Below are 120,792 nucleotides of genomic sequence, written 5' to 3'. Positions count from 1 at the left end.
TTCCACAGAAAGTTTTCTAAGTATTTTCTGCGGCTGCTAGACTCGACCCGGAGCTCGAGTTATTCGAGGTTTTTATCGGTGAGTTTGAGCTCGGCTTACGTTCGACGTTCCGAGCGGGGTACTTGAGGAAATTCTTACGAGAAATCTTCTCAATACTTACCACGCTCGCTCTACTCGGCCCGGAGCTCGAGCTCCTCAGGCATTCTATCGGTGAGCTCGAGCTCGGTTTATGTTCGACGTTCCGAGCGGGGTACTTGAGGAAATTCCTACAAGAAATTTTCTCAGTACTTACCGCGCTCGCTCTACTCGGCCCGGAGCTCGAGCTCCTCGGGCATTCTATCGGTGAGCTCGAGCTCGGTTTATGTTCGACGTTCCGAGCAGGGTACTTGAGGAAATTCTTACAAGAAATTTTCTCAGTACTTACCGCGCTCGCTCTACTCGGCCCGGAGCTCGAGCTCCTCGGGCATTCTATCGGTGAGCTCGAGCTCGGTTTATGTTCGACGTTCCGAGCGGGGTACTTGCGGAAATTCCTACAAGAAATTTTCTCAGTACTTACCGCGCTCGCTCTACTCGGCCCGGAGCTCAAGCTCCTCGGGCATTCTATCGGTGAGCTCGAGCTCGGTTTATGTTCGACGTTCCGAGCGGGGTACTTGAGGAAATTCTTACAAGAAATTTTCTCAGTACTTACCGCGCTCGCTCTACTCGGCCTGGAGCTCGAGCTCCTCGGGCATTCTATCGGTGAGCTCGAGCTCGGTTAATTGTCTTAATAGGTACTCAAAAAGGTGATTTTCATTCATTTTCAGAAAAGACTTCATATAGGTTACTCGGGGCATTGGCCTCGCCCCTGTCAAAAAATCATTTCAAAAGTGGAAAGAAACATGCGTATTTATGCGAAATATTTTTTTAGGTGTCCTACGTTCCACGGCCGGGGGAGTTTACTTCCATTGGCTGTAGCCAACTTGTATTCTCCTCCCCTCAATATTTTCTTCACGATGTAGGGTCCCTCCTAGTTAGGTTCCATCTTTCCGGTGGCTTTTAGGGCGTCCGCCTGTTTGAGCACCATGTCTCCCACCTGGAAGTGCCTTTTTTTTACTTTCCTGTCGTAGGCATTTTTCATTCTCGCCTTGCTTGCTTCCATTCTGATCGCGGCTTGCTCTCTTAGCTCTTCTGCTAAATCCAGGTCGATTCTCAGCTCTTCTTCATTTCCCGCCTCGTTGAAGTTTCTTATTCGCCTCGAAGGTATTCCGATCTCCAGCGGTATCACTGCCTCCGAACCGTGCACTAGTGAGAATGGGGTTTCTCCCTTGGCCTCCTTGGGGGACGTCCGGTGCGCCCATAAGACCGAGTGCAACTCGTCAACCCAATTGCCCTTCGCTTTGTCCAGCCGTTTCTTGATGCCCTTGATTATAACCTTGTTTGTTACCTCGACCTGTCCATTTGCTTGCGGATGTGCCACCGCCGCGTACCTCTGTCTTATGCCCAGGCCCTTGCACCACTTGGTTATCCGTGCTGAATTGAATTGCGTGCCGTTGTCCGAGACGAGGTCCCTCGGTAACCCGTATCTACAACATATGTTTTGCCATATGAACTTCATTACTTCTGAGTCCGTGATCCTTGCCAGTGCTTCAGCCTCGACCCACTTGGAGAAGTAGTCTATAGCGACTATCAGAAATTTCCTTTGCCCCGCTGCGAGGGGTAGAGGGCCCACGATGTCGATTCCCCACTGGGCGAACGGGCAAGGAGCGTCCACTATTGTCATCTCCTCCCCGGGCGTGTATATACGTGGACCGTATCTCTGACATTTGTCGCAACCTTTTACAAATTGTACCGCATCTCTCCTCATAGTTGGCCAGAAATACCCTGTTCTCAGTAACCGCATCGCGAGCGCTCGGCCTCCGGCGTGATCCGCGCAACAGTCCTCGTGGACCTCCCTGATCGCGTTGGCTCCTTCGGCCTCGCTGAGGCATCTTAGGTGGGGCCTGGTGAATCCACGCTTATATAGCACCCCCCTATCTAAGCAGAAATTTCTCGACCTTATTTCTAGTTTCCTGGCCGTTTCGCTATCCATCCTTGTCCCTATTTTGGTAACCCGGGTAGGGTCGTTCTCGCTGAGATGAACTACTTGTAATTCCTCCATTGGCTGAATGTGACCCTCCCTCTCTTCGTTGGGGTCCTCACGGGGCCTCTTTTCTTTCGCTCTGTCCGCACCGTCACCCTCGGACTTCTCCGAGCGTCCTCCCGATCCGATGGGATTAATGCACCGCTGCCCTCTCAGTGCTTGGTTGTAGCACCGTCTCGATGTTTCCTGATCACCCCGGACTTCGCCTACCCGATCCAAGACTGAGAATTTCATCTTCATGTGGAAAGTGGAGACGACGGCCTCGAACGAATTCATTGAGGGTCGTCCCATTATCATATTATATGTTGACGGCGCGTCTATGATCAGGAACCTGACGGCTCGGGTGGCCCGTAAGGGCTCGGTTCCCAGGGACACGGGTAGGGTTACCTCACCCATGGGTTGCACTACCTCCCCTGCGAAGCCGATAAGCGCTGTGTCCACCCTTCGGACTTCGAAGTTTAGCCTCATCTGTTTGAAACATTCGTAGTAGATGATGTCCGTCGAGCTGCCCGTGTCCACCAGTATTCTGGCCACATCATAATTTGCTACCATGGCGGTGACGACTAATGCGTCGTTGTGCGGTTGCTGTATTCCAGTTTCGTCTTGTACCCCAAACGTGATCGGTGGGGCTACGGACACGCAGTACATCATGGCGAGCTCTCCCCTTAGTTCCTGCAGTTCCCTCAGGTGCGCTCGGCGGGACCTGTTCGAATCTCCCCCGATTGGGCCACCAAAGATCGTATGGATGTAGTTATTTGGAGGATGAGCTTATGTGGTTCCGCTTGCACTACCCGTGGCTCGGCTTGGACCTTCCCCTTTCTTGGTATACCTCGTCCCGCTGGGGCCGCCGCCGACGAACTCCGAAAGATTTTTAGCTCTGATCAACCTCTCGATCTCGTCCCTCAGGTGCTGGCACTCGTCGGTGGAATGACCGTGCTCGTTGTGGAACTTGCAATATGGCCCTGCATTGGTGGATTTTTTCGGTACCTCTGCATAGGTTCTGGGCCACTTGAGCTTAGGGTGATTGGCGATGGCGACCAATATTTCCGAGGGAGCCGAGGAGAGGGGTGCATAGTTCTCGAACCGAGGACCCACCCGCCGGTCCGTGCCCAACTCCCGTCTATGGGTAGGCTCCTGCTTCCTCATCTCTTCGCGGGCTCTATCTTTTCGCCTCTCTGCTGGCTGCGTGCTTTCCACGGTCCTGCTCCTTCGAGCTTCTTCTGCGTTTATGTACTTCTCTGCCCTTCAGGGCAGCTCGTTGAAGGAGACGGGGGCCTTTTTGGAGAGGGAGTCGAAGAATTCCCCCATGCGCAATCCTTGGGCTAACGTGTTGATGAGTACTTCTTCGCTGGTGGCAGGGACCTCTAAAGTCGCAGTATTGAACCTTTGTACGTAGCTCCTTAGGGGCTCGTTCTCCTTCTGTCGCACCGCGAACAAGGTGAGGGTGCTTCTTTTTTGTTTTTTCGAGCTAGCGAAGTGGTTCAGGAATACTTCACTGAACTGCGCGAAACTGTGTACCGAACAGCGCGGAAGCTGACTGAACCATCTCTGGGCTGGGCCTGCTAACGTGGTTGCGAATACCCGACACTTTACGCCGTCGGTTAGCCGTTGGAGGGAGGCAGAGGTGATGAATCTCGACAGGTGCTCCCAGGGGTCCGTGGTCCCGGTGTATTTGTATGTGACATGCTTGAAAGTTGCGGGTAGTTCGCCGTGCTGCAGCCTCACGGTGAACAGTGTTCCAGCCATTCCTTCCTCCTCCTCGGGAGAAAAAGCCTCGAGGTCGTCAGTCCGCTGTCTGACCTCATCGCTACCCGTTGTTTTCCTTTTAGCGGTTGGGTCCTCCGCTCTTCCTTGAGGCGACTGCCCCCGCGCTGCTGCTGCAATCAAAGCCTGCAGATTTTCCAAGGTGAGCGTTATGGTGGAACTCCCGCCTCCGGGGAAGGAACTACCGGCCCTAGGGGTCGGCTCTTCCACCAGCGGGTCCGAGGGAGGTTCCTTCGTGCCGACCTGTAATGGAGGAGGAGTTGACTCTTCATCTAGCTGCTCCGATAGGTTTCGGATCACAGCTGCAGGCGTAGTCATTGGCAGAACCTCGCGACGTTGGATGGTAAAGAGCTAACTTGGCTTCACTTGTAACTTTTCCCACAGACGGCGCTAATTGATCCGATGGAAAACAGCTAGGCTGGATATTCCCGCCTTTCCCGTTACCTGTAAAAGAAAAGGCCGGACTGATGCCGGAGTTAGCACTCCGACGATCAAGTCAGTAACGGTTTAATCACTGTTTTTCATGAGGATTATGTATGTATATGTAAAGAAGAAGGGAAAAAATAGCATATCTCCCTGGGGTGGGCGTACCCTCCTTTTATATATGCCCCTCGGCCCATTGCTCGATGGCCCGGGAATTCAGCAATGACTACCAACGGCAGCCGTCCTCCTGTCTTGGCCGTTCAGACGGCCGGGGTCATGATGACTTCTCCTGTAGGTCTGATTAGGACGTTTGGATACCAGCCATTCGGCCGCACCTGGTCATTCCAACATTAAGTGTTGTTGTCAGAACATTAAATGCGTCGCCCAACATTTATGACATCTCTCCGACCTGTAAGGCCCCCTCGGGGGGTCGGGCCATTCATCCGTCATCCTTTATGTGGGTGGGCCAGACAAGCCTTCCAGGCCACTTGTATCTATGGGCCTGGTCCTCTGGTGGGCTGTGCAAGTTGGGTCCATCTACCAATAACAGTCTTTTGTTCTGGGCTTTATCGAGTAATTCCGGTCCGGATCATTATTAAAAAAAATATTGTGCCATTAAAATAAGCATTATATTAAAATTTGCAAAATAATATAATTAAATCAATAAAAAGAATAATTAAATGAATTTGCATATTAAATTGAAATTAACAATATGTGTATATATGTAAAATCTACTATTTTAATTATAATATTTTCCATTAATTTATATTTTTAATAACAATTGGTATTTTAAAAATATTTTTTTGGGGTTGGCAAAAATTTCAAAAAATATGAAATTCCTAATCTCGATAAATTGTTTAATAATTTAAAATAAAATTTAAAGACATTCTATATATTAAAACAATGTTTTATATCAATATTAAAGATGTAAAAACCTTGATTGTGTACTCTTCCTTGATATATTATTATATAGAAATTGTGTATTCTCTCTTTATGTATTATATATAATATTGATCTGGGAAAGTACTCGTACCAAAATTATTAGAGACTAAATACTACATATTAGATCAATGTCATACTTATAAACAACTATTCATAGATTATATTTTTATGGATAAATTTTGTAAAAATATTTTATATTGGGTCAAATAATATAATAAGGTATTAGAATATAAAATATATGGTCTCGGTACAAAACATATCGACTATAAAATTACTAAAATCTACTATTTTATTGAAATCAACTATTTTTTTTGTTCGTTCCCAATCAATTATAAAAAAACTGTAAACAACTATATAAAATAGTTGTTTTCAGTACTAAGTTTACCAAAAATGAAATAAGTACAAATCAACGAAAATCAACTATAAAATATCGAAATCAACTATAAAAGTCTTGAAATGAACTATAAAATTGTTGAAATCAACTAATAAAATTATCCAAAACAACTATATTGTATCATAAATTAACTACAAAACAAAAAACCCCAATTTCAAGAAAATTACTATAAAATCGAGCGAATACAAGAACAAAAACATCATCTTCCACAATCCACAAATGGAGCACAGCAATTTATGGCGGCAGATGAAGAATGATGCCACGTATGAGATCACCATATACTCCAATCCACGACGGATGTGACAATTATGATTGCGGATGAAAAACGAGGCCACGTAGGACACTGATCGGGAACCACCCTCTCTAATTACACCAATTCTAATATCCTTTCAAAGATTCAAAATCAACAGTTAGTTTCAAGAAAAAAAAACACACAAAAAAAAAAAAAAAAAAAAAACCAATTACTTTTTCATTCTTGTTTGGAGGATGGTAGTTAAAAATGGATTTTCAAACCTTATGGTTTATGCCATCATTATGTAAACCCCAGCGAAAAAGTTGTGATTTTCGGCGCTCAAGCGACATCGTGCGACAGCGTTTCAGAGGAGTGGGGCACTGAACGTGGATCTAACTCTTCTTCCACTTCTCCACTTCGACGTAACATAGATGTACTTCCACTATGTTTCCTTCAACCTCGGCAAGATACGAAGTCGGGACGGAGATTTTGAGGAGCAAGAGAGCGGCAGGGGTTTCATGGAGCGCGGAGGAGAGAGAGGGGGAATGGATTTTTGGTGGCTGATGGGGAGGACAACGTGTTCATAGAATAAGTTGGCTTTAATGTGATGAAAAAGAGCAGGTAATATAGGCACACCATTTAAAATTCGGATTTATGCTAAATTGAAATATGAAATGGGAGGTGAGGTGGGGTTCACTGATATCAAAATGAGGTTATTTTCATCTTGATATACTCAAATGTGTTGGGAAATTTTTACTACTAATTTTGTAATCTTTTGTCTGATCTCAATGGAACGATAAATTTTACTAACAAATTTTATTATAATAAATGTAATATATTTCTTATCAATATTGTTATTATCAATTATAAAATTACTTATTTTTCCACTTTTCAAATCATTTCCCGTGCATCGAACGGGAGAAAATGCTAGTAGTTATAAATTATAATAGTATATTACACTTGAACACTTTGGGGGATCGCCCCATTTTTTTTAAAGAGTACATATAAAATAAATAAATAAATAAATAAGTACATACTTGTAGATTTTATTAGAAACAGACATGTTTTACCCTTTTTATTTTATATTGTAATATGAAGTATAAAGAAAATTTATATAATCCATATAAGATTATGGAGAAGAACAAAAACATGGAGGGATTAAAATATTTATTTACAGAAACTTGGGGGGCCAAAATCATATTACAAAAAATACTATTAATTACCGTACAAGTTACAACCCACTTAGAATTATAGTTTGTACCATAGATAATTCCTTAGTATTATTAGTCACACGTACGTTCGGGATACTTTATGAATTATTTGCTTTGTTTATTTAGGCTATGTAGCACGGACACGGATACGCGGACACTGCGATACGGCGTTTTAAAAAAAACTAGAATACGAATACCGGGATGGATACGCGTAAATATTAAAAATATAGGGGCGTATGTGTAAATATAAAAAATATTGGGGTGGATAGGCATAAATACTAAAAATATAGGGGTGTATGTATAAATATTAAAAATATAATTTTTTTTAATATTTCTGTCTTCTGTTTTTGAAGAGTCCGTGTATCCTAGTAATTAGGTTATTAGTTGCTTTTTATAATAAGGCTATTAGTTTCCTTGTGAAAGTTGGTTTAATTAATTCCTAGTTACACTTGGTTAGGTTATTGGGTATGTTATTTAAACAGGTGGACGACCGGCCTTATATAAGAAAGGAGCAGATGAATAAGTTTAATTAATATCAGTTCTCTAACTTTTTATTGATTTTCTTGATCGAAGACCCGAAGAAAAAAAAAAGAAAAGAAAAACAATATGAAGCACGAGGATTATCGTTATATATGTTTTGGTGTGTCTTTAGGCACGTTTATAATCGGAATAGCAGTATTTGCGTGCAAGATATGGAGAGTACAAGTTGAGAAGGGGGTTTTCGCCTCGAAGTTGCCAAAAGTCACCGGGAAGGATTTGGTGTTTGCGAAAGATTGTGCGATATGTTTGGACGAAATCGAGGACGAGCAACCGGCCAGGATGGTTACGTTCCAGGTTGCAACCATGGCTTTCATCTAGAATGCGCTGACGACTGGCTATTTATACACCGTACTTGCCCTGTTTGTAGGGCCCCCATTATGCATGAGCTCTTCAATCCACCTGATGAAACCAATCCTTGCTAATTATTCGATTAGTTACCCCGGATTAAATAGCTCTCTCCTCTATATTCTATTTAAGAGTATTACCAAGTTACATACATGATTAAAAGACACGCAAGTATAATTACTAACTAGCCCTTTGTTGCATTGAGAAGCTGCATCGAGAGGCTCCGATCGAGAAATATATTGAGAAAATTTATATGTTATGAAGCACTGTCTTGAACTCGATATGACAGAATTTATAGACGGCCTAGTATACTGGCCGGAAGAAAAGAATTTAGTGGTTTTTTAGAACGGGAAATAAATTATCGCTGTTTTTATTTTATTAAATTTAATTATTAATAGTGTGTTTTTTAGAATATATGAATATAGATTTAACCCTATTATAATATTTATCGTCAAATATAATAAATATTTCAAAAGTTATTAATATTCTAGCTTAGTTATTTTACCTTTATTTCAATTGATTTAGTGATTCCTAAATCAATATTTATAACTACTAGAAAGGTGCACGTGTCTTATTAAATTTTCAAACCATTTGTTAACTTTGTGTTGTACTTGCTATATTATCATCGAAAAAATGTTATATAGGTAAAACATTTTCAAACTATTTGTTAACTCTGTGCTGTACTTGCTATATTATAATCGAAAAAATGTTATATAGGTAAAACGTGTAACCATGTTACTCCATTGAAATTAAAATCTAACTTGATTTACTATTGAATTAAAATGCATAAAGACTGATTTTATATCTTCGTAGTAAAGTTTACTCATTAAAAACAAAAAAAATAGTTGTATTCAGTTTTTTCTAAGACAACACTGCTTTGCACCTTTCTTTGTCATAATGTCCACTATTTTTCAACGGGAAAATTAAAGTACCTTTTTTTTTACTCGTGTTTACAACCAAAATACTTTTGGTTCTATGTTCAAAATAATAATTTTGGTCCCTTGATTCACTATATTATGACACATTTGGTCCTTTCCATTTATAGGTTATTAGTAGTTAACGGAATCCGGTCATAAAGGACTGAAAAAATAATTTTTGATCCCTCATATTTACGACTAAAATATTTTTGGTCCCTTTTGTACTTAAAAATAACACTTTTAGTCCAACGGTGGTTTCGCCTTAATTTGATGAAATGGGCGGCACGTGCCCAAATGGTGTGAGAATACGTTAGCCGCTAACGTGTAATTGGAGGAGGGGACCAAGAACGTAATAATGTGGTAACTTAATGGACTTAAACGTGTCTTTTATGAATATGGAGACCAAATATAATTACTGACAAAATAAGGGGCATAAACTGTATTTTTCCCATTTCTTAACATTATTATCAAAACATTAGATGATAATTACTCATATTTTAGTGGTCGTACTTTTTTTTATCCTTATCTTTTTTTTTTTGAGGAAAAAAATGAATTTCATTAGGCATAAATAGCCAAGGATTGGGGAAGGTTAGATCCTTCAATACAAGATGAATCTGCCATAGAAGCAAGGACATGTGCCAAGAGATTACCCGTCCGTCTAACAAAAGAAAAAATACATGAAGTAAAGGAACGAGAAATAATTAAGCCTTCTTCCACAAAAGCTCCGAAAGAAGAAGATGGAGAACCACCAGCATGAAGGGCATCGATAACGCATTTGCAATCTCCCTCTAGAATAATGGACCTCCAGCCTTTTCCCTGGGCTTTAAGTAGTGCACGAAGAGCCGCATGAGCTTCACCATCAACCGCACATGGTCTCCCTGAGAACTTTTCCACACTCCACCAAATCAACACCCCTTTCCAATCCCGTGCATCCATTGAAACCGAATAATAATCTTGATTCATAGGAAGGGCCGCGTCGAAATTAACCTTAATCATTCCTTCCGGCGGAGGGCTCCATCGGGTTGGATAAGCAGGCTTCCCTGAGACATTATAAACCAGCTGGGCTTGCCGAAAGCTTTCAAGGAAGTTACTGCTCCAACACACAAGTTCATCCTCCTTCATACCCTCCTCCCCATGCAAGATTTTGTTGCGACAGTCCCATAGTTTCCAAGCCACCACAAGAGCTAAGAGAAATGTTTCATCCTTGCAGCTCCTTTGCATGTAGTCGAACCAGCCCCACATCGAAAGAAATTGTTTGGACGGGTTAATTGTAAAAGGGAATGTAGCCCAGATTTTTCCACTTCCCCCACAATCAAGAATCACATGCAGGATGGTTTCTCGATCCCTCCCACATCGATCGCAAACCGGTGAAGTTTTAATGTTCCGTCGAAATAGCTCCGCCCCCGTAGGCAAGATTTCCGAACACGCTCTCCAAAAAAACATACGAACCTTTGGAGGGAGAGAGAGTGCCCAAATATTCTTCCACTTCCTACCAGATTCGCCACTACTCGAAGCCTCCTTCCCACTTCGTCCTCCCACCGAATGATGCTGATCCGAAAGAATGTTGTGGTAACAGGATCGCACCGTGAATTTGCCGTTGCTAGAATAATGCCAAATCTATAAATCTTGCACCAAACGACTACCAATAGGCACCGATAAGATGCGTCCTCTGTCCACTGGCCAAAAAATATCCTCAATGATTGAGGTATTCCAAGAGTGTGTAGATTGATCTATAATATCAGAAACTCTGTCGGGAAAAGAGGTTGAGATCGGTCGTCTTGTAATGATTTTGAAATTACCATCATCGCCGAGCCAAGGATCGGCCCATATAGATGTATTCCTGCCGTTACCAATTCTTCTTCGAATTCCTCTAAGAAGGAAAGAACGAACCTTGACCATTCCTTGCCACGTAGCTGAAGGCCTAGAACCCATTGCAGCTGAAAAGATGTCACCATATGGGAAGTACCTGGCCTTGAGAATTTGAGAGAGAAGCATATCGGGCTGAGTCAAAACTCTCCAAACTTGCTTCGTAACAAGCGCATAATTGAAACTTCGCAAGTCGCGGAAACCCATCCCCCCTGCGGATTTTGGTGTGCACAACTTTCGCCAAGACATCCATGCCATTTTCTTATCAAGCCCATTTCCCCACCAAAACCTACGAATCGCCGATTCCACATCATTCAGAATTCCAACTGGAAGAAGGAAACAACTCATCAAATAAGATGGGATCGCCTGCAACACCGCCTTAACCAACACTTCCTTGCCTGCCCGAGATAACTGTTTTTCTCCCCACCCTTTAATTTTTGCCCAAATACGATCCCTAAGAAAACTAAATATTTCTTTTCTAGATTTTCCCATTGATGCTGGCATGCCCAAATATTTATCATGCCGGTCCACCACCTGAAAGCCTAAAATATCATGGATAGAATTTCTCACCGCTGCATTAGTCGATGGACTAAAGCAAATCGTAGTCTTCTCATGGTTGATCTCTTGGCCAGAAACCCTAGCATATTGATCAAGAATCTGCTTAAATTTGCGAGCATTTTCATCTGTTGCCCGAGAAAGGAGTAGTGTGTCGTCCGCGAAGCAAAGATTTGAAATGATAGGCGCAGTAGGCGCAATCCGAATTCCTTGCAGTTCTCCTCTGCGAACTGCCCCTTGAACCATCGAGATAAGTGCCTCTGCACAAAAAATAAAGAGATATGGGGAAAGGGGATCGCCTTGGCGAAGCCCTCGCGAGGGTGTAACCGAGCCAAACTGAGCACCATTAAATAGGAAAGCATAGGAAACAGTAGAAATGCATAGCATAATAAGGTCCACAAAGTCAGGCAAGAAACCAAGACGAGAGAGAACTTTTCTCATAAAAATCCATTCGATCCGATCGTAAGCTTTACTAATGTCTAGTTGGATAGCCATGTAATTCGTTTTACTGCTAGTTTTTGTTTTAATAAAGTGATTAACCTCATAGGCAACTAAGACATTATCAGTGATTAGACGGTTTGGGACAAAAGCCGATTGCGTAGGGGAAATGATATCATTCAAGACTCTTTTGAGACGATTAGCAATGACTTTGGAACCTAACTTGTAAACAACATTACACAAACTTATGGGTCGATAGTCCGTGATTTTCTCAGGGAGCTTAACCTTAGGAATGAGGACAATAAAGGTAAAATTAAGCTGGGCGGGAAGCTTTTTGCTATTAAGAAAATCAAGTACACAAGATATAACATTAGCACCTAAAATGTGCCAATACTTTGTGAAAAATAAGACAGGAAAACCATCGGGACCAGGAGATTTGAGTGGAGCCATATGGGATAGTGCAAAAGTTACCTCGTCGGCTGAAAACGGAGCGGAGAGCATCTGGTTAGCTTCGCTCGTCACCCTTGGCTCCAACTGCTCCAAAACCTCATCTATCTCGTTTACATTGGGATGAGTACTACGGAAGATATGGTCAAAATATTCAGCAATAATCGACTCAATTTCCTCGTCCTTATCTTTCCAATCTCCAAACCGATCTTTCAATTTGTCTACTCGATTAATTCAATTTCGAGCCGTGGCCTTGGCGTGAAAAAAACTGGTATTTCTGTCCCCCTCTTTCATCCATTGCATCTTGCTACGTTGTCGCCAGTAAATGTCATTGTCCACGTACAACTTCTCGAGATTAGCCTGTATTTCTTGAGATTTGTCTCTAACAGATGTTGTTTGCTCGCCTGCATTCAGCAAATGTAGTTTTTTCTGGAAATCGAGAATTTGGTTTCGTGGAGACCGATTAGACCGGTTCCATTGCATCAGGCCTACACTACAATTTTTACTTTTGTTCAGCACGTCCGTAATTGGATCAACCCCACGTTGATTTTCCCTCGCATTACGAATGATCTCCTCGCATTCCTCTTTCCGGACCCACATGGCTTCAAAACGGAACGGTCGTTTTCTGATGCTCAGGCTAGAATTTCGAAAACTACTCGTAGTCAGTAAAATGGGCGAATGGTCGGATCCTGGGTATTCCAAATGTTGAACTCGGGCTTGAGGAAATAAAGAAATCCACTCACTGTTAGCGCAAAAACGGTCGAGGCGACAACGAATTTTCTTTGGGCTTTCTCTTTTATTCGACCACGTAAAAGGGAAGCCTTCAAAACCTAGATCTGAAAGATTACAATCATCGAGAGCTTCCCGAAATTCTTCAATATAATGTGGAGGTTTTGAGTTTCCTCCTTGTTTTTCCGTGTTATCCAAAAACTCATTGAAGTCTCCTCCGATAAGCCATGGTCTACTCCGTTGATTGCTCAAAGTACGAAGTAAGTCCCAAGAAAGAGCTCGTCGATCGAGTTCAGGGAAGCCGTAAAAACCTGTACATCTCCATCTCATGTTCGAACTTTTGCAAAAAACGTCGACGTCAATGTGGTTAGGTGAAAGGCTCACGAGATCAACCTCAACATGTTTTTTCCAAAGTTGGGCCAGACCCCCCGATTTTCCTATCTTCTCCACAGCAACACCAAAATAATTCCACTTATTCTTTAAACGATCAATAAACTGTTGTGTTGCTTTCGTCTCCGAAAGAAACACCAAACTGGGGTTAAACCGTCGGAGCATATCTCCGATAGTATAAACTGTCAAGGGACCCCCCAACCCTTGACAATTCCAAAAGAGGCAATTCATTGGTCTCTCACTGAGATGGTAACCCCTTCTTCTTCGTCAGCCGTTACGGTGAGTTTTTGTACTCTATTTTCCATAGTTCCGTCCATGGATGAGAAGAACGGGATAGATGAGGCGAGGAGTAGAGGAGACGGGTTGGTAGCGATGCCGTCACAGATGCAGATCTGAAACAAAAATCAAGAATAGAAAAGAGAAATCAACAACCCTACTGGCTGCCAACACAAGACCCTAGCCGACGAGATAGAATGAGCAGGAATAATCACTGGGTTCAAACAAACAGCCCTTAAGATAAGCACCACAAAACCCTAGTCAATTAAACTTAACAGGTAAATAAACCAAACAAAGCTAAAACGCACGATCGGATCTGTAGAAGAATTATGGAAAAGAAGAAATATAGAATCAAAATGAATTAATTAGATGAATAAACAGCCTCTCATGATGAGAGAATAAAATCGCCTCTCATGATGAGAGAATTCCTAGTTTTAACCACTCATTTTTTACAAACCAAATTATATATATATTTTTTTTTTCCTTATCATTGATATGAATATTGTTTGTTCCAATTAATTTAATTGAATGCCTTTGTTTATATATTATCATCCTTCATCTTTTCTAATTATCAAAATATTTACATATATTTTATATGATTTGGAATTTCAAAAATTGGAGTGATTATAAAACTTTTCATCTTTATGTATAATTTTATAAATGATTATGTATAAATTATGTAATATTTTAATTTGTGTACACGTTTAATTATAAAATTTTTATATTTAGTTTATGATTTTGTTATTATAAATTCCTTTTGGAATTATTTTTCCTTCTGAAAAACTACAAATAATTTGGGTAACTTTCACATATTTGTTTTCTATTGTATATTTAAAATGGTTTATTAGGGAAAACCCCCTTGTTCATATTTTCTAATGAGGTAGATCCAATTTTTTTTCCCCTTTTTGAGATACACCCAATTTTGCCAACTTGGCAAAATATATTATATAATTTCCCTTTAATACCCCTGTTTTATTATTAAACGGCATTTATTTCCTTTAATACGTGATTTGAGATTTGCTGATACGTTGCCTAAAATCACGGAATAAATTTAGGTGAGATCATTGGCCGTTATATCAAATCGTGTACAATATTTTTTGAAGATTCTCTTCATCGTTCCAGCGGGTTTTATCGTCTTTGAAGATTTCTGCACCGTCGTGGAAATATGATCGATTTTTGAGCGTTTGTTGTTGGACGTTGTTAAGCGGGTATGAATGCGTTATTCGTTTTTATTTTTTGCTCAATGTTCATGATTGTCGTGTACGGTGGTTAGAAATTTTTAAGAGTTGTGTTGATACTTGATTTTATTAAGTAGAACGTTTTTTAACAAAATTATTCCGTCATATATATATCGTTTTTTTTGGCCGATGATGTTTGTTTGGAAGAGGATTGACAGAGTTAGAAGAGGATGGTTCACGCAGATCGGACCAGAGTTGTTTTATATGAGCTTCGTAGTTGGTTTATGCAATAATCGGAATAATTGTCCGCTGTGGTCGAGTTCATGTTTTTATCCCGATCGATAGTTGGTTTATTTGTTTATAACAGCCGATTTAAGTGTGCTGGGTAGTACATTAAAATATAGTTCGTAGTCTTTTTTAATTTAGCGTATGGATTTTGCATTTTAAGTTTATTTTTGATGATATTAATGTATTATCATTCAAATGTATTTGCAGTCTATTTAATCATTTTTTAGTATTCTGCATTTTTAATTTTGTTTCATGATTTTAGGTTTTTTCGATGGCGAATTTCGTACGGATTTTGTTGAGGTTTGGTGGGTTGGTTGCTATAAAGAGGTGTTTACGATGTAATGGCTCGGTAACTTCGGTTAAGTGTTAAACCGTTGTAATACAGTAGTATACTATTATGAATACCGTATGATACTACCATTATCATTTTATTATACTATTATGAGATTATTAATGTACTAGAGTTTTTTAACTCGACATATTGGTTTGATTGTGTTATGATGTGTTTTATGTATTTTATCAAAACCCTAGATTGAAATTATGAGATTATTAATGTACTATTTTATTGGTTATGTGGAATACTTTACGTTGGTGTTGTTCTCAATGTTCTTGCCATTTCAGTGGTATATTGTTTGTAACACAATTTCATATCACTACTATAACCTAAATATACTATCATAGATGATTAATGTACTATATTGAAATTATTAATATACTATGTGGTTGAATAATACGGGATCCATATTCGATTAACGAGATCCATAGTCGAATTAGATCAATAAGATAGTCTATTACATGATATAAGGAAAATTACCCTAATTGATTAGTATTTCAAACAAACATATTATTTAGTTTCCATATATATTATTATTTTTTCATATATATTATTATTTACCCTAATCGTTTTCATATAATAAGGAAAATTACCCTAATTGATTAGTATTTCAAACAAACATATTATTCAGTTTCCATATATATTATTATTTTTCCAATAGTCAATTAACTAAACCCATAGTCGAATTAGATACATGGGATAGTCTATTACAAGATATGAGATAGTCTATTAATTTTAAAACACAAATCCGCCGCTGTCACTTCTCAAATCTAGGGTTTTGATGATTCTTCGGCCCATAGTCGATTAACGAGATCCATAGTAAAATTATACGAGTGTGATAGTCTATTAAATGATATGGGATAGTATATTAATAGAGATGTAATTCGACTATGCATCTCGTTAATCAACTATGGGACGAAGAATTATCAAAACCCTAGATTTGAGTAATCTTAGATTTGAGTAACCCTAGATTGGAGCAGTGACGGCGACGGCGACGGCGGCCAACGACGATATCACTTCTGGTGGATGTCCTGCCCATCAATTGTTGCAATATCAATGATTTAGTGCTCGAATTCGGTATGCGATTATAACAGATTTGCAATTATACAAACGTGATAGTCGATTTAGCCAAAACATATGAACAAATCGATGGACGATAGCGATGCAGCGACCGGCGAAGACGTACCTACGGCGGCTTGCTCGGAGTCCACGAAAATCTTCGTTTCATGGCAGTGCAGATTTCTTCCCCTTTCGATCGGCCGTACCGGGAAGTGGTTCTGGGAGGTTTTTGCAGTTTATTTGATAGTGGGTTTTGGGGTGATAGTGTGTTAACGGGAAAATAGGAAGGGATTTGATATTATTTCAAAAGGTAAAGTAACGGGATTTGTGGGATTTGATTGAGGGTAATTATGTAATTAGGAAAAGCTTGGGCTTTTATCAAAATGGCAAATTTAAATTTGGGTCTACCCCTATTATTTGAATGTTTAAGAGGGTTATATCTAATAGACCCTATTTAAAAATTTGTCGGCGCAATTTGCTAAAACCCATGGCGCTAATACTTTTTTAAATTAGGACAATCGAGTTTTTGCAATTTGCTAAAGTCATTTGTTCTTGAGAGTCGCCTTCATCCCGTCTAATTTAACTGCACTCTATTAGATTTCCTCCAACCACGCTGCACTCCGTCAAAATCGCTGCTGCACCTTCGCTCTCCGCCACTGCCTTGTCATAGCTCTGCCACACAACCATACACAGGCAGATACACATAATCACATACCTACATACACACATACGCAACCATACACACGCGCACACTGCTACAATTTAGGTTACATTCATTTCCATCTATTGTAATCTAATAATTATGGAAACCAAAAAGGAAAAATATGAAAAATTGTTTGGTGATGGTGATAATGATGGAAATATTGATGGTGATGTAATCATGGAAACCTCATATCATAAGTTTTACTTTTCTTCAGTTTTTTAACTAAGTTGCTCATCAATGTAATTAAACCGTGTAATTAAGCTCCGCAAATTAATAAACTTTCTGAACTGTCTAATTAACCCAAACATCATAGTAAAATTGCATGAAATACATATTTTTTCGCTAAACTTTTGTTCATCAATGTAACTAAGCTCTACAGGCAAGTTTTCTAAATTGTCCGTGCAAATTGTGTAAGTGCTCATGGATGCATCTATTCTTATTTAGTTTTTTCTTCAGTTTATTTTAACTAAGTTGTTGCTTATTAATATAATTAAATTGTACAAATCACTTTCGCCATTACTATTTCCCTATAATAATGTTTGAAAGACTTCAGATCTAGCATCAAATCCAACGCAAGAAAGGGCAGAAGAACTTTTAGCAAAAATGTAAAATCCACGTGTCCTTAAAAAGCTATGGAGAATATTTTGAAGGGACTGTCAGCTAATTGTCCCATATTTGTTATGTTTTTATAATTTAAGGATTAATTGTGTCCCTGTTTTTTATTAATATTCTAAAATTTAATTTATTTTCTAAACCAATATGCTGTTTTCTTTTTCCATCCATATGCTCTTATGTTATTATATGATTTTTTATTAAATTCTAATGAATTCTTATGTATTCTATATCTTTATTAGTTTTTATTTATTTTATTGCAATTTGTTTATCTAATTTAAAATCAGATTAATTGTTGTAAATTGTTTAGATTTTTATAAATTTGTTAAGCTTACAAAGTTTCTTCAGCAAGTAGGAAAAGCTAATTAAGGTGTCACTGGAATTCACTCAAAATTGTTATCACATGGAATATCTGTTACTTTTCCCCCTAAACATGGCGAAAATAGTAGCAGACCTTGCGTGTGAATCATATAATATAAGTATGGGACACAAATAATATATTTTATTGAGTTTTAATTTGAGATATCGTATATAAGTTTATCCTAATATTAATTATAATATCGAATAGATTTTTTAATAATTAGACTAAACATAGGAATATCAAATTTTAATAACTTGATATTAGAGCAACTCCAATGGAGGCACTAAATGAGGTATCAAACTAAAAAACTACCACTTTGATACTCTAAAATTAAAAAATCCTCTTCCAATGGAGGCATTAAAGTGAGAATCATTTTGATACTCAACCAACCCAAGGTGCAAAAATACTCCCTGGAAAATGAAGTATCAAAAATATAACCACCAAATTAACCTATCACTATTTTACAGGTGACATTTAAAAATATAATTATTCATATACTTAAAATTTAATAATATATTTGATACTTGTGGTTGGAGCGAATTTTTTTCCAAGAGTATTAAAGTATTATATAAAGCATCAAATGAATATTTAATGCTCCATTTTGATATCTTTCCATTGGAGTTGCTCTTATGATATTGATAAATAATAAAATACGATGATAGAATGTATACATCTATTATGCATTAATATATGTACATGTTTAAAATTATTTATTAAGTGTCAAAATCCTTTAATAATTCATACCATGTTAAATAAATCATATAAGTACTTTATGATTAGAAATTAAAATTTAATTGTTTTACATATTCATCTCAAAAAAAAAAATTGTTTTACATATTAATAACAATAATAACTATTATAAATCTATTAATATAATAATAAAATATTGGGGCTCTTTGAGGAAACCGCTCATTACTTTTTTTAATGGAGAAAGATCCAAAATATTTCAGTCCATTTGAGAAAAGCCCACACCCATTTTGAGCCATTATATTTTCCAGCTTTGCCCCTGCCCGCCACATCATCACTGGGTCACGCACTCAGCGAATTTTTTTTTTGCCCTTCTTTTCTGTATCAGTTTCCTTAATCGACTATGAGGCATAGTCGATTAGCCTTAATCGACTATGCTTCATAGTCGATTAAGGAAAATCTTTAATTTTTTAATTTTTTTTTTATTTCTAATTTTGTTTTTAAATTTTTTTTGGTTTTTTTAATTTTTTTTCTCTATCAGGTTTATTAATGCATAGTCGATTAAAAATAAAAAAATGCAAAATCAACTATATTTAAAAAAAAATATAGAATCATTGTAATTGATTTATACATTGGAATCAATAAACAAAAAATAAAAAATAAAAAATATAACAACTGGAGTCGGTTAACCTTAATCGACTACTGAACATAGTCGATTAAACCACACATAGTCGATTAAGGGCCCTGCCTGCGCGAATTTCTTTTTATGCACCGTCTTCCGCCACAATCCACCAAAAAACCCTAGATCTGCTCTTCATCGTCACCACATCGTCGCCACACCACACCATCACCACCCCACTTCCATATTCTAACGGTTTTTTATACAACCAATCAAAACAGAACCATGTACTACGGTCAAAATCACCAAAGCAAAGCCACCAACCAAAGCAGAACCACCACCCATCAAAGTCCGATTCCAATCGACAATTTTACCTCTTTTCGCCGCCGATGTAGCAATCGTGGCATTCGAACTCAGAATTGCTATCAATATCATCATCATCTTTGACTTTATGGCTTTTGTTAAGATCTGCAACGACGGCGACGGAGACGGCAACGGCAACGAGCCAACGACGACGACGGCTTCAATGGAATTGGCATCATTGTTCTGGCGGTGATGTCGGTGGTTGGTTCTTCATCTTCCAATAAGAGAGAATGAGAGAAAAGTATAAAATAAAGAAAAAAAAAATGAGAAGAGACAACGAGAGAAGAGACGGAAAAGAGAAAATAAAATTAGGGTTTTGAAAGAGTAAGTTAGACAATTAAGGGTAATTTTGGAATTATGAAAATATCACTTGGGTGGATATTAGCTAAGGGGTTTTCTCAAATTATTAATTTTCTAAGATTAAATTTGGACCCTAGGAAAATAACATGACTTATGTTAAAAAAAATGAAGTAGTTTACCAAATTATCCTTCGATTATTTTTTTTATTAAATTAATATAAAAGAGATTAACATTGAATTGTCTATTTTACCCCCTACTATATTTTAATTAAATAATTAATTTGAATTCATAGTGACCGAGTTTTATTTGATAAATAATCGAAAAAAATGCATTCATTAGGGATAGAACTTGTGGCATCTTGGTACATTTATCACTCCTAACCATCCAAGCACATTAACTTATTATGATATTTAACAATAATTTTATACATCGGTAAAACACAATATAAAATGATAATAAATATAAGTATTTAAATATTATAAAATAAAATATTAATTGCGACATTCATTATTATTAAATGATATTAAATAAATTATTAACAAATTTAATATAATAAAGTTTGAAAATATAAAGAATTGCAGTTCAATACGCCACACATCTATCATTAATTATATAATATTAGAAATATTAATAAACTCCACCATTTAAAAATGTATCTGAATGCTCAATTAAATATAAAAAAATTGCATAACTTAATCCAAACTCACTTATATTATTAAATCTATAGTGTGACAAATCCAAATAAAAAAAATATGTTTATTTAGAAGAAGAAAAAATTATAACTCATTCCAATTAGTAGTTTTCTTACTTTAAAATAAAATTATATACTACAAATACTATATTGTGAATTTTCTTTTCATATTTAATTTAATCAAATAGTAAGATTTGAATCGATTAAGCTCAATTCCTTTCAATTAGTAAACATTATTCAAATATTTGAATCGATTGCTTAACTATTGACATAACGTGTTACATAATTAATTTAACTATTTATAAGTAATGTCTAATATCTTTTTAATTCAATTTTGTCATAAAAAATAATAAATTTAATTCCTAACACATGTAAGAACCTAATCGTAAATCGTAATATTTTATCAAAGCGTAATATTTGAACCGATTAAGCTCAAGTCCTTTCAATTTGTAAACATTATTCAAATATTTGAATCGATTAAGCGCGCTCAACTAATCACAAGAACGTCTTAATCAAATTAACTATTATTAATTAAAGTGTACATTTTTAATTCAATTTTTATCATAAAAAAATAATTCCTAAATTAATAAGAATCAAATCATAAGATTAATTAAAGCGTATGATTTGAATCAAAAATATGAATCGATTAAGTTCAACCATGACAAGAACGTATTAATCGAGTTAACTATTTATAATTAAAGTCTACTATCCGTTTAATTCAATTTTAACAAAAAAATAATAATTTAATTCGTAAAATCGTAATAATCAAATCGTAGATCGTAACATTTAATCTAACCATGAACCGATTAAATCTTACAATTTTGTCGAATTAAATTTTATTATTTTTTATGATAAAATTCAATAAAAAAAAAGATACTAAACTTTAACTGTACATAGTTTGATTAATACGCTATTGTAAATTATTGAGTTTAACCGATTCAAATATTTGAATATTGTCTACGAATTGAAATGAGTTGAGCTTAATCGATCAAATCTTTGAATATTGTTTTTGAATTGAAAACACATGAGTCTAATTGATTCAAACATTACGATTTAATTAAATCTTACAATTTACGATTCAATTCAAACTTCAAATTCTTTCGAAATTTATTTTTAAATTACACGAGTTGATCAGCATTTCCTTAATTTTTAAATTATATTATATAAAGATTTGTTAGTATGGGATATTTTTAATATATAATAATAATTATATGGGAATTAATAATTTATTTAACATTATTTATATAAGTTTTATAATCATTATACATTGTAGCTTTGTGATATATATTCATATTGTTAGTTTATTGTCAATTATGTGTTGTGTCTTAATGGTTCTATGTTTTCAGATGGTCACAAGTTCGAATTCAAGTTCATGCAATTTTGGATGGGTGGTTTAATGATTTTTATGAATAATGATATAATTGATTTTATAAATTTTAATTCAACAATAAATATAGATTTAAAATTGCATTAAAATAGAGTGGGTAAAATTGACATTTCATTAATAATCTATAATTGTCGATTTTTTTTTAAAATAATAATTGTACAAAGGGTATTTGCGACAACACATAAATGAGGAAAAAATAAGTTGTGTTGGTAGGACACGTGTCGCAATCTGAAAGAGTTATCTCATATAAGTCGTGTTCTTGGGATCTCACAGTAGAAATACCCTAAATATAAATTACAACTCCTCTTTGTATCGTTTAGAATACCAATTAACATTATTTTCAAACCATTAAATTGCTCTAAGAGATTGTATATCAAGACTTAAATATAATTAAATGACATCATTAATTTATAAAGAAAGCAAGTTTAAAAAACTACAATAATAAATTAGTTTTGGCGAGACCGAACTTATTTTCTTCCAAAATTATTGATCCAATTATATTCTTTGTTTCAATAATAACTTATTGCATCCTATATGTGAGAGACCCCAAATCTTTAAAGCCTTGGATTTTTTTTTTTCATAATATAATAAAATGTGTGACTAATATATATGAGAAACATGTAGCATGTACATAAAAGAAAAAAAAACATTACTAAATATATTTTCCAAATTTTATAAATCTAATTGATAATACATCCGACATAAATTTGATTGGTAATAAATAACCTGCTTTGTTGTTCCAATACAAGTCAATGTCATGAACGATGACGAAAGATGTGAGTTGGTAAGAAAGCATCAAAATGTTCTTTCTAATGAATTTTGTTAGTTTTCTTTTTTCCAGATCATCCTAAAGTGCACCTTTTACATCCTAATTATCATAAATTCATAATATTGAATAATTAATAGGAGACTTAAATGATAAGAAATAATCAGACTTTCAAGTACGTTTTACAAAAGTACTATAATTCAATTGCCCTTAAAAGATTACTTGTCTAGAGGGCATTTTTATAAGCATAAAAAATGTAAGAAATTTTCCCTAACATTCATACTTTTACAAGTATAGATATAGATATAGATATACTAATTAAACTATTATTTCCGATACCCATAAGACTGTATAAATTATGATTATTAAGAATCATATGATAGGCAGATCTCACCTGAAGTTACCTTTCGTCGAATGGTGCCACACCCAAGAATCGTTTGTGTGAGGTCCGCCTAATGGAATCCCAAGATCCTGTCCACGTCCACAACCCAAAATATGTTATGCACAAGATATAAATTCCACGAATTCGAGTCTGATTCCAATTAGTCCGAGACTCGGTCAACCCTTATGCATAAAGATGTGTTTGCCCCATTTCCTATCCGACGTCGTAGTCCAACTTTGAGATAGGGAATGGTTTTCCAAATAAACCTCCACGTTGTTGATGGTCGGTAGTCATTTCTAGCCAAGATAAGATTTCCGTGAGGGAGGGCAGCCATTATCCGTGACGTGACATAAGATGGTCCAGGAAGATCAAAATACGCCATGTTTCATGATAATTGCAGTGTTAAAAGCTCGTAAATCCCTAAACCCGAGACCACCTTGTTCATTCCATTTGCATAATTCCTTCCACGAAACCCATGCCATGCCTTTAGTGTCTCCCTTACCCCACCAAAAGCGTAGAATGACTCGCTCGATTTCCGAAATAAGTTCGTTGGGGGAAAAAAAACAACTCATGAAATAAGTTGGGATAACTTGTAGAAATGATTTAATTAGCACTTCCTTGCCTACTTGTGATTGCTGCTTTTCACCCCAACCCTTTACACGAGTTCAGACCCGATCACGCAGATATTAGAGGATCTCTTTTTTAGTCCGACCAATTAATGCAAGCATCCCCAGATACCTATCGTGACCGTCGATTACCCAAAATTGAAGGATTTTTTTAATAGCTTCTAGTCGACTGAAGGGTGTCGCCGGACAAAAACACATTGCATAAAATCTTCTATTCCAATAATAATTATCACTCTCATACAATTATTTTTGTAACACATGGGATTTGGCGCATATTTCTACGTACAAAAGGTATATATGCAAAACTAATTATTTATTTAAAACTTGAATCATTTTCTTAAATCACATCGACCACATTTATTAAATTATAATATGGAAAATTTTCTCAAAAGAATAAATTGTAATATGGAAAATAAAATAACTAGTATTAGTGAAAGTATGTGTGAAAAATATACCAATTTTAATTTAAGTTGTATAGTTAATTAATTTAAAATTCTTTTTATTAAATATGGGTGGTTAGAGCAGTTCCAATGGGATTATCAAATAGGGTATTCAAATTTAACCACTATTTACATACTTACAAATATAATTTTTTTAACTCCAATGGAGTTGTCAAATGATGGTTCTATTTTGATAATTTATCTCTTGTGATGTAAATATACTTGTTGGAAATAGAATTATAAAAAATGCAACCACCTAAATATTCAATCACACGGTGACATGTGCAATTACAAATAAAACAACCTATAAACTTCCAATTAATAATTAATTTGACAATCGTGGTTGGAGCAGATGAATTTTAAATCAATATTAATATATTTTTTCAAATATCAAATTTGTATTTGATAACTCAATTTTTATGTCTAACATTTGAGTTGCTTTTAGGGGTGAGTACGGGACAAAATTTCGAGAATCGGGGATCGGGATCGGGATTGGGGTTCAAATTTTAAATCTCAATCCCGTTCCAAATTTTAAATCCCGGTGGGTCAGGAATTACTAAATTGTTCGGGATTTCGAGATTGAGGTTGGGAAATACCAAATTTTGCCTAAGCAATATAATAGAGCTAATTTATTTTTCCATTTCTTTTCCTTTATATTTCACTTTGAAATTAAAATAGTTTTTTTTTTTTCTCCATTTCTTCGGAAGGCAAAAAAAAGAAATAAAAGGTACTAATAGGGCACACGGTTTTTATTTTCATGTTAGGAAAAGAAATTATATACTATGTTAGCAGATGACGAAAAATTGCATTTTAGGAGAAATACTTTTAGGCAAGGTTGTAAAAAGCGGTAATCGGGTCCGAAACGGTCAGACACCGATTCACGATTAATCGGTGCGGCGGTGATTAATCGGTGATAAATCGGAAATAAATCGGTTTTTAAAATTTAATATAATATATTTCTAAATATTATTTATAAATACTCCAAACATATATAAAAAGATATTTAAACATAGTTATATCTCCATCATGTATATAGCCTAATAACATACTAAAAATTTAATAATTATAAGATCATAATACATTAATATCCTTATAAAATATAAATAAAAAAACATTTTTTTTGAATTTACATTTATTCTTGAACATTCGTGGCATACATCATTAGTTCTTTAACAATAACAATTAACCTAAACAAAATAAGGCATAAACTCATATTTTCTTTTATTAAAATCCAACTTTTATTTTGAATTATAAAAAGCAAAAAAAAAAAAAAAAACCGATTTTTAACCGATTTTTTACCGATTTTTGCCACCGAGTTTGACCCGCCTTAAAGGTTTGACCGCCTTTGACCGCCTCAAACCGCCTCAAACCGCCTCACAGGAAAAAAAACCGATTTTTCAAACCTTTACATTAAAATCGTAAAGGTTTTGGACCGCCTCCGCTTCGGAGACCGATTAATCGGCCGCCTCGGCCGATTTTTAGAACACTGCTTTTAGAGGTGACTATATAGGCTCCAATATTTTGCTCATCCCACTCCACCAATTTTTTCCAAACTTTAAATTTAAGTTTTTTTGAAAATAATATACTTTTTATTTCAATTATACTCCTTACCCACTTCATCCAAATTTTAATTCACACTCCACACAAAAACATATCTATACTCAAACAACCTTATCGTGAGTCACAGGGAGGAAGAAGGGAAGAAAAAAAAATCCTTCCTCAACTCCACTCTGCCTCAACATCGCCGCCCAATAGCTGCTTGGTTGTTGCCTTTCCGTTCATCGCCCATTCGCCATCATCCCAACCGTTCGTCGGCTTCCCATTCGTTGATAATGAAATATTGCTAAACTTTCGGTACATAAAATTTAGGAAATTTTCAGTATTGAATTTTGTTATGTTTTCGGTACCGAAAATGTTAACATTTATCTGGCTGAAAGTGTAGAAAATTACACTTCGCGAAAACGATGTTGTCATTGCAAATCTCGAACTTCATACTCTTAAAACCGAACATAAAACGATATTAACTCACAAAATACTCACCTCTCTTGCATTGTCTTGATACGAATCCTCAAAATCATTGTCTCTTGATTCCATATTGTACTAAGTATTAGCCGTATCTTTATTAATATATATTTTATAGATAAATATTGTATTATTAGTATGTATATCTCCTAGTTCCCTTGTGTAAAGAGTTAGGTTTTTCACACATGTAATTTATATATCACAATAAACGTGAGAGATTATGATTCTCTCTTCTCTCCAAATATTTCTCTTCTATCATGGTATTAAGCCAGAAACCCTAAGCCGCCGTTTCCCTTCTTCCTTAATTTTTTTTTCTCTTCTTTCTCGTTCTTTCTTCTTCTCTTCATCCACCATGACCAACGAAACACCAACACCGACCATGATTTCCAACCCGTTTCATCTTGCTCATGCCATATCTAACATCAAAGCCCTTATTCCTGTGACATTGGATATTAAAAATCCGAATTATCAAAAGTGGAGCCACTTCTTCACCATCACCGCAGGTCACTTCTGTCTCACCGATCTCCTTCTCGGCAAAGAAAAGCCCGCCGACATCTCTGCCAATGAGTGGCAACGCGCGGATTACCTCCTCCAATCTTGGATCTATGGCACCATAACCGAGGACCCCTCGAGCATGGTTCTCTCCAAAACCGCAATGACTCATGATCTGTGGAAGGCCCTCGCCTCTCTCTTTACAGACAACGAAGACAATCGGGCCATGCAACTCGAAGAACAGTTCAAGTCCCTAAAGAAATGATCTCTCTCGATCCATGATTATTGTCAACTTCTCAAAACCACTGCCGACAACTTGGCATATGTCGGCAACCCCGTGTCGGACAAGCAACTCGTCCTCCAAACCCTCCACGGCCTACCAAAACATTACGGGACCATTGTGAATCTAATCTCATTCCAAACTCCGCTGCCATCTTTTCTCCAAACTCGTTCACTACTTCAGATGGAAGAACACCGCATCGCTGAACCGGAGCAGGCCCCTACTGTTCTCTACGCATCTCGCCCCAACAGTTCCAACAGTTGGCCGAACAGTTCCAACAGTTGGCCAAATACTACCAGCAATTATCGAGGTGGTGGATCTTGGCGCAATCAACGAGGTGGCAGTCGCACAAACCGTCGTGGTGGTCCTTATCATGCTCCTACAGCTCATGCTTATTTCGTTGGACAGCAAGATCCGACATCTGGCCACTCCTCCACTACCTACAATTATCCTTCCCAACAGCACGCGAACTGTTCCAACAGTTCATCGAACACTGGTGGCTTACAGCCATCAGATCTTGCCACTTATCTCAACACATTGACTCTGCAGTCATCGAGCGAACCTCAATGGTTTATGGACGCGGGCGCATCATCTCACATGGCACCTCACTCAGGTAATTTCCATTTTATTTTTAATCCTAGTAATAATTTCTCCAAGCATGTCATCGTTGGTAATGGCTCCACCGTTCCTAACCTTAAAATTGGCCACACCATCCTACATTCTACCCCGTTTCGTCTAACCAATGTCTATGTCACCCCTCACATCATTAAGAACCTTGTGTCTGTCCGAAAATTCACTAGAGATAATTCATGTTCGGTTGAATTTGACGCTTATGGTTTTTCTGTGAAGGACCTCTGGACGAGAGCAGTCATCCTCAGGTGCAATAGCTTCGGAGATTTATACCCTATTGGCGCCCCTTCTCCCAGCCCATCCGCAACTGCCCTAATTGCTCGCACTACATCTGTCTCTTCTACTACATGGCATCGTCGTCTCGGCCACCCGGGAAAACTTGTCATGTATCGTTTTTTTTCTTCCAATTTCATTTATAGTACCAAAGACCCACGGGAGTCTCTTTGTAATGCTTGTCAATTAGGCAAACATTTTCGCTTACCTGTCGTAACTAGTCATTCTATTACCGTTGCACCTTTTGAAATTATTCATGCTGATTTATGGACCTCACCTATTTTTAGTATTTATGGTTTCAAATATTACCTTGTGTTAATAGATGATTTCACTCACTATACATGGACTTTCCCCATCCACAATAAATCTGATGTTTTTTCACTATTCCAACAGTTCCACAAACTCATACAAACCCAATTTCAGCACCCCATTAAAGCTTTACAATATGATAATGGACGTGAATTAAAAAATACCGACTTTCAAACATACTTTTCCAAACACGGTATCTTACACCGTTTCTCATGTCCCCACTCTTCACCTCAAAACGGGCATGCCGAAAGCATGATCCGCACCATCACAAACATGATCCGATCACTTCTCTTTCAAGCTTCCCTGCCCCCCACCTATTGGGTTGAAGCCCTTCATATGGCTACACATCTCATCAACATCCTCCCTACCAAATCCACACAAAATCGCACACCACATGAATCCCTATACAAATCAAAACCCACCTACTCTCACCTTCGTGTCTTCGGTTGGCTTTGTTATCCTAATTTAACCGCCACCACCCCTCACAAACTCGCCCCTCGCTCTACTCCTAGTGTCTACCTTGGTCACCCCTCCTCGCACAAAGGCTATCGTTGCCTTGATCGGTCCACCGGTCGAATCATTATCTCTCGTCATGTGATCTTTGATGAAACTCGTTTTCCATTTGCTGAATCCACCGAATTATCACACACCTCGGGATGGTCCTCTCTCAATGTAAATATGCCGAGGAGATCCTTGAACGTGCTAAGATGACTTCATGCAACCCGTGCCTCACCCCAGCGGATACCAAAACAAAGCTTTCTGCCAACTCTGGCCCCTCTGTCGCCGACCCTTCTCTCTACCGAAGTCTTGCCGGCGCTCTTCAATATCTCACTTTCACACGGCCAGACATCTCTTATGTTGTGCAACAAATTTGTCTTTTCATGCATGATCCAAAGGAAACTCACATCGCAGCCCTCAAAAGAATCTTACGATATCTTCGCGGGACTCTTGATTACACGCTTCACTTCTACCGCTCTAGAGACATGTCTCTTATTGCGTACTCTAATGCCGATTGGGGTGGATGCCCTGACACTCGCCGATCCACTTCGGGATATTGTGTCTTTCTAGGCGACAACCTTATCTCCTGGTCCTCTCAACGGCAAGTGACGATTTCTCGCTCAAGTGCGGAGGCCGAATACCGGGTTGTAGCTAATGCCGTTGCTGAAACAACATGGGTGCGTAACCTGCTGACCGAACTACTATGTCCACCGACGAAAGCAACCATTGTCTATTGCGACAATATCAGTGCTGTCTACCTGTCCATCAACCCGGTTCAACATGCGCGCACAAAACACGTGGAACTTGACATACACTTTGTCCGGGACAAAGTCGCCTTGGGGCACGTTCGTGTCCTCCATGTCCCGTCCACACATCAATTCGCTGACGTCTTCACCAAAGGACTTCCGGCCCCTCTCTTTCGAGAATTCTTCTCCAGTCTGCACGTTCGCCTATCTCCCGTTTCGACGGCGGGGGAATATTAGCCGTATCTTTATGTATCTTTATTAATATATATATTATAGATAAATATTGTATTATTGGTATGTATATCTCCTAGTTCCCTTGTGTAAAGAGTTAGGGTTTTCACACATGTAATTTATATATCACAATAAACGTGAGAGATTATGATTCTCTCTTCTCTCCAAATATTTCTCTTCTGTCACTAAGTGTAGGCTTTGTAGATGAGGAGAAACGTTAAAGAAGAAAAAAAGATTTCTCCTTCATGAACAAACATTTGTAGTGTTGTGTAATTTAGGTAGTGGATTTAGGAATATTTGAAATATGACTTTTTTTTTTCAACAAAATAGTAATAGGGCAAATGTGGTCTTTTAATTAAGGGTAATTTTGAGATTTACCATTTGGTGGAGTGAGATGAACAAAATGGTGGAGCCTATATAGTCAACCCCATACATCTAATGCCAAATAATAAATAAATTAAATCTATATAATATATAAAAGTTGAATTCCACCCTCAATTGCTAGACATTTGACAATTTCAATTGATGACATGATATGTATTCAATTAATTGGTGAAAACAAATCATCAAAAAACATTTCATCATTTCCAAAATTAAAGGTAATTAAATATATTTTATTATTTTATTAATATATTTATATCCTACCATTTATATAATCTCTAAATATATCAACTTCCTTGAAAACTATAAATAGATTTATTTTTAAATTTAATTTAATAGTAATTAATTTAATTTAAATTTAGTTAAATTCAATTTAAAGGCTTCTCTTATTATAGTTGCATGATTGGTGATGTTACATAAATTTTGTATTTTAATTAATAAATTTGGATTTATATATTAAAAAAAATGGAGAATAAATCATTTGATATTAATATATTATACATGTTACATGAACATAACCAAACAATAAGTTTTCTTTTTGTAATAATTTAATATTATATATCAACATTATCTGTATAAAAGAAAGATACATGTTCGAATTTACTATATTGCGGAAATTGACACTATTTTTTTCTGCCACGTGTGCAGTAATATTATCCAATTATTTACCATATTGAAAATTATACTACATGAATTTCATGTTATTGTTTTAACTTTTCTTTTTTCTTCAGCGAATCTAATGACAATAAATTTTATGATTAATTTAATTATTTTAATTATATACTAATTAAAATACAAACTTTCTCATGATTATACTAATAAATTGAAGAACATAGGTTATGTTTAATCAATTGATAAAAAAAAATATTTATTTTATATATTTATAAAATATAACAATACTATTCTAAATCTTTGATATTAAATTCGTTTGTTCACTTTATTTAATACAAAAAATTAGGAATATCAATTTTTTTGTTTAAAATGTATAATGATCGTATATACTATATACCGTATTCTACTAATAAGTATTTCTCTATAACTTTGATAAATATAATTAAGTATATATCTAGAGCAACTCTAACTCAAAAGTGTCAAAATGATTTCGCAAATATTTATGTGATATTTAATATGCTCCAACCATAGGTATTAAATGGTTGATAATTAAAAATAATTAAATTGATTTATATATCTATTTACCACATGTCATAATCTAAATAGACACTGAGGTGGTTAAATTCACAACTTAGGTTTGATATTTTATTCCACATGAACTATTTTTACTTTGAAAGATGAAATATCAAAGTACAACCCTTATTTCATAATTCTATTGGAATTAAAATTACTAGTTTTTTTAGTATGAAAATTGTGGTTAAATGTTTTGATAGCTCAATTAATAACCCCACTCGATGTGTTGTTACTTTAAATAGTTTACAGTAACAAATACAATATCAATCGGCCAATTAGTAGTTTTTACGATCTATTTTTAGTTTTACGATCCATTTTCAGTTACAAACTCGATAAGATATTTATATATTATATAAAAGACTACAATTATATAAGAAGTAATTGCATAATTATGTGTGTGTCTTTCCAAATTGAGAAAGTTTGATGCAATATTGTTGCTATCGATGGAAAAAGCTATCAACTTTCAAATATCATAGTATACCAATAAAAATTATCTAACAAATATCAAATTATTGGTTATCATTTCATTTGGTACGATATTGGTACCATATTGAACTTATACTAGATTTACTACAAATCCATTATAACTTGGGTAAAAATATAGACATACTATCACGGAAAAACAATGTTTAGCTACAAATATTCTAACTAATTTTTAAAATTAAAATTTTAAATCATAGGAAAATAAAATATTAATGTAGGGTATTCTAGTGTAAATAATTGATTATTAAATATTTTAACACCGTATATATCTCACTATATTTTGATATTCGAATACATTAGTTCTTTTGTCTAACTTACAAGTTATGTATCTAAATTAGTGAAATATTCTTAAGCTTTCTATTTCCTCATCATATATAATAAGATATAGTATTTAGTTAATTTACATTTTAAAAATATTTGTAAAATAAAAATATTTATTTTATAATGTTTATAAGAATCTAATATCGACTCTATATCTCTATTTTTTTCTTGAAATCACAACATATTCGACTGATTTACACAAAAATAAATTAATTTTTATTTTTCCATTTATTATTTATATAAGCATTTTATAGTGACTTTTCTTTACTTGAAATTTGATCTATTTTCATTAACATCTGCCTTTATGTTAGTTTTTAACGTATGATCATACGTGTAAATCAATTTAAGTTGTATATTAACATGTGTAAATTACGAAAACCACCTGAACTTAGGCTAATTTAAGAAAAACACTTCCACATATTCGTAATTACCAAAATTTTCCTGATGTTTATTTTCGTCTTAGATCGACCCCCTTACAGTATGACTTTTCACGGAATTTTTTTTATTACTTTGAATATTCCCCGAAAAATGCTGATTCTACCGGGCACACGCGACAAAAATTACCATAAGGAAGACTTTACACAGAATCTTAATTTATTCTTCTTAAATAACACTTTCACAACTTTTTAATATTACATTTACCTCCCCTAAGGGTAATTTTTGTATTTAAAAAGTAGGATAAAGAAATGTCACGTGTACAAGGATATAATCCACATATTTTTGGGATATTACATGGAATAAAAAAGATTCCGTAAAAATTACACCTTAAGGGGGTCGTGTAAGATAGAAACAAACATGAGGGAATTTTGGTAATTACCGATAAATGGGGGTGTTTTCCGTAATTTAGCCAAAGTTCAAGAGGATTTTCATAATTTATCCTATTAACAACAATTATTGTTCTTTTTACGTCTTAACGTTTGCTTATACCCTTATAATATTTTATATAATTTTAATGTCAGTTTGATAATATAATTAAATATTAATTTCCAATATATTTAATATGTGTTTTTGGATGCTTCAGCTACCACACATAAAGAAGTTGATATAAAGGTTGCGAGATTGAACATAATTGTTTTTGATACAAAATAATAGATCATTCCAAAAAACATTAAATCAAAATTAGGATTGTGATTAGTATTAGCATTAGAATTATGATTATAATTAATATTCTTCGAATAAGTATTAGTATTAAAACCAAGATTAGGATTCGGAATAATAGAGTATTAGAATTCATATTAGGATTATGATTAATATTAGTATTAAAATTACAATTAAGATTATGATTATGATTAGTGCTACAATTAGTGACATGTGTTAGTATAAGGATTATGATTAGTATTAGGATTAGGAATATGAGTATTAAGATTAGAATTATAATTAGAATTATAACATTAGCATTAGCATTAGCATTAGCATTAGCATTATTAGTATTAAAATTATTAGGGTTAGGATTAGACTTATGATTAATGTTAGGAATAGGATTAGGATTAGGATTATAATTAGAATTAGAAACATGATTAGTGTTATGAATAGAATTAGAAATATGATAAGAATTTGGATAATACTAGGATTACAATTATAATTAGCATTAGCATATCCAGATTAGCATGAACATAAGAAATAGTTTTAACATTAGTAAATGTAAATTAGCATTAACATTAACAATATTAACATATTAGTATTAGTAATAGAATTAATATGTGTATTAGTATTAGCATTAGTATTAGCATTAGTATTAGTACTAGTATTAGTATTAGTATTAGCATTAGTATTAGTATTAGTATTAGTATTAGTATTAGTATTAGTATTAGTATTAGTATTAGTATTAGTATTAGTATTAGTATTAGTATTAGTATTAGTATTAGTATTAGTATTAGTATTAGTATTAGTATTAGTATTAGTATTAGTATTAGTATTAGTATTTGTATTAGTATTAGAATTAGGAGTATTATAAGTATTAGTATAATCAGTATCAATATTAGTACGAGTATAGTATTACTATTGGTATTAGTGTCAGTATTAGTGTTGTTATTAGTATTAGTATTGGTATTGGTATTGGTATTGGTATTAGTATTAGTATTAGTATTAGTATTAGTATTAGTATTAGTATTAGTATTAGTATTAGTATTAGTATTAGTATTAGTATTAGTATTAGTATTAGTATTAGTATTAGTATTAGTATTAGTATTAGTATTAGTATTAGTATTAGTATTAGTATTAGTACTAGTATTAGTATTAGTATTAGTATTAGTATTAGTATTAGTATTAGTATTAGTATTAGTATTAGTATTAGTATTAGTATTAGTATTAGTATTAGTATTAGTATCATCAGTATCAATATTAGTACGAGTATCAGTATTAGTATTAGTATCAATATTAGTATTAGTATTAGTATTAATATTAGCATTAGTATTAGTATTAGTATTAGTATTAGTATTAGTATTAGTATTAGTATTAGTATTAGTATTAGTATTAGTATTAGTATTAGTATTAGTATTAGTATTCGTATTAGTATTAGTATTAGTATTAGTATTAGTATTAGTATTAGTATTAGTATTAGTATTTGTATTAGTATTAGAATTAGGATTATTATAAGTATTAGTATAATCAGTATCAATATTAGTACGAGTATAGTATTACTATTGGTATTAGTGTCAGTATTAGTGTTGTTATTAGTATTAGTATTGGTATTGGTATTGGTATTGGTATTAGTATTAGTATTAGTATTAGTATTAGTATTAGTATTAGTATTAGTATTAGTATTAGTATTAGTATTAGTATTAGTACTAGTATTAGTATTAGTACTAGTATTAGTATTAGTATTAGTATTAGTATTAGTATTAGTATTAGTATTAGTATTAGTATTAGTATTAGTATTAGTATTAGTATTAGTATCATCAGTATCAATATTAGTACGAGTATCAGTATTAGTATTAGTATCAATATTAGTATTAGTATTAGTATTAATATTAGCATTAGTATTAGTATTAGTATTAGTATTAGTATTAGTATTAGTATTAGTATTAGTATTAGTATTAGTATTAGTATTAGTATTAGTATTAGTATTAGTATTAGTATTAGTATTAGTATTAGTATTAGTATTAGTATTAGTATTAGTATTAGATTTAGCATTAGTATTAATATTAGTATTAGTATTAGTATTAACATTAGTATTGGTATTAGTATTCGTATTAGTATTAGTATTTGTATTAGTATTAGTATTAGTAGTAGTATTATTATTAGTATTTGTAGGATTACCATTAGTAATTGTATTAGCATTTGTAGGATTACGTTTAGTATTAGTATTAGTATTAGGATTAGTATCAGTATTAGTATCAGTATTAGTATTAGTATTAGTATTAGTATTAGTATTGATATTATTGTCAGTATTATAATCAATATTAGTATCCATATTGGTATCAGTATTGGTATCCGTATTGGTATCGGTATTCGTATCTGCATTGGTATCAATAATGACGTATACATCTTATCTCTTTTGCTATATTTATAAGTTAATTATACTGCTGTTTGAGTAATGTGCATCACTAATTAAACGCCGTCGGTGATAAACTTGCAGGTTATTTGAATATCTATTGTGTTACTTCTCTGCTACCGTGTTTGTTGTTAAGTTAGTTACTTTGCAGAAGATTGACATGGTGTAGTATATTTCATTCCACGAAATAGAGTTATACCATATGTTTTAAATAATTTCACTTAATCTTCATATCGTGTTTTGCGCGCTTCGTGGTTTCTTACTTGTAATATTTAATTGAATTTCATATGTTACAACTCTTAATTAAGAGACAAAGTTTATGTTTTTTTTTTTTAATTCTTTCCATTTTTCTTTACTTGAATTCGTGATGTTATAAAGAGATAGTCGTTTCCATATTATTATTTTTTTCTCATTTCAAAACTGACCATGTGCAACGCACATGTGAAGTACTAGTATTTTAAGAAATAAAGTCCATCTATTCTAAAGCATCACAGAGACAAAACATACACTAACAAAAATAAAACTAGAAAAAGAAAATAAAAATAGAATAAAAGTGATCATGTTGATGATGATGTCGATGGTGAAAGGCCAACGACAAGAATCGACTGTTAATGGTTAAAAAATGGCCCCTTCTACAATATACATAAAACTCTATGTTGACTTGTTTTTGTAAGGTATATAACAAGTTGGAGGCTGGAAATTTGCGATGTAGTGCGATTAAAGTTTCAGAGGTTTAGGGGCAGCGTTCCAGATTTTTTTCAAGGATAATTTGCATTAAATAATACATTATAAATTTAATAATTACGAGCTCCATGGTTTGAGGGAATTACATAAACAAGTAATATCGGTGATTTAATATATATATATATATATATATATATATATATATATATATATATATATATTGTTAGAGTAGGAGACCAACAAGCCAACTTGTGGCTGTGGTCTTTCTTTTTTTTCTTGTAATAAAACAATCGTTTTTCGTTCGTAATAATAAAATATTTCATTTGGCATTCTATATCTCTTATCCCATGCAAGCAACATAGATATAGTCCTAACGAGTTACTCTATTACTGTGAGTTGATCTAGTAGAATCATGAGATAACTCAGCAATGTAATGTAACTGTTAAACCTTTTTCCTAGTCGATGGGTTACGCCAATAATGAGGATACCGGCCTTTCCCTTTTGAGACTAGCACTTAGTGTATGTGTACTGCGTCTCATCAGTCCTCGGTGTTGTGACATCGGCATACTTGAGTGGGTGCTCATACTAGATGAGTTCACTGAACTCCCTCGCCCTAGAAATCTATAAGTGGTTCTCATTCATCGAGTAATAGGTTTCTAAGATATAGTTGTACACCATTAGTCCTTAAGACCCAGACATCACCATGACTTCACTAGAGGACCGATTGTATCGTGACCTGTCCGTTAGTCCCACAGCGGACCACTCCAAGGGCCAACGTTCGTGCAATCCGAAATCTAGTGTGAAGTCTGTGCATTGTAGTAGGGGATTCGAGCGCTTGAGTAGTCATGGATGTCCTGTGTGTTCTAACGGTTTATAATCCAATGAATCTCTGGCCAGAGTTGATAGTGGGGTGATTAGGGAAATGTGTTTCCCTAAGTCACACACGAACGGATTTATAATACCTAGAACGTTCGCACGGTTATTGGACTTTATAAGAGGTCTCGGTGAACCAATGCCTCTAGTTCAATCGGGACATGTGCTGCGAAGGGATCGTACTGTACACTAACTATATCATAAGGTTCTTGCAGGCACTTCACTTGTATCTAGGGAATCATGATGCGTAGTTGCTAGACGCCAATCTTGATTCGTTGGGCACCGATTTGATCGGCGATTAAGTAAAATGAGTTTTACTCTAATCGGGACTCTTGGGAGGAGTTCGTATAAGAACAATGTGTTGTTCGAATCACAAAGAGTTGTGAGCCCACGGCTAGCATACACCTGAACCATTGAGGGTCACACTTCTCGTGTAATACAGATCCTTGATAACAATGAGCATTGGTTAATATGTTAATCTTTGCAAAGTTGGAGGTCAATATGATTGAGTCCAAGATTCGTGATTGTGGATTACGAGTCGGAATTAACGTAGAGAAAGAGACATGCAGAATTAAGTGAACTTTCTAAATTGGGAAGTTTCCCGATTTAACAGGTCCACTGAAGTGGAAGTTTCCACTTTTGGAAATTGGAAATTTTGAAGAGGCACTCGTATCCACGAGGACTTTAAGCTCGTCACAAATATAATTTTGTTATAATTTTGTGAACGATCGTTTGCTAGAAACGAGGCCGACGAGGAATGGGCTTAATGCATCAGTGGGTCAAGCCCAATGACTTAAGCCCACAAGGGTTGAGAACCCTAGTATAAATAGACCTCAAACAAGAGTTTGAGTTCAGATTTTTTTACTCCCACAACCCTAGCCGTCCATCCCTAGCCGCCCAAGCCTCTCGGCCGCCGCTGCCCCGCCGCACCGGCGCCGTTCGCCGCCGAAAACCGCCGGTTTTCTCTTTTTTTTTTTCTCTCGTATTTCCCTTGTTATCTAACCCCTTTGTATCTAGTGCTACAGTAGGAGGGGATCGGTTTATTCGAGGTGAAACCTGACTGGAGAGGAGCTGCAGCCCTGAAGACATCGCTGCACCGCCCCTCACGCTACAAGAGGTAATTAAATCGGAACTTTCGTAAATTTGATTCGAACATGTTTGTGTGAATTTTAATTTACGAGCATGAGTAATATGTGACTACGTGTTTCGATTTTTGCAATGTGATGAACAAGCATGTTTTATATTTTTCGGTTTAACATGTTTTAATAAAATCGAAAATTACCATGTGTATGGCGGAAGCGTTAAGGTACGTTGACTATGTGATTAGTTCATGCATGTCATCGAAACTAGTTCGATCTGAAAATTTTTAAATTCCGCATGCACGATCCCCAACATATATATATATATATATATATATATATATATATATATATATATATATATATATATATATATATATATATATATATATATATATATATGAATTATGATTCTCAATAATTATATATATAGTATAATTTTGTTTCAATAAATGCTAATATATAAAGGGAAAAAAAAAAATCAAGGGCCCTAATTTTTTTAAAAACTAATCGGGCCTTGGGCGATCGCATACTTTGCCTCCCCTCTTAGCCAGCCCTGCGATTGGCGGTGATCAATTTTTAGCAATTAAAACGACATTCTGTCGGCGTCGGTTTTTTCAGAAACTGAAATATTCGACTCTATAATATCGTTTTTATTGCTAAATATCGACCTAGAAACGTCGAATTTTTGTGTTCTTCAACCTTAGAATCACCCATACTGATTTCTTGTGTGTCCATAATGTCCACCTTTGCAAGTTTTAGTAAGATTTGAGGATTTTGTTTGATGAAGGTTTTTAGAGAATATGAAAGAGTTTTTTTTTTTTGAGAAAATATGTAGAATAAGTGTGAGGAAGAAGAGGATGGGATTTGTTGGTGAAATGAATTCCCTCTCGTTTTTCATATATTTGTTTTGGGTCTTGTAGTAGCAAATTAGGCCTAACTTGAATTAATAATATCAAAATTAATATTGGGGTTATATTTGTAATTTTCAGTCTTGCTTAAAGCAAGTTTATTTATATTTTGGTCTTGCATCAAGTAATTTCTCGCTCTTAAAAACTTTGAGATTGCAAATAGGGCGAATGGCAAAAAGGCCCATCACAAGGGACTTAAATGCACATTGATCCACAAAAAAAAAAAAACAGTCTTTCAAATAAACTCATCCCCATGTCTTTAGTCTAAAATACCCTCCATAATATAATTCTTAACAATTCCATCCATTATGCTATAACTTCCTTACATTACACATTGACCTCGGATTTAAACAAATATATCACATTAACCCCCAAAATAATAATTTTTTGAAAAAATATTTTCTTTTTCAGAAAATAATTTTTTGTCTGAATTTTTTTTCCAGCCAAATTCCGGCGTTGATTTTTTTTTTTTTTTAAATCTTTTTTTTTTCTAAATTTTTTTTCCGACCGGTCAACCGCCGTTGATCGCTGGTCTCCGGCGTTGACTTTTAATTAATATTACTGTCTTGGCTGCTAAATTACAGTCTCAGACAATAATATTACTGTTTGGGACAGTAATATTATGAATATTATATTTCCGAACATTAATATTACTAATAATACTGTCCCAAACATTAATATTACTGTCTGAGACAGTAATTTAGCAGCCAAGACAGTAATATTAATTAAAACCATTTTTTTAAGAAACAACAAAATTTCAAAAAAAAAAAAGTCAATTAACAGTTAAATTACTGTCTCCGACAGTTAAATAACTGCTGGAGACAGTAGTTTAGTAACGAAGACCGTAATATTAATTAAAATATTTTTTTAAGAAAAAAAAGGTCAATTAATAGTTAAATAACTGCTGGAGACAGTAATTTAACAGCCAAGACAGTAATATTAATTAAACTATTTTTTGTAAGAAAAAAATGTCAATTTACAGTTAAATTACTGTCTCCGACAGTTAAATCACTGCTGGAGACAGTTATTTAGCAGCCACGACAATAATATTAATTAAACAAAACTAAGAAAACAAAATTCAATTAACAGTTAAATTACTGTTTGCGACAATTAAATAATTGCTGGAGACAGTAACTTAGCAGACAAGACAGTAATATTAATTAAAATATTTTTTTAAGAAAAAGAAAATATATATATAAAAAAAAATCAATGCTGGAGCCATGGCGGTCAACGGCGGTTGACCTACCGAAAAAAAAATTCAGAAAAAAAAAGTCAACGCCGGAGACCGGCGGTCAAGTGCGGCTGACTGGCGGTTTCTGGTGGTGGCGGGTCCAAATTGGTGTCCAAATTGAAATTATGGTTAAAATTTGTTAATTGATGAAATTGGGCTAAATTGGGGTGTAAATCATGAAATTGGAGTTGAATTAGGTTTCAATGAATTGGGGGTAATTTTGGCATATATAAAAGAATTTTCCTTATTTGCAAATAAGTTTGAATGAGATGGATTTATTTGAAAGACAAAAAAGTTGAATATCCCTCTTTTAATTAAGTGTCCTTGTCATGGACATTTTTGAGATTAACCCTTGCAAAAATATTGGTTGCATAGTAAAGTGCTGATTGGGACAGGACGGGAGCCAGAATCTCAGTCCTGATTGCCGCCCTCAGAGTAGTTATCTTTTTGGGAGTATTAGCAATAACCCCCTCATCTAGTAAATGTAGTTAAGGAAAACCCTCATCTAAAAAATAATTAGAGAAAACCCCTTTTATTATTAGCTTGGATAATTCATAAAGGTAATCTCTCAATTATACCCTTACTCTTAACCCTAAATTTAACATGTCATGTTACGCCACTTCTCGTCTCTCTGCTCTATTCTCTCTTCTCTCTTCTCTCGTCTCGTTCTTTTTTCTTTCTCTTTTTTTTTTTGTTTTCTTTTTTTTTCTTCTGCTCTATTCTCTCTTCTCTCGTCTCTTGTCCTTTCTTCTCTCTCTCTCTCTCTCTCTCTCTCTCTCTCTCTCTCTCTCTCTCTCTCTCTCTCTCTCTCTCTCTCTCTCTCTCTCTCTCTCTCTCTCTCTCTCTCTCTCTCTCTCTCTCTCTCTCTTTTGTTTTTCTTTTTTTCTTCTCGATCTCTTATTCTCTGCTCGATCAGAATTCAGCCGGTGTCGTTAAATAATGCTCCGATGAATTGGCCGACATATTGGGTGAAGAACCGGTGCATCCATCAGAATTGGACACAACCCTTTTCTCATTCTGTATTGAACGAGAAGGAGCCTTCCCATTTGAAATATTTGTGGCAGGTTTCCCAAGGGCGAACAACCATCCATCACTCTGACCAATTCCAGCCTCAGTTGCTTTTGTCTGGTTCGAAACCAGCTAGTGTTACCTGCTGCCTTGACCTTACCTTCCATTACATTAAAGCAATTATAGATCAATTATGATTTTTTTTTCTATTTTATTGGTAAATAATAATCTTTTGCGACGGTGTGGGATACAGATGTGTGGTGTGGCGACGTTGTGGTGACGATGGGGAGGCAGATCTAGGGTTTTTTGGTGGATCGGGCAGGAGGACGGCGCGTGTAGAGAAATTCGCGCAAGCAGGAAACTTAATCAACTATGTACATATTCAGTAGTCGATTAAACCAATCGACTATGCTCTGGTAGTCGATTAAGGTTGACCGGCTCCAATTTTTTTTTTTTTGGATTTTTCGTTTATTGATTCCAATTGTATAAATCAATTATCATGTTTGTATACTTTTTGTATTTTGTAAAATATAGTTGATTTTGCTTTTTTTTTTTTTTTTTTGCAATTGCGATTTATTATGTTTAGTAGCAGATTCTTAATCGACTATGCTTCATCGTAGTCGATTAATATACCTGATATAGAAAAAAAAAAAGTTAAAGAATTTCCTTAATCGACTATGAAGCATAGTCGATTAAGGCTAATCGACTATGCTTCATAGTCGATTAAGGAAACTGATACAGAAAAAAAAAACGGAGAAAAAAAAAACGCTGAGCGCGTGACACAGTGATGATGTGGCGGGTGGGGGCAAAGCTGGAATGTATAATGGCTAAAAATAGGTGTGGGCTTTTCTCAAATGGAGAAAAATATTATGGACCTCTCTCTATTAAAAGAAATAATGAGGGGTTTTCTCAAAGAGTGCCCATCTTTTTTATTTTGTTTTAGGAAAATCATCGTATTTTTACTTAATCAAGGTAAATAACTAAAATCTTATTTCTTGTTGGAGAATGAATGATACTAGTTTATTCATCAAATCAAATAGGAGACCATATCAAAACAAACAATAATATTATTTTACTATCCAATCCCCGCAACTCTGCCCTAGAACCCGACCTCCACGGATTAAATTGAGTTGGATAATTTCACATATTGGAATGAAATTAGGGTTTTGGGTTCGGAATTGATGCATGCATGTGTTCTTATTTGAAGTCGCAATCTGATCGTGTTATCCCAATATGATAGAATAATTCCACCTGTTTATCGGAATAAATCGGTGAAGAGCCTGTTAAGAACATAGAACTCAATTGGAGAAATCGAAACTGAATTCTGTATTGCGTAAGGGAGAAACCCTCTCTGATCTTCGATCCCTTACAATTCCCTAACTAACTCCTATTTATAGAATATTTAAGCTAACTAACATCTAGATTTAGCAGCTAACAACTAATCCAAGTGTCGTCGCATAACTGGTGCTCGTGATTCAGCCTCCTTTCTTTTTTACTCGTGATAATGAAACGCGTCTTTATAAGTGAAAACGCGTCTCTTCCTTTACATCCAAACGACACCGTTTTGGTGGCTAACGGCCGTAACCGTTACAAACCTTCCCCCTTCAAAGACATGACCTCATGGCTGAAATGTGGGAAACTTGCGTAAGATCTCTTCACTGTCTTCCTAGGTAGCTTCTTCCTCCGGCAGATGGGCCCACTGAATCAACATTTGACCAACTGCCGCATTATTCCTCTGGACCATTCTTCGAGCTAACAACCTTACCGGAGTTAACAGCAATTCTCCAGACTCCGTCATAGGTGGCAGTTCACTCACCACCCTATCTTGATGCCCTACTTGCTTCTTTAACAAGGATACATGGAAGACTGGGTGTACCTTGGCTGTTGCCGGCAATTTTAGCTCGTATGCCACTTCCCCAATTCTTTTGAGTACCTCAAAGGGGCCACAGAACTTCGGCATCAACTTCCAGATAGGGCTCTTCTTAAGACTCAGCTGTTTATACAGTTTGAGTTTCAAGAATACCCAATCTCCCACTGCAAACTCTCTTTCACTTCTGTGTTTATCTGCCTGCATTTTCATCCTATCCCCGGCTTCTTGTAATAAGCTCTTCAAGTGTTGAATCATCTTGGTGTGGTCTATCAACCACTGTTCTACCCCTGCGGTTTTAATCTCCATCCATGGTCCATATCCCACTTGAGGGGGTTGATAACCATATAAGGCTTGAAAAGGAGACATTTTAATGGCAGAATGATAACTCGTATTATACCACCATTCAGCTAGAGCTAACCATGTTTGCCATTGCCTTGGGAACTTCCCACACATACATCTTAAGTAGCTTTCAAGGCATTGATTTACCCTCTCACTTTGGCCATCTGTTTGAGGGTGATAAGCAGTGCTTAGTTGCTGTTGTACCCCCAAGGAACTAAATAACTCCTTCCAAAACACACTGGTAAATATTTTATCTCTATCAGATACTACATAAGTTGGTAAGCCATGCAACTTATAGATCGAATCCATGAAGATTTGAGCCAGTGAGGATGCAGTCTCTAGTGAATCTATCCACTATAACCCAAATGGTATCTTTCCCTTTAGACAGAGGTAGTTTCTCAATGAAGTCCATTGTGATATAGGCCCAAGCCTGTTCAGGTATGGGTAGAGGTTACAACAACCCAGGCAATCTATTAGTCTCATGTTTGTTGATCTGACACACCCCACAATTCCTCACCAACTGCTTCACTTGTGTCTTCAGTTGTGGCCATAGAAATACCCCTTGCACCCTCTTGAAAGTATTCTGCACCCCAGAATGACCACCCAAGGAAGATTCATGCATAAATTGAATGATTTGCTGTCTCAAATCATTGGAAATGCCCACATAAATCTTACCTCTGAACTTCAGCAGACCATCAAGAAGATGGTACTCAGAAACATCCCAAGGTCTCATAGTTAAAGTAGATATAATATCTTGAACAATGGGATCATTAGTATAGCTGAGTTGAACCTCTTCTAACCACATAGGTTGTAACACAGTAGTTGCATGAAGGGTCCCTTGAAAGCTGGTTCCACATCCCTTCTAGACAAGGCATCAGCAGCCTTGTTTTCACTGCCTTTCTTGTATTCAATCCTGTAGCTATACCCCAATAATTTGGCTAAGTACTTCTGCTGAATGGGAGTAGTGATCTTCTGTTCCAACAAATACTTGAGGCTTCTCTGATCAGTACTAATAGTGAAGGTTTGATGCAGCAAATAATCCCTCCATTTTTGGACAGCCAACAATATAGCTAAGAACTCCTTTTCATAAACTGACAACCCCATACTCCTAGGTCCAAGAGCCTTGCTCAAATAAGCCAAAGGATGACCCTCTTGCATCAGTACTGCTCCAATACCCACATCACAAGCATCAGTCTCTAGTATGAAAGGTTTGGTAAAATCAGGAAGTTGTAGCACAGGAGTGCTAGCCATAGCCATCTTCAAGTGATCAAAAGCTATGGTGGCAGTATCACTCCACTGAAAGTTACCCTTCTTGAGCATCTCAGTGAGAGGCTTGGCAATAATGCCATATTGCTTCACAAATTTTCTGTAATAGCCAGTCAAACCAAGAAAACCTCTCAAGGCTTTAACATTTGAAGGAATGGGCCAACTCAAAACTCCTTGAATCTTAGCTAGATCAACCCCTACCCCCTTAGCTGAGATTATATGACCTAAATAGTCAATCTGGGGCTGACCAAAACTGCACTTAGAGGACTTAGCATACATTTGATGTTGCCTCAAAATAGACAGTGTGGTATGAAGATGACTGATATGAGCCTCAAGATTCTTACTGTAGACCAAAATATCATCAAAAAATACCAATATAAACTCCCTAAGATGAGGTCTAAAAATTTCATTCATCAAGGCTTGAAATGTAGTTGGGGCATTGGTTAAACCAAAGGGCATCACTTTGAATTCATAGTGACCAGAGGCAGTGACAAAAGCTGTTTTGTGTATATCTTCTTGTTTGACCCTAATTTGGTGATATCCTGCCCTCAAGTCAATCTAAGAGAAGATCTGAGCTCCTTGTAGCTCATCCAACAAATCATCAATTATAGGGATATGATAGCCATCCTTAACTGTAATGGAGTTGAGCTTCCTATAATCAATACAAAACCTCCAAGTGCCATCTTTCTTTTTGACCAGCAAGACTGGGGATGAGAAAGGGCTTACACTGGCTTGTGTGATCCCACTTTGAAGCATCTCATCTACTAATCTCTCAATCTCTTTCCTCTGAAGGTAAGGATACCTATAAGGTTGGAGTTTGAAAGGTGCCATACCTGCTTTGATCACTATTGAGTGTTCAGCACCTCTTTCAGGTGGAAGTGCTGTAGGCTCCTGAAACACATCTAAGAAGGCAGCCAAAATAGAATCCAAGGTAGAGGGACTTGAAGTGATTGGTGTGCTGACATCAATGGAAGACATCATACAGAGGCAACCAATCATAACCTTGCCTTGTCTAATGAGGGCTTCTATTTTCTCTCCACTGATGGCATGAATAGCTATAGATGGATTCGGCCCTTGCATAACAATTTTCTTCCCATTTTGATACCCTGTAACTCTTTGCTTGGTGAAATGGAGAGTGACTGGTTCCAGCTTCTTAAGCAAGTCCACCCCTACCACTAAGTCACAACCTCCCAATTCCAGTAATCTCACCCCAGTTTGGAACACATAGCTGCCCACCTGCCATTGAAAAGTAGAGCATTTAGAAGTGCTCTTAACTCTTCTCCCATCTGCCACTGCCACATTCAAGGGATTTGCAGCCTCTACTAAACATTGTAACCTCTTAGCTGTGTGGGGATCTAAGAAGGTGTGAGTGCTGCCAGTATCCACTAAAATAGTGATTGGCTGTTTGTTCACCATGCCTTGCAGTTTGACGGTGCTTTCACTAACTTGGCCAGCCATGGCATACACCGAAATTTTACAAGTCTCACTGTCAGTAGCATCTTCCACCTCCTCACAATCTTCCTCTTCACTGACCTCTTCTCCTAATATCATAAACACCTTCTTGCACTTATGACCATAGGTGAATTTTTCATCACAGTTAAAACATAGGCCCCTCTTCTTTCTATCTTCCCAATCTGCAGTGGACAACCTCTTAATTGGTGTGGGCTTCTCTTCTACTAAAGGACTGTGTTTAGCAGTGTACTCCCCATAACTACTCTTGGTGTTTTTATACCCCGTAAATGGCCCTTTTTGGTATGATTTCATGCTCTTATGCAGTTGGTCCAGTGCTCTCTCCTGCAGCTTTGCCATGCTAATGGCTGCTTTCAATGTCTGAGGTTTGAGCAATTTAACCATACTTCGGATCTCTTCCTTCAATCCACTGGTGAAACTATTAATGAAATATGTCTCAGATAGGGTCCCATTCATGTGTAACATGAATGCTTTGAGTTCCTCAAACTTGTCTCGGTAAGCCTCCACTGAGTTTTCTTGTTGCAGCTTGTTAAAGGTTTCTACCAGACTGTCACCTTCCTCTTCTCCGAATCTCTCCATCACCAAATCAACAAATGTATGCCAATCCACTGTCTCTCTCCCCTCCAGATAATTGGCATACCAGTGGTCAGCCTTTCCTTCCATGTACATTCAGGCAAACATTACTTTCTCATGCTCCGCCATTCGTGTAATGTAAAAGTATTTCTGGCTTTTACGAATCCAACTCCTCGGATTCTCTCCATTGAAACGGGGAAAATCTACCTTTGGTCCTTTATGGCCGCCATTAGTGCTTCCTTCTCTCGAGGATCCACCATTACCCCCATAATTATTCTCCGTTTGCCTATGCATGGGTATCGTGTATGTGTTACTTACCTCCGGCCGCCCTCGCGGCAGTTGCGCCGCTAGATGAATACTTCATCAAATCGAGTATCCGTCTTCTTTTGTGCTGCACCAATTTTCTCTTCAAAGTCCGATTGTAACTCCAATCGCAGATTCTGTTGTCCTCTGAATAAGCTCGCGACGTGTTGTTCCATGGATTTCACCTGATCCTCCATTGTTACCTGCTGCTGCTCCATTGCTTCCATCCGTGCGTTGTTCGTCTTCGCCATTGGTAGGGTTTCAGCGTGCGTTCGGTACCAGGAATATGCTCTGATGGCCACTTGTTAAGAACAGAGAACTCAATTGGAGAAATCGAAACTGAATTCTGTATTGCGTAAGGGAGAAACCCTCTCTGATCTTCGATCCCTTACGATTCCCTAACTAACTCCTATTTATAGAATACTTAAGCTAACTAACATCTAGATTTAGCAGCTAACAACTAATCCACGTGTCGTCGTATAATTGGTGCTCGTGATTCAGCCTCCTTTCTTCTTTACTCGTCATAATGAAACGCGTCTTTATAAGTGAAAACGCGTCTCTTCCTTTACATCCAAACGGCACCGTTTTGGTGGCTAACGGCCATAACCGTTACAGAGCCGCACGACGCCCATCGCCACCGCTAACCCTAACCCTCCTCAATGGCCGCGGTGCCTTCAACCACCGAGGATTCTGCCACCTGTCATTCCGGTCAATACACATACTCTACCGACGCTACCTCTTATTTTCACCTTCCGCCCACCGTTCCGCCACCCGTTTATCTGGCGGTCCCGCCACCAGTTTATCCCGTTGCTCCTACCATCTACTCTTTTCCCCAATATCAACAGGTAATTGTTTAATAATTTATTCACATTATTTTTTTTCTTTTAAGCTTTGATTGCCCTAGAATACATAATCCTTCCTGTAAACCTATTTGATTATTCAAAATGATGTTTTTATTTAGCTATTTGATGTTTAGCTCGCAAATTCGATTATAAAGAAAAATTAATGTTGAAAGAAGCCATAGATATTTTACTTTTATCTGTTATTGAATTTGTATTGCTTCCAAAATTTCCGGAATGTAGTTTTGTGCGTAGCCGTGCTACATTATCACTTGGCTTTAATTTATTTATGTATTTGATGATGTGGTTGTCAAAAATTTGTGATCATTGCATTGTCGAATTACTAAAGGACTGTTTATCGGTAGTCGACCGATAAACGTTTTGTCCCTATTTATTCGGTTTGTGTTCTAATAGCGGGTTTCGATATGGACATGCACAAGAATTATTTCAGAGAGACGCCCAATCAATAAATCCAAAAGCTCTTGAAAGTGTGAAAGCTGCAATTGCTAGTAGCAAAATTGAGCACAAAACAGAGACATTCAATAAGAGGAAGCCCATTACTCGAAAAGCTGCCGGCCATACTTGGGTGGACCCCACTCTTGCAGAATGGCCTGAGAGTACGTGCATACTCACCCCTCTATTTTAAATATTATACTCGAATTTAATTAGTTTCCGACGAAGCTCTAGCCTACGAGATCTTGTTTGATTCATTTTTTTTATATCCCCCCTAGTAAATTTGTCTTAGATTTGTGTCAAAAAGTTATTGTCTTAGCCAAAGTTTTTATTTTATTTTGTTAAAACTAGTCCCGGGTATTCTAGTATTTTAACATTCGAACCTTTACATTAGTATTTAGATCACGATCGATTATTATACACGGACCATCTCTATCAGTTTTATCTAGCACTCCCCTCTCTGCATTATGTATTCACCACTGTAAATAGATATAAAAAAGCTAGGATAATTTAACTGAGGCGTGCGTGCATTGTATAATTGGAATAGTAGATGACTATTTTCAGTTTAATACTTTGGTTAATTCTCAGCATAATTTGTCTGTCGTTTTTCATTCGTGTCCAGTACTTTAACCTTCCATCAGTTAAACTTGCAGAAAGCAATTGTTATTTATTGATATATTGTTGGCATTTTGCAGATGACTATCGTCTATTTTGTGGTAATCTTGGAAATGAAGTGAACGATGATATTCTGTCAAAAGCTTTTTCGAAATATCCTTTCGTTAATAGGGCCAAGGTATGTATTTGCCGTTGTACGATCTTTCTTCCCTGCATATATATATATATATATATATATATATATATATATATATTACAAGACATTATAAGTAACGGTGTGTTAATTTTAAAATTGGATTAGGTTGTTAGAGAGAAGAGTCTTGGCAAAACTAAGGGGTATGGATTTGTTAGTTTCTCCAACCAGGCAGACCTTGTGGCTGCGCTAAAAGAAATGAATGGTGAGTTCTGTATTTGCATCTGTGCTTTTTAATTACTCAATTAATAATTTATGTTTTATGTTTTTGGAGCTAAAATAATTTTGGTTTAGGGAAATATGTCGGGAACCGTCCAACTCAACTTAAGAAGAGCGACTGGAAGGCGAGGACTGATACCGAAGCTGTGGAAACACAAAAGGTACTGAGTATGTTTCACTCTCAGAGGGTGTATTGTGTATGATTCTTCACCATTGCCTTTTCGATTGTTTTTATTTATTCATAAATTGTTTTGGTTTTTCTTTCTCTTGCAGCAGCATTCTCAGAAGAAGACCAAACGACCCAGGAAAAACGTGTTGCACAAATGAGCAGAGCTGGCTAGTGGGCGACAAGCTAAAAGGAGAATGCTATATGTATTATAGCTGATGAATAAATAGTGTTATAACAACTCAGTTTTTGCTATCTAACTATTTCTTAGTTATTTTTCAATTATTTAATTAGTAGATATTTGTAATTAGTATGTATAATGGAATAAAATTAAAATAATTAATTCAAACAAATAGTTCTGAATTTATTAATATTAATAATATTTTTTAGATAATATTAAGGGTTAAATACGCTTTATACCCCTAGGGTATCTTTGGTTGGGTGGTTTGGATATATAGATAGCTATGAATGGGATATGGTATACTAGGAGTAAATTGCTGATTCACGGTGAGTAATCCACTATTTGATTGGAGTTACGGGGAAGAAATTCATAATACCCGTACTAACAATATAACCTTTTGTTTGGGTAATAACAATGTTTTATATGAGTTTTTGAGGTAAATTACTGGTTTGCCAATATCATATTTTGTTTGGGTGATAACACTGTTTTATATGGATTTTTGAGGTAAATTACTCGTTTGCCCTTATAATACCTTTTAATTAATCGATTCTCTCTCTTTATTGACCAAGACTTCTCCCTTTTCTTCATTATCTGGGTACAATTATCTGCCGAAGAAACCCTAAATTCTCATATATATATATATATATATATATATATATATATATATATATATATATATATATATTTGAAACTAGATACTTGTGAGCGAGTTTGTGTTTATATCTCCTAATGAGTTACAACAGTATTAATTCTCGAAAGAATTTGAGTAACAAAGGCTGGGAAATTTGGTTCATATGGGATGCAGCGCGATGTCTGTGACTGCGGCAATCAGCTACGCTTACAAACTTTTTGGACTTCTGCCAACCCAGGTTGCCGTTTCCTTTGTTGCGCAGAGCGGGTATGCATCCAGACCCCAATTAATTTCATTCTTGTACTTGTTTCGATTGGGTATATATCTTGAATTAACCAAGAAACTATCCATTCATTTGCTGAGTTGTTGTCTTAATGTTTCGACATTAAACTCCTTTCATTATTCCCTTTATTGCGGAAATTTATTGGCTTACATAAAACAACATATTTGGGCCAGTTGTTACCAGTTACAAATTGGAGATCAAAAATTCTTTTTTGATGTTCAATTTCCCTAGTATGGTCTCGTTTACATTTGTTGAGATGCTACACCAACGGTTCCTCAAAGTATTCATAAAATTATTTAGTCTTTGTTTTTAATTGCTCGTAGTATTTTGGCATTCGCAATTTTACAATTTTTGACAGGTTGTTGTACACTTTTTGTGGGCTTTTAAAATACATCTTTAATGATTTAGGTCAATGGTTGTCAAGTCTTCAACTGGTATGACCCGGTAATGTGCGAACGATCCAAACGTATCATTCCTGGGCTGATCAAAAAAATAAATGCACTAGAATCCCAGATACCATTGCAGGTTCCTGTCATGCAAGAGAGAATAGCATATTTGGAGAATCAACTGTAGCTCAATAATGGTAGGCAAAGCGATTCCATTTTTCGATCGCACGTTTTGGATTAAGTGTAGTCTTGCTTACTACTGTTGCCATTGTATTATTTACATTATTGTAGGCAGTGAGAAAATACGAAGTATTTATGTAATTTGTAATGTAGATCGGTTATTAAAACTACTTGACTTCTAACGATGTTGGCCGTAGTTCAATTTTTGAAAATGATAATTTGTTGTCGCAACTGTTAAATCTTATATATGAGTACCTGCTTGCTAGTGATGCATAAATGATTGTATTCGATAATTGAGAGTTTAAGTTGAATGGAGCATTATAATGTGGCAAAACAAGAAAGGGTAAATATAATTTTATTATAACTAGGCGGGATAATTACAGTTTTGGTCCCCCAAGTTTGCACGTTTTTCACTTTTGGTCCCCCATTTTTTCGCCGTCAACAAAATACACACTAATGTTGTCACATTTTAACACATTTGGTCCCTCCGTTTGTTTGACCGTCAAGAAGTAACGGTCAACTGTTGAATTATGGCTGAATTTGAGATTTTTCATAGATAAAAATTGTACTCAGACCCCTGCATTTTTTTTAAATATTCTAAAAACCCCTAAAATTTTATTCAACCTTAATTTAACCCCAATTTCATCATTTAATCAATTTTGACAAACGACCCCGATTTTTACAAGCATTTTAGCTGACCGTTGACCAACGTTGATTTTTTTTTTTTTTCGGCATTGACTATTTTTTTTAATATGATTTTGACGCCGTTTACCGACATTGTATTCCAGGTGAACAATGTTGACTTATTTTATTTTTCTTGATTTTTTATGAACTTTTTTCTTGTGACTTTTTTTTTCCTGATCAACACAATTACCGCAGAACACAATAATAATACCATATTAATATCTAGTATCATAACATTAAAATTACGGTCTAAAAAAAATCATAATATTAAAATTACAAACTTCTAATAAAGTTTTTATCTAAAATTCTAGCGCCTAACCTCAATTTAAAAAAATTCTAAAATCCATAATTTGTTCCCCTCAATTTTTTCTTCGTGGAACCGCCAGTGCATCCCAAATTTCTTCCCAAAAAAATATGAAGACGATGAATTAGGCATGTGCGGAGTAATTTGGAATGAGATAACCACTCTAGTACAACGGTTTTTGGGGCTAACACCGACCGTTAATTTTTATCTTTTTTTAGGTCTTAAAATTTTTCCGTCATTGAGATGCGTTGAGTTTTTCCTTTTTTCTTTATTTTGAATTTTTCTATGATATTTTTTTCTTGCCGATTATCAGCTTTGAATTTTTTTTTTAAATTATATTTTTCCATAACTCAACAATTTAAATAAAAATAAAATAAAAATCAAGAAAAAAATGTCAACGCTATTAACCCGACATTCAACATCGGTCAACAACGGCAAAAAAAGATCAATCGAAAAAAGAGTCAACCGAGTTAAAAAGAAAGTCAAGGTCGGATTACCCAATTTTGAAAAATCGGGGTCATTGATTAAAAGTGGTTAATTGATGAAATTGGGGTTAAATTATGGTTGGATAAAAGTTTAGAGGTTTTTAGAATATTTTGAAAGAATACAGGGTTCTTATTGCAATTTTCTCAAAGAAAAACCCCAAATTCAGTCGTTGACCGTTACTACTTAATGGTCAAACAGACGGAGGGACCAAATGTGTTAAAATGTGACAACATTAATGTGTATTTTGTTGACGGCGTTAAATGGAGGACCAAAAATGAAAAACGTGCAAACTTGGGGGACCAAAACCGTAATTATCCCTAACTAGGCATTGACTGTAATTCTCTATTCTTGAATTTCTTAGTAATATATGAGACAGATTATTCCTTTTTTACTTCTGTATACATAATGGTTATCATACTTGATATTTGACTCTACCAGCACACACATCAACATATATAGAATAATATGTGAAAAAGAAATTTAGAAATTTAGTTCCTTACAAACGAATAACCATCTGGAAGCTTTTGAAAAATTAGGAACCTAAGACCCTTACAACTGACCAACAACTGCAATTACAAACAAATTAGCACGAAGTCTTAAAACACATAGTTCATAATTCGAATTCGTAAAAAACATAGCAAATAATATACAGTTCTAATACATGATAAAACATCCCACACTGAAACCCAACAACACACAAAATACACCCCCAAAGTTGCATTGTACAAAATGACATTAATATCACAAGTTTTTAAAGACCATCGGAGTCGTCAGATGCTTCTATATTGTCACTGAAACTAACAGCTGGTTCATCCCCTTCATTCCCACCATGCTCGTTTCCATTGTTGTTGTTTGCAGCGTTCTTACCACCTTCATTTCGGATGCGATTATAAAGGTCGTCCAGGTACATCGCGTAGTATGAATCCTCAACTATTGGCGCATTTGGAGGTGGATTAGCTTCAACAGCAGCAGCAGTCTGTTCGTCATCCTTATCATTGTGAATGACAACTGGGTAGTCCGGACCATATCCCTCAACTCCTTGAAAGTCGACCGCGGGAGCGTGTTTCACATCAAACACGAAATGACAGTCTTCAAACAACGGAAACCCATTTATCCTAAATGTCGTTTCCTCCACCGTCTCTTACACATCCCAACAAATATAAAATTACATAATAATTTACATAAATTACATGTAATTAATAGATATATAATTACTTTCATTCAAAATCTATACTACTTATAAAATCTATACTACTTATAAAAGTATGAATCTTAGGTGGTTTCTTCCATTTTTTGTATTGAAAAAAATATCCTTTGAATAAGTATGATTTGAAGGACAATTAAGTAATATAAGTTGAGAATAATTAATTCATACATAATTAATCGAAAATATATCAAGTTTAAATATGATAATTTAATGTGCATCGCAAAATATATGTTTTTACCTACATGACCTTTCATATGTTTGGTCTACTTTTTTCATATGGAATAAGTCACGTAATTTATACCAAAAGTTTCATAATAGACGATGGAGTTTCACGTATTTCAATTTGTTTTTTTTTTTGACTTATTAACGTTGATAAGATTTTCAAGAACGAGGATGGGTAATCCATCGGTTACAAATGGGATAATTACAGTTTTCGTCCCCTAAGTTTGCACGTTTTTCACTTTTGGTCCCTTATTTACTGTCGTCAACAAAATACTCTCTAATTGTATCAAATGTTAACACATTGGTTCCCTCTGCACGTTTGATCGTCAAGAAGCAACAGTCAACGGTTGAACAAGAGCTGAATTTGTGATTTTTCTGTCAGAAAATTGCAGAAGACCCTGTATTATTTTAAAAAATTTTAAACCCCTAAAATTTCATCAAACCTCAGTTTCACCAATAAACCGATTTTAAACAGGTCCGTCCGTCTGTTTGACTGTCAAGAAGCAACGGTCAACAGTTGAATTAGGGTTGGATTTGGGAATTTCGTGTGGGGAAATCGCAATAAGACCCCTCTATTATTTTAAACTTTTTAAAAACCCCTAAAATTTCATTCTGTCTATTTAACTCCAATTTCACCAATTGACCAATTTTTACCACCGTTGATTTTTTTTGAATTTTTTTTCCGATGTTGACTTTATTTTTAAATAGGTTGACTTTTTTCAATTGATTTCTTTTTTTGCTGCCATCGGTCGATGTAAATTCCATGTTAATTGCGTTGACTTTTTTTTGTTTTTTATTTAAATTGTTGAGTAGCAGGAAAAATATAATATAAAAAAAAATCAAACCAATAACGTCAGGAAAAATAATATCATTAATAAAGGCAAAATAATATCATTAAAAAAGTCAAAATAAAATAAAAAGGGAAATATTAACGCCACTAAACGATGGGAACAAATTTCAGAAGGAAAAAAATATCAACGGCCGGTGTTTGTAAGAATTCATGCGTAGGCGGTTCCAAGAAGAAAAAAATGAGAGGAAAAACTAGGGATTTGTAATAATTATTTTAAATTGTAGTTTGGTCCAAAAATTTTAGATTAAAACTTTGTTAGAAGTTTGAAATTTTAATAATACGATATTAATATAGTAGAATTATTGTGTTATACAGTAATAATACTGTGTTGATCGGAAAAAAAAAAATAAACGAAAAAAGTAAAAAAAAATCAAGAAAAAGAAAATGTGAATGTTGTTAATCGGCAATCCAATGTCGATGAACGACAACAAAAAAAAAATTATTAAAAAAAAAAACAAGTTAACGCCAAAAATAAAAATAAAAATCAAAGGCGGTCAACAGTGGCAGTTGTAAAAATCGGTGTCATTACCGGTGTCGGTCCACACATTCACTAAATCCCGGTTTATGAAGAAGCTTCTGGACTTCCATTTTCACCGTTCATATAGGGTAGCCAATCTTGTCCGTCCCTCACGTCCCTTAAAAAAATCACACTACACGATACAGTACTAACTCCTAGACATGGAATTGTATTTGGACATCAACGGCACAATCCACAATTATCGAATTCACGTCTAGAAATGCAATTGACGGTGACTCCAATTGGTGTCAAGCATTCAGCTTGAAACTTAATTCACCAAAATTAAACCATAAAGTTATAAAACCCTCGAACCAACCCAGAAACTCAAAATCTAACTCACCAGTCCAAAACTTAAAAACATTCTCTCGAGCACACTCAGAACTCTCGTTTTACCCATCACTAAGACAATATCTCTCACCCACAGAAGAATGAAGACTAAAAATGAAGGAAAAGCATGAATTTATATGTTACCCTCTCTCCGTCTCTACAAAAGGCATTTATACCCTGGGATACAACGGTCATCGGCGAATAAACCGTCGTATAGTCAAAGTCTGCCAAAGTTGGTGGCGTTTGACTCTAAAATTTCCTAAAGAAGACAAGAAGAGAGAAAGTAGAAGAACGGATGGTACATGGAGAAGAACTACAGAGCAACTGAAGTCAAATTATGTATAGGGTAAATTATTTAAGGGACGTGAGGGACGGACAAGATTGGCTACCTAATATGGACGGTGAAAATGGAAGTCCAGAAGCTTCTTCATAAACCGGGATTTAGTGAATGTGTGGACCGACACCGGTAATGACACCGATTTTTACAACTGCCACTGTTGACCGCCTTTGATTTTTTTATTTTCGGCGTTAACTTGTTTTTTTGGAATCATTGTTCTGTTGTTGTCGTTCATCGACATTGGATTGCCGATTAACAACATTCACATTTTCTTTTTCTTGATTTTTTTTTTACTTCTTTCGTTGATTTTTTTTTCCGATCAACACAGTATTATAACTAATTGTATAACACAATAATACTACTATATTAATATCGTATTATTAAAATTTCAAAATTCTAACAAAGTTTTAATCTAAAATTTTTGGACCAAAATACAATTTAAAATAATTCTTACAAATCCCTAGTTTTTCCTCTCATTTTTTTCTTCTTGGAACCGCCTACGCATGAATTCTTACAAACACCGGCCGTTGATATTTTTTTCCTTCTTAAATTTGTTCACATTGTTTAGTGGGTTGATATTTCCCTTTTTATTTTATTTTGACTTTTTTAATGATATTATTTTGCCTTTATTAATGATATTATTTTTCCTGACGTTATTGGTTTGATTTTTTTTTATATTATATTTTTCCCGCTACTCAACAATTTAAATAAAAAAAAAGTCAACGCAATTAACATTGAATTTACATCGGCCGATGGCAGCAAAAAAAGAAACCAATCGAAAAAAGTCAACCTAGTTAAAAATAAAGTCAACATCGGAAAAAAAATTAAAAAAAAATCAACGGTGGTAAAAATTGGTCAATTGGTGAAATTGGAGTTATATTAGACAGAATGAAATTTTAGGGGTTTTTAGAAAGTTTAAAATAATAGAGGGGTCTTATTGCAATTTCCTTACAAGAAATTCCCAAATCCAACCCTAATTCAATTGTTGACCGTTGCTTCTTGACGGTCAAACAGACGGACGGACCTGTTTAAAATCGGTTTATTGGTGAAACTGAGGTTTGAAAAAATTTAGGGGTTTTAAAATTTTTTAAAATAATACAGGGTCTTCTGCAATTTCCTGATAGAAAAATCACAAATTCAGCTCTAATTCAACCGTTGACTGTTGCTTCTTGACCATCAAACGTGCAGAGGGAACCAATGTGTTAACATTTGATATAATTAGAGTGTATTTTGTTGACGCCAGTAAATAAGGGACCAAAAGTGAAAAATGTGCAAACTTGGGGGACGAAAACTGTAATCATCCCATTTGTAACCGATGGATTACCCATCCTCGTTCTTGAAAATCTTATCAAATCCGTTAATAAGTCAAAAAAAAAAAAAAAAAAACAAATTGAAATATGTGAAACTCCATCTTCTATTATGAAACTTTTGGTATAAATTACGTGACTTATTCCATATGAAAAAAAGAAGTAGACCAAACATATGAAAGGTCATGTAGGTAAAAAAATATGTTTTGCGATGCACATTAAATTATCATATTTAAACTTGATATATTTTCGATTAATTATGTATGAATTAATTATTCTCAACTTATATTACTTAATTGTCCTTCAAATCATACTTATTCAAAGGATATTTTTGTCAATACAAAAAATGGAAGAAACCACATAAGATTCATACTTTTATAAGTAGTATAGATAGATATAGATATACACTAGTATCTCAACCGTGCTCCTCCATCAAATACTTGTTCACCATTGGATGGGAGCTCTGGGGGCTATGGATTTCGTCTTTGGTACTAGTATCTCACCCGTGCGATATACAAAAGTTAAATTCATAACTACAAACCCATCAACCTTCTCCTTCTCCTTCCTCACAACAAACCCTACTAAACAACTCAAAACTAAAGAAATCATAACCTCACGCAACTTGTAAACGGAGTCAAATGATAACAAAATGGTAATTTACATGGAAAGAGAAACCATGAAGATATGTATACATGTAGTTTTTGGGCGTCAAGGTCGATTTTGATGTTGTTTTTTATGAAACCCGCCTACAATTTTTGACACATACATGTCGATGTTTTGCTCAATTTTCGACACCAACTTGTCCAAAAATTTATTTTAAAAAAAATGAATTTGGACACACATATGTGTTGAAAAATCACTGCTGCAAAAAAAAAAAATATTTATTCAAAAGTAGTACACATACATGTCGAAAATTTGAGACATTTCAACATGTATGTGTTGAAATTCATTTGTTTTAATAAACTTTTCGACGAATTGATGTCGAAAATTGACCAAAAATTAGACATGTATGTGTCGAAAACTGTAGCCGGGTTTAAAACAAAAAACCTTCAAAATCGACTTTGAAGCTCAAAAATGACATGGATACATACTTTAATGGATTCTCCTTCCATGTAAACTACCATTTTGTTGTCTTGTGACTCCATTTTATAAGTTTCGTGAGGTTTTGATTTTTTTGAATTTTGACATTGTTTGGAGAGTTTGTAAGAAGATGAAGAAGAAGATGATATGGTTTAGGTTTGGGGAAAAAGAAGAGAGGGTTAGGATTTGGGTTTGCGGGAGAAGAAGAGGATATTTTTTTTTTGTGTGTAATCTTTGCTATTAAAATGAGGAAAAAAATATTTGTTTGTATAACTTGTATTTTGTTTGATGAGGGATATTTTAGTATTTTGCTAATAAAAAAATTATTTGTGCTATGAAACTAAGAAACAACTGTAAATATTTCTATAAAATATGATATTAAACTTGGTGGTATTTTTTTTAGTAAATTCAAGTTCATTACAAAGAGAAGTAGGGGAGGGAGGGACTTAAACCCTAGACTGTTACCCTATTGGTAAAGGCAAGGTAACTTGATGGTATTAAAGTGAGAAAAAAATTGATATTAGTTTTAGACGTGCCATGTTCAATTGATGTGGCAATAATTAAAGCAAAATATGACATGTTTATAATTGATTAGATTTTTTCCATAAAGTAACCATATAAATTAAATAAGATAATCTTAAATAGGGAATAAATCAAATTCTATACCAAAGAAATCAAATTGAATGAGAATTATTAGTAATGAAAATAATGGAATTCAAATTTGAAAATTGCAATCCGAAAGTTAATATTGTTTTGTATAAGATTAATATTAAGATGACAAAGAATTTTTTTAGGGGTCTTTAAAAATAAGCCAATCAATGGGTACTTATTCATAAAGAATTTTTTTGTTTAGATTTTTGTAAAAGACTAAAATAGCCCCTCATACATTAATATGATCTAGTTTCATCCTTTAATTTAATTTAACCTCAATTTGACCCAAAATTTCACAAATTATTCAATTTTGACCAAAACATATTTTTATGGACAATTTCGTCCGTCACCGCCGTTGACTGCCGTCTCCGGCGTTGATATAATTTTTTTTCTTCCTCATTTTTCCGCCACCGGTTTCCGACGTTGACTTTTTCGATTTTTTTTTTGTTTTCTTTCTTTCTGTAACATCTTTTTTTGTCGTTTAAACAACAATATTGCTGTGATTGACAGTAATATTAACTACATTGCTGTTTTTTTTTGAGGAACTATATTACTGTTAATCAGAGTAAAATTAACTATACTACAATTTAACACAGTAATATTGTTATATTAATCTCTAGCATAGTAATATTAACACAACAAAACTCATTATTATTTTGTAATAGAGTAATATTACCATGTTAACCATTCAACAAATGTAAACATAATAAAAAATCAAAAGAATTAATATTACTGTGAGTGACAGTAATATTACTATAACAACAGTAATATTACCGTCAGCCACAGTAATATTACAATAATAGACAGTAATATTATTACGTTTACGTGAATAACACAAACAAACAAAAAAATCCAAACAAAATAATAATATTGATGTGGTTGACAACAATATTACTATAACAACAGTAATACTACCGTCAACCACAGTAATATTATTGTGTTTACAGTAATATAATAATAGACAATAATATTATGAGTAAAAAGCAGTTTGCCCCCTAAACTATGGACCGTTTTGCACTTTACCCCTAAACAAAAAAAATTTACACGTTTTTACCTGAACTCATTAATTCGTTGTACGGTGCCCCCTAAACTTAAGTTTCCGACAATTTTGATCGGAATGTCAAAACACATGCGTTGCACGTGATACTTGTGGGGGTAAACTCGTCACCTCATTATATTCTATATATTGACTATGAATTAATAATTAAAAAAAAGTAAAAAATAAAAATAAATTGAAAAAAAAAGAATCATCTTCTTCTTTCCGTCGCCTACCACCGTCCCAAACCCATCTCGGCCAGAAAATCTCGCTGCCCCCAACCGCCGATTCACTCCGCCTTCATTCCTATCATTCTCCCAATTCGCCACCACCTGTTATCTTGACGTTTTCCTTTACAGATTTGATCCATGGCTTCTCCGATGAAAATTTTGGGGGATTTCGGTAAATATTAGGGGCTTGTTTTGATCGTAGTGAAACCTTGGGTGTGTCTTTAATGGCTAGATTTTGTAGTTGTTGAAGAGTTTGTCGGCGGGCAACGAGCTTGGCGACTGAAATTGAAGGTGAAATCGGCGTCGTCGAATTGTTGCTACAGTGTTCTCTGTAATTGGACGAGGCGGCAAAGATTATTGCTGCTTTGGATGTTCCTGGTTATTCTTCCCTACGGCGTGGAAGTCGTGGGGCTGGAGGAGGCTCTGGTGGGTTTCTTCGATGAATTTTTTCATCCCCTTTTTGCCGTCCGGAAATCCATCCACTCGTTAGGCTTAATAGCTCCTTGGAGAATGGAGATGGTAATTTGTCTTTTTAGATTTGTTTTTTAAATTATTTTGAAGATTTCGTAGGTGTTGCATTTGCTGTGTAATACCTTTAGTGTGCGTTTGAGGAATGTCGAGATGATTTATGATTAATGGGAATTGAAATTTGTTTGGCCTAGAAATTGGTGCACAAAAGGGCTTTGGCCATGATTCACCAAGGGAGTTGGAGAAGAAGACCAAAAATGGAAGAGAAGAGAAAAAATTGAAGTCGGACAAGAATAAAAGTAAAAAGACAAATTTGCCCCTCCAAATCTCGCGTGAATGGCACGTGCGTGAGATTCCGGTGACATTTGCCGGAAAATACCACCTTTAGGGTATCGTGCAACAAAAAAACGAGTTTAGGTAAAAACGTGCAAAAAAAAATTGTTTGGGGGGCAAAGCGCAAAACGGGTCATAGTTTAGGGGGTAAACTGCTTTTTACTCTAATATTATTACGTTACTCCGTGAATAACTCAAACAAAACAAAAAAACCCAAAAACATTATAATATTGATGCGATTGACAGTAATATGATTGTGTTTATAGTTATTTTACTGTCAACGACTGTAATATAATTACGTTGACTTGCCAACAAATCAAACAAAATTAAAATAAAATAACAAAAAATAAAAAGTAATAATATTACGTTAATTTACTGTCAACGATAGAACAATTACATAAATGTATTGTCAACAGCAGTACAATTACATTAATGTACTGTCATTGACAGTATAATTATGTTAACTTACTGCTAGTGACAGCACGATTACGGTCAACGTTTAGCGGCAGAAGTAAAAGAAAAAATATAATAAAACATAAAAAAAACACTAAAAAAAAGTCAACGCCGGAGACCGGCGACGGAAAAAAACATACCAAAAAAAGAAAAGAAAAAGTCCACGTTGGATACCGGCTGCGGAAAATACCGACCAGAAAAAAGAAAAGAAAAAAACAAGAAGTAAGTTAACGCCCGAATCCGGCGGCAAATTTTTTTTTTTTTGAAAAAAACTCAAAATTGGATTTGTCTGGTCAAAATTGATGAAATTGGAGTTACAATTAAGAATTGGGTATAAATGGTTGAGGGTACTTTTGTCATATACGTAAATGTTTCCTTTATTTATAAAAATATTAAAGGGGTGGGCTTATTAGTGAAAGAGATATAGTCCATAAACCTAGAATAATAAAGATGCTCGGTTAGGGACTTACGGATAAAAAATCCTTCTTTTTTTTTTTACATAATCAATATAATTATTAAAAAAAATATTGTGCCATTAAAACGACCATTATATTAAAATTTGCAAAATAATATATTTATATAGATAAAAAGAATAATTAAGTAAGTTCATATTAAATTGAAATTGATAATAATTAATATGTGTATATATGTAAAATCTACTATTTTAATTACGAAAAAGAAAGAGGTATACCAATCCCATTCAAGGATTTGTATGAATTCAGCTCTTCCCAATACGACTCAGAGTTGAAAGATTTGGGTTATACTGGAAACCCGTTTACGTGGTCGAATTATAGGAAACACCCCTTACAATACGGGAACGGCTTGACAGAGCATGTGCTACGAATGATTGGATGAATATTTTCCCAAATTATTGTGTTGTTCACCTTGAGACGATTAGTTTAGACCATTCGCCTATTCATTGACTTAAAAGGTAGAGGCAGAACGCAACAAAATCGGAGACAACGGGGTTTTAAGTTCGAAGCTATGTGGCTGAAAACAGAGGATTATGCCAAAATTATTGAGGAGATTTGGAAGCCAATGCACGTGTCAAGTGAGGAACAAGGGCAGTGGAATATATGGAAAGCTGTAAATGGGGTCTGCTAAAATGGAGCAAACTTTCTTTCTGAGGTGTCTCAAATCGGACTTCTTATTAAAAAAGAACAAATCCTCACAATGAAAAAGGGTATACTCACGTATGAATCTTGCCAACGAATAAAGGAGGTCTCTGACGAACTAAATGAACTACTCGACAAGGAAGATGATGTGGCGACAACGAGCTAAGGTACACTGAATGAGGGAGGGGGACAAGAATACAAAGTTTTTGTTGGTTTTTGGCCCAAATGTGTTTTGGGCCATAGAGCCCAATTGCCACCCTTTATTGTATACACCACCATTGAGCCAAGCCCAAAAGGAGTAAGTGAGCCCAAGTCCATATCTGAGCCAAATCCATCCGTTGGATTTCTGGCTGAATCTGGACCGTCTATTTCCTCACTTAAATACTCTTTTCTCTCTCCTAATTTCTCTAACCCTAGCCTTACCTCTTCTTCTCCGCCGCTCCTGCTTCTGTCTTCTTCCTCCCTTGTACTGCCTTGACTGATTAATGGCTGGAGGTCAAAAAGCATGGTACATGGCTGACTTTGACCCTCCAGCACAGCCTTCACCGGCTCTATTTGACTTCAGTCTCTATAAATACTGGCATGGAGGTTGGAAGAGGGTAAGACACAGATAAAACCCTAAATCCGACCTAAATCCCTCAGTTTTCTATTTGTGAGTTCTGAAATTGGGGTTTTGGTGTGGGTAAGCTTGAGTGCTTGATATGTTCTTCCTTCGTGGTTTTCTAAGTAATCTAGGGTTTGAGTGTTGGGAGAGATAGAAGATTCGTTCTTCTTTGAGGTACTCTAGTGGTGTATATTGAAAGTGTGAATCTCTGGTGTGATAATTGGAACACTGAGCTGAAAATCTCAATATATTTATCTTTCAACTTATTCACCTTTCATTCTTTTCTTTCTATTATATATATATATATATATATATATATATATATATATATATATATATATATATTTTGTAATCAATACTGCTCAAGGGGAACTTATATACATTACAGTGGCTTTATGGAGTTGGGCAGTTTGATACCCTACAGTGGTATCAGAGCTATGGCTATAGCTTAGCTCTACTCAAAGCGGAGTATCAAAACCTAACTTGGTTTTCTCAAGGTAACACCTCAAAACCCTAGTTTTCTTTCCTGTACGTTGACCTGTGGAGTTTGTGAGCCATGTGTGGCTATTGAGTTGGCCCTGTGTGGCATGGTGGCCCTGTGTGGCATTATTTGGCCTTACTTGATTTTTCCCTCTCTTCTGTTTTTGTTATTTTTCCGCACTTAGTGTAGTTTTGGATTGCTCTCATCAACCCTTTCTTGTTCGGACCGCCTTAGTGTCGCAGGAATCTGGAAAAGGGGGGGAGGGCAATCTAATTATCTTTTATGTTACTCTGTAACTCTGTGTGATTTTGTGCCTTTATCTGTGTGAAATTATGAATGCTTATCCCTTAGTTCCTTTTGATGGAAAAGGGGACTTTCCTATTTGGCAACAGAAAATAAATGGTGTTTTAGTGCAACAAAAATGTTTTAAAGCTGTTACTTTAGCCTATGATGATACCACTATTGCTGCTAAAAAGGCAGAATTTGACGAACTTGCATATTCTTTGATTATCTTGAACCTAAGTGACTCTGTGATTAGAAAACTAGGAAAACAAGACAATGCTAAAGCCTTATGGGATAAATTGGAAGAACTTTATACTGAAACCTCCTCGCCCTCCAAAATTTTTTTGTTAGAAAAATTCTTTAGATTCAAACTGGATTTAAACAAAGACATTGATGAAAACCTTGACATTCTTACAAAACTGGTTCAGGATATTAAGCTAACTGGAGACAAAAATATTGATGATTACTCTCCCATTGTTTTGTTAAATGCTATCCCTGATACTTACAGTGATGTAAAGTCTGCCATTAAGTATGGCAGAGATAAGGTTTCTTTGGACACTGTGATAAATGGTTTAAAAAGAAAAGAACTGGATTTAAAAACTACCAAGAGTAGTAAATCTTTTGGTGAAATCAATTTTGTGAAAGGGAAGCCTAAAAATCAGTTTCAAAACAATTTTCAAAATAAATTTCAAAACAAGGCTTCTTCTAGTAACCAAAACCAGTCTTTACAAAAACCTAAAAAGGGAAAGGGGTGGAATAAGTTTAAAGGCAAAGGCAGAAAGTGTTATAACTGTGGTAAAAATGGTCATTATGCTAATGAATGTTCTGAGCCTAAAAAGGAAAGAACCAATGAACATGCTAATGTTGTGACTGATAATCTTGGTGATGTGTTTATGGTTGGTGATATGATGCATGATTATGTGAACTCTGTGATCTCCTCTCTGTGTAATAATGCTTGGATTTTTTACTCTGCATGCACCCATCATATGACACCTCATAGACATTTGTTTTCTTCTTATGTGAAATTTGAAAATGGCAATGTGTCTATGGCTGATAGCAGTGAATGAACTGTAGTTGGAATTGGAACAATCTGCCTAAAATTTGAATCTGGTTTTTAATTAATTCTTAAAAATGTTAGGCATGTTCTTAAACTGAGCAGTAATCTGTTATCTGTTGCTATTCTTGAAGATAGTGGTTTGCATGGTAACTGGGGAGATGGTTGTCAGAGAATCATGATGCATGATAAATTTGTTTTTAAGGCTATTAGAATGCAAAATCTCTATGTGTGTTCTGCTGAACCTGTTTTGCATGCCAACACTGTTAATCATGACATGTCTATTCTGTGGCAAAAGAGGCTAGGTCATATAAGTGGTAAAGGTCTTGAAATTCTGCATAAGAATAATTATCTGAGTGATGATTGTGTGACTAATTTGCCTATATGCGATTCATGTATCCTTGGGAAACAAACTAAAGTTAAATTTCCTGTTTCCCCATTCCCCAATTCCTCTAAATGTCCAGACATACTTGAATATATGCATGCTGATGTGTGAGGCCCTGCCCCAGTTCCTTCTAATGGTGGTAATAGATACTTTCTGTCTATAGTTGATGATTTTTCTAGGAAAGTTTTTGTGTTTTTTACTCAAGAATAAATCTGATGTGTGTTAAAGATTTAAAAATTGGAAAATCTTGATTAAAAACCAAACTGGAAAGAAAATCAAAACTCTGAGAACTGATAATGGAACTGAATTCTGTAATGCTGAATTGGATACTTTGTGTTCTGAATCTGGCATTAAGAGACATAAAACTGTTGTGTACACTCCCCAACAAAATGTTATTGCAGAAAGAATGAATAGAACTTTGCTTGATAGATTTAGATCTATGCTAAATTCTTCTGGCTTGAAAAAACTTTTTTGGGGTGAAGTTGTTCTTACAGCTGCTTATTTGATAAATAGGTCTCCTTCTGTGCCCTTGAATGGGGAATTGCCTGAATCTAAATGGTGTGGTAAACCTGTTGATTTGTCAAATTTAAAAGTTTTTGGCTGTACTGTGTTTGTTCATCAAAAGCTTGATAAACTTGACCCCAAATCTGTGAAATGTGTTTTCTTAGGATACCCAGGGTTATAGGTGTTGGTTGTATGGTGATCAGGGTTTTAAAACTGTGATTAGCAGAAATGTTGTGTTTAATGAAAATGAATTTCCATGCTTATCTGTTTCTAATCTTGTTTCACCTGATACCACTTCCACTGAGGTGGAGATTCCACCTGTTAATGCTGCTCAAACTTAAAATGAAAACTCTGATGATGAAGTTGTTAATAATGAGATGCCTGAAAACACTGTTTTTTATCAAAATGTTAATCTCTGTGAATGATCTTGGTGATTACCAACTTGCTAGGGACAGATAGAAGAAACATTGTTAGGCCTCATCATTTGAATGATTACCAACTTGCATCTCATGTGTTTGATTCTCTAGATGGTAATGAACCTAAGTCTTATAGGGAAGCTGTGAATTCTAATGAGTCTGTTGATTGGTTAAATACTATGAATGATGAAATGAAGTATTTACATGTTAACCATATTTGGATTCTTGTACCTAAACCTCCTACATGCTCTTTGCTTGACTGTAAGTGGTTGTTTAAGGTTAAACATGAGTCTGACTCTGTTAGATACAAAGCTAGGCTAGTGGCTAAGGGGTTTACCGAAAAGGAAGGTATTGATTACCTCAAATATATACGTGCCAGCCTGAGGGTTTTATTGATAAAAAATATCCTGATTATGTATGTCTGTTAAATAAATCTTTGTATGGACTGAAACAGTCACCTAGGAAATGGAACAAGAAATTTGATGCATTCTTGATGTCTTTAAAATTCAAAAGAAGTTCATTTGATCCATGCTTATATTTTAAAGAATCTGCAAAAATATCTGTGTTCTTGCTTATCTATGTGGTTGGCATGCTTCTTGCTAGTCCTTGCATTCAAACTGTTAATCATGTGATTAAATGCCTTAGTGATGAGTTTGATATGAAACTTCTTGGTGATGCAAAAAGAATTCTTGGCATGGACATAATCAGAGATACACCTGGCTGTACTTTATTCTTGAATCAATCCTCCTATATTGAGAAAATCCTTGATAAATTTTCTATGATGTCTGCCAAACCTGTATCTGTTCCTCTTGCTTCGCATTTTTTGTTAAGCAAGCATCAGTCTCCCAAGATTGAACCTGAAATCTCTGAAATGAAAAAGGTGCCATATGCCAATGCCATAGGATTTGTTATGTATTTGATGGTAAGTACTAGGTCTGACATTGCATATTCTGTGAGTTGCTTGAGTAGATATATGTCTAATCCAGGTTTGTCCCATTGGGAGGCATTAAAATGGCTGCTTAGATATTTGAAAGGTACTGTTAATATTGGTTTGATGTTTTCTAAAGGCAAAACTGAAATTGAACTATGTGGTTATGTGGACTCAAACTTTGCCAATGATAGGGACAATAGAAAATCCTCTACCTCTTATGTGTTCACCTTAAATGGTGTTTGTGTTAGTTGGAAATCTCAACTCCAAAACATTGTTGCTCTCTCTACTACTTAATCTGAATATATAGCTGCTACTGAAGCTATAAAAGAAGCCATCTTGCTTAAAGGGCTGTTGTTGGAAGTTGATATTCTTAATTATAAAGTGGTAGTATTTTCTGATAGTCAATCTGGCACTCAACTGTGCAAAAACCCTGTTTTTCATGACATAACTAAACACATTGATGTGAAGTTCCATTTCATTCGTGATGTTGTTGAAAAAGGGATTATTGACCTTGAGAAAATCCCATTTGAGTTCAATCCAGCTGACATGGGAACAAAATGTCTGCCTTCTGAAAAATTATGTTCTTGTTTGAAAAACTTGAACATTCTTTCAAAACCTTGACTTGCTGTGTGCTAGTTTGTAGTCTGTGTGACTTGATATTTATGCTTTCTTTGTGATTGCTTGTTTAATCCTTTTCTGTGTTAATTAGATTGTGTTGTCTATGTGATTGCATTACTGCATTTTATTCTAAATGCATATAAGTTGTATTCTGAGTGAACACAACATGATATACTTGTATGAACTGTGTGTTCTTACTGGTGTGTCAAAAATCAGCAATGATGACTTCCAAAATTTTTTTAAGAAATTTTCACTAATGATTCATATTTGGTCCAAGGTGGAGAATAGTTGGTTTTTGGCCCAAATGTGTTTTGGGCCATAGAGCCCAATTGCCACCCTTTATTATATACACCACCATTGAGCCAAGCCCAAAAGGAGTAAGTGAGCCCAAGTCCATATCTGAGCCAAATCCATCCGTTGGATTTCTGGCTGAATCTGGACCATCTATTTCCTCACTTAAATACTCTTTTCTCTCTCCTAATTTCTCTCATTCTGAAACCCTAGCCTTACCTCTTCTTCTCCGCTGCTCCTGCTTCTGTCTTCTTCCTCCCTTGTACTGCCTTGACTGATTAATGGCTGGAGGTCAAAGAGCATGGTACATGGCTGACTTTGACCCTCCAGCACAGCCTTCACCGTCTCTATTTGACTTCAGTCTCTATAAATACTGGCATGGAGGTTGGAAGAGGGTAAGACACAGATAAAACCCTAAATTCGACCTAAATCCCTCAGTTTTCTATTTGTGAGTTCTTAAATTGGGGTTTTGGTGAGTGGGTAAGCTTGAGTGCTTGATCTGTTCTTCCTTCCTGGTTTTCTGGGTAATCTATGGTTTAAGTGTTGGGAGAGATAGAAGATTCGTTCTTCTTTGAGGTACTCTGGTGGTGTATATTGAAAGTGTGAATCTCTGGTGTGATAATTGGAAGACTGAGCTGAAAATCTCAATCTATTTATCTTTCAACTTATTCACCTTTCATTCTTTTCTTTCTATTATACACACACACACACACACACACACACACACACACACACACATATATATATATATATATATATATATATATATATATATATTCTCCTTGGCAGTAATCAATACTGCTCAAGGGGAACTTATATACATTACAGTGGCTTTATGGAGTTGGGCAGTTTGATACCCTACAGTTTTTCCACGCTAAGGCCTCGTCAAGAAAGAATAAAAATACGATCATGGGATTACGAAACTCGAATGGGGAATGGTGTGATGATGGGGCTGACCTGGAAAATATAGTGATGGATTATTTTCGCAAAATATTTACATCTAGTCGACCGACGGAAGCAAAGTTAGATGAAGTGCTTGAAGCCGTTGAACCAAAAGTTAGCCCAAATATTAACATGGAATTACTTCGAGAGTACTCAACTGAAGAAGTTAAAAGTGCCCTCGACAACATGCACCCATTAAAATCCCCAGGTCCCGATGGTTTTCCGGCTATTTTTTTTCAAAGCTATTGGCACATTGTTGGTAAGGACATCACTAGAAGGGTTTTGCAGTTACTTAATCGGGAAAATATGACTCATTTTATCCCAATCAGTCTTAGCAATGTGGTATATAAGATCGCGTCAAAGACCATTGTTAATCGATTGAAGCCTTTTATGCACTTAATTATTTTGGAATCTCAGACTGCCTTTGTACCATCGCGGATCATATCAGATAATGTCCTCATAGCTTACGAAATTTCACATTACATGAAACGAAGCTCTGGGGAACACATGGCAATAAAACTCGACATGAGCAAGGCTTATGACCGTATAGACTGGTCATTCTTACACAAAGTTATGCTGCGGTTGGACTTTGATCCTCGTTTCATAAATTTAATTATGTTATGCGTGACTACGGTGACTTATGCTTTTGTTCTGAATGGGGGCGTTTTTGAGTTCTTTACTCCGGAGCGGGGTATTAGACAGGGAGACCCATTATCGCCGTATCTTTTCCTTTTTGTTGCTGAAGCATTAAGCGTTATGATCAGTCGTGAAGAAAGTAAGAGCTTTCTATCCTCGCATTGTGTAGGGGCTCGCCGAAGGTCTCACACCTTCTTTTTGCTGACGAAACCATGATACTTTGTAAGGCTAATGAGCGTTCAACAATTAGTATTAAAAGTATCTTGCAAAACTACGAAGAGGCATCAGGTCAACAAGTGACTTTTGAGAAATCCTGTATCGTTTTTAGCAAGAATACAAGTGAACCAGTGAAGGGCATGTGATTCATTGAGTTCTTACAATGGAAGTGGTGGACAAACACGGGAAATATCTTGGGCTTCCTACAGTTGTCGGCAAATCCAAAATCCAAATTTTCGCCAATATCCTGGATAAAGTGTGCTCATGTCTTCATGGATGGAAAGAAAAATGGCTATCAAGAGGTGGTAAAGAAATCTTAGTTAAAGCGGTAATTCAAGCAATCCCATTGTATGCAATGAGCTGTTTTAGATTGCCGGATTTTTTCATCAAAGATCTCGAAAACAAAATAGCAAAATTGGTGGGAGGACGCGGATGGTAAAGGTATTCACTGGAAAAAATGGAAAAAAACTTTGCATGAGTAAACATTTTGGTGGGCTTGGTTTTAGGGATTCAGAAGCGTTTAACACGGCATTACTAGCAAAACAACTATGGCGTCTATTGGGAAATTCCGAGAGTCTTTTGAGCAAAATTTTCAAAGCAAGATATTTTCCAAATTCGAACGTTCATGGAACAACCTTGGGACCGAACCCATCATATACATGGAGAAGTATTTGGGGCACGAAAAATCTTTTGGAGGGTGGACTGCGGTGGCGAATTGGAGATGGTCGCTCTATTAAAATCTGGGGTGACAAATGACTGCCTAGAGAAATTAAAGTACTTTTCAAATTTTTACTCCGAGAGGTGATTGGCCGTCCACAACGACCGTGAGTGAACTAATTGATGCGGTTAGTAGCCAATGGAAGTTTGATTTAATTAAAGATAATTTCTACGAAGAAGATAGCAAGAGTGTACTGTCTATACCTCTTGGAAGTAGATTTAATGAGGATCGGTGTATTTGGCACTATAACTGAAGTGGGTTATATTCAGTTCGTAGTGCTTACCACCTTGCGATTAAAATTAACTATGAAGTGGATGGATGGACAGGTAATAGTCCGTCGGCTCATGAAAGGGGGGTGTGGAAATGGTTATGGGATCTTAATATCCCGAACAAGGTCAAGATTTTTCTCTGGAGGGCATGGAAAAATTTGCTACCTACTCGAAATAATCTATTGAAAAGGAGACTGTTGGAAGAAGATAACTGCGCTTTTTGTGAAAGTCGAAGGGAAGACGTTATGCATTGTTTGTTCGTTATCTTGACAAATATGGGCTATGAGTGATGTTCCTCGGTCAAGTTATTTAACGACGAAAATAGACATGAACGAATGGATGGGAGAAATTAGAACCAACTCCGCGACCATTATTGTCGAAGAATGTGTTCTGCTTTGTTGGCAAATATGGAATGCTAGAAACAAGAAGATTTTCGAAGGGGGTGTTCCAAATGCCATGGATATAGCAAATTTATCGAAGAAGTTGTGCAGCGAAATACATGCACCCACAATAGAGGTTTTGAGTCCAAGAATTCAGAGGACTAACGAAGATGGGTGATGGCTACCCCCTAACCACGATGAAGTGAAACTAAATTATAACGCGACAATGAATAATGTTGACGGTGTATGCGGCCTAGGTGTGATTGCAAGATCGAGTACAGGGGCATGTCTGGCATGGCTATCTAGATGGATAAAACAACATTTGGATCCGACATCGGCGGAGGCTGAAGCAGGATTAATGGCAATGGAGATGGCTAAAATCCACAATTGGGAAAATATAATATGAGAAGGCGATTCCTTGGTCGTAATATCAGCCATTAAAGATGCCTCGAGTTCTCGAGCAGAATATGGTAACATAATAGCAGATATACAGAGGTTGGGAACAAGTTTACCGAAGTTTAGAGCTCAACACGTTGGGCGAAATGGTAATAAAGCAGCCCACAAAATAGCGGCTTTGTCAAAGAAAAAACCAAACTTTGTTCATGAATTACCTGATGTAGTTTTGGATATTGTATCATCTGATATGTCTTGAATGAAAAGCTCTAATTTTTTATCAAAAAAAAAAAATATTACGATATTTTCCATCAAATTTATATTTTTTTAATAACAACTGGTATTTAAAAAAAAATTGTGGTTCGCAAAAATTTCGAAAAATATGAAATTCCATACATTAAAACAATGTTTTATAGTGATAAATTGGAATGTAACAATTAATGAAAGAAGTGAAAAATTAAAGAAATGAAAAAATGTTGGATCAATATTGGAGATGTAAAAACCTTGATTGTGTATTCACAACCTTTATATATTATATAGAATATTGATTGTTAGAAAGTATCCGTACCAAAATTGTAAGACTAGAAACTACATATTAGATCAATGTCATACTGATAAACAACTATTTCATAGATTATATTTTTATGGATAAATTTTGTAAAAATATTTTATATTGGGTCAAATAATATAATAAGGTATTAGAATATAAAATATATGGTCTCCGTACAAAATCAACGATATGCTACAATAACATATGTTATGTCGATAAATTAGTAACAAAATAAATGTGGTTCAGTCACTATATTAGAAATGTGGTAATGTTTAAATAAGCTGAAATGATTTGTGCAGGCCAAAATTAAACATTAATTCAGGCACATTTTTTTACCATTCTTCAAAAAACAAAAAGTAAAAAAACTCAAAAACTCTCTCAACCTTTCGATTTTCTTTTGCAAAGCCCGTGCAAATCGTCGACAGATCGGAGGTAATTTTTACGTTTTTACGATCCTCTTGTTATGTAGATTACGAATTCGGAAAAAAAAAACGAAAAAAATCACACGTTGGCCTGCTCGTGTGAATTTACACGAGCGCATCCACTGTTCTCGTGTAAATCCACACGAGCAGACCTTTTTTTTTTTTAATTGCTCGTGTAAAAACACACGAGCGGTTGCAAAGTGCTCGTGTGATTTCACACGAACGCTTTTCAACCGCTCGTGTGTTTTTACACGAGCAGATTAATTTTTTTGTTTTTTTTATATAAATTTACTTTTTGAATTATAAGATGCTCGAGCAAAAACATGCGAGCATTTCAACAGTGCTCGTGTGAAATCAGATGAGCACTGTTGAAATGCTCGCATGTTTTTGCACGAGCACAACAATTTAATTTTTTTTTAATTGGGTAGGAATAGTAGAAAAGGTTAATAATTATGGTAAAAAGGGTAAAAAATCATGGTAAAAAAGTGTCTGAATATTTAATTTGGCCTGCGTATATCATTACCCTTAAATAAGATACCAATAAAAAATCTCATACTTCACCAATGATCACTCCAAATATAAAACAATAGACATTTTATCAAGCAAAAAATCTTCTCTTAAATTTTTTTTTAAGAAACATTTTAGGTGTTCGTGTAATTGTAGTTCGTAGTTGACAATTAGAGCTATGACCATAAATATTTCTAAAACGACCCATTTATGTAATCATATCATGAAAACCAATGAAAGATGTCCTAGAGCAATACCTAAAGCTGTTATTCTCTTACTTTTTTTTTTGTATATTCAAATCGGTGAATTAGTGACGCATGTCCAATGAAAAATGAAAGTCGTCACAAATGTACACAAGGATTTCTACGGAAATGAAAGTCGTTGCTAAATTAGTAAAGAATTTCCGACAAAATTAAAATACGTCGCAACCTAGCGACGTATGTCCATAAAAAATAAATTTGTCGCAGAAGTAGTGACGACTCTCCGACGACAATGATATTCGCTGCAAAAGTAGTCACAGGTTTCCGACGAGAATGAAATTTGTTGCAAAATGTAGTGACAAATTTCTGACCTCGCACGATAGGGATTGAGTTCCGACAAAAAATGTTATTCGTCGCAAATTAAGCGACAAATTTCCAACAAATGAAATTCGCTGTCAAATAGTGACGTTTTTCTGACGAAATGATATTCGTCATAAAAAACTGATGATGTTCCAACGAAAATAATATTCAGCACGGAAATAGTGACTATTTCCGACAAATTGTGATTTCGTCACAAATTAGCATGTGACTAGTAATATTTCTTTTGTGTTGCAAACATCAACGACGGTCTATGCACGCAAATTAGTAACTCGTTGCCAACCAAATCAGAATTCCAAAATTCCTCGGAAATAAATTGTAATCATTCAGTAATTGGTCAGTCATACGTTAATAAAGCGCCACAAATTACTAGTGGGTAGCCAACTGTTACCCCCGTAGTCGGTGATATCGGTAATGACTCGAGTGTGGCCGAGTCATGGCCGAGAATGGGTGCCAAGCGAAGGTTGGCACAAGACAGCCACACAATCGGCCAATGAGTGGTCGAGTGTCGGGCAAGCATTCGGGGTGTTTGTTCGAGAAAGCAAGGATCGGCTTGGTTCAAGTGGGAACGGTGATCGAAAGTACTTGTGGCTGGCACGGGCGTTGCTCGGCAGTAAATGCGGACAAGCGTGGGCAGTAATCGGCATGTGGCCGATAACTTGGGCAAACGAGCGTTCGAGGGAAATCGACCACGACTTGACAAGCGTGAACAAGTCGATGAAGGCAGCCCGATGTGCGGGCGTGCCAAAGACCGTGTAGGCAAAGAAATGGTGCCAAGAAATGTTGGCACAAGGCAAGCTGCACATGGACCGAACGGTGGCCGAGAGTTGGGCAAGTATTGAGGTGCTTGGCCGAAAGTTACAAGGCAAGGGTTTCGAGTGATTGGCAAGCATTGAGGTGCTTGGCCGAGAAAGACATGGCAAGTGTGGACAAGGCAAGCGGGCTGAATTAAACGCGTGCGGGCGGATTCGATCCTTGGGCGCACGTGAGCGCCGATTGGGCAAGCCGGGCAGCTAATTGACTCGGGAAGTTAAGGAAGGCAGTTGCGGAGCGGTTGGCATCAGAAAAGGCTTAGAAAACCGTCCCTTTATGTTGTATTAGTGAGCCAAGTGGCTGGCCTGCGTGCCGCCATGTGTCCCTTGGCAGTTTAGTGAGTAAACTGCATTGTAACTTGTATTTATTGGCCCTTGAGTGCACAAATCCGAACCAGCCATAGAGAGGGACTCAGATTGCAATCAATAGCATCTGTTGTGAGGATTTTGTGTGTGCACCGAGGGCTTTCCTTGTATTGTTCGTGAGTGAATTAATAAAGGTTGAGCGTTGCTCGTAAATTGCTTGTGTTGTTCGATTTCCGCTGCATACTTGTGATTGTTGCTGATCATTTGATACAACGATGGTGCCATACGTTTGTGTGAAGAATTGTTGAGTAGGCTGACTGATTTAGTGCGTAAATCAGGCCGTACGGTGGGAAAATTTTGGTGATAAATTAACCCCTGTAACACCAACCAACATGGCTACCCACAACCCTTCTAGGTTTTGGATTTATTTCTATGAGATAACATGGTCTCCACAACCTAACTCATAACAGTGGCCTTCGTTTTAGCATTGTTATTGATATGACTAGCGCATTTTTGTCTCTCAATATGAAAAGTAAAAGAATTGTGTACCCCATGCAAAATGTGCTGGACTAAAATAGGTGAGTTGATATATATGCACTTAGATTTTCATACTTACAAATTAAGATAAACTATAAAACATGAGAGATTCGATATCTAACTTCAGTCTTGGCCATGTTTATTAAGTACATATGTAGAGGCTCCTATGATTAGGTGGAGTTTTTACTACCTTTTGAAGAAGAATGTTCTGAAAATCTACACAAGATCTAGTGAGCTTTGTTTTTGTGTTAAACTCACTCATTCATTAGATATGTCAATGTTACGATATGTTATTTAATATATTATTTAAGTATTGTTTTGTTAGTAGTTTAGGTCGAATTTGCGATAACACCAACATTTCGTTAGCAAGGCAACGATTATATCAAAACCACGCTGGAGCAAAGTTGAGATTACATCAATACTTTGCGAAATTATGCCGTCCGAGAGAAAACGGTTGGAGCGATTGGAAAAATCCGTGGCGGAGATACGGATTGGTGTCCAAAAATTGCTCGAACAAAGTCAAGGACGACGCCAACATAAGAGCCAAAGAGACCGCCACCACCGGCCAACAACGCCACTGCCGCAGCCACCACTACCGCCGCCGCTGTCAAGCCTACCGTTGGAGGAAGAGGAAGATGACAGCGATGAATTTTTCGAAGAACCCCAAGTTTTTGTGAGTTCGCCGAAAGAAGAATTATCGGATTCAGTTGAAATAATTTGAGATAAAGACTAAAAATTAAACAAGGAGGAGAACGAAGAGCAACGATGGATATTGGGAGATTTCCATGGTGTTCAAAGGAAAGGAAACGACAAACCGATGGTAACTGTGAATGGGCCGGAATTTATAAAGACGACTGAGAAAAACAAAAGTATGATGTTGATTGTGAGGGAGATGAAATTTGAAAAGGCAATTGAGAAGGCTGGTAAGGCTGATTTGTCGGGAAAGAGATTGAGAATTTTCGTCCGGGCGGATGATGGGCTCATCTTTGGAAAATAGTTCGATCTTTCATCATATTTTTCGAGTTCATTCGGGAAGAAATTCGATGAAGTCAAACATAGATGGAAACACAAATGAGAGGGATCAAATTGACTCGAACCTTGAGGACAAGGTTATAATAAACATTGCAAAAGTTTATTTATCGGAAACATATAAAAGAGAGACGATTATTCGGGCGAACTTTGAGGACAAGGTTCATTAATGCTACGATGTATTATTTAATATAATATTTGATATATTATTAAAGCATTGTTTAGTTAGTAATTTATTATTAATTAATTAGTATAATTAGGTTTATATATGGCGTATGTTAGTGGTTAGGATAGATATTAAGTATTTTATTAGTATAGGTAATTACCTTTCCTAGTTAAATTAGGATTTTAGGGGTTTTCTTATCTTTAAAAAGTCGTATTGTGCAAGGATTTTTTTATGCAGAGAAATAATAAAAAAAAGTTTTCTTACGTTTCGTAAAGAAATCTTATGATTCCTAAAAGTATCAATCGATTAACATGAGATACATAAAGATAGTCTCAAAAAATTATAAATGACAATCCTTACCTTCAAATTATGTTTTGTACTTTCAATGATTTATAGCCAGTCATGGTTACTTTATATTGAATAGATGATGTCTCATTAGTTTTGTCTTCATGGTATTTTTGAAATTAAAAGCAATTGTGTTTAATATTATATCACTGCACAAGTATCCAAGTACTTTGCAGTTATGCTCATATTCAATCATTTTCTTTTTGCCTTAAAAAGTTGATCGATTTTGTAGTTTTAGCAATAAAACTATTTTGCTAGCTATGTTTATGTACGAATTTGATATGTTTTTTTTCTGATTTTTTTTCCGGCCAGATTCCATAGTTGACTATGGGTCTTTGGCTTTGACTTTTTTTTCTTTTTTTTTTCTAAACTTTTTTTTTCCGAAATATTTTTCCAAGCGGGTCCGTCACTGTTAATTTTATTTTATGGAATAAAATTCAAAACAGACGCCCTATTAATTTGAGAAAAGCAAACACCATTCAGAGCTTGCCACGTGGAATATTAATTTATTTTAAAACTTAATTAATTAATCAAGTTACGTGGTTAATCTAGGAAACTAAACGACCTAAAGAGCAAAAGAAAACAAAATGTCAAACACGTTCTGTGACACCCCCTAGTATACGTATAGCAAACCGAGAGGGCTTGCCAGGCACGGAAGCTTTGAAGGTATTATTTAAGTATTTGGGTATGTGGGTAATGGGTTTAGAAAACCGATTTCATACTATTACGATTTTCTTTGAGGTTCGGGATTTAAGAATGGAGACGGTTCCGGAAAATGATTCGGCGAAGTGATTTAGTGGGATGGTGGAGTATGCGCCTAATTACCCAATAATTATGTAATATAGACTTCTATGTGGTGTCACCTTGATAAAACATAGGAAAAGAGTTAAAGTCCATAATTAAAACTACATATTAATAAATGGACCATAGTTTAACAAAAAGGGTCCACACTTGGAGAACATAGTCTCCTTTACCACGGATAATAATACACGTGAGCTACTATAGAAATCGTAATTGTCCTAAGGACAATGTACACAAAAGACAACACTACAAGCATTATAAGTAGATCCTCCATACGAACAAAAACCCGGAATCGTCCTCTCGAAACGTCGACTAGTCCAATCCGGTGGAGTTTTGAGTAGTACTAGTACCTGCAAACGGAGAATATCTATATGAGCTAACAAAGCTCAGTAAGGTTATCGAAAAATAACAAGAATTTAAAAATATAGTTGTACTACATATACTATATAATAATAGCACAAGTACCACAACAATTAACACAATTTACATTCTAGTACGTATAGTTCATTAACATAAGAAATCTTTATTTTATCGGATCCGATGAGAAACCAACTTCTTTACTTAGAACACGAGAAAATTATTCTGAGCCCGTTTTGGTGGAATCAAACCACCCAACTATAGTATCTATGGTTGGAATACCGGCCCCTCCGTATCCTTTCTCATCTTTTCTAAGTATTCCATTAATTCCCCAATTTATTTCATTTAATTACAAAATGGCACGGCCGAAGTATTAAGAATTTCGGTTGAGTACATAAAGTTATCGATATTCCACCATAGCCCATAAGAAATATAAAAGTCACAAAACATCACAAATATCAATCAAGTGACAATTAAACACATATCTCGCATGAGCTTGGCCTTTATCGAAAAGCACATTAAAGCATACTTATTCAAAGTAACACACAAACCATTCAAGACCAATTCATCTACTATGTTTCTCTAAGCTCCTAAATTCCAAATCTTATTGCTAATAGATTCTAAGATTTAAGGGAAAACATGCTAGTTTAGTAGGTTTCGGGTATTCAGCACAACACCCCTGAACTTATGAAAATTACAGTTCTGCCCCCAAAGTTTTAAGACTCACACATGCAATATGATTAAAAGTTCAAAAATCATACTTTCATGAAAATCAACCCTTAATTTAGTGGAAATTCGAATTAATGCAGGAAGCTCAGTTAGAAATGATTTGATGCAGAATTTCCAAAAATTACATAATTCACCCTAACTTCTCTAGATCTATACATGCAAGACCTCTAAAATGCACAAATTCCATTTTCTAGTAAAACCTTTTAAAAACTGAATATTACTATTTACTAATTGCTGAAAACAATTTTGGAACTCCAATTGAAACTTATTTCCTTAAAATTACAGATTTACCCCAAAAATTCTTTTCATTTGCACATGCATCAACACTAACATTTCAAAATCCAATTTTTCATGAACAACCCTTAAAATCCGAAATCTTTACCCAAAATATGCAGAAAAATGAAATCAAGGTTTTAATCTATGCAACAACTTCGAAAATTCCATTTTCCACCACAAAACTTTTAGATCCATACATGCAAGACCACTAAGAGTTCAAAAATTACCCTTTTTCTTAGAAATTTCCTCAATCTGAAATTTCCGTTTAATAAATGCCAAAAACCAGTTTTGAAAACTCAAAAGAATCTGACTTCTCACAATTTACAGATCTGGCCCGAAAATATGCAGATTTACACATGCAACCCCAAAACTTTTTCCCAATTTAATTTCCTCACAATTTTCGAAACAACTAATATTTTCTTTGAAAGAATCAACTTAAATTTACCATTTAAGACCTCTGATCATACATGCAATAACATAAATCCTACGGATTAACAACAAGAAACAATTTAAAAGCAAGAGCAACACAAATAAGAATTAGGGGTGTCTTTTAATTAATTTCGAAGTTTTTTCCTCTTAATACTTGATACCTCCATTTGCAGCAAGGATTTCGATTCCTTACCTTAAAATAGAAAGAAATGAAAGCTAGCTGAAAAGGGGAAGGTTCTAGGGAACCTTCAAAGAAAAACCGAAAGTTAGAGGGGGAAAAACGAAGAAGAAAGAAGAGGTGGAAGAACTTGGAATGGCGGATTCTTACCTTCTTCAAGCTTGCAAATTCAGCCAAGCTACCTTAATGTGGAAAGACACCGTATAGATTTCTAGGTGAGAAGTGTTTTCATTTGTGAAGGGGCACCATGTATTTATAGTGTTCTTGGAGTATTCTAGAGCAAGGGTGAGATAGGGAATTCTCATCTTGGCTTGAGAAATATCTTGTTGATTTGGAGAAGGGTTCAAGCTTGGTGGTGTTGATGGCAATGGTGGCTTCGGTGGTTGGAGAAAGAAAGAAACAATGGAGGGAGAGGGGAAATATGTGGCAGCCGAAATGGGGAGGGGAGAAGGGACTCTTGGCCTTCTTAAGTGGGCATGCTTGACATGGAGTGTAGGAATGGTTTAGTAGGGGTTAGGCTAGGCTTTAGGATAATCATTTTAATTTCAAATTATTTAATAATCCACCCCTAATTACACACACACACATACACGGCACACACATACACATATATATATATTATATATTATGATAATTCCTAATATGCATGCATAATTACCGAAACACATAGGCACATAAGGTCACGTAGACAAATTTGATATCTAATAATTCGGATATCAAAAATTCACGTATAGCCCTAATTTTTGTAAAATCTAGCATTTACGTTACTAGAGGTTTTTCGGTTTTGAAATTATCGTGTCGTGAACACGTGGGGTGTTACAATCTTCCCCCCTTAAAAAAATTTTGTCCCCAAAATTTGTTACCTGTCCCGAATAATTCGGGATGGAGACTTCTCATTTCTGATTCGCGTTCCCATGTAGCTTCTTCGGGTGTGTGGTTGTGCCACTGCACTTTGACTAGGTGAATCTCGCGGTTTCGGAGTGTCTTGGTTTTGGAGTCGAGAATTCGGAGGGGTTTTTCTTCGTAGGAAAGGTTTGGATTTAGCTCAATAGGTTCTGCCTTGAGAACGTGTTCGGGGCTGGGAATGTATTTACGAAGCATGGAGACGTGGAAAACGTTATGGATTCGGGATAGGTTAGGCGGAAGTGCGAGACGGTAAGCGCGATTGCCTATTCTTTCGAGTATTTCGAACGGTCCGATATATCGTGGGGATAATTTGCCTCGGTTTCCGAATCGCAAAATTCCTTTAAAAGGGGCTACTTTTAGGAATACTAAACTTCCGACTTCGAATTCCAAATCTCGCCTCCTATTATTAGCGTAGCTTTGTTGTCGGTCTTGGGCAACTCGCATATTTTCTCGGATGTCTCGAACTAGATTCACCGTTTGTTGAACTAAGTCGGGTCCGAGAAGTTTTCTCTCTCCAACTTCATCCCAGTAAAGGGGAGATCGGCACTTGCGTCCATAAAGTGCTTCGTAGGGCGCCATTCCGATTGATGATTGAAAGCTATTATTATACGCAAATTCGATCAACGGTAGTCGAGATTCCCAGTTGCCTCCAAAGTCGAGTATACAGGCTCGAAGTAGGTCCTCAAGGGTTTTAATCGTGCGTTCCGACTGGCCATCGGTTTGGGGATGAAAGGCTGTGCTGAACGATAACTTGGTTCCAAGAGTTCTGTGTAAACTTTTCCAGAACCTTGAGGTGAACCGTGGGTCTCGATCCGAAATAATAGCCGTCGGAATTCCATGGAGTCGGACGATTTCTCGCATATAGAGTTCTGCGAGTCTATCTAAGCTAAACTTCTTGCGGATTGGAAGAAAGTGGGCTGATTTGGTTAGCCGATCGATGATTACCCAAATCGAGTCGGATCCGCGCTGGGTCTTTGGGAATCCTTGAACAAAGTCCATCGTTATCACTTCCCATTTCCATTCGGGAATTTGGTTCGGTTGAAGTAATCCTCCGGGTCGTTGGTGTTCGGTCTTGATTTGTTGGCAGGTGAGGCATTGAGCAACGAATCGAGCTATATCATTCTTCATTCTCGGCCACCAATATAGTTTCTTCAGGTCTTGGTACATTTTGGTTGACCCGGGGTGACATGTATATGTGGTCTGATGTGCCTCTGCTAATATGAGCCGTTTAATTTCGGCATCGTCGGGAATGCAAGTGCGGTTTTGGAATAGGAGAAATCCGTCTTTGGAAATTCGGAAATTAGGGTTTGCTTCAAGATTTGTGCGAATTTTCTGAAATTGGGGGTCCTGACCTTGAGCTGTCCTCACGCGGTCTCGGAAATCTGATTCAACTACTAGGGCGTTCATTGATTTCCGGCTAAGAGCATCTGCTACGACATTCGCCCTCCCGGGGTGATATAGGAATTCGCAGTCATAGTCTTTAACCAGATCGAGCCATCTTCGCTGCCTCATGTTTAATTCCTTCTGAGTGAAGAAATACTTTAGGCTTTTGTGGTCGGTGTAAATGGTGCATTTATCGCCGTATAGGTAGTGACGCCAGATTTTAAGTGCAAAGACTACTGCTGCGAGCTCCAGATCGTGAGTTGGGTAATTTTTCTCGTATTCCTTGAGCTGGCGGGACGCGTAAGCTATCACTTTTCCGTTTTGCATGAGTACGGCACCTAGTCCGAGTTTGGATGCGTCGCTGTAAATCACAAATCCTCCAGATCCCGTTGGTAGTGACAGAATTGGAGCGGTGGTCAAACGCTTCTTTAGCTCTTGGAAACTAGCCTCTCGGTCTGGGGTCCATTGGTAAGTGACTCCTTTCTTCGTGAGTTGAGTGAGGGGTGACGCGATTTTTGAAAAATCTTGAACGAATTTGCGATAGTATCCGGCTAAGCCAAGGAAACTTCGTATCTCCCTTACATTCTTTGGAGTTGGCCAGGTTGAGATTGCTTCTATTTTGCTGGGGTCGACGGAAAGTCCTTCGGCGGAGATGATGTGGCCAAGAAAAGTGACTCGGGATAGCCAAAATTCACATTTACTGAACTTGGCGTAGAGTTGATGATCTCGGAGTGTTTGAAGTACTATTCGTAAATGGGAGGCATGTTCTTCTTGGATCTTGGAGTATATAAGAATATCATCGATAAAGACGATGACAAACTTGTCGAGGTACTGATGAAAAACTCGGTTCATAAGGTCCATGAAAGCGGCTGGTGCGTTGGTTAACCCGAACGGCATTACTACGAATTCATAATGGCCGTACCGCGTTCGGAAAGCAGTCTTCGGAATGTCTGTTTCCTTGACTTTCAGCTGGTGGTAACCTGACCGGAGGTCGATCTTGGAGAAGACGGACGACCCTTGAAGTTGGTCAAATAGATCGTCGATGCGGGGTAGCGGATATTTATTCTTTATGGTCACCTTATTCAGCTCTCGATAGTCGATGCAAAGGCGGAAAGATCCGTCTTTCTTCTTAACGAATAGTACCGGGGCTCCCCATGGAGAGTGACTGGGGCGGATGTAACCCTTATCGAGTAACTCTTGAACTTGATTCTTCAATTCTTTGAGTTCCACAGGAGCCATGCGGTACGGAGCCTTTGAGATTGGTTCTGTTCCCGGAATAAGATGAATTTCGAATTCGATTTCGCGATCAGGCGGTAGCCCGGGTAGATCATCGGGGAAAACGTCGGGAAATTCTTGGACAACGGGAAGTTCGGACATCACCGGTGGAGGTTTTGAGCTAGTCTCCAGAAGGTCGACTAAGTAGCCGATATGTCCTTTGTTGATGAGTTTGGTGGCTTTGATTGCGGATATTATGGGAATTAGAATCTCGGCGTCACTTTGAAATTCTAATAGGGTGTGATTTGGAAGAGAAAAGCTTACGGTCTTCAGGGCGCAGTTGATTTGAGCCTTGAATTTGGTCAACCAATCCATTCCCATTATGAGGTCGAAGTTTTCGATTGCTAGCACGATGAGGTCGAACCTCATGGTTTGAGATTTAATTTGGATGGGGCAATCCTTCACTACCTTGTTAGTGATCATTTCCTCGCCCGAGGGCATAGAGATGCGATATTCATGGCTTACTTGAGTTGGTAGTAGGTCAAGACGTACGCATGCATCGGAGGAAATAAAGGAATGTGTAGAGCCGGAATCGATCAAAGCATACACGGGTTTTCCAAGAATAATAACGGTACCTGCGATCATTGTCGGGTCTTGACGCGCTTGCTCTCGGGTCAGGGCAAATGTGCGGCCTGGGACTCGAGTTTGGGCGTTGGGGCAGTCTCTCGCCTTATGGCCGGGCTTTTTGCATCGAAAGCACAGCTCGGTATCTCTTACGCAGATCCCAAAGTGAGCCTTTCCGCAGTTCGAGCAGGTTGGCTTGGTTGTTGATGCTGTTGGTTTAGGGTTCGAATCCTGGACCTTCTTTCCCTTGAACTTGTGATTTCCAAAATTGGCCTTCTTCCAAGGTCGTGGCGTGGGTAGCTGGGGTCGCTTCCCTTGCTGAATTTCACTTTCGTCTTGAGCGGCTGTTAGTGCCTTGTCCACCATTTGGCGAAAGGTAGTGGCGTCGGACATGCGGATATCCCTTCGGATTTCAGGTTGTAGCCCCCTTGTGAAGTGATTTTTCTTTTCTTCGGCGTCCTTGGCGATGAATGGGGCGTACAAGCACCCTCGCTCGAATAACCGAACGTATTCTGTCATGGTAAGATTCCCTTGGCGAAGCTCCAAGAATTCCTTGAGTTTGTTGGCCCGGACGTCCTTGGAAAAGTATTTCTCGAAGAACTGGACTTTGAATGCTTCCCACGACAAGTTCTCGAGTTCAACACCTTCCTTAGCTCCTTCCCACCAGTTCCGGGCTTCGTTGCGAAGTAGAAAGAGGGCACAGTGCACTCGTTCACGGTCATTCATTTGCATGTAATCAAAGATCACCTCCAAAGATTTGATCCACTCCTCGGCTACGACCGGGTCGGGATCACCGTGGAATTCAGAGGGCTTCATGCGAAGGAATCGTTCGTACAGACTTTGGGGATTTGGTTGAGGCGTAGGTGGGGCTTGTCGGCTTTGAAGGAGTTGTTGAATTTGATCGTGATGATTCTGCGCTTGCTCGCGGATAAGATTGGAAAGACCGAGAATAACGTTAGCGGTGTTATTTGTGGCGGCGGTGTTCCGAGATGGTCTTCCTGCCATATCTTAGTATGTGTGTTGCAAAATATTTTTAGAACAACAGAAAAATATAACATAAGTATGCAAATAATTACCGGACTGACTGAGTCTTCTCGCTTCGAGGCTTCCGAATTCCGGTTTGATGCTCGTATAAAGTTTCTACAAATTTTGCTCTGATACCATGTCTGTGACACCCCCTAGTATACGTATAGCAAACCGAGAGGGCTTGCCAGGCACGGAAGCTTTGAAGGTATTATTTAAGTATTTGGGTATGTGGGTAATGGGTTTAGAAAACCGATTTCATACTATTACGATTTTCTTTGAGGTTCGGGATTTAAGAATGGAGACGGTTCCGGAAAATGATTCGGCGAAGTGATTTAGTGGGATGGTGGAGTATGCGCCTAATTACCCAATAATTATGTAATATAGACTTCTATGTGGTGTCACCTTGATAAAACATAGGAAAAGAGTTAAAGTCCATAATTAAAACTACATATTAATAAATGGACCATAGTTTAACAAAAAGGGTCCACACTTGGAGAACATAGTCTCCTTTACCACGGATAATAATACACGTGAGCTACTATAGAAATCGTAATTGTCCTAAGGACAATGTACACAAAAGACAACACTACAAGCATTATAAGTAGATCCTCCATACGAACAAAAACCCGGAATCGTCCTCTCGAAACGTCGACTAGTCCAATCCGGTGGAGTTTTGAGTAGTACTAGTACCTGCAAACGGAGAATATCTATATGAGCTAACAAAGCTCAGTAAGGTTATCGAAAAATAACAAGAATTTAAAAATATAGTTGTACTACATATACTATATAATAATAGCACAAGTACCACAACAATTAACACAATTTACATTCTAGTACGTATAGTTCATTAACATAAGAAATCTTTATTTTATCGGATCCGATGAGAAACCAACTTCTTTACTTAGAACACGAGAAAATTATTCTGAGCCCGTTTTGGTGGAATCAAACCACCCAACTATAGTATCTATGGTTGGAATACCGGCCCCTCCGTATCCTTTCTCATCTTTTCTAAGTATTCCATTAATTCCCCAATTTATTTCATTTAATTACAAAATGGCACGGCCGAAGTATTAAGAATTTCGGTTGAGTACATAAAGTTATCGATATTCCACCATAGCCCATAAGAAATATAAAAGTCACAAAACATCACAAATATCAATCAAGTGACAATTAAACACATATCTCGCATGAGCTTGGCCTTTATCGAAAAGCACATTAAAGCATACTTATTCAAAGTAACACACAAACCATTCAAGACCAATTCATCTACTATGTTTCTCTAAGCTCCTAAATTCCAAATCTTATTGCTAATAGATTCTAAGATTTAAGGGAAAACATGCTAGTTTAGTAGGTTTCGGGTATTCAGCACAACACCCCTGAACTTATGAAAATTACAGTTCTGCCCCCAAAGTTTTAAGACTCACACATGCAATATGATTAAAAGTTCAAAAATCATACTTTCATGAAAATCAACCCTTAATTTAGTGGAAATTCGAATTAATGCAGGAAGCTCAGTTAGAAATGATTTGATGCAGAATTTCCAAAAATTACATAATTCACCCTAACTTCTCTAGATCTATACATGCAAGACCTCTAAAATGCACAAATTCCATTTTCTAGTAAAACCTTTTAAAAACTGAATATTACTATTTACTAATTGCTGAAAACAATTTTGGAACTCCAATTGAAACTTATTTCCTTAAAATTACAGATTTACCCCAAAAATTCTTTTCATTTGCACATGCATCAACACTAACATTTCAAAATCCAATTTTTCATGAACAACCCTTAAAATCCGAAATCTTTACCCAAAATATGCAGAAAAATGAAATCAAGGTTTTAATCTATGCAACAACTTCGAAAATTCCATTTTCCACCACAAAACTTTTAGATCCATACATGCAAGACCACTAAGAGTTCAAAAATTACCCTTTTTCTTAGAAATTTCCTCAATCTGAAATTTCCGTTTAATAAATGCCAAAAACCAGTTTTGAAAACTCAAAAGAATCTGACTTCTCACAATTTACAGATCTGGCCCGAAAATATGCAGATTTACACATGCAACCCCAAAACTTTTTCCCAATTTAATTTCCTCACAATTTTCGAAACAACTAATATTTTCTTTGAAAGAATCAACTTAAATTTACCATTTAAGACCTCTGATCATACATGCAATAACATAAATCCTACGGATTAACAACAAGAAACAATTTAAAAGCAAGAGCAACACAAATAAGAATTAGGGGTGTCTTTTAATTAATTTCGAAGTTTTTTCCTCTTAATACTTGATACCTCCATTTGCAGCAAGGATTTCGATTCCTTACCTTAAAATAGAAAGAAATGAAAGCTAGCTGAAAAGGGGAAGGTTCTAGGGAACCTTCAAAGAAAAACCGAAAGTTAGAGGGGGAAAAACGAAGAAGAAAGAAGAGGTGGAAGAACTTGGAATGGCGGATTCTTACCTTCTTCAAGCTTGCAAATTCAGCCAAGCTACCTTAATGTGGAAAGACACCGTATAGATTTCTAGGTGAGAAGTGTTTTCATTTGTGAAGGGGCACCATGTATTTATAGTGTTCTTGGAGTATTCTAGAGCAAGGGTGAGATAGGGAATTCTCATCTTGGCTTGAGAAATATCTTGTTGATTTGGAGAAGGGTTCAAGCTTGGTGGTGTTGATGGCAATGGTGGCTTCGGTGGTTGGAGAAAGAAAGAAACAATGGAGGGAGAGGGGAAATATGTGGCAGCCGAAATGGGGAGGGGAGAAGGGACTCTTGGCCTTCTTAAGTGGGCATGCTTGACATGGAGTGTAGGAATGGTTTAGTAGGGGTTAGGCTAGGCTTTAGGATAATCATTTTAATTTCAAATTATTTAATAATCCACCCCTAATTACACACACACACATACACGGCACACACATACACATATATATATATTATATATTATGATAATTCCTAATATGCATGCATAATTACCGAAACACATAGGCACATAAGGTCACGTAGACAAATTTGATATCTAATAATTCGGATATCAAAAATTCACGTATAGCCCTAATTTTTGTAAAATCTAGCATTTACGTTACTAGAGGTTTTTCGGTTTTGAAATTATCGTGTCGTGAACACGTGGGGTGTTACACGTTCTGGACCAGAAAAGCGAACGAGAACAAAGATCACGAACGGGAATGTTGCTTCATCGATCTCAGACGAAAAGTCGTGGATAGACGGACAGTATATTCTACAACACATAGAAACACCATATACAACTTTCTTTAAGGTATGTTCTATAATAATTTTTTTGAGGAATTATATATGTTTGTTTAAATTTTTGAATAAAATATTTAGTAAAATCTTGAACTATTTGGAGTTCAATGACTCGATCGTATTATTACTTCAATCCAAATTCTAATGTTTTTAGACTGAATTAATCTAATCAATCATTAGGTGGTAGCAAACAAGCAAGAAACAAAGTCTAATAGGATTCATAAACAAAGTGAGACTAAACTTAATTAATAGAAGTCATAAGTACTTTAGATCAAAAATTTTAATTATATTTTACTTTAGTAGTGTCAAACTTCGGTAATTCTCTTGGACATGAGAAACTGGAATGGTGTAGAAGCTAATTTGCTGTATCTTCTTCTTTCTCTCCCAATTTTTTTTTATTTTTGTTTGAGCATTAATTTATGTGATTTTGTAGTGTACTCATCTAATAAAATTAGAATTGGAACTTATGATGCATTAATCTTATTTTTCACATGTACACGTCCCTTTGAAAATTAGTAGACGGTCGCCACGTTACTGGCACTATAAGTAGTAGATCATATGTTGCAAATTGTTATTCATTCAATAATACATAACCTGTGGATTTTTGGGATCTTTAATTATGTCAATGCATTTTTTACCAACATTTTTGTTTCATTCAAAATGTATGATCTAATTTTTTTATTTGTTTGTCTGCTCAATTATGAATTTGTTTATGAATAGTAATGGAAAGTCCAAGAGTTGAAGATGTAGATAATAACAAATTTGGCGTTTCTTGTCCTGTTGAACCATGTCAAGACATGATATTTGATAGTGTGGAAGATGCTAAAACTTATTATACAGCATATGCAAGACGTGTCAGATTTGATATAAAAGTCAACCACACTCGGTTGAAAAAGTCAGACAAGTCACGGATTGGTGTAAGCTTTGCATGCTCAAGAGAAGGAGAAACTAAACAAACATATCAAGAAAAAACAAAAAAAAAATTCAAAAATTCAGAGACAAATATAGGATGTAAAGCAATGATGGGCGTGAGTTTAAGACATGATATTGGAAAATGAGTTGTAACTAGGTTCATTATTGATCATAAACATGAGCTATATACTCCAAGGACTACAAGCTTGCTTCGAGGACATAGAAAGATCACACCAGCTCAAAAAAATCTTATAAATATTCTTAACGAGGTTGGAATTCCTGCAACAAAGATAATGTCACTGTTGAGTCACTGATCAGGTGGTGAAACTAATGTTTGTTGTGATTTAGTAGATATTATGAATCATATAGGAAATAAAAGGAGAGAGCTTCTCAAAGAAGGTGATGCACAAAGAATGTATAATTATTTTACCAAGTCTCATAAAAAAATCAAGGGTTTGTTTATTCAATCCAGATGGATGATAATAGTTGTATGAGAAATTGTTTCTGGGAAGATACAAGATCAAGACTAGCATATCAATACTTTGGTGATGTGGTTACTTTTGATGCTACATATTTTATTAATCACTATAGCATGCCTTTTGTTCATTTTACTGGGTTTAACCATCACCACCAATCAATTATGTTTGGGTGTGCTTTACTTGTCAATGAGACAACAAGTTCTTATGTGTAGTTGTTAAGAACGTGGCTCGAAGGAATGAATGGTCGTGCTCCCTCTGTGATTATTACTGATGAAGGAAAATCTATCTGAGCAACAATTTTAGAGGTACTACCAAGTACAACTCATCGTTTGTGTATGTGGCATATTTTGCAAAAAGATCCAGAAACATTTATCTCATGTTTTCAATAAACATACTTCTTTTCAAGGAGCATTTCACCATTGTATTCACGAAACATTGATAATTGAAGAGTTTGAACATGAATGGGCGGAATTGATTCAAAAGTATGAGTTGCAGGAGAATAATTGGCTAACAAAGTTACATGGGCAGCGAGAGCAGTGGATTCCAGCATATTTACGAGGTAAATTTTGTGTTGGCATGTCAACAAAGAAGTGAGAGTATGAATAAATTTTTCAAGGGATTCGTGCGTTCAAGTACATTAGTGAGTGACTTTGTCCATCAATATGAGAAAGCATTAAATTCAAGATATATTAAAGAGAAAGAAAAAGATTTGGAGACAAAGAACACTAAACCAGTTTTGAAGACATGCTATAAAATTGAAGCAGAAGCAGTTGAGATCTATACGAGAAAATTATTTTTGATGTTTCAGGAAGAATTTTTTCAAGTAAAAAATACATGTCAGCTAAACCTAGACAAGTTGGGTCCAAAAAATATTACTTTGTGATGCCAATTGAAGAGGAAAAGCCAGTTTAGGAAGTGGTCTTTGACATATTTGAAAAGAATGTTGTATGCTCGTGTCACATGTTTGAATTTGTTGGAATTCTTTGAAGACATATTATTGTAATTTTCGTTAAAAAAAATTCTCATCAATTCTTTGCCGCACCAATATGTTCTACAAAGATGGACAATAAATGCCAAGTCATGTGCCTTACAAGATAATGTTGGTGGGTTGATACAAGAAGATCCTTAAGTTTCTTCTACATTGAGAAGAAATAATCTTATGATACGTTGTTTTTAAGTTGTTGAAGAAGGACAAAAATCACAAGAAAAACCCGATTATCTTGCACTTACCCTACATACGAGTTATTCTGAACTTTTGGAGCTGGATAATGAGAGTGATGAAACTCGACTTCAAGGTGACCCGGCTTATGAAAAACAACTTGGTAATTGCGAACAAGTAGAATATATCTGTCACGTTGTTAGACCCGCCACATGTTTCTTCTAGGGGACGACCTAAGTCATTGAAGCAAAAACATCCCATGGAAACTCAAGTAAACAAAAAATGAAAATGCAGCATTTGTAAGCAAACTGGACATATCAAGACCAGTTGTTCATCGCAGAAACAAGTATCGTAAGTCTTTATTATTGTAAACTTTTTCCTATTTTGAAATTATGTTTGTCAAATTTTTATTATTTTCTATATTTTCTCATTTTAGGCAGAGTGCAACAAGTCATTCACTTATTGTAGCCGATTCCTTTAATTCGCATAATTCTCGTGAGGTATAATGTAATAATCATTCATTTACCTGCAACTCACTTGAATTTTCTAAGTATTAATTTGTGAATTTGCTGAAGGAGTTGCAAACAATGAGATATTCTACGTCTTCTCTACTTTTGATATCTAATAATCAAGAACCTTCGAGTTTTACGGTACGCGTTTAAATGTATTATGGGTTATAATTTTGCTTAGTTTTTATGAGTTTGTTTAGTTTAATTTGACTATATACTTGTTTTTTTCTACAGGAATTGATGATGGCAGCCACAAAGAAATTGTTGATCGTTTAAAATTTGTTGCACGTGCTAAGATTCGAAGTCATAGAAGAAGCTCTAAAGTTTTTGCTTGTTTAATTTTGATTGTTAAGTGACATTTTTTTATTCACCAAAGCCCAAGTAGAAAGGAATTATTTGAACTTTAATGGTTGCTTTATAGTGTTACTCTTCTTTATTCTTCAAGGTTTATCAATGGAAACTTCGTAGTTCTTACATGTTTTTATTTATTTTATTTTTTTTGACATGCTTCAAATCTGTGTGCACAAAATAATTTTTATTTTTTCTTTTTGCTCAAATATAAATATATTGATCAAAGAACTTACAAAATATTATTGATTACATAATAAAAGTCACTACAATGGGTACAAGATTAGCCTATGAAGATGAAAAAATCAAAATATTGTTAAGAACTTCAACGGAGATACAGGTAAGAAAATCGAAACAAGTACAAAGATGAACGGTGTTGTGAATTGATGAGTAAGTCATGTAGCCCGTCTCACTACTCTCAATCAGGTTGAAAACCTTCGAACTTTATTCCATCAGACTAACTTAGATTATCTTTCAACAAATTACTTGATGATGCATTTGGTTCTTCAGCCCAACTGACTTAGAACTTTTAGCAAACACCTGTTTTAGTAAATGAGTGTTTCAAAGAAAAGCATTTTCTTTAACTTTCAGCAAAATACATTCAACATTTTAATTCATATTAAAGAAAAAGGTTAAATGAAAAATATCGTAAAACAAAAAGAGAAAAAATGCAGGTGATGGTCTGATAAGTAGTAGAAGATGGGGTGTTTGTGGAAAAAGAAAAGAAATAGTTGACTTTATCCTACCCACCCACCGTGTTCAACCATAATTTAAGGGGGTTTATTTCTTTTAAAAGTGGTCCCACAAAGAAAGAATAATAAACCCAATATTTCATTACTCCTAATGTTTTCCACGTGGCGTGTTGCAATTGTTGTCTGTTTTTTTAGCATTAATGGGGCGTCCGCTACAAATTTGCTCCCTTATTTTATTTATTTATTTTTTATCTCCCTAAATTACTATGTTAACAAGAAAATTATAGTCTGTGACAGTAATATTGAATGCCAAAACAGTAATATTACTAATATTACTGTCCAAAAAAAAAAGTCAACGCCCGCTGACTGGCAGTGGCGCTCAAAATTGGTTAATTGGTGAAATTGAGCCAAATTAGGGTGTAAATTAAGAAATTGGAGTTGAATTATGGGTTCAAGGAGTTGGGGGTAATTTTGGTATATATGAAAGATTTTTCCTTATTAGCAAATAAGTTTGAATTAGATGGATATATTTTGATTTTTTAATATAAAAAAGTAGGATGTCCCTCTTTTAATTTAGAGCCCTTGTCATGGGCCTATTTGCCATATATATATATATATATATATATATATATATATATATATATATATATATATATATAGATATATATAGATATATATATAGATAATAAAAATTAATGATATATACCTAAATCTAAAATTTTATGGGTTGTTGTATTCAAAAGAAAGGGAAAATCGAATCTGATACTCAACCATTAATTTCACACATGTCATCATCCTAATGGATTGTGTAATAAATAGTCACGTCATTCCTTCCATGTCCGAGGTTTTCAGGTGGGCACGTTGTCTCCCGGGCCCCTGCAACAATTGTTGCGAACCCTCACTCTACACATGTCAGTTACTCCGAGTAATAAAAACCATCGAGTTTTCGAATCTACCCCAAACAAGCCCTACATCCCAAACATTAATACACTGCGGCTTTTTTGAAGACTGACACAAACTCCAAAGATAAATGTGCCAAAATTACTTCAACTCACTCTGAAGAACCGTTTTCTCCCTATTTCTCTAATTGGTCCTGATAATTAAGCCGTTCTCTCGTCAAAACCTTCACCCTCATCAATACACAATACAAACAAAGAGAAGAAATGGGAAAAAAGAACACCATTTTCAAAATCATTTATTAGGGATCTAAATAATTTTTATTTTTCTCTGTATTTTCATCATTTTCTTGTTTTTAATTATTTCGTCAAAAAAATGGCTCGCGTGAGTAATGGGATGATCGCAGTGCTGAATATCTTGACCCTTGTGATGGCGATTTCTGCCATTGGGTATTCCCTTTGGTTTAACGTAAAACCGGAAAGTCCATGCCAAAAGGTTCTGAAAACGCCTCTACTCGTGGTGGGCGGTGCACTTATGGTGGTTTCTCTGGCAGGGCTGGTGGGGTCTTGCTGCCGCATATCTCTACTATTATGGATGTATCTATTTGTGTTGTTTCTACTCATTCTTTGCCTCATTTGTTTTACGGTTTTCACCATAATCGTAACGAATAAAGGTGTTGGAACAGCGCTGTCTCACAGAGTTGTGGGAGATCACAGGCTTGGGGACTACTCAGGATGGCTTCAGAAGTATGTGATTAATGCACAAAATTGGGATGAGATTAAAAGTTGTTTGGTTGATGTCAAATTATGCACAAACATTCATGCTGGAAAGGTCGAGGACTTTTACAAACATAATGTATCCCCTATTCTGGTACGCTGCTGCTTTTTCTCTCTCTTCCTTGCTTTTATTCTTTCTTTTTCTTTTGTTCTATTCTCCATTCAACGCTTTTGTTCTTTCTTTTTTCTTTTGCTCTATTCTCCAGTCAACGTTATATATCATAAATCTATTGGAAATATTTCATTAATACTGGCATTGTTTTTGGTGTTCATTACTTGTTCAAATAATTAAACAAATATGCATTTTTGGAAAATATGTAAGAACTAATAAGTAGGGAGGTTTATTTATTTATTTATTTATAAGTGCAATATTTTTTACCAATATTTATTTGGGTTAAATGCAAAAACACCCATGTACTATAAACTTTGTATCATATATCCCCTGTACTACACATAGATAAAAAAAAAACCCTACTGTTACATTTTTTCAAAAATATGACGAAAATACCTCTTCTAAAGCATATATATATATGTGTGTGTGTGTGTGTGTGTATAAGGGTTTGTTTGAGCCATTTACACTATATATTTTTTACCATTTTCAGTCAATTTTATTTGAGAAATTTTGGTATTTTTATTTTTTTCTCCAAAACATATAATTGCTTATATTTTTTAATTTTCTGAATAAAACTTTTAATTTTTGTCATTTTAAGTTTCTTCATTTTTTTTATTAAATGTCTTCCGGTAGTTCAAACATCCTAAGATTACAAACATCTTTACATTCCTATGATTGTTGTGAATTTGAACTATCAAGAGACATTTAAGAAAAAAATGAAGAAATTCAAAATGACAAAAATAAAAGGTTACATTCAGGAAATAAACAAAAAACCTAAGCAATTAGATGTTTCGTAGAAAAAAATAAAACTACTAAAATTTCCCAAGTAAAATTGACCAAAAATGTTAAAACAAATATAGTGGAAAATTGCTCAAACAAACCCTTATATTTGTAGGCTAGCAGGGGCATTTTAGTCAGATTTTGAAAAAAAATGTAACAGTTAGGGGTTTTTTGTATTTATGTGTAGTAGAGGGCGGTGTATGATACAAAGTCCATAGTATAGGGGTATTTTTTTTATTTAACCCTATTTATTTTGATCAAATATGACGGCCAGTAAGGGAATTTACAGTAAATTCGTGCTATATTTAGTTAATGTTTTGTGAAATATATTCTATATATGAAATAAATTTCCTCTACATAAAGAGAAAATATTAATGAAGAAATCAAACTTGATTTTTCTAGATTTGGTTTTGAATAAACCTTCAAAAGGTCAATTTGGCACATTTTTACTTATGACAGTATTGGTTGGTTCATGTACATTTTTCTCTATAATTATATATATTTAAGATGTGACATTTTATTTTTTTCCCTCTACATACATACAGTCGGGTTGTTGCAAACCACCGAGCTACTGCGGGTTAGAGTTCAAGAACGCAACATATTGGGCGATGCCTAAAACGGGTCCAGCAGTGCCCAACCCGGATTGCAAGACATGGAGCAACGTCCAGAAAGAGCTATGCTTTGAGTGTGATTCGTGTAAAACGGCTGTTCTCCACAACATAAAGAGAGAATGGAGGCTACTCGCTCTCATCAACATATGCATTCTTGTTGTTGTTGTGTTCGTCTACTCGGTTGGTTGTTGTGCTCTCCGTAACAACCGCAATGGCTATGTGAAGCACAAAGGACATGTATGAATCTACTTGTTTGTTTCTTTAGTATGCTCTATTTATTTTAATATATAAGCTTCTTTAGAGAAAATTTTCAATAGATTGATATGATAGAATCTAACAATTGTTGTAATTGCACTTATTCGAGTATCTGCCGATTTTAAACCCTATGCTTGTATTGTTGTAATTTACGTGAAGCAATTATAGTCTATAGATGTATTAGTTCGTAACTTAATTGATATTTTCAAATTTATTTTTTCTCTTAAGTATATATTTCATCTCATATATCAATGAAAGGATGGCTACAAACCCAAAAAATGTAAGGTATAGTAAGACTAGAGAGAAAATTGCAAGAAACCTTTGAGGTAATGTCTAATTATCAGTGTTCTAAAAATCGGCCGAGGCGGAGGCAGTCCAAAACCTTTACGATTTTAGTGTAAAGGTTTGAAAAATCGGTTTTTTGCCTGTGAAGCGGTTTGAGGCGGTCAAACCTTTAAGGCGGGTCAAACTTAGGTGGCAAAAATCGGCAAAAAATCGTTCAAAAATCGGTTTTTTATTTTTATTTTTTATAAATCAAAATAAAAGTTGGGATTTTAATTTAATAAAAAAGGAGTTTATGCTTTATTTTATTTATGTTAATTATTATTGTTAAAGAACTAATGATGTATGCCAAGAATGCTTCTTGTATGTAAATTCAAAAAAAAATTGCCTTTTTATTTATATTTTATTAGGATAATTATGTATTATGATCTTATTATTATTAAACTTTTATTATGTTATTAGAATATATACATGATGGAGATGTAACTATGTTTAAATATTTTTATGTATGTTTTGAGTATTTATAAATAATATCTACAAATATATTATATTAAATTTTAAAAACCGATTTATTTCCGATTTATCACCGATTAATCACCACCGCACCGATTAATCGTGAATCGGTGCCTAACCGACTCGGACCCGATTACCGCTTTTTACAACCTTGCTAATTACAAAAATTCCCCTCATGTTTGAGTAATTATAAAAAAACCCATGAGATATGTTACCCTCTTACACAGTCTTATGCGGTTTTACTATTAACATAATCTTTTTTATTACATGGAATATTCCTTTGAAAATATCATTTTTGCCTTTTAACATGTGATACATGTAAGCATATTAATTACTTGGGAGCTAAATAGTAACGTATTTGAAAAATATATTTATTTTTAATTTTAAAACTAAATATATATAAAAAAATAATAAAATATATCTTGTAACATTAAATATTATTTTTTGTAACTTTTTTGTTTACATTTTTTTTTTAATTTTTATTCAATGAAATCGATTTTACATATTTTTTATTATATGAAATTAATTTTATGTTACAAATATTTCATATTATTAAATATTTTTTTAATAACTCGAACAAGCTTCTTGCATAATTCTCTAGCAAAATACCTTGGTTCATAATTTGACATTACCTCATGGAGGTTCTCCTAATTTTATCCTTTGTTGTTTTTCTCAAATAACAGAAAGGTAAAATGGACAAAATACATTTTCTGTTAGTTTAAACAGTCAAACACAGGTCATAAGAAGATCTTTATAATTACACAAACATAAGGCAAATTTTCTTAGTTAAACCTTACCTCAAGGGTTTTCTCGTAATTTGGCGAAGAATAAATTATTTTTTTTTCTACTAATACCCTTGTGAAAATACTATAACACTCTCAAAGAAACACAAACACGCAAGCCCACTAAAACACAAGAACATAAAAAATACTATTTGCAAGATAACCACTTTCAAACACTCCAATCTAAGGGAAAATTAGCAAGAACCGGCCCTCCAATCTAGTAAATGTAGTTTAAAAAAAAAACCCTCCAAAAAAAAATCAGAGAAAACCCCCTTAGCTAATTAACTCTGATTTCGTGCGTAGTGTTTTTTTTTTTTATGATCCCATGTTAAATCATAGTCCTTTTTTATGATGCGCTGCTACTTGTTGTAAAACTAGTCTGTTTTTGTATTCACAAGACGTTCTGGAATGGAGGGAATGTGATGTTTTTGGAGCTGCTCTGATAGAGCAATGCATGCTCTGTTCAGCTATGTAAATATGTAGTCGATTTAATATGGTCATAGTCGATTAATGTGTTTTTATTGTACATATGCATATCATACATAGGGTTTTGATGAGGTTTGGAGGTTTAATTGCAATCAAAAGATGCTCGGAGACTTTTACTTGGTAAGAACTGGTGGAGTTTGTGATTCTTAAATGGAAACAGTTGGACAAACGTAATATTAAGTTAACGTATATTCTTACAGATTATAGTGAGTGTCTTCTCTCGGACGATGACGACCTGGTTTCAATGTTTGAGAATTATTGTTGTTAAAGCATATGGAGGCTATTGTGAAAGAGAATAATCGTGCTCTGGTGGGTGCAAATCCTTCATGTGCTGACCAGACTTGTGACACCCCTTTTCTAATTACACTTACTTAGTAATTTATAATATGCTAGCGGAAGACTTTTAGAAAATAATGAGTGTGGAATGCTCGTTTTAAAAATCACCTTCTACAAATAGAAAGTTACGCATAAATTTTTCTCTTAAAATCAGAGGAAGAGTAGAGTGTCCACATATTACCATATCATATAAACTTAACCAAATATCACAAAAGAGGCATGCATGACTAGTAATTTAAATTATCAAGAGTAAAGAGAGAAATTTCAGACAAATTGGATAGATCAATTTCGAAAATTAATTTCTCTAAAACAATTAGTGAAACGAATTTGAAAATTTAACCACATACTCTCATATGGGTCTAAATCACTCCTTGAAAACAATTTTAAAATATCATAAGCCATTTGAGATAAATAATTAAAGACATGCAACGGTACAATTTGAAAATCCAGAACAGGGGAGGGAGCTTTGAAAATTCGCTATAAATTCTTACTGTTTATAATATACCAAAATTCTATACCAAATCACATTAGTGAGTGAGGAGTCCATTACAAGTAGAATAAATCCGTTTGATTGAAAAAAACTTCGTAGTATATCGTAAATACTACAATGAATCTGTTTTAGAGCAGTTTCGGGAAACAATTCGTAATTAATTCATGGCTTATCCAAATAATGCAAAAGACCTATCAAAATGAACCTAACAGAGAGTCCTATGATTATGTAAAATCTCATGCAGTAAAGTATAGAAGAGATGGTTAACACGAATTATCAAACTACTAGACATAACATAACACATAACTAGCCGATGGGCATTTTATAAGGTTTTTAGGAAAACTTGCCATAACATATATCAAAAGAGGTAATTTTACTCCTAAGTAACATTGCATATTATGCATCAATAGTAAGTTACTCCAATAGGCGGGAGAGAACGATAATAAACACCTAAAACGATGTCGAATATCCTTAATAGAAAATTGTACAAATAAAACCTCCTAAATACATTAAGAGCACCGAAAATCCACCACGCCTCCATATGAACTATTCTCCCGATCCACGAACTCAACTTCAACCACGATCCTCGAGCTCGAAATCGGGTAATCCTACAAACAATTCAACACCTATATAAGTCTTTGAGACTCAGTGAGAATTCTATAGAATATCAAATACAATTAGACAAGGAATCATTAATCATACATATAAATACGTATACAAGTATACATATATCTTAATAACCATTTCTTTAATAAAATTTACCGATTTATATTTACCTTCTCGGTTTACCTCTTAGACCTTTTCGATTTACCTCTTAGAACTTCTTTTCATCATTTCATAAGGAATAAGAGTAGGTATACATAAAAGAACCATTCATCCATACATTCATTCAAGTGCTCATTCAAAGTGTGAGAAAATCATTTTCTTTAGTCGGATATCCTTTGGAAAATCAAGCAAAACATTAGACAATAAGCCTTCATTTATTTGGCACCTGATTCATAAGTGGAATCAAACGACAATCTCTTCATCTCATTTTTTGGGTACCGGCCCCTCATACCCCGTGCTTATTCGATCTAAGTTTTACAAGATTTTCCAACTTTGAAAACGTGCAAGTGAGGTTAGTACATACTTTTAATTTCACATATTCAAAGTTAGCTTACACATAAGCATATTAGTACACATATTTGCACATATTTCACAAAGTCACATAGTTTAGTCACAAAATCAAGTAAGAGATATAACAACTCAAGCAAAGAGCATAGATCATATACTTTACACATATAGCAAAAGTAGCTCGAAGCATTCGGTTATTTATAGTTACTACCTCCAAGTTTCATTACTTAAAGTTCAAGCCCTCTTTCTCAAGAGACTTGAAGTTTTCTTTCAAATAGCATCAAATTTCCATTTATTTCATTTTCTTTCTAGATCTTCACATGCAAGATAAGATTAAGAGTTTTTAATAATCATTCTTGTAATTACTACATGCATTAGCAATTTAAACAATTTCCTCAAAGTCTTTCCAAAAATATTCGATATCAACAATTCCATCACATAAAATTCAATTTTTATTAATCTTGTTCTCGATCTTCGTATATTATCTTATTACTCATAGATCATAAACCATGGATTGCGAGTTTCCTCGAACCGAAGGGAGTACACTTACAACCACGTAGGTCGATACATATACGCACAGAAACATATCCTTAAATATAGCACATATAGATTATAAATAAACCATGGATCAAGTACTTTCTTCTACCACGCAGGTTTACGAAAACCATGGATCGAAGTTTCCTTAAGATCACGTAGGTCTAGTATATATATACATACATAAAAATTGAATTATCATATTATTCTTAGTTCTTCAAGATTATATCATTTAAATCTTAGATTCTTACATGCATGGATGATCTAACAATAAACAAGTAAAGTATTATAACATCCCAAATTTTTTGCCATTAAGAACAAAGAAGGAGAATAAAAAGAAATAATATTGGTGAAGAATCACTTGTAGCAAGAATATGGAATTCTCACCTAGTTTCTCTTGGGACTATGAAGGAATTGGTGGATTGAATAACCCACTACAAGAACCTTGAAGAAATTATATAAAAAAAAATTAGAAGAAAACATTAGGGAATTTTCGAAATTGAAAAGGAAGAAGAAAAATGAGAGCTTTCTTACACTTATAGTTGAAGAAACTTCTTTTGGGAAATGAGGAGACATTTTGAGCTTCCTACACTAATAATTTCGAAATGGAAGTGAAAGAATTTATGGTCCCGAATTCGTATTATACAGAGATGTTATCTGAAATGTTGTGACACTTGAGACAACATGCAGCGGAAATATAAAGATTAAAAGACAACGCTCAGAATTAAAAATGTTCACAAGTAAAGACTAGTGAACTTGCCCTTTACTGGACGGAAAAATATATTAAAAATCAGTATTCCAAGAATACAAACAGAAGTGGTGCGAAAACTTCTTCCTTATGAATGAATCATTCTCATGATCATTCTTACAATCAAATCTAGATACTAAAAGAAAAATATTAAAAATTCTAGATTTCAAAGAATGTACTCATAAAGAGTACGTACAACAGATCCTAGAAACACTCTAAAATATTCAAGATTAACACTTCAGCACTTTCTATGTTTCTTCAAAAATCTGTATTTTTCTTGAGTCTTGAGTTTGGTATTTATAGACTTGCCAAGCCTCCACTCCTCAGCCCATGATCTGCAAGAAAACTAACCACAAAAGCACTCAAGAAAAAATGGGTTAGTGGGTTAGTTAGGAGGTTAGAATAAAATCCACAATTAAACCCACTTAATCACTACTTAGCCCACTAAGTCATAACACTTAGCCCACTAAGTAATAACTAAAATTTAGTTTGAAAGAAAGAGAGTTAAAAACACTTTTGTATAAAATAACAACGTGTTTCAAACTCCCCCTTTTTAACTTTCTGATCAAAACTAAATTTTAGCTAGAACTCCCCCTGAGATATTGCTTGAACTCCCCCTGAATTTTAGAATACCAAAAATAATGTAGAAAGATCAATTCAAAACAAATTCAGCAAGATAGTCCAACAAAAACTTTAAACAAGAAATAATCAAAGTGCAGTCCTAATAAAACGTTCAGGGGAAAATAAAAAACAGAACAAAAAAGAAAAAAATATTGTTCATGAAAACATTTAAAGTAGAATATCCAAAGTCTCCTCAGTGTCAGCTGCTGCTCCTCCATCACTTGCACTGGATCCACGGCTCTCCTCTTCAGCCTCATTCTTTGCTCCTTCTTCATTAACTCCTTGCCCTCTGCCTCTGGCATCCAAAGGGTGGGAAGTTCCTGCTTCAGCTTCAGCTTCATGACCTTGTTCTCCCCCTTTTTGATCAGAAAGAGCCTTTTGGAGCATGTCCACCATGGTCTGGTGATAGGTAATCTGAGCTAGAGAGTGAGTAAGCTGCTGTAACAGAAGATCTCTAGGAACAGACACAAGAATGTTAGAAGTGTTGTCAACATTAGGAGCAACACCTTCAGTAGCCAGATTATTTTGACCTGATTCAGTTGAGAGAAAATTATCTCCATTCCAGGGAAGATCTTGGACATGAGGAGCTCTTAGAAAATTTTTAGATACAGTGATCATGCCTTGTGGAGTGTGAAGATATTCAGAGTCACCTTGGCCCAAGTTTTGAGAGAGTAAAATGGAATAGATGAGAGAGGGATAAGGAAGATGAGTAGAGGGTGAAATTTTCTGGGCAAGATGACCTATAGTATTAAAGAAAAGTTTGCCAAAATCAACTGGTAATCCCATCCCCAATTTGTACATGAGCACTGCATGAGGTTTAGTTACCACAGAGACATTTTTGGATGGAATCCAATTCATCACTGTGAGTCTAAACAGGACAGAGTAAAAAGCAGTGAGTTGAGAAACCTTAAATTTTCTGGGGTGTGCAGGCCAACTTCTTAAACGGTTTCCAGATATAACTTTACAAACCTCAGTAAAATCACCATAATTATCCTCATCAATCACAGTAGGAGTTTGTAAATGAGAGTTGATAATTTTGGGAGAAAAAGAGAAGATGGAATTTCTCACAAAAACTTTGCCAAAGTTTGGAGAGTTTTTCTTTAAAAAAGAGGTTTGCAAGTTGGCATAAAATTCCTTCACAACAGTGGGATCATAGGAGCAGGCAATCTCAACTAGGCTAAGAATATTTCTTTGATGAAGAAAAGCTATGATTCTATGCCTATCAAACTCTTCCTTGGAAATTTTCTTTTCCTCAATGAATTAACAATTCATGACTTGAGGACTCAAGATTGAATCAGATTCAAAATAAAAATTAGGACTGAAGGCATTGTGTACCTCAAAAGGGGTTGACAAATTCTTCCCATCCAAGTCTGGTTCTTCTTCTTCTGAGGAGTCCTCATCTTCTGAATCTTCCAGTTCATCTGGAATGTATGCTGGTTCAGGTGATGCAGCAGGTGGGACAACATCTTCTTCCTGCTGAGAAGAGTCTTCAGAAGATTCACTGTCTGAATCTGATGAGGGCAATTTTTTGCGAAAAGCAGCTAGAGGAACCTCCCAGCTGTCATCACTTTTCTCCGGTTCTGCAGCCTGAGGAGGTGTTGCATCTGCTTGAACTGCTGCTTCTGCCAGGGTTTCCAGAGGATCTTCATGAGGTCCTGATGGAGTTTCTTCAGTAGTGGTGAAATCCTGAGCATCAACAGTGGGAATGTCAACATGCTCTGCAGAAGACATCCCAGAAAAATCAGGCATTTCTTCATCCTGATAAGGAGCAGCATCCTCAGCAGCATTGTGAGGAACATTTGCTGAGACAGTGGGTGCAGCAGCATCTTCTGGAACATGTGCAGCAACACCTTCAGGAACAGGAGGTTGAGAGGCTGTTGTTGCCATGCTGGGCTGAGATGTCTCCCTGAGTTGATGCTGGGGGAGGTGAGTCGTTGGATGATGACTCAGATGAGCTAGAGGACAAAGCTTGAGCCTCTGGTGCTGCAAAAGTAGGATCCCCTGCTTCATCATCAGTTTCTTCATCCACCAAATGAAAGCCTCTTGGTGGGTTTGGCCGAACTGGAGTACGGCCACCTCTGCCTCCTCTTCTTCCTCCTCTGCCTCCTCTTCTGGGAGAGTTTTCTCCCCTCCGGCATTGTGGCCCAGCAGTATTGAGATCTGGGAAGGGGTTCAGGCGCTTGGACCGGCGAGTTGGAAATCTTTCGGCAGTGGAAGAGGGACCCACGAAATCGAAGTTGTCTGGATCAATCGGATTCAGCTCGTCTCCGGGCTCAATGTAGCTGATAGGAAGAGCATCAAGGTTGACCGGATGAACGATTATGGCCAGATTTGGGTCTGCTGGTTCAGGTGTTGCAGCATCGTTGTGGACATCATCTTCGGCTGGAAGGGGATTTCTAGGTGGAGATGCCATGATACAGTAGATAAAAAATTGTTTCTTTGTGCTTTTGATTTGAAAGTGTGAATTTTTGAAAGATTAAGCACGAAATTTATAAGCCCTAATTTTTGCTGAGAAAACTCGAAGTGGAGAAGATGAAGAAGTGGGGTGCGTTTTTCTTGGAGAAAGTGTGATTAAGGAGAATAAAACTTTCTTTGGCAGTTTAAGGCACACCGTGACACATGGCACAATAAGGAGTGGACTTGGTGGAAAATAAAAGACTAACCCATGTACCCATGACCCATATAAATAGGGATAATTCAAAAAAAAAATCCGTAAAACTCATGAAATATTCACAAAAATAAAAACATATTTATTAATGAATAATAGTGTGAGAAAAATGAATTGGCTAACAGGCATAGATTTTTTTTTTTTTTTTTAAACTCTTATTTTCAAGTCAAACAATTCACATGGAACATGATCAAGTGTTCAGTTTGAAGGTTCCTCAGTTACTAAGATATGACTATCAAAATAGAGGAGTTTGACTTATGTGAGTATAATTATTCCCTAAATGTTTACATGAAGCATGATCACGTTTCAAGGTGAAATACTTCCAGTTACTTATTTAGAAAGTAATTCATCACAGTGAAGTCATTATTTAAAGAAGCTAAACTTCAGTAAATTATGTTGCAGCTTAAGATATTGGATGAGGTGCTGCAACATATTTCAGGACATGTTTATTGAGTACACATCCCGAGAGATTTTCTGAGTTTAGAAAACCTCTCATAATCTAATGCCTTTGTAAAGATGTCAGCCAACTGATCTTCTGTAGGAATGTACTTTAAGCACACTATATTTTTCTCAACTATATCATGAATAAAATGATGTTTAATATCTATGTGTTTAGTTCGTGAGTGTTGAACAGGATTTTTTGAAATGTCAATAGCACTTGAATTATCACAATATATGGTCAGGGTATCACTGGTCAACCCATAATCTCCCAACATTTGTTTCATCCAAATTAGTTGACCACAACATCCTCCAGCAGCTACATATTCTGATTCAGCTGTTGAAAGATATACACAGTTTTGCTTTCTACTAAACCAAGAAACCAGATTATTCCCCAAAAAGAAACATGCACCTGAGGTGCTTTTTCTGTCACTAATATCTCCAGCCCAATCAGAATCACTAAAACCTATCAAGTTTGTATTAGTGTCTTTGAAAAACTGAATCCCTAAATCTATTGTACCTGCAACATACCTAATAATCCTCTTCACAGCTTTAAGATGAGTGACTTTTGGATTAGCTTGATACCTGGCACACGCACAAACACTAAACATAATGTGAGGTCTGCTTGCTGTTAGATACAGAAGGCTTCCAATCATGCTTCTGTAAAGAGTGCTGTCAACATCTTAAGCAACATCATCCTTGGACAGCTTTTGACTTGAACCCATTGGAGTTTTCATGTGCTTGGCTGACTCCAATTCAAATCTTTTGACCAGATTGAGAGCATACTTCTTTTCATTTACAAAGATTCCTTCACCTGTCTGTTTGATTTCAAGTCCTAAGAAGTAATTCAACTCCCCTACCATGCTCATTTCAAAAGTGTGAGACATAGAATCTACAAAAGACTGTAACAGGTTAGCACAAGTAGAGCCAAAAACAATATCATCAACATATATCTAAACAATAATGATATGATTATTAGTTCTTCTAACAAATAGGGTTCTATCTGCCTCTCCTCTGCTGAACTGTATTTCAAGTAAGAAGTCAGTGAGTCTTTGATACCAAGCTCTGGGAGCTTGTTTAAGACCATACAGTGCCTTCTTAAGCTTGAAAACATAATTGGGCTTGGCAGAATCTTCAAAACCCTTGGGCTGTTCTACATATGCTTCCTCATTTAAAACCCCATTCAGAAATGCACTTTTGATATCCATCTGATACAGTTTAATTTTAAGAAAGCAGGCTATAGCAAGAAGTAATCTAATAGATTCAATTCTAGCTACTGGAGCAAAAGTCTCATCAAAGTCTATACCCTCAATATGGGTATAACCTTGTGCTACTAACCTAGCCTTATTTCTAACCACTGTACCTTTTTCATCAGTTTTGTTTTTGAAGATCCACTTAGTTCTTATCACATTTACATGGTTTGGCCTGGGAACTAAGTACCACACATCATTTTTGATGAACTGATTCAACTCTTCATGCATTGCATTTACCCAGAATTCATCCTTCAGAGCTTCTCCAATATTCCTTGGTTCTACTGAAGACACAAAACAAGTGGTTCTAGTTAGTGCACATTCAGAAGATAAATTTGCAAATCTTACCATATCTCTGTAATTCACTCTCTCTTTTCTTCTGGTCCTCATTCCATCAAAGATATCTCCCACTACTTGAGTAGATGGGTGATTTTTCTGAATTCTACTTGAGGGTTCCTTTCTGCAGACATCAAAGGTTGGCTGCAATTCAGTTTCTGGAGGATGTACTGAGTCAGATGTGGTAACACTTGGCTCAGCACCTTCTTCTCTTGAACCTGGACTATCTGTATCTGGATCATCTGTGGTAGAAGTGACTTCTTCGGTTGTTTCTCTTTCAGCAATTAAGTCATCAACTTCATCTTCAGCTGTTTTACTGCGGAGATCAGCAAAATCATCAAATACCACATTTACAGATTCAATAATGGTTCGAGTTCTTAGATTATATACTCTATAAGCATGACTGTTGTTAGAGTATCCCATAAACAAACTCAAATCACTCTTTGAATCAAATTTAGCTAGATGATCTCTATCATTTAGAACATAGCAGACACATCCAAACACATGCATGTATTCTAGATTAGGTTTCTTACCATAAAGAATTTCATATGAAGTCATCATGGACCCTAATCTTAGATACACAAGATTTGAGATGTGACAGGCTGTGTTGACAGCCTCAGCCCAAAACCTTTTAGACAGATTTTTTGCACTCATCATCACCCTAGCCATTTCCCGGATGGTTCTGTTTTTTCTTTCAGCAATGCCATTTTGCTGAGGAGTTTTTGGAGCAGAAAATTCATGCTTTATACCCTTTTTATTACAAAAAGCAAGAAATAAAGCATTCTCAAATTCTTTTCCATGATCAGATCTGATTCTACGAACAGAAACTTGAAATTGAGTTTTAACAAACCTGTACAGATTTTTGAACACCTCAAAAGTGTCTGATTTTTCTCTTAAAAAATACACCCAAGTATATCTTGAAAAATCATCAACACATACAAAGACATATTTTTTACCACCTAGGCTTTCTACCTCTATAGGACCCATAAGATCCATATGTACAAGTTCAAAACAAATAGTGGTACCAACGTGTTGCAACACTTTGTGTGGTACTCTGGTTTGGTTTCCCTTCTGGCACATTCCACATATAGGAATATCCTTGATATTGAGATCTGGTACTCCTCTTATGGCATTGTATTTGTTGAGCAGCTTCAGATTTTTGAAGTTTGTGTGTCCTAGTTTCTGGTGCCACAGCTCTACTTCACTTACTCTTGAGCTCTTGCAAGAGATGATGTCACCTGTTTGATAGCAATTATCCATTGATCTGGAACCTGTAAGTACACAATGATTTTGATTATCAAACACAGAACAACAGTATTTATCAAATTCTACACGTAGATCATCATCACACAATTGACTGATACTGATGAGGTTTGACCCCAATCCTTCAACATGTAGGACATTTGAAAGTTTTGGGAGTCCTTCAATACTGAGTGTTCCACGTCCCACCACTTTGCCTTTAGCTCCTCCTCCATAGGTTACACGTCTTCCATTAAGTGTGTGGTAGTTTGATAGAAATTCCTTTGTTCCAGTCATGTGCTTAGAGCATCCACTATCAAAGTACCATGAACCTGAAATGTTAGCATTTAAAGAGGTGTATACTACTTTGCACAAAGTTTACCTTTGGGAGTCCATATTTTACACTCCTTTTTGGTAAATTCTACCTTTTTCTTTGAGGTGTTCCTTGGAGTGATGTGGCTCATTTTGTACAACATTTTGTCACTACTGAGTTTTTCACAAAATGGACGAATATGTCCTGGTGAGAAACAATAATGACAATTGTATCCCCTTATTCTGGACTCTGAAGTGGTGACTGTGAAATTTCTGGATTCCTTGCCATCTGAACCCTTCTCTTTGACAAAGACAATTTCTTTCTTCTTCACTGGCTTGTGTTTCTTCACTTGTTTCTTGAACCCTAGACCTTCCTTTTTGTTGTACTTTTCCAGTGACACAATCTCTTCGAGTTTAGTTGTGCCGGTATTCATCCTTTTAATTGCTAGAGTTGCTTCCTTGAGTTCATCTTTCACCTTTGCCAGTTCAAGATCCTTCTTGGTGATACCAACCTCCAAATGTGTGATTGTTTCTTTAAGAGAAGAATTTTCCTTGTTGGCTGCATCTAGAGCTTGAGTCTTCTTCTCCAAGTTGCTGATCAGCTTTTTACACATTTCTTCCTCATCACTAACTGCTTCATTACAGGATTCTGCTGCATTCAGAGAAATAGAGTTTAAACAAGTATAATGATCAGTACTTAACTCAGAAATTTCAGTTACTGAAAGTGTTTCAGAAAGTGTTGCAGCATCCAGAGAGACTCCTTGTGATTCTGTTTCAGAGGCACTTCCAGTGAGATATCTGACAGAAAGAGCTTGTTTGGAGGATTGCTGTTCCTCTGTCTGTTCAGATTGTTCTTCCTCCTCATCACTGACAGCACAAATCAAACTCATTCCTCTTCTTCTCAAGGTATTTGCACATTCATTAGCATAATGTCCAAATCCTGAACAGGCCCTGCATTTAATATGATCCAAGTTAGGTGGTTCAGAATTTGAACGAATAAATGAAGAATTTTTTAAATTGTTTTGAGAAGGTGTTTGAGGAAATGTTCTCTGTGGAATAGATCTGTTCCGTGGCTGAGTTTGTCGATTTTGCGGAGAGCCTTCTGGAAATAACTGTCTGGGCTTGATTCCACTTCGTCTGTACGCCCTATTGAATTTCTGAATCTGAAATGCCACATTGTTGAGACATTCTTTTGCATCATCATCATATTCCGGAGTAACATCTTCCTTCTCTAATTCTGCCTGGAGTGCATTTGAGATGGCCTTTCCTTTCTCCTTTCTTTGATCTTCAAAGTTCATCTCTCTAGACTTTAGACTACCAATTAATTCGTCCAGCCGTAGAGATGATGTATCTTTAGCCTCCTCAATAGCAGTAACCGTCATGCTGAACCTTTCTGGAAGAGTTCTCAATACCTTATTCACCAGTGTCTCGTTGCTCAAGGGGCCACCTAAGGATTGAAATTCATTAGCTAAATCAATCAATTTCTCATTGTACTGAGAAATTGTTTCAGTTTCCTCCATTCTCAATCTCTCAAATTTTGAAGAGAGTAATCTGAGCTTGGTTCTTCTGACGCTATCTGATCCCTCACAATGTAGCTGAAGAACTTCCCAAGCATCCTTCGCAGAACTGCACACTGAGATCAATTTAAACATTGTTAAATCTACTGAATTGAAAATTGCATTTAACGCCTTTGAATTTTGGTTAGCATTTGCAAGATCATCTGGTGTCCACCGTAATTCTGGTGTTGGAAACACATCCCCATTCGCATCTGTGATAGTTGGTGGCTTCCATCCAGTGAGAATAGATCTCCAGGCTCTCTCATCAATGGCTTTGATGTATGCCCTCATCTTGACTTTCCAGTAGGTGTAGTTTGTGCCGTCGAGTACAGGAGGTCGCATAGAAGCAGTCATCTGAGTATCCATCACGAATTCGTTTCTGAAAAAATAGGAACAAACACTTAGTATACGTCAAGTGTTGGCTCTTGATGCCAATTGAAAGAATTTATGGTCCCGAATTCGTATTATACAGAGATGTTATCTGAAATGTTGTGACACTTGAGACAACATGCAGCGGAAATATAAAGATTAAAAGACAACGCTCAGAATTAAAAATGTTCACAAGTAAAGACTTGTGAACTTGCCCTTTACAGGACGGAAAAATATATTAAAAATCAGTATTCCAAGAATACAAACAGAAGAGGTGCGAAAACTTCTTCCTTATGAATGAATCATTCTCATGATCATTCTTACAATCAAATCTAGATACTAAAAGAAAAATATTAAAAATTCTAGATTTCAAAGAATGTACTCATAAAGAGTACGTACAACAGATCCTAGAAACACTCTAAAATATTCAAGATTAACACTTCAGCACTTTCTATGTTTCTTCGAAAATCTGTATTTTTCTTGAGTCTTGAGTTTGGTATTTATAGACTTGCCAAGCCTCCACTCCTCAGCCCATGATCTGCAAGAAAACCAACCACAAAAGCACTCAAGAAAAAATGGGTTAGTGGGTTAGTTAGGAGGTTAGAATAAAATCCACAATTAAACCCACTTAATCACTACTTAGCCCACTAAGTCATAACACTTAGCCCACTAAGTAATAACTAAAATTTAGTTTGAAAGAAAGAGAGTTAAAAACACTTTTGTATAAAATAACAACGTGTTTCAGGAAGAGAAGAAGGAAGAAGGATATTTTCTTAAGAGCTTTAAGATATGTGGAGAAGACGAAAATTCACTTGGGTGTTGGGTTCTATTTATAGAGTTTTGCAAGCATTCGGGTTTTCTTGGAATTTCCTCTTTAGGTGGGTTGGATTGGAGATGGTTTTATGGCTTGAGCTTGAGTAAAAATGGAGTCTTGGTGAGGGGATGGTGGTGATGGCCGAAATTATAGAGGGGAAGAAGAGAGAGAGTGGATTTCAAATGCTTCGGTGGAGAGAGAGAGAGAGAGAGAGAGAAAGTGGGTCTTGAATTGAAAGGTAAAGTGAAGTACCATTCTCAATGAAGAAAGTTCAGGCCACTTAAGCCTTCAATTCTCCCGATTAATGAGTTTTTATACATTAAAGAATTGTACACATGGAAATTAAAATCCATCTGTGTCTCCACATGGCCGAAAATTACAACAAGAGTAGGAAAATTTTATTTCTAAGTTTATTCACACATTTAATTATCTAATATGCATGAATTTATTTATTTTTTTTCAAAAATTTAGTGTATGCATAAATATATTCCAACTATCCAAATTAAATTCTAGAATGCAATAATTTAATTAATATATGAAATTTTTCAATTAATTTTTTTTTCGTGCGATATTTTTTAATTATTCGATTCTAATAAATCAACTAAACACATAATTTAAGTCACACATAAAGTACATCAAGAATGAATGTTTAATTATGCTAGCTCATAATTGTGACACCCCTCTCTCGATTACTCTTATTATATGTAATCTCAGCGGAAGACTTTTAAAAATGATTATTTTGTGGATATAAATTTACGTTAATTTTTTTTTTATTTTACATCAGAGGGAGAGAGGCCACACTATACTAAACCCTAATCAACCAATTAACACCAATGCATGCTACATGCAAGACTAGAAAACAACTAGGCATGATGGACTTAATGCAAGTTCGGACAGATTCAATGCAGAAGCTTTAAAAATTAATTCCTCTTACACTACTCATGCAAATGACCCCAAAAGAATACCATATCATCTAACATGGGTCTAGATCACTCAGTTAAAACAGTTTTGAAATATGCATGGCCATTTAGGAGAAACAAATAAATGGCACAGTCACTCAGTTTAAAAATCCAGAACAGGGGAGGGAGTTTTGAAAATTCATAATAAATTCCTCACTGACCCAAAAACTACCAAATTTTACCCCATAGGAGAAAAATAAGTTGAACACATTTTCCAAGTAGAAACAAGGCATTTGAGTGAGTAAAACTCCAGTTATACTAGAAAACACTCGAATGACCCTGTTTCAGTGCAGTGGGGAGAAATAAATCATAACTAATTGAATACTTACCCAAATCATGCAAAAGACCTATCAAAATGATGAGAACAGAGAGATGCAGAGACTCTTAAAATTGCATTATTTTCTAAGCAGAGCACCTATATGAAAATAATTGTCAAACGTCAAGACAAAACATAAAGAAGTTACTAGCCGGAAAGCATGCATGCATATAAATAGTGAAAATTTGCTTTCGCTTACAAAAGGCTACGGATTACCGATTAATTATCCAAAATGGGGTAATCCTAATTACTATTACACATATGGTCTTCTTAATAATTCCCACCGATCGAAGGAAGCGAACGGTAGAAAATACCTAAAACCGTATCAAAAGTTTTTACAAGCATATTATACAAATAGAACCACATAACTAAATTAAGAGCCAACACAATCCACAACCCCTCCATACGATCTCCTTCCGATTCTCGAGCTCGATTCCCAAATGCACTCTTCGGGCCCTAAATCGGGTATACCTACAAACATACAACACCTATATGAGCCTTTGAGGACTCAATGAGAATCTTGAAGTATTATCGAATACACATAACTCATAGAGCATACATATATCTATATATATATACATAATCTTATAAATGAACATGCAACATGAAGTAAAACAATCATATACTTCCCTTTTTCGTCGGCGTTCTTCATCACATAATTGCCACACGCATAGAGTGAGATAATTCCCACTTTTATAACCCTATGATCCCAAGACCATAGAGTGAGAATATCCCACCTTTATAACCCTATGTCATGACACGTATTGAATATTATAGAATGAATTTCCCACCTTTATAACCCTACGATCCCAAGACCATAGAGTGAGATTTTCCCATCTATATCATCAACACCATAATGCAACATGCATGACATGAAAAATTGTCGGGAATCCCTCGGAAGAGTCCATCGAAGTTACCGGTAAATAACCTCACATATATATCGAATCATGTCTATCTACGTGGGATCAAACCACCCCTAGGCCCTACGGTACCGACTCGCCGTACCCGGGAAATTTACCGTAACCTCGAAAGACTTTCCAACATAGTTTTATCTTTTAAAAATTCATGACACTAATGCACCCACACATGCACCTTTCTACTTTCCCTTCTCTCATCCTCACACCCAATGATTCACATAAGCAAGCAAGAGCACATAGAAAATACACATAAAGTTTCACAAAAATCATTTAGCCATAAAAACATAAAAGTATCCGAAATCTTAACATGCAAAGACAATCTAAATCAAAAGTTCACTAAATCTAGCATTTTTACAAGAATAAGATTCAAGACTTCCATCTTTGCATTTATTCAAGTAAATACACTAGATCTTCACATGCAAGAGTAATCTAAATCAAATTAGCACAAATTCTTAGTTCTTCCATCATTTTACATAGAAAACACTAGATCTTAACATGCAAGACTTTAGATCAACCATCAATCACTAGATCTTAACATGCAAGACCTTAGATCAACAATCAATCACCAATCTTACATGCAAGGCCTTAAAACAACAACCAACACAAGATCAACACATGCAAGATGCAAAATAAACCACATAAGTAATTTTAAGCATTTTATCTCAAAAATTCGAAAGTTCCTTAGTTAAGTCAAAATTTCATTTTCTTTTCACAAATCAACAATCAAACACTAGATTAACACATGCAAGGCACTAATTAAGCCAAATAAGCAATTTTAAACATTTTTCCCCAAATTTTCGAAAGTTTCATGGCTAGGCCAAAAATTCATTTTCTTTTCTTAAATCAATAATCAAACACTAGATTAACACATGCAAAGCACTAATTAAGCCAAATAAGAAGTTTAAGCAATTTTCCCCAAAATTTCGAAAAATCATAGAACTTCAAGAACAAAGTTATCTTTTCAAAATACTAACATGCAATCATTATCTAAAACATATAATTACATAATATGCAAGAATCAACAAATAAATCACATAAAAACACATAAAAACCGAAAATACTAGTGGTGTTGTAGGTTTGAGCAAGAATTCAAGAATTCTCACCTCTCTCTTTAGGGGAAGGATTTGTTAGCTCTTTTCTCTCTAATACAAGAAGAGATAAAGAGTTAGATTACAAAACAATATGAAGAAAGAAGAGAGGAAATTTTCGAATAAGAGAGGAGATGAAGCTCTAACATTCAAATTGAAAAATCTCTTGAAGAAAATATTTTGAGCTTCTTCTACTACTAATTTCGAAAATGGAAGATGAAAGAAGAGAAGAGAGATTTCTTAGGATTGTAGTGGGGAGATGAGAAAACACTTGGTAATGGGTTCTATTTATAGAATGGGGAGGCTTGAAACCTTAATGGGTAAGTATTGAGGAAGGCTACTTGGCAATTTAATCTTTAGGTGGGTTGGAGGTGATTTTGCAATTTTCAAAAATTGAAGTGGTGGTGGTTCTTGGGTGGTTCAAACTTGAGAAAATGGTGGCTATGGTGGTGGGGGTGAGGCTGCCGAAATGGAGAAGGAAGGGAGAAGAAGAAAGACCTTTGGTCTTACTTAAAGGAGTGAAAAGCATGCCTAGTCTATAGAGTAGGGAACTAGGCTTCAGTATTTCTTTCTATGCTCAAAGTACAACCACACTAATGCATGTTTTTCTACCAATTAATATGCAAAATTTTAAAAAAATCATGTGTGTGTGTGATGTCCGAAAATTCAAGAAAATGTGGGGAGGATTTTCTAATTTTCGACATTAATTAAACATCCTAAAAAGCATGATAAAATTCATTTTCTAAAATTTTGTGCATGCATAAATATGATGAAATGCTCATTTAAATTCATATGCAAGAATAAAGTCCTAGTTTATGAAAAATAATTTATTTCGAAATAATATCTCGAAATATTTCCTAAGCACATAATTCACATAATCACATAATTCACATAATGCACACAATAATTCACATAATCATGTACTTCACATAATTACCTAATTCACGTAAATACTAACCATGCAAGAATTATTATAAATTCTAATTTCACAGTTATACACATAAAGGTGGTAAAATTTATTTTACCGAAAATGCGGGGTGTTACAATAATAAATTATTCTATTAGCACATAAAAATTCTAAACGTAAAATCTACTTATGAAAAATAATAAAAATATAAAACAAGTTATCCGAAAAGGCAGGGTATTACAAGGCTCAATTTACCTTGGTAGAGTACAATAGGAATGTGGTTGTGAATGAGATGAGTGTCGAGGGAGTTGTTGACTCTTCGGTTGGTAAGAAATTACTGAGTGTTGATTGGGTTAATCTGATTAGATATGTAGGACAAGTTTTTCTAGGTGGAGTTGAATTCGCAAAAAAATGATTATGTTTTCGATCGAGATGGGATTTGAGTTTGCGTACGCGAATAACGAGTCTTATAGAGTGACTGTTGAGTGTAGATTTAAACACGAGGCACAATGTTCGTGCAAGATACATGCATCTCTTTCTAAATCGGACGGTTTTAGTTACATCTGGAAATACAAGAAAGAGCATCAATGTGGCATGATTTTTGGTATTGTTAGAAGGAGGAGGCTGAATTCACGTGTCATCATTGACCTAATCGATGGTGATATCAAAGCAATTCCAGGTATTAAGCCTCGTGAGATTCAAACACAGGTGAAGGAAAAAAGTGGGGATCAAATTAGCTATTTTGTTGCGTGGAGATCTGATACGGGTCAAAGTCGTATATTTGGGGATCACAACAGCTCGTACGCATACCTGCCATCATATTTTGTACAAGATGAGAGGACTAACCTGTTGGGTATCAGGCACGTGTACGCAGCGGTAAACAAATTGTTTTATTTTATTTATATAAACTAATTTATATAAACACACACTGCACAATAATTACAATTAATTGCGTACCTTTTCGCTGCCAACCACAAACATGCTCGCATATATAATTAATTAAAATGCAATAAATTAAATCATCATAACATGCTCGCGAAATTAAATCAAATAATTAACATGGTCAACGAACGATTCACATAAACTCATAATTCAACATATAGATTCATGTGATTCAATAATCAATTAACATACATAAATCTCAATTAATATAAATTGAATAATATATATCAATTAGGGAAAATGATATTTTACCCTTGAAGCATGAATCGACAGAAGACTCGAGAAGATGGCTAGCTGCTCTTCCCACTCCTATTGATCCAACCTGTTTTCTGATCTGAAATTACAGGCCCGCTCCGACTTCATTATCTCCTTGTTTATTGACTGAATGTCAATTCCATCCGAGGTGTTTTAGACCCATGCATCCTGAAGCTTCTATCACAGTTTCACGTCCATCCGATCACTGGTTGATTTATGGCGAATTTTCTTGCTGGACTGCGCAGAAAATCCGAAAGCAGTTTTTCAGAATTGCCTTCTCGCATCACCGGCTTGTGGCGGCATGTGGAGGCGCGTTGAGGCGACCCTGGTGGTGGCGTTGGCGGCAGAAGAGTCTTCCTCCTTTTAGCTTTCACCTCATATATTCAATCCACTATCCACGCAGCACTAGATACGTGATATGCTGAGTACAACGAAGAAGAACAACGTAAAAGGAAGATGCCGATGCGGCGGCGACTAGGGGCAGAGGTAGGGTTTCGGCTGCAAGGTGGAAAGCTGATGGAGGGAGAGAGGCTAGGGTTTCATTCTTACGTTTCGTTGTTGTTTTTGTGTGTGTTTCACAAGACATACATGTTGGGGATCAGGCACGTGTACACAGCGTAAAACAAATTTTTTTATTTTATTTATATAAACTAATTTATATAAACAAACACGTGCACAATAATTACAATTAATTGCGTATTTTCGCTTCCAATCACCAACAAACATGCCCGCATATATATTAATTTAAATAACATAAATTAAATCATCATAGCATGCTCGCAAAATTAAATCAAATAATTAACATGCTCCACGAACGATTCACATAAATACATAATCGAACATATAGATTCATGAGATTCAATAATCAATTAAAATACATTAATCTCAATTAATATAAATTAATTAATACATTTATATTAATTGGGGAAAACTATATGTTACCCCTTAAAGCGTGAATCGAATGAAGACTCGAGAAGATGGCTAGTTGCTCTTCCCACTCCAACTGATTCAACGTGTTTGCTGCTCTGAAATTTCAGCCCTGCTGCGACTTCAATATCTCTATGGTTATTTATTTTATGGACAATTTATTTTGGAAGATTGTATACTTATGAGTCATGAAGCTTATGTCAAAATTTCACGTCCATCCGATCACACGTTGATTTATGGCAAATTTTATCGCCGGACTGCGCAGAAAATCCGAGAGCAGTTTTTCAGAATCGCCTTCTCGCATCACCGGCTTGTGGCGGCGCGTGGGAGCGCGTGGAGATGACTCTGGTGGCGGCATTGGTGGAATAATAATCTTCCTCCTCTTAGGTTTCACCTAGTATATTCAATCCACTATCCACACAGCACTAGATACGTGATAGGCTAAGTACAACTAAGAAGAACGAAGGGAAAAGGAAGATGTCGATGCGGCGGCGACTGACGGCGGCGCGGTGGCGGCGCGGCGGCTGGCGGCAGAGATAGGGTTTCGGCAGCAAGGTGGACGGCCGTGGGGATAGAAGCTAGGGTTTCAAGATTACGTTTCGTAATATTTCGTGTGTCTTTCACAAGACATATAAATCCTATTTATATGCTCCTTATAAAAACCCTAACAGGCCTTAAGTTGGGCTAGGCCCAACAACTTAAGTCCACTCTCTTTCTCGGCTCGTTTCTAACAAACAAATGCTCGTAAATATATAACAATTACATTTTGACGACGCGCACAAATTCTCGTCGATGCGAGTACCACTTTGCAATTTACCAATTTCCGAAATTGGAAACCCGAATTTAGGACTTGCCAAATTGGAAAACTTCTCAAAATAGAACGTTCACTAAATTTCCATTAGATTCTTATCCTCTACTTATTCTCATCCGTAATTAACAATTACAAATGTTGGACTCAATCACATTGACTTCCAATTACACTAAGATTAACTAATTAATCTTAGCTCGTTGCATTAAGGATCTCAAGTACACGAGCAGTGTGACCCTCGATGGTTCAGGTGTATGCTAGCCGTGGGCCCACAACCCATTGTGGTTTAAACTCATCCCAAGAGTTACAATTAAGTTGAATCTAGTTTCAACTTAACTACCCAACGAATCAAGATTGGTGTCTAGCAATTACGCGTGATGATTCCCTATATACAAATGAAGTGCCTACAAGAACCTTCTGATATAGTTAATGTACAGTACGATCCCTTCGATACATATATCCCGATTGAACTAGAGGCATTGGTTCGTCGAGACCTATTTATGAGTTCAATAACTGTGTGGACGTTCTTGATTATATAATCCGTTCGTGTTTGACTTAGAGAAACACATTTCTCTAATCACAACACTTTCAGCTGTGGCCACAGACTTCATGGATTATAAATCGCAAGAAAACACAAGATATCCATGACTAATCAAACGATTGAATCTCCTACTACAATGCACAGACCTCCCACTAGATTTCGGACTGCACGAACACTGGCCCTTGGGGCGGTCCTCGGTGGAACTCAGGGACAGTTCACGATACAGCTGGTCCTCTAGTGAAGTCACGGTGATGTCTGGGCCTTAAGGATTAATGGTGTACAACTATATCATAGAAACCTCTACTCGATTATTGGGAACCACTTAGAGATTTCTAGGATGAGGGAGTTCAGTGAACTCATCAACTTATGAGCACCCACTTATGTATGCCGATGTCACAACACCGTTGACTGATGAGACGCAGTACACATACACAAAGTGCTCGTCTCGAATGGGAAAGACCGACATCCTCATTAGTGGCGTAACCCGTTGACTAGGAACCACGTTTAACAGTTACTATACTTCAATAAATAATCTCACGATTCTACTAGATCTATTTATAGTAATTAAGTAATTGTAAGGACTATATCTATGCTTATGCAAGGGACAAAGATGTAGAATGCCAAAGGGGGTTTTATCATAATTACGAAATTGATTATTTACGAGTAGCGTGAGAAAACACAACACTTAGTTGGCTCTTCGTTCACCTACTCTAACAATACAAATCTTATTTATATGCTCCTTGTGAAAACCCTAACAGGCCTTAAGTTGGGCTAGGCCCAACAACTTAAGACCACTCTCTTTCTCGTCTTGTTTCTAACAAACGAATGCTCACAAATATAAAACAATTATATTTTGACAACAAGCACAAATTATCATCGATAGGAGTACCACTTTGCAATTTACCGATTTTGAAATTGAAAACCCTAATTTAGGACATGCCAAATAAGGAAACTTCCCAATATATAAAGTTCGCTAAATTTTCGTCGGATTCTTTTAATCTACTTATTCTAACCCGTAATTAACAATTACGAATGTTGGACTCAATCATATTGACTTCCAATAACACCAAGATTAACTAATTAATCTTAGCTCATTGCAGTAAGGATCTTAAGTACACAAGCGGTGTGACCCTCGATGGTTCAAGTGTAAGCTAGCCGTGGGCCCACAACCCATTGTGGTTTAAACTCGTCCCTTGAGTTATAATCAAGATTGGCGTCTAGCAAGTACGCGTCATGATTCCCTAGATACAAATGAAGTGCCTGCAAGAACCATGTGATATAGTTAACGTACAGTACGATCCCGATTGAACTAGAGGCATTGGTTCGTCGAGACCTCTTTTTCAGTTCAATAACTATGTGAACGTTCTTGATTATATAATCCGTTCGTATTTGACTTAGAGAAACACATTTCTCTAATCACGACACTTTCAGCTGTGGCCACAGACTTCATGGATTATAAATCGTAAGAACACATAGGATATCTATGACTGATCAAGCGATCGAATTCCCTACTACAATGCACATACCTTCCACTAGATTTCGGACTGAACAAACACTGGCCCTTGGGGCGGTCCTCGGTGGAACTCAGAAACAGGTCACGATACAGTTGGTCCTCTAGTGAAGTCACGGTGATGTCTGGGTCTTAAGGATTAATGTTGTACAACACCGTTGACTGATGAGACGCAGTACACATACACTAAGTGCTAGTCTCGAATGGGAAATGCCGACATCCTCATTAGTGGCGTAACCCCTTGACTAGGAACCACGTTTAACAGTTACTATACTTCAATAAATAATCTCACGATTCTACTAGATCTATTTACAGTAATTAAGTAACTGTAAGGACTATATCTATGCTTATGCAATGGACAAAGATATAGAATGCCAAAGGGGGTATTTATCATTAATACAAAATAGATTATTTACGAGTAGCATGAGAAAACACAACAATTAGTTGGCTCTTCGGTCACCTACTATAACAATCTCCTACTTGACCTAAATCCAACTACCCACTACCTGAGTCCCATCGAATTTCGATGTTTCTCATGGACCGGTCTGGGTAAAAGCTAAATAATG

At 35.8% G+C, this 120,792-nt stretch overlaps 5 protein-coding genes and 1 long non-coding RNA gene across 7 annotated transcripts; 4 read left to right on the top strand and 2 right to left on the bottom strand.

The window, feature by feature from the left end:
* Positions 1–9,445: 9,445 nt before the first annotated feature.
* On the bottom strand, positions 9,446–13,477 carry LOC148768016 (uncharacterized). Its single transcript, XM_088822738.1, has 4 exons — positions 12,700–13,477; positions 12,537–12,597; positions 10,520–12,323; positions 9,446–10,435 (listed from the first exon to the last, which is right to left on the bottom strand). Exons 1-4 carry the CDS (start codon positions 13,475–13,477, stop codon positions 9,446–9,448), a joined length of 3,633 nt encoding a protein of 1,210 aa, XP_088678864.1.
* Positions 13,478–14,441: 964 nt separating this feature from the next.
* LOC148768015 (uncharacterized) lies at positions 14,442–15,533 on the top strand. The gene is made up of 2 exons (XR_016033623.1): positions 14,442–14,796; positions 15,317–15,533. It is a non-coding gene; the product is annotated as an uncharacterized LOC148768015 (long non-coding RNA).
* An 11,252-nt stretch (positions 15,534–26,785) lies between these two features.
* Positions 26,786–27,163, top strand: LOC148768014 (uncharacterized). The gene has a single exon (XM_088822737.1). The coding sequence runs from the start codon at positions 26,786–26,788 to the stop codon at positions 27,161–27,163; it is 378 nt and encodes a 125-aa protein (XP_088678863.1).
* An 18,384-nt stretch (positions 27,164–45,547) lies between these two features.
* On the bottom strand, positions 45,548–47,122 carry LOC148768013 (uncharacterized). Its single transcript, XM_088822736.1, has one exon. The coding sequence runs from the start codon at positions 47,120–47,122 to the stop codon at positions 45,548–45,550; it is 1,575 nt and encodes a 524-aa protein (XP_088678862.1).
* An 839-nt stretch (positions 47,123–47,961) lies between these two features.
* On the top strand, positions 47,962–50,228 carry LOC105948950 (uncharacterized). 2 transcript variants are annotated; one of them, XM_088822828.1, is made up of 6 exons: positions 47,962–48,180; positions 48,626–48,791; positions 49,323–49,420; positions 49,544–49,640; positions 49,730–49,815; positions 49,931–50,228. In XM_088822828.1, exons 1-6 carry the CDS (start codon positions 47,995–47,997, stop codon positions 49,979–49,981), a joined length of 684 nt encoding a protein of 227 aa, XP_088678954.1. In that variant the 5' UTR covers positions 47,962–47,994; the 3' UTR covers positions 49,982–50,228. The 2 variants fall into 2 exon arrangements, with proteins under 2 accessions (XP_088678954.1, XP_088678953.1); XM_088822827.1 differs by having other exon boundaries at positions 49,928–50,228.
* A 43,523-nt stretch (positions 50,229–93,751) lies between these two features.
* LOC105962942 (tetraspanin-8) lies at positions 93,752–96,396 on the top strand. Its single transcript, XM_012987290.2, has 2 exons — positions 93,752–94,505; positions 95,849–96,396. Exons 1-2 carry the CDS (start codon positions 94,011–94,013, stop codon positions 96,155–96,157), a joined length of 804 nt encoding a protein of 267 aa, XP_012842744.2. The 5' UTR covers positions 93,752–94,010; the 3' UTR covers positions 96,158–96,396.
* Positions 96,397–120,792: the final 24,396 nt, after the last annotated feature.

This window comes from Erythranthe guttata, chromosome 9 (assembly GCF_056151865.1).
Source record: "Erythranthe guttata isolate IM_541 chromosome 9, IM_541, whole genome shotgun sequence".
In the NCBI taxonomy this organism is placed as follows: Eukaryota; Viridiplantae; Streptophyta; class Magnoliopsida; order Lamiales; family Phrymaceae; genus Erythranthe; species Erythranthe guttata.
This window is presented reverse-complemented; position numbering and strand designations above follow the sequence as displayed.

Coding starts and splice junctions, on each gene's coding strand:
- LOC105948950 (XM_088822827.1), top strand. CDS start 47,995: ATGGCCGCGGTGCCTTCAACCACCGAGGATTCTGCCACCTGTCATTCC. Junction 49,421..49,543: donor CTTTCGTTAATAGGGCCAAG/GTATGTATTTGC, acceptor AAATTGGATTAG/GTTGTTAGAGAGAAGAGTCT. Junction 49,816..49,927: donor AAGCTGTGGAAACACAAAAG/GTACTGAGTATG, acceptor TTTCTCTTGCAG/CAGCATTCTCAGAAGAAGAC.
- LOC148768016 (XM_088822738.1), bottom strand. CDS start 13,477: ATGCTCCGACGGTTTAACCCCAGTTTGGTGTTTCTTTCGGAGACGAAA. Junction 12,598..12,699: donor TACGGACGTGCTGAACAAAA/GTAAAAATTGTA, acceptor TGCTGAATGCAG/GCGAGCAAACAACATCTGTT. Junction 10,436..10,519: donor TGCCTATTGGTAGTCGTTTG/GTGCAAGATTTA, acceptor CTTTCGGATCAG/CATCATTCGGTGGGAGGACG.
- LOC148768014 (XM_088822737.1), top strand. CDS start 26,786: ATGATTTCCAACCCGTTTCATCTTGCTCATGCCATATCTAACATCAAA.
- LOC105962942 (XM_012987290.2), top strand. CDS start 94,011: ATGGCTCGCGTGAGTAATGGGATGATCGCAGTGCTGAATATCTTGACC. Junction 94,506..95,848: donor ATAATGTATCCCCTATTCTG/GTACGCTGCTGC, acceptor ACATACATACAG/TCGGGTTGTTGCAAACCACC.
- LOC148768013 (XM_088822736.1), bottom strand. CDS start 47,122: ATGGAAGGAAAGGCTGACCACTGGTATGCCAATTATCTGGAGGGGAGA.